We start from the raw sequence: 144179 nt of genomic DNA, 5'->3' as shown, positions 1-144179 counted from the left end.
CACAGACCAGTACTGCAGGAAATCTGGCGTCTTCTATTAGCATTCCATAGGCAACACAAGGTTGGAGATGCCAGTGAGTTAGAAATGGCATCTGAAGCAGTTCCTCAGAAATGTGCAAAAGCAGGCAAAGGCCTTCTGTAGGCATTGTACTACCTTGCGTGGCTGTCCGACCCCCTGCTGGGACTGCCAGCACCAGGTTGGGCTTGCTGAGTCTTCCTGCAGCAGCCTCAGATGCTGAAACTGCTGCTGCTGCCTGGTCGTCAGGAGGATGAGATGGCTGGAGAGCTCCTCAGGCAGAGCCCAGCTCTGAGCCTCTTGCCACTTGGTCAGGCCCACCTGCAGCTTCCCTTGGAGATGCTCAGTCACCATCTTTGTCCCCTGGATGGCTTGGGTGACCTCCAGGAGCTGGTCCAGCATCTGCAGAAGGTTCTCTGACTTGTCCACTTGCTGCGCTGCCAGCTGCTCGACAGGTTTGGAGGACTGGCTTTGGTATGCCTCCAAAGTCAGAGTGGGCCAGGGAAGTTGCCCTACTCCCCTGAGAGAAAACAGGGCATTGACTGGAAGCCTTCCACACATCTGGCAGTGCCTGGTTCCTACGGCACGTCTCGAAAGACAGCCCCTGCCACAGGGCTAGGGGGAGGGAGAGGAGAGCACCGTGGCCATGCTACAGCAGACCCGAGCTGGGGCATGGTCGAGCTGGAAACCAGAGCAGTGAGGCGGGTGGTGGGGGCTTCTCAGGGCAGTTAAGGGCACAAACCCAACCGACTCCGCACGGGCACAGTTGAAAGGGCCGGCAGATTCTGCCGGTGGGAGCTGAGGGCAGCAGATTCCTGCTTCCCGCTTGAACAATTTCCTAAAATCTGGATTATCAGAGAATGCCAGGCAGAACAGAAGACTCTGCTTTTGCCCACCAAGAAGCTGCATTCTCAGGAATAGAGACTGGGACAAGACCCGAGGGCTATCAAGCAGCTTGTGACAAATGCACGCCCAGTAATAGTATTAACAACAATAAATTACTGTAATATCTATTTAAAGTATTGGATTGCAAAGATGCTTCCTTTTGTATTCCCTTGGAGGAACAAAGTCAGAAATTGTTTGCTTTTGAACAAGAAAGCCAACAACTGGATGAGGAATGCAGCTCTGCTGGACACTGCTCCCCCAGGGATTTAAAACGCCACAGCCCTACAATCTTTGGCAATGTGTTGACAAGTCAGAAGGACACACATGAGAGCTAAAGCTCTGCCCTGAGCCTTATAAAGGGTAAAAATTCAACCACATTCCAAAGAGCAGGTGAACCCCTCTATGAAACCCTACACAGAACACCCTAGCAAAGAACTGTTTTTCCAGGGGACAGTCATAGAATGGGAGACAATGGTTGGAGGGAACGTGTAACATCTGTGGGCATGGGACTCTCATCTTTGCATGGGCTTGTTGTTTTAGCTTTGCCAGTAACCTCGGAGGTTACAGCACATCCCTATCATCCAGGAGACTTGGTTTGCATCCAGACCTGGGCAACGAACCTCTTAAAGGAAAGTGGAAAGGTGGTCCTTGTTAGTCATGTGTCCTCCAACAAGTCCTCCTGACACATCCAAAGAGGATGGGATTGACTCATGGATACACAGAGTGAAAGCAGACTTGGCATCAGAAGTACTTCAGTGGAGGGTGAAGCCAGCGAGGGTCTATGGTTAAGGCTAACAAAAAGAGAACATTATTCATATTCCATATTATGGAGAGAAAGCCATTAATTTATTAACATTTCTACACAAAAAGGTGCCCCAGGAGGTTCCCTGTCCCAGGTGCTGTGGCTGCTAGTCAAACCAGTTCTTCTTCTGGGAACAACACAAAGACTGGGAGATGCCACGAGATAGAAATGGAGCTCCTCATGCACTGAAGTGGGAAAAGGCTGCCTGTAAGCACCACCCACACTTGCATGGGTGCTGCTGGGCCCTCTGCTGACACTCCCAGCACCAAGTTCGGTTTTCTGAGTCCTCCTGCAGCAGCCTGAGATGCTGAAACAGCTGCTGATGTGCGGTCAGCAGCAGGGTGCTGGGGAGCATCTCACCCTGGGCCCTGCTTTTACCCTTCTGCCACATGGTCAGGCACACCTGAAGCTTCTCTTGGGGCTGCTCATTCAGCACCTTTCATCTCTGGATAGCTTGGGGGAGCTCGGGAGTTGGTCCAGCATCTGCAGAAGGCTCTCTGACTCTTCCACTTTGTGGCCTACCAGTTCCACAAGAGCCTTGGATGACTGGCATGGTGACACCTCCAAAGTCATAGTGGGCCAGGGAAGTGTGACAGGGTCAGCAATGGAACTCATGGGTGAATGCAGCGATCCAGAGCTGCTGCCCATCATGGACTCCCAGGAGTCACAGGAGGAGTCCAAGGAGGCCAGGGGGTGGTCACGGGGGCCCAGGCTCTTCCTCCTTATTGTCGCCAGGCTTGAGCTGCAGAAGAGGAACCAGAAGAGAGCTTGTTACATCCTGCTGCTGGCAGCAGCCCTCCCTCAACCAGTGGGGACAGGGGCAGGGAAAGGAGTTGAGAGTCTGGGGAAGGGTCTGGGGGTGTCTCCCCAGCACTCACCTCCTTGATGAGCTATGTTTGGCCTTTCGGCAGGTTCTTTCCACAGGTGGAGGAGGAAGAAGAGCAGGAGGAGGAGGAGGAGGAAGAGGAGTGAGCGGCTGACAGCCTCAAGCGTAGCCCTGGCGTAGTGCTGCTCTTGACTGTTGGCCATTAGCAGGGAGCTTGGGACTGGGCACTCTTTTAAAATGCTGGCACAAAAAGGAGGTTTAAACCAGAAAGACTACTTAACCTATAAACTTACAAAAGAATATATTCTATTATTACTCATTATTACTTAACCTATAAACTTATAAACCAACTTATTCTATTATTAGTCATTTTTGCTTCCTTAACCTATAAACTTATAAGCCAACTTATTCTATTACTACTCATTATTACTTATTTAACTTAGAAATTTTTAAGCCAACTTATTCTATTACTACTCATTATTACTTATTTAACCTATAAACTTATAAGCCAGCTCATTCTGTTACTACTCATTATTACATATTTAGCCTATAAACATATAAGCCAACTTATTCTATTATTACTCATTATTACTTATATTTTATTATACTTTTTACTTAACATACCTTATTAGAATTACTAAATACTTATCAGAAGTACTCGTTTATTTTCCCTACCATAAAACCTTAACTACAACAAATATTAAAAGAACCTCCAAGAGCCATTATAAGCAAAAAACAATGCTAACATCCTTATCCATATCAGGTTTACACCTACAAAATGTTAAAATATCTTTCTTAACGGAACTTAGCACTGTTAATTTAAATCTTATGCAGCTTCTGCAGACTGCAACAGACTGCAGACGAGGGAGAGAGATGAGAGCGAGAAGGAGGTGAAGGAGGGGAGATAGGCATTGCACTGCCTTGCATGGCTGCCAGACCCTCTGCTCTCACTGCCTTCACCAAGTTGGGCTTTCTGAGTCCTCCCTCCTGCAGCAGCCTCAGATTCTGAAACAGCTGCTCCTGCTTGGCCAGAAGGAAAGGGTTGCTTGGGACCTTCTCAGCCTCCACCCTCCTCCTCTCAGCCTCCATCCTCCTCTCCAGCCTCCTGCCACTGGGTCAGATGCACCTGCAGCAGCTCTTGGAGCTGTACAGTAAATGCCTTTTTCATGTCAATAGCTTAGGTGAGGTCAAGGACATGGTCCAGCACTCCAGAAGGCTCTGTGTCTTGAATGGTTGCTGCCCACAGGTTCCTCACCATCCTTGGAGGACTGGCCTTGCTACGCCTCTAAAGGCAGAGCAGCCAGGGAAGCCTGACGGGGTTGACGCCTGAACTCATGGATGAATGCCATGATCCAGAGCTGCTGACGATCATGGACTCCCAGGAGTCACAGGAGGAGCCCAAGGAGGCCAGGGGGTGGTCACGGGGGACCAGGCACTTCCTCCTTATTGTAGCCGGGTTTGAACTGCAGAAGAGGAACCAGAACAGAGCTTGTTACATCCTGGCAACTTGGGATGAGCTGCTGGCAGCAGCCCTTCCTCTCAACCAGTGGGGATAGGGGCTGGGAATGGAGTTGAGAGTCTGGGGAAGGGTCTGATGGTCTCTCCCCAGCACTCACCTCCTTGACGATTTGCATTTAGCCTTCTGGGAGGTTCTTCTCACAGATGCACAAGGTGCTGAGGGAGGACAAGGAATGGGTGGCTGGCAGTCCCCACCATCGCCGTGGCCCACTGCTGCTCTTGGCTGTTGGCCATTGGCAGGGAGCTGGGCACTGGGGGCGCTCTCAGCCTTCTGGCTCTTCAGCTTCTCTTTGCTTGTCCTCTTCTGGCTCCTTGCCCTCTTCTTCGGCCACTTCTGCAGGACCCCAAAGAGAGCAGTGAGATAGGAGAAGCTCCCAGCACTACACAACCGTCCCCACTCCCTACCCCCTCCCCGCTGTGGGGCAGCGGTCACCTACCTGTAGGCTTATCCCAACGCAGACCAAGAAAATGTGCAGAGCGAGCATCAGAACCACTTCCATTGTCCTGGTTCTGGTGGAGCCGCAGGAAACCAAGTGGACAGTAAAGCAAGTGACCAGCAGAGGCCACAACTCAAGTCCCCAGTTTCCTCTGGATCCTAGTGACAGGATCCCAACACTGCTGGGAGATGGCAGGGGCTATGGCTGCAGCCTAGGCAGACTGCGCTGCCCTTGGCTTATTGACTGCAGCACTCAACTCAGTGTGGTCAGCAAACTTGCTGAGGATGCAGCACTCAATCCCACTGTTTACATCGTTGGTGAAGATACTAAATTAACTTACTAACATTCCTGCACGGAAGTGCCCCAAGAGGTTCCCAGTCCCAGGTGCCCCAGCTGCTAGGGGAACCAGTTCTTCTTCTGGGAACGGCACAGGGGCTTGGTGATGCCAGTGAGTTAGAAAAGGCATCAGCTGAAGCAGTTCCTCATGCACTGATGGAGGTGAAGTAGGCACTGCCCAACCTTGCATGGCTGCTGCTAGGCCTTCCACACACAGTCCCAGCACCAGGTTGGGCTTGCTGAGTCCTGCTGCAGCAGCTTCAGATGCTGAAACTGCTGCTTCTTCATGGTCAGACAGAGGAGATTGCTGTAGAGCCTCTCAGCTTCTTGCCACTTGGTCAGGCTCACCTGCAGCTTCTCTTGGAGCTGCTTAGTCGCCATCTTTGTTTTCTGGATGGCTAGGGTGAGCTCCAGAAGCTGGTCCAGCATCTCCAGGCGGCTGCTCTCTGTCTTGTCCACATGCCTCACAGGCTGTTCAACAGTCTTGGAGGACCGTCTGAAGCCGTTCCTCAGGAAGGTGGAAAGGCAGGCCTTTGCCTTCAGTAGGCATTGCCCTACCTTGCATGGCTGCCAGACCCTCTGCTGACATTGCCTGCACTGAGTTGAGCTGTCTGAGTCCGCCTCCTGCACCAGCCTCAGACTGTGAAACAGCTGCTCCTGCTTGGCCAGGAGGAGGGGATCGGTGGAGACTGCCTCAGCCTCAATTCTCCTCCTCTCAGCCTTGATCCTCTCAGCCTCGATCCTCTTCCTTTCAGCCTCTTGCCACTGGGTCAGGTGCACCTGCAGCAGCTCTTGGAGCTGCAGAGTCAGTGCCTTTTTCGTGTCAATGGCTTGGGCGAGGTCAAGGACATGGTCCAGCATCTCCAGAGGGTTCTGTGTCTTGATCACTTGCTGCCCTACCAGCTCCCCAGCATCCTTGGAGGACTGGCATTGGTACGCCTCCAAAGCCAGAGCAGCCCAGGGCAGTACGCAGGGGTCGACGTGTGAACTCGCAGATGAATGCCGTGATCCAGAGCTGCTGACGATCATGGACTCCCAGGAGTCATAGGAGGAGCTCAAGGAGGCCAGGGGGTGGTCACGGGGGACCAGGCTCTTCCTCCTTATTGTAGCCGGGCTTGAGCTGCAGAAGAGGAACCAGAACAGAGCTTGCTACATCCTGGCAGCTTGGGATGAGCTGCTGGCAGCAGCTCTTCCTCTCAACCAGTGGGGATAGGGGCAGGGAATGGAGTTGAGAGTCTGGGGAAGGGTCTGATGGTCTCTCCCCAGCACTCACCTTCTTGATGATCTGCGTTTGGACTTCCGGGCAGTTCTTTTCACAGGTGCAGAAGGTGCTGAGGGAGGAGGAATGGGCGGCTGGCAGCCCCTACCATGGCCCTGGCCCACTGCTGCTCTTGGCTGTTGGCCACTGGCAGGGAGCCTGGCACTGGGGGCACTCTCAGCCGTCCAGCTCTTCAGCTGCTCTTTGCTTGTCCTCTTCTGACTCCTTGCCCTCTTCATCTGCCACTTCTGCAGGACCCCAAAGAGTGCAGTGAGATGGGAGCAGCTCCCAGCAGCATGAGACAGCCCAGTCCCCACTGCCCACCCCCTCCCTGCCGTGGGGCAGCAGTCACCTACCTGTAGGCTCATCCCAACACAGACCAATAAAATATGCACAGCGACTATCAGAACCACTTCCATTGTCCTGGTTCTGGTGGGGCCGCAAGCAAACCAAGTGACCAGCAGAGGCCACAACTCGAGTTCCCAGTTTCCTCTGGGTCCTAGTGACAGGATCCCAACACCGCTGGGAGATGGCAGGGGCTAAGGCTGCAGACTGCGCTGCCACTGCCGACTGCCTGCTGCCAACTGCCTGATCCCCTTTCATTGCCTCACCTGCAGAGGCCTCACTGTGACGTCACAGGGGGGGGTGGGCAGAGTTTCCATGGTGACGTCATGGAGCAGGCAATTGTCCATGGCGACGCGTGGCATCCTCCCAGGCCCTTCCCTGGCCAGTGCAGGAGAGATGCGAGGGGCTCAGGAGGCACTGGGGAGTCCCTCTGGAAATGAGGGGTGGCAGCTGATGGTGCCCACATTCTGCAGGCCTGGGCACCCTGTTGGCTCTTGTGATGGTTTGAAACTGTCTTTTTAATTTTTTTCCTTGCCAAGTTCAGAACAGAGAAAGTGAAAGAATGTAAATAAATCACTATTGGGTGTAAGAAAGCAAAATAACGATTGTTCTAAACACTTCCATTGGATAGATAGAAATGTTTAAGAACTATTACCCAAAACAAAGTGGGCACTCTGCACATTCTGCGTTTGGCAGTGGGGGCAGTTGCTGGGCTGTCTGGCTGCTGTTTCTTCTTCTCTTCTGGCAGAAGATAACACGTACTGACCTTGGCAGCTAAGTTAACAACTTTCTGCTTAACTAACTCTGCTTCTCTGTCCAGAGGAGTCTGGGGGGCAGCTCCTGGGAGACAGAGGCCCCTTTGGGAGGGTCCCCTTGGGGGGAAGCAAAGGGAGATTGGTTGTGCTTCTCTGTTGATTGTATATATTTGTAAGTGTTGTGAATTTTGTATATTTGTACATATTCATTGCATTTCATCGCAGATTGTAGACTCTGCTTGTAAATACAGCTCTCATTTGCTTCCAGACTGAGCTAGCCTGGTTATTGTTGGGGGGGAGGGGGGAATTTCAGCTTACACCGACACAGCTCTTCAGAGGGCAGGGAGCAGGATGCCCAAGGAAGGGTGGCTGGGCCTGCCCCACAGTGTCACCCACCGGAGGGGGATCTGCCTGCCCGGCTAGAAAAGGCGGCTGAAGGAATTGATTTAGGGACCAGAACCCCAGACACTGTCTTACTGATAGAAGGAGATGCTTTAACCCTGATGGGCAGCAAACCCTGGGAACAGAGTGCAGCTAGAAAGGAAAAGAGAGATAGGTTGGCTCCCAGTAGTCACTGTGACCTAGGGAGTTATGCAGGGACCTGATAACAAGAACAAAGCCAAACTTAGGACAGAATTATGCAATCCCTTTATCTCTTGCTTGACGTTTGCTTAAGCCTTCTGAAAAATATATGCGTTCGTGTGATACTTTCTGTCTGTAGCCAATCATGAATTTACAACTGTAGTATGGACGTACCAATGACCAATTACAAGCTGCCTTCTGATGTTATGTTAACCTATATAAAGAAAAATCTTTGCACAATAAATCGACACTTGGCTTGCGTCAGGCCTCGTCCCGTCTCTCACATCGCAGCGGGGGGCCTCCGTCTTGCCCATGGTGTCAGAAAGCGGGCTCTGCCTATGCCGTGATACTAGGAAGCGGAGGATCTCCTGGACAGCTCCGTGCCCACCAAAGCCTTCCCTGTCCCCAGCCAGGGGTTCCCTCAGGCGGCTCCGGGCCGGGGTCAGCCGCGAGGCTCTGGAGGCTGCGGCCGCTGCTTTTAGCAGGCGGCTCTCGGCTGTCTCCACAACCGCTGCGGAGAAACGGCTGAGGGAAGCTCGGCTGTCGGCCACAGCCCGCTGCTGCCTGTGGAGGGACAGAGCCCTTCAGGCGGGGAGGGCTGAGGGAACTGGGAGAGCTGAGTTTGGGGAAAAGGAGGCTGAGGGGAAACCTTCTTGCAAGGCTGTCTGGGACGGCTGGCAGCTCCCCCGAGTCAGAATCAGAAACCTCTGGTGAGGAAGCAGCCGAAGCTGCCAATCTGATGCATGGAGCCATTGAAAAGTTCTAGGTTTACCTTTCAAGGCTGAGTGAAGTTGATGTCAGAAGTCCCGGGCTTAGGGTTGTTTTGTGTATCTGATTGGCATAAAGGCTGCCTGCTCCCTGAGAGCTTCCACTGAAAGTCTGAGAGAGTTTCCACCCATAACTGAGCAGTAGGGTGTCAGGCCAGCAGCCTGACCCTCAGTTCCCCTGATACTGTCATCTTCATCTCCCCTCCTGGCATCTCCCGAGATGCACCAGGCACAGACCAGTACTGCAGGAAATCTGGCGTCTTCTATTAGCATTCCATAGGCAACACAAGGTTGGAGATGCCAGTGAGTTAGAAATGGCATCTGAAGCAGTTCCTCAGAAATGTGCAAAAGCAGGCAAAGGCCTTCTGTAGGCATTGTACTACCTTGCGTGGCTGTCCGACCCCCTGCTGGGACTGCCAGCACCAGGTTGGGCTTGCTGAGTCTTCCTGCAGCAGCCTCAGATGCTGAAACTGCTGCTGCTGCCTGGTCGTCAGGAGGATGAGATGGCTGGAGAGCTCCTCAGGCAGAGCCCAGCTCTGAGCCTCTTGCCACTTGGTCAGGCCCACCTGCAGCTTCCCTTGGAGATGCTCAGTCACCATCTTTGTCCCCTGGATGGCTTGGGTGACCTCCAGGAGCTGGTCCAGCATCTGCAGAAGGTTCTCTGACTTGTCCACTTGCTGCGCTGCCAGCTGCTCGACAGGTTTGGAGGACTGGCTTTGGTATGCCTCCAAAGTCAGAGTGGGCCAGGGAAGTTGCCCTACTCCCCTGAGAGAAAACAGGGCATTGACTGGAAGCCTTCCACACATCTGGCAGTGCCTGGTTCCTACGGCACGTCTCGAAAGACAGCCCCTGCCACAGGGCTAGGGGGAGGGAGAGGAGAGCACCGTGGCCATGCTACAGCAGACCCGAGCTGGGGCATGGTCGAGCTGGAAACCAGAGCAGTGAGGCGGGTGGTGGGGGCTTCTCAGGGCAGTTAAGGGCACAAACCCAACCGACTCCGCACGGGCACAGTTGAAAGGGCCGGCAGATTCTGCCGGTGGGAGCTGAGGGCAGCAGATTCCTGCTTCCCGCTTGAACAATTTCCTAAAATCTGGATTATCAGAGAATGCCAGGCAGAACAGAAGACTCTGCTTTTGCCCACCAAGAAGCTGCATTCTCAGGAATAGAGACTGGGACAAGACCCGAGGGCTATCAAGCAGCTTGTGACAAATGCACGCCCAGTAATAGTATTAACAACAATAAATTACTGTAATATCTATTTAAAGTATTGGATTGCAAAGATGCTTCCTTTTGTATTCCCTTGGAGGAACAAAGTCAGAAATTGTTTGCTTTTGAACAAGAAAGCCAACAACTGGATGAGGAATGCAGCTCTGCTGGACACTGCTCCCCCAGGGATTTAAAACGCCACAGCCCTACAATCTTTGGCAATGTGTTGACAAGTCAGAAGGACACACGTGAGAGCTAAAGCTCTGCCCTGAGCCTTATAAAGGGTAAAAATTCAACCACATTCCAAAGAGCAGGTGAACCCCTCTATGAAACCCTACACAGAACACCCTAGCAAAGAACTGTTTTTCCAGGGGACAGTCATAGAATGGGAGACAATGGTTGGAGGGAACGTGTAACATCTGTGGGCATGGGACTCTCATCTTTGCATGGGCTTGTTGTTTTAGCTTTGCCAGTAACCTCGGAGGTTACAGCACATCCCTATCATCCAGGAGACTTGGTTTGCATCCAGACCTGGGCAACGAACCTCTTAAAGGAAAGTGGAAAGGTGGTCCTTGTTAGTCATGTGTCCTCCAACAAGTCCTCCTGACACATCCAAAGAGGATGGGATTGACTCATGGATACACAGAGTGAAAGCAGACTTGGCATCAGAAGTACTTCAGTGGAGGGTGAAGCCAGCGAGGGTCTATGGTTAAGGCTAACAAAAAGAGAACATTATTCATATTCCATATTATGGAGAGAAAGCCATTAATTTATTAACATTTCTACACAAAAAGGTGCCCCAGGAGGTTCCCTGTCCCAGGTGCTGTGGCTGCTAGTCAAACCAGTTCTTCTTCTGGGAACAACACAAAGACTGGGAGATGCCACGAGATAGAAATGGAGCTCCTCATGCACTGAAGTGGGAAAAGGCTGCCTGTAAGCACCACCCACACTTGCATGGGTGCTGCTGGGCCCTCTGCTGACACTCCCAGCACCAAGTTCGGTTTTCTGAGTCCTCCTGCAGCAGCCTGAGATGCTGAAACAGCTGCTGATGTGCGGTCAGCAGCAGGGTGCTGGGGAGCATCTCACCCTGGGCCCTGCTTTTACCCTTCTGCCACATGGTCAGGCACACCTGAAGCTTCTCTTGGGGCTGCTCATTCAGCACCTTTCATCTCTGGATAGCTTGGGGGAGCTCGGGAGTTGGTCCAGCATCTGCAGAAGGCTCTCTGACTCTTCCACTTTGTGGCCTACCAGTTCCACAAGAGCCTTGGATGACTGGCATGGTGACACCTCCAAAGTCATAGTGGGCCAGGGAAGTGTGACAGGGTCAGCAATGGAACTCATGGGTGAATGCAGCGATCCAGAGCTGCTGCCCATCATGGACTCCCAGGAGTCACAGGAGGAGTCCAAGGAGGCCAGGGGGTGGTCACGGGGGCCCAGGCTCTTCCTCCTTATTGTCGCCAGGCTTGAGCTGCAGAAGAGGAACCAGAAGAGAGCTTGTTACATCCTGCTGCTGGCAGCAGCCCTCCCTCAACCAGTGGGGACAGGGGCAGGGAAAGGAGTTGAGAGTCTGGGGAAGGGTCTGGGGGTGTCTCCCCAGCACTCACCTCCTTGATGAGCTATGTTTGGCCTTTCGGCAGGTTCTTTCCACAGGTGGAGGAGGAAGAAGAGCAGGAGGAGGAGGAGGAGGAAGAGGAGTGAGCGGCTGACAGCCTCAAGCGTAGCCCTGGCGTAGTGCTGCTCTTGACTGTTGGCCATTAGCAGGGAGCTTGGGACTGGGCACTCTTTTAAAATGCTGGCACAAAAAGGAGGTTTAAACCAGAAAGACTACTTAACCTATAAACTTACAAAAGAATATATTCTATTATTACTCATTATTACTTAACCTATAAACTTATAAACCAACTTATTCTATTATTAGTCATTTTTGCTTCCTTAACCTATAAACTTATAAGCCAACTTATTCTATTACTACTCATTATTACTTATTTAACTTAGAAATTTTTAAGCCAACTTATTCTATTACTACTCATTATTACTTATTTAACCTATAAACTTATAAGCCAGCTCATTCTGTTACTACTCATTATTACATATTTAGCCTATAAACATATAAGCCAACTTATTCTATTATTACTCATTATTACTTATATTTTATTATACTTTTTACTTAACATACCTTATTAGAATTACTAAATACTTATCAGAAGTACTCGTTTATTTTCCCTACCATAAAACCTTAACTACAACAAATATTAAAAGAACCTCCAAGAGCCATTATAAGCAAAAAACAATGCTAACATCCTTATCCATATCAGGTTTACACCTACAAAATGTTAAAATATCTTTCTTAACGGAACTTAGCACTGTTAATTTAAATCTTATGCAGCTTCTGCAGACTGCAACAGACTGCAGACGAGGGAGAGAGATGAGAGCGAGAAGGAGGTGAAGGAGGGGAGATAGGCATTGCACTGCCTTGCATGGCTGCCAGACCCTCTGCTCTCACTGCCTTCACCAAGTTGGGCTTTCTGAGTCCTCCCTCCTGCAGCAGCCTCAGATTCTGAAACAGCTGCTCCTGCTTGGCCAGAAGGAAAGGGTTGCTTGGGACCTTCTCAGCCTCCACCCTCCTCCTCTCAGCCTCCATCCTCCTCTCCAGCCTCCTGCCACTGGGTCAGATGCACCTGCAGCAGCTCTTGGAGCTGTACAGTAAATGCCTTTTTCATGTCAATAGCTTAGGTGAGGTCAAGGACATGGTCCAGCACTCCAGAAGGCTCTGTGTCTTGAATGGTTGCTGCCCACAGGTTCCTCACCATCCTTGGAGGACTGGCCTTGCTACGCCTCTAAAGGCAGAGCAGCCAGGGAAGCCTGACGGGGTTGACGCCTGAACTCATGGATGAATGCCATGATCCAGAGCTGCTGACGATCATGGACTCCCAGGAGTCACAGGAGGAGCCCAAGGAGGCCAGGGGGTGGTCACGGGGGACCAGGCACTTCCTCCTTATTGTAGCCGGGTTTGAACTGCAGAAGAGGAACCAGAACAGAGCTTGTTACATCCTGGCAACTTGGGATGAGCTGCTGGCAGCAGCCCTTCCTCTCAACCAGTGGGGATAGGGGCTGGGAATGGAGTTGAGAGTCTGGGGAAGGGTCTGATGGTCTCTCCCCAGCACTCACCTCCTTGACGATTTGCATTTAGCCTTCTGGGAGGTTCTTCTCACAGATGCACAAGGTGCTGAGGGAGGACAAGGAATGGGTGGCTGGCAGTCCCCACCATCGCCGTGGCCCACTGCTGCTCTTGGCTGTTGGCCATTGGCAGGGAGCTGGGCACTGGGGGCGCTCTCAGCCTTCTGGCTCTTCAGCTTCTCTTTGCTTGTCCTCTTCTGGCTCCTTGCCCTCTTCTTCGGCCACTTCTGCAGGACCCCAAAGAGAGCAGTGAGATAGGAGAAGCTCCCAGCACTACACAACCGTCCCCACTCCCTACCCCCTCCCCGCTGTGGGGCAGCGGTCACCTACCTGTAGGCTTATCCCAACGCAGACCAAGAAAATGTGCAGAGCGAGCATCAGAACCACTTCCATTGTCCTGGTTCTGGTGGAGCCGCAGGAAACCAAGTGGACAGTAAAGCAAGTGACCAGCAGAGGCCACAACTCAAGTCCCCAGTTTCCTCTGGATCCTAGTGACAGGATCCCAACACTGCTGGGAGATGGCAGGGGCTATGGCTGCAGCCTAGGCAGACTGCGCTGCCCTTGGCTTATTGACTGCAGCACTCAACTCAGTGTGGTCAGCAAACTTGCTGAGGATGCAGCACTCAATCCCACTGTTTACATCGTTGGTGAAGATACTAAATTAACTTACTAACATTCCTGCACGGAAGTGCCCCAAGAGGTTCCCAGTCCCAGGTGCCCCAGCTGCTAGGGGAACCAGTTCTTCTTCTGGGAACGGCACAGGGGCTTGGTGATGCCAGTGAGTTAGAAAAGGCATCAGCTGAAGCAGTTCCTCATGCACTGATGGAGGTGAAGTAGGCACTGCCCAACCTTGCATGGCTGCTGCTAGGCCTTCCACACACAGTCCCAGCACCAGGTTGGGCTTGCTGAGTCCTGCTGCAGCAGCTTCAGATGCTGAAACTGCTGCTTCTTCATGGTCAGACAGAGGAGATTGCTGTAGAGCCTCTCAGCTTCTTGCCACTTGGTCAGGCTCACCTGCAGCTTCTCTTGGAGCTGCTTAGTCGCCATCTTTGTTTTCTGGATGGCTAGGGTGAGCTCCAGAAGCTGGTCCAGCATCTCCAGGCGGCTGCTCTCTGTCTTGTCCACATGCCTCACAGGCTGTTCAACAGTCTTGGAGGACCGTCTGAAGCCGTTCCTCAGGAAGGTGGAAAGGCAGGCCTTTGCCTTCAGTAGGCATTGCCCTACCTTGCATGGCTGCCAGACCCTCTGCTGACATTGCCTGCACTGAGTTGAGCTGTCTGAGTCCGCCTCCTGCACCAGCCTCAGACTGTGAAACAGCTGCTCCTGCTTGGCCAGGAGGAGGGGATCGGTGGAGACTGCCTCAGCCTCAATTCTCCTCCTCTCAGCCTTGATCCTCTCAGCCTCGATCCTCTTCCTTTCAGCCTCTTGCCACTGGGTCAGGTGCACCTGCAGCAGCTCTTGGAGCTGCAGAGTCAGTGCCTTTTTCGTGTCAATGGCTTGGGCGAGGTCAAGGACATGGTCCAGCATCTCCAGAGGGTTCTGTGTCTTGATCACTTGCTGCCCTACCAGCTCCCCAGCATCCTTGGAGGACTGGCATTGGTACGCCTCCAAAGCCAGAGCAGCCCAGGGCAGTACGCAGGGGTCGACGTGTGAACTCGCAGATGAATGCCGTGATCCAGAGCTGCTGACGATCATGGACTCCCAGGAGTCATAGGAGGAGCTCAAGGAGGCCAGGGGGTGGTCACGGGGGACCAGGCTCTTCCTCCTTATTGTAGCCGGGCTTGAGCTGCAGAAGAGGAACCAGAACAGAGCTTGCTACATCCTGGCAGCTTGGGATGAGCTGCTGGCAGCAGCTCTTCCTCTCAACCAGTGGGGATAGGGGCAGGGAATGGAGTTGAGAGTCTGGGGAAGGGTCTGATGGTCTCTCCCCAGCACTCACCTTCTTGATGATCTGCGTTTGGACTTCCGGGCAGTTCTTTTCACAGGTGCAGAAGGTGCTGAGGGAGGAGGAATGGGCGGCTGGCAGCCCCTACCATGGCCCTGGCCCACTGCTGCTCTTGGCTGTTGGCCACTGGCAGGGAGCCTGGCACTGGGGGCACTCTCAGCCGTCCAGCTCTTCAGCTGCTCTTTGCTTGTCCTCTTCTGACTCCTTGCCCTCTTCATCTGCCACTTCTGCAGGACCCCAAAGAGTGCAGTGAGATGGGAGCAGCTCCCAGCAGCATGAGACAGCCCAGTCCCCACTGCCCACCCCCTCCCCGCCGTGGGGCAGCAGTCACCTACCTGTAGGCTCATCCCAACACAGACCAATAAAATATGCACAGCGACTATCAGAACCACTTCCATTGTCCTGGTTCTGGTGGGGCCGCAAGCAAACCAAGTGACCAGCAGAGGCCACAACTCGAGTTCCCAGTTTCCTCTGGGTCCTAGTGACAGGATCCCAACACCGCTGGGAGATGGCCGGGGCTAAGGCTGCAGACTGCGCTGCCACTGCCGACTGCCTGCTGCCAACTGCCTGATCCCCTTTCATTGCCTCACCTGCAGAGGCCTCACTGTGACGTCACAGGGGGGGGTGGGCAGAGTTTCCATGGTGACGTCATGGAGCAGGTAATTGTCCATGGCGACGCCTGGCATCCTCCCAGGCCCTTCCCTGGCCAGTGCAGGAGAGATGCGAGGGGCTCAGGAGGCACTGGGGAGTCCCTCTGGAAATGAGGGGTGGCAGCTGATGGTGCCCACGTTCTGCAGGCCTGGGCACCCTGTTGGCTCTTGTGATGGTTTGAAACTGTCTTTTTAATTTTTTTCCTTGCCAAGTTCAGAACAGAGAAAGTGAAAGAATGTAAATAAATCACTATTGGGTGTAAGAAAGCAAAATAACGATTGTTCTAAACACTTCCATTGGATAGATAGAAATGTTTAAGAACTATTACCCAAAACAAAGTGGGCACTCTGCACATTCTGCGTTTGGCAGTGGGGGCAGTTGCTGGGCTGTCTGGCTGCTGTTTCTTCTTCTCTTCTGGCAGAAGATAACACGTACTGACCTTGGCAGCTAAGTTAACAACTTTCTGCTTAACTAACTCTGCTTCTCTGTCCAGAGGAGTCTGGGGGGCAGCTCCTGGGAGACAGAGGCCCCTTTGGGAGGGTCCCCTTGGGGGGAAGCAAAGGGAGATTGGTTGTGCTTCTCTGTTGATTGTATATATTTGTAAGTGTTGTGAATTTTGTATATTTGTACATATTCATTGCATTTCATCGCAGATTGTAGACTCTGCTTGTAAATACAGCTCTCATTTGCTTCCAGACTGAGCTAGCCTGGTTATTGTTGGGGGGGAGGGGGGAATTTCAGCTTACACCGACACAGCTCTTCAGAGGGCAGGGAGCAGGATGCCCAAGGAAGGGTGGCTGGGCCTGCCCCACAGTGTCACCCACCGGAGGGGGATCTGCCTGCCCGGCTAGAAAAGGCGGCTGAAGGAATTGATTTAGGGACCAGAACCCCAGACACTGTCTTACTGATAGAAGGAGATGCTTTAACCCTGATGGGCAGCAAACCCTGGGAACAGAGTGCAGCTAGAAAGGAAAAGAGAGATAGGTTGGCTCCCAGTAGTCACTGTGACCTAGGGAGTTATGCAGGGACCTGATAACAAGAACAAAGCCAAACTTAGGACAGAATTATGCAATCCCTTTATCTCTTGCTTGACGTTTGCTTAAGCCTTCTGAAAAATATATGCGTTCGTGTGATACTTTCTGTCTGTAGCCAATCATGAATTTACAACTGTAGTATGGACGTACCAATGACCAATTACAAGCTGCCTTCTGATGTTATGTTAACCTATATAAAGAAAAATCTTTGCACAATAAATCGACACTTGGCTTGCGTCAGGCCTCGTCCCGTCTCTCACATCGCAGCGGGGGGCCTCCGTCTTGCCCATGGTGTCAGAAAGCGGGCTCTGCCTATGCCGTGATACTAGGAAGCGGAGGATCTCCTGGACAGCTCCGTGCCCACCAAAGCCTTCCCTGTCCCCAGCCAGGGGTTCCCTCAGGCGGCTCCGGGCCGGGGTCAGCCGCGAGGCTCTGGAGGCTGCGGCCGCTGCTTTTAGCAGGCGGCTCTCGGCTGTCTCCACAACCGCTGCGGAGAAACGGCTGAGGGAAGCTCGGCTGTCGGCCACAGCCCGCTGCTGCCTGTGGAGGGACAGAGCCCTTCAGGCGGGGAGGGCTGAGGGAACTGGGAGAGCTGAGTTTGGGGAAAAGGAGGCTGAGGGGAAACCTTCTTGCAAGGCTGTCTGGGACGGCTGGCAGCTCCCCCGAGTCAGAATCAGAAACCTCTGGTGAGGAAGCAGCCGAAGCTGCCAATCTGATGCATGGAGCCATTGAAAAGTTCTAGGTTTACCTTTCAAGGCTGAGTGAAGTTGATGTCAGAAGTCCCGGGCTTAGGGTTGTTTTGTGTATCTGATTGGCATAAAGGCTGCCTGCTCCCTGAGAGCTTCCACTGAAAGTCTGAGAGAGTTTCCACCCATAACTGAGCAGTAGGGTGTCAGGCCAGCAGCCTGACCCTCAGTTCCCCTGATACTGTCATCTTCATCTCCCCTCCTGGCATCTCCCGAGATGCACCAGGCACAGACCAGTACTGCAGGAAATCTGGCGTCTTCTATTAGCATTCCATAGGCAACACAAGGTTGGAGATGCCAGTGAGTTAGAAATGGCATCTGAAGCAGTTCCTCAGAAATGTGCAAAAGCAGGCAAAGGCCTTCTGTAGGCATTGTACTACCTTGCGTGGCTGTCCGACCCCCTGCTGGGACTGCCAGCACCAGGTTGGGCTTGCTGAGTCTTCCTGCAGCAGCCTCAGATGCTGAAACTGCTGCTGCTGCCTGGTCGTCAGGAGGATGAGATGGCTGGAGAGCTCCTCAGGCAGAGCCCAGCTCTGAGCCTCTTGCCACTTGGTCAGGCCCACCTGCAGCTTCCCTTGGAGATGCTCAGTCACCATCTTTGTCCCCTGGATGGCTTGGGTGACCTCCAGGAGCTGGTCCAGCATCTGCAGAAGGTTCTCTGACTTGTCCACTTGCTGCGCTGCCAGCTGCTCGACAGGTTTGGAGGACTGGCTTTGGTATGCCTCCAAAGTCAGAGTGGGCCAGGGAAGTTGCCCTACTCCCCTGAGAGAAAACAGGGCATTGACTGGAAGCCTTCCACACATCTGGCAGTGCCTGGTTCCTACGGCACGTCTCGAAAGACAGCCCCTGCCACAGGGCTAGGGGGAGGGAGAGGAGAGCACCGTGGCCATGCTACAGCAGACCCGAGCTGGGGCATGGTCGAGCTGGAAACCAGAGCAGTGAGGCGGGTGGTGGGGGCTTCTCAGGGCAGTTAAGGGCACAAACCCAACCGACTCCGCACGGGCACAGTTGAAAGGGCCGGCAGATTCTGCCGGTGGGAGCTGAGGGCAGCAGATTCCTGCTTCCCGCTTGAACAATTTCCTAAAATCTGGATTATCAGAGAATGCCAGGCAGAACAGAAGACTCTGCTTTTGCCCACCAAGAAGCTGCATTCTCAGGAATAGAGACTGGGACAAGACCCGAGGGCTATCAAGCAGCTTGTGACAAATGCACGCCCAGTAATAGTATTAACAACAATAAATTACTGTAATATCTATTTAAAGTATTGGATTGCAAAGATGCTTCCTTTTGTATTCCCTTGGAGGAACAAAGTCAGAAATTGTTTGCTTTTGAACAAGAAAGCCAACAACTGGATGAGGAATGCAGCTCTGCTGGACACTGCTCCCCCAGGGATTTAAAACGCCACAGCCCTACAATCTTTGGCAATGTGTTGACAAGTCAGAAGGACACACATGAGAGCTAAAGCTCTGCCCTGAGCCTTATAAAGGGTAAAAATTCAACCACATTCCAAAGAGCAGGTGAACCCCTCTATGAAACCCTACACAGAACACCCTAGCAAAGAACTGTTTTTCCAGGGGACAGTCATAGAATGGGAGACAATGGTTGGAGGGAACGTGTAACATCTGTGGGCATGGGACTCTCATCTTTGCATGGGCTTGTTGTTTTAGCTTTGCCAGTAACCTCGGAGGTTACAGCACATCCCTATCATCCAGGAGACTTGGTTTGCATCCAGACCTGGGCAACGAACCTCTTAAAGGAAAGTGGAAAGGTGGTCCTTGTTAGTCATGTGTCCTCCAACAAGTCCTCCTGACACATCCAAAGAGGATGGGATTGACTCATGGATACACAGAGTGAAAGCAGACTTGGCATCAGAAGTACTTCAGTGGAGGGTGAAGCCAGCGAGGGTCTATGGTTAAGGCTAACAAAAAGAGAACATTATTCATATTCCATATTATGGAGAGAAAGCCATTAATTTATTAACATTTCTACACAAAAAGGTGCCCCAGGAGGTTCCCTGTCCCAGGTGCTGTGGCTGCTAGTCAAACCAGTTCTTCTTCTGGGAACAACACAAAGACTGGGAGATGCCACGAGATAGAAATGGAGCTCCTCATGCACTGAAGTGGGAAAAGGCTGCCTGTAAGCACCACCCACACTTGCATGGGTGCTGCTGGGCCCTCTGCTGACACTCCCAGCACCAAGTTCGGTTTTCTGAGTCCTCCTGCAGCAGCCTGAGATGCTGAAACAGCTGCTGATGTGCGGTCAGCAGCAGGGTGCTGGGGAGCATCTCACCCTGGGCCCTGCTTTTACCCTTCTGCCACATGGTCAGGCACACCTGAAGCTTCTCTTGGGGCTGCTCATTCAGCACCTTTCATCTCTGGATAGCTTGGGGGAGCTCGGGAGTTGGTCCAGCATCTGCAGAAGGCTCTCTGACTCTTCCACTTTGTGGCCTACCAGTTCCACAAGAGCCTTGGATGACTGGCATGGTGACACCTCCAAAGTCATAGTGGGCCAGGGAAGTGTGACAGGGTCAGCAATGGAACTCATGGGTGAATGCAGCGATCCAGAGCTGCTGCCCATCATGGACTCCCAGGAGTCACAGGAGGAGTCCAAGGAGGCAGGGGTGGTCACGGGGGCCCAGGCTCTTCCTCCTTATTGTCGCCAGGCTTGAGCTGCAGAAGAGGAACCAGAAGAGAGCTTGTTACATCCTGCTGCTGGCAGCAGCCCTCCCTCAACCAGTGGGGACAGGGGCAGGGAAAGGAGTTGAGAGTCTGGGGAAGGGTCTGGGGGTGTCTCCCCAGCACTCACCTCCTTGATGAGCTATGTTTGGCCTTTCGGCAGGTTCTTTCCACAGGTGGAGGAGGAAGAAGAGCAGGAGGAGGAGGAGGAGGAAGAGGAGTGAGCGGCTGACAGCCTCAAGCGTAGCCCTGGCGTAGTGCTGCTCTTGACTGTTGGCCATTAGCAGGGAGCTTGGGACTGGGCACTCTTTTAAAATGCTGGCACAAAAAGGAGGTTTAAACCAGAAAGACTACTTAACCTATAAACTTACAAAAGAATATATTCTATTATTACTCATTATTACTTAACCTATAAACTTATAAACCAACATTCTATTATTAGTCATTTTTGCTTCCTTAACCTATAAACTTATAAGCCAACTTATTCTATTACTACTCATTATTACTTATTTAACCTAGAAATTTCTAAGCCAACTTATTCTATCACTACTCATTATTACTTATTTAACCTAGAAATTTCTAAGCCAACTTATTCTATTACTACTCATTATTACTTATTTAACCTATAAACTTATAAGCCAGCTCATTCTGTTACTACTCATTATTACATATTTAGCCTATAAACATATAAGCCAACTTATTCTATTATTACTCATTATTACTTATATTTTATTATACTTTTTACTTAACATACCTTATTAGAATTACTAAATACTTATCAGAAGTACTCGTTTATTTTCCCTACCATAAAACCTTAACTACAACAAATATTAAAAGAACCTCCAAGAGCCATTATAAGCAAAAAACAATGCTAACATCCTTATCCATATCAGGTTTACACCTACAAAATGTTAAAATATCTTTCTTAACGGAACTTAGCACTGTTAATTTAAATCTTATGCAGCTTCTGCAGACTTCAACAGACTGCAGACGAGGGAGAGAGATGAGAGCGAGAAGGAGGTGAAGGAGGGGAGATAGGCATTGCACTGCCTTGCATGGCTGCCAGACCCTCTGCTCTCACTGCCTTCACCAAGTTGGGCTTTCTGAGTCCTCCCTCCTGCAGCAGCCTCAGATTCTGAAACAGCTGCTCCTGCTTGGCCAGAAGGAAAGGGTTGCTTGGGACCTTCTCAGCCTCCACCCTCCTCCTCTCAGCCTCCATCCTTCTCTCCAGCCTCCTGCCACTGGGTCAGATGCACCTGCAGCAGCTCTTGGAGCTGTACAGTCAATGCCTTTTTCACGTCAATAGCTTAGGTGAGGTCAAGGACATGGTCCAGCACTCCAGAAAGCTCTGTGTCTTGAATGGTTGCTGCCCACAGGTTCCTCACCATCCTTGGAGGACTGGCCTTGCTACGCCTCTAAAGGCAGAGCAGCCAGGGAAGCCTGACGGGGTTGACGCCTGAACTCATGGATGAATGCCATGATCCAGAGCTGCTGACGATCATGGACTCCCAGGAGTCACAGGAGGAGCCCAAGGAGGCCAGGGGGTGGTCACGGGGGACCAGGCACTTCCTCCTTATTGTAGCCGGGTTTGAACTGCAGAAGAGGAACCAGAACAGAGCTTGTTACATCCTGGCAACTTGGGATGAGCTGCTGGCAGCAGCCCTTCCTCTCAACCAGTGGGGACAGGGGCAGGGAATGGAGTTGAGAGTCTGGGGAAGGGTCTGATGGTCTCTCCCCAGCACTCACCTCCTTGACGATTTGCATTTAGCCTTCTGGGAGGTTCTTCTCACAGATGCACAAGGTGCTGAGGGAGGACAAGGAATGGGTGGCTGGCAGTCCCCACCATCGCCGTGGCCCACTGCTGCTCGTGGCTGTTTGCCATTGGCAGGGAGCTGGGCACTGGGGGCGCTCTCAGCCTTCTGGCTCTTCAGCTGCTCTTTGCTCGTCCTCTTCTGGCTCTTTGCCCTCTTCTTCGGCCACTTCTGCAGGACCCCAAAGAGAGCAGTGAGATGGGAGAAGCTCCCAGCACTACACAACCGTCCCCACTCCCTACCCCCTCCCCGCTGTGGGGCAGCGGTCACCTACCTGTAGGCTTATCCCAACGCAGACCAAGAAAATGTGCAGAGCGAGCATCAGAACCACTTCCATTGTCCTGGTTCTGGTGGAGCCGCAGGAAACCAAGTGGACAGTAAAGCAAGTGACCAGCAGAGGCCACAACTCAAGTCCCCAGTTTCCTCTGGATCCTAGTGACAGGATCCCAACACTGCTGGGAGATGGCAGGGGCTATGGCTGCAGCCTAGGCAGACTGCGCTGCCCTTGGCTTATTGACTGCAGCACTCAACTCAGTGTGGTCAGCAAACTTGCTGAGGATGCAGCACTCAATCCCACTGTTTACATCGTTGGTGAAGATACTAAATTAACTTACTAACATTCCTGCACGGAAGTGCCCCAAGAGATTCCCAGTCCCAGGTGCCCCAGCTGCTAGGGGAACCAGTTCTTCTTCTGGGAACAACAGAGGGGCTTGGTGATGCCAGTGAGTTAGAAAAGGCATCAGCTGAAGCAGTTCCTCATGCACTGATGGAGGTGAAGTAGGCACTGCCCAACCTTGCATGGCTGCTGCTAGGCCTTCCACACACAGTCCCAGCACCAGGTTGGGCTTGCTGAGTCCTGCTGCAGCAGCTTCAGATGCTGAAACTGCTGCTTCTTCATGGTCAGACAGAGGAGATTGCTGTAGGGCCTCTCAGCTTCTTCATGGTCAGACAGAGGAGATTGCTGTAGAGCCTCTCAGCTTCTTGCCACTTGGTCAGGCTCACCTGCAGCTTCTCTTGGAGCTGCTTAGTCGCCATCTTTGTTTTCTGGATGGCTAGGGTGAGCTCCAGAAGCTGGTCCAGCATCTCCAGGCGGCTGCTCTCTGTCTTGTCCACATGCCTCACAGGCTGTTCAACAGTCTTGGAGGACCGTCTGAAGCCGTTCCTCAGGAAGGTGGAAAGGCAGGCCTTTGCCTTCAGTAGGCATTGCCCTACCTTGCATGGCTGCCAGACCCTCTGCTGACATTGCCTGCACTGAGTTGAGCTGTCTGAGTCCGCCTCCTGCACCAGCCTCAGACTGTGAAACAGCTGCTCCTGCTTGGCCAGGAGGAGGGGATCGGTGGAGACTGCCTCAGCCTCAATTCTCCTCCTCTCAGCCTTGATCCTCTCAGCCTCGATCCTCTTCCTTTCAGCCTCTTGCCACTGGGTCAGGTGCACCTGCAGCAGCTCTTGGAGCTGCAGAGTCAGTGCCTTTTTCGTGTCAATGGCTTGGGCGAGGTCAAGGACATGGTCCAGCATCTCCAGAGGGTTCTGTGTCTTGATCACTTGCTGCCCTACCAGCTCCCCAGCATCCTTGGAGGACTGGCATTGGTACGCCTCCAAAGCCAGAGCAGCCCAGGGCAGTACGCAGGGGTCGACGTGTGAACTCGCAGATGAATGCCGTGATCCAGAGCTGCTGACGATCATGGACTCCCAGGAGTCATAGGAGGAGCTCAAGGAGGCCAGGGGGTGGTCACGGGGGACCAGGCTCTTCCTCCTTATTGTAGCCGGGCTTGAGCTGCAGAAGAGGAACCAGAACAGAGCTTGCTACATCCTGGCAACTTGGGATGAGCTGCTGGCAGCAGCTCTTCCTCTCAACCAGTGGGGATAGGGGCAGGGAATGGAGTTGAGAGTCTGGGGAAGGGTCTGATGGTCTCTCCCCAGCACTCACCTTCTTGATGATCTGCGTTTGGACTTCCGGGCGGTTCTTTTCACAGGTGCAGAAGGTGCTGAGGGAGGAGGAATGGGCGGCTGGCAGCCCCTACCATGGCCCTGGCCCACTGCTGCTCTTGGCTGTTGGCCACTGGCAGGGAGCCTGGCACTAGGGGCACTCTCAGCCGTCCAGCTCTTCAGCTGCTCTTTGCTTGTCCTCTTCTGACTCCTTGCCCTCTTCATCTGCCACTTCTGCAGGACCCCAAAGAGTGCAGTGAGATGGGAGCAGCTCCCAGCAGCATGAGACAGCCCAGTCCCCACTGCCCACCCCCTCCCTGCCGTGGGGCAGCAGTCACCTACCTGTAGGCTCATCCCAACACAGACCAATAAAATATGCACAGCGACTATCAGAACCACTTCCATTGTCCTGGTTCTGGTGGGGCCGCAAGCAAACCAAGTGACCAGCAGAGGCCACAACTCGAGTTCCCAGTTTCCTCTGGGTCCTAGTGACAGGATCCCAACACCGCTGGGAGATGGCAGGGGCTAAGGCTGCAGACTGCGCTGCCACTGCCGACTGCCTGCTGCCGACTGCCTGATCCCCTTTCATTGCCTCACCTGCAGAGGCCTCACTGTGACGTCACAGGGGGGGGTGGGCAGAGTTTCCATGGTGACGTCATGGAGCAGGCAATTGTCCATGGCGACGCCTGGCATCCTCCAAGGCCCTTCCCTGGCCAGTGCAGGAGAGATGCGAGGGGCTCAGGAGGCACTGGGGAGTCCCTCTGGAAATGAGGGGTGGCAGCTGATGGTGCCCACGTTCTGCAGGCCTGGGCACCCTGCGGGCTCTTCAGAGGGCAGGGAGCAGGATGCCCAAGGAAGGGTGGCTGGGCCTGCCCCACAGTGTCACCCACCGGAGGGGGATCTGCCTGCCCGGCTAGAAAAGGCGGCTGAAGGAATTGATTTAGGGACCAGAACCCCAGACACTGTCTTACTGATAGAAGGAGATGCTTTAACCCTGATGGGCAGCAAACCCTGGGAACAGAGTGCAGCTAGAAAGGAAAACAGAGATAGGTTGGCTCCCAGTAGTCACTGTGACCTAGGGAGTTATGCAGGGACCTGATAACAAGAACAAAACCAAACTTAGGACAGAATTATGCAATCCCTTTATCTCTTGCTTGACGTTTGCTTAAGCCTTCTGAAAAATATATGCGTTCGTGTGATACTTTCTGTCTGTAGCCAATCATGAATTTACAACTGTAGTATGGACGTACCAATGACCAATTACAAGCTGCCTTCTGATGTTATGTTAACCTATATAAAGAAAAATCTTTGCACAATAAATCGACACTTGGCTTGCGTCAGGCCTCGTCCCGTCTCTCACATCGCAGCGGGGGGCCTCCGTCTTGCCCATGGTGTCAGAAAGCGGGCTCTGCCTATGCCGTGATACTACGAAGCGGAGGATCTCCTGGACAGCTCCGTGCCCACCAAAGCCTTCCCTGTCCCCAGCCAGGGGTTCCCTCAGGCGGCTCCGGGCCGGGGTCAGCCGCGAGGCTCTGGAGGCTGCGGCCACTGCTTTTAGCAGGCGGCTCTCGGCTGTCTCCACAACCGCTGCGGAGAAACGGCTGAGGGAAGCTCGGCTGTCGGCCACAGCCCGCTGCTGCCTGTGGAGGGACAGAGCCCTTCAGGCGGGGAGGGCTGAGGGAACTGGGAGAGCTGAGTTTGGGGAAAAGGAGGCTGAGGGGAAACCTTCTTGCAAGGCTGTCTGGGACGGCTGGCAGCTCCCCCGAGTCAGAATCAGAAACCTCTGGTGAGGAAGCAGCCGAAGCTGCCAATCTGATGCATGGAGCCATTGAAAAGTTCTAGGTTTACCTTTCAAGGCTGAGTGAAGTTGATGTCAGAAGTCCCGGGCTTAGGGTTGTTTTGTGTGTCTGATTGGCATAAAGGCTGCCTGCTCCCTGAGAGCTTCCACTGAAAGTCTGAGAGAGTTTCCACCCATAACTGAGCAGTAGGGTGTCAGGCCAGCAGCCTGACCCTCAGTTCCCCTGATACTGTCATCTTCATCTCCCCTCCTGGCATCTCCCGAGATGCACCAGGCACAGACCAGTACTGCAGGAAATCTGGCGTCTTCTATTAGCATTCCATAGGCAACACAAGGTTGGAGATGCCAGTGAGTTAGAAATGGCATCTGAAGCAGTTCCTCAGAAATGTGCAAAAGCAGGCAAAGGCCTTCTGTAGGCATTGTACTACCTTGCGTGGCTGTCCGACCCCCTGCTGGGACTGCCAGCACCAGGTTGGGCTTGCTGAGTCTTCCTGCAGCAGCCTCAGATGCTGAAACTGCTGCTGCTGCCTGGTCGTCAGGAGGATGAGATGGCTGGAGAGCTCCTCAGGCAGAGCCCAGCTCTGAGCCTCTTGCCACTTGGTCAGGCCCACCTGCAGCTTCCCTTGGAGATGCTCAGTCACCATCTTTGTCCCCTGGATGGCTTGGGTGACCTCCAGGAGCTGGTCCAGCATCTGCAGAAGGTTCTCTGACTTGTCCACTTGCTGCGCTGCCAGCTGCTCGACAGGTTTGGAGGACTGGCTTTGGTATGCCTCCAAAGTCAGAGTGGGCCAGGGAAGTTGCCCTACTCCCCTGAGAGAAAACAGGGCATTGACTGGAAGCCTTCCACACATCTGGCAGTGCCTGGTTCCTACGGCACGTCTCGAAAGACAGCCCCTGCCACAGGGCTAGGGGGAGGGAGAGGAGAGCACCGTGGCCATGCTACAGCAGACCCGAGCTGGGGCATGGTCGAGCTGGAAACCAGAGCAGTGAGGCGGGTGGTGGGGGCTTCTCAGGGCAGTTAAGGGCACAAACCCAACCGACTCCGCACGGGCACAGTTGAAAGGGCCGGCAGATTCTGCCGGTGGAAGCTGAGGGGTCGCGGGGCGGGGCTGTTCCGCGCCCAGCCTGGGAAAGCCGCACTGCCCCGAGGAAGCTGCAGCTGGGTCCGGTTCCTCCTTCTCCTCCCTGCGACTGTGAGGGTGCCCGAGGGAAAGGCAACTTGCGGGAACTCGTGTCTGTCCTCCCCAAGTTTCTTCTGAACGGGAGAACAGGGACCCCGCCATCGCGACAGCTTCCAGCCGGTGACGCTGCCGGGGTCGAAGGCAGCAGCGGGCCAGGCAGCTGCGGGGCCGGCCCCGGACCTGGCCTGCGGCAGCGTCGGGTTCCCAAGCAGCCCGCTGTGGGGCACAGGGACTCGATCCAGTCCCGGGGCTGCGCAGTGACTGCCGCCATAAGCTCCTGACAGGATCTCCGACAGGTCCCCTGCCACCTTTCCGCTCCGCGCCGCTGGCCGTCCTTGGGAAGCCGCAGCACGGCCTTCTCAGGTGTCCTGGTCTCCATTCGTGGAAACGTGCACGTTAAAAAGAAACAGCTTGGAGAAGAGGAGCGTGTCGGCAGGGAGCTCCGTTTAGTTGGGCTGCGTTCGCCGTGGGCCCGTCAGGGCGAGCGAGAGCCGGTCCCCGGCGTGATGCCCCCCTGCCTTGCGCGGGTGCCGGCCTGTCGGGGGTGGCGGCGGATCTTCCCAGTCGGCTGGGCGCTACTGAGGCCGAGCCTGGGGTCCTGCCTGAGATAGCGGCAGCAGCCCCCGCCTCCGGGGTGCCCGGCAGTGCATCGGGACGCAGGCCTGGCGGCTGAGAGCTGAGAAAACCGGTGGCAAGGGCAAAGGCGTCTGTGCAGAGGGCTCTGTGAGTAGAAACTCTGCTGTCGGCTACTCGGAAAGGTAAGGCAGGGCCCTGGGAATCATCCTAGAATGTCAGAATGGTAGGGGTTGGAAGGGACCTTCGGTGATCGTTGAGTCCAACCCACTGCCAAAGCAGAATCACATAGGGCAGGTGGCACAGGATTGCGTCCAAGTGGGATAAATGTGAAGTGATTGCAAACATTGTTACAAACACTAAGTCAATGAGTTTGCTCTTGCTGTATCTGCAGTGGTGACAATTGCTGGGATGCTTGCAATGGCAATTCTCACTCAGAGTATAGAGCCCTGCTGGTTAGCTCGGTCCCTCACCTTAATGGTGTAGAGCAGCGTGTTACAGACTCACAGAACTAGTTTGGTTGGAAGAGACCTTTAAGATCATCAAGTCCAGCTGTTAACCCAGCACTAACCCATGTACCTCAGCTCCACATCTACCTGGCTTTGAAACCCCTTCAGGAATGGATGCTCCATCACTGCACTCGGCCCCTGTTCCAGGCCTTTACAACCCTTTTGGGCAGGAAATTTTTCCTCATGTCCAACCTAAACCTTCTCTGGGGAAACCTGAGGCTTTTTCCTCCTATGACTTGTTCCTTGGGGGAAGGGACTGAACCCAGCCTCGCTCCAGTCTCCCAAGGCCTCCTGGGCTAAACGACCCCAGTTGTCTCAGCTGCTCCTCACAAGACTTATTATCCAGACTCTTCACCAGCTTCATTGCCCTTCTATGGACATGCTCCAGCACCTCAATGCCGTTCCTGGAGTGAGGGACCAAAACCTGAACCCTTTGTATTAGAGGTGTGGCCTCACAAGTGCCCAGTATACAATGAATTCTCATGGGGCTGAAGCGTGACTCCGGTTATGACAAGTGGGGCTGTCTCCTGTCCTGATGTCTGTGTTGATAATGGTGCTTTCTAGTTACACAATACTTGATGGTTTCTTTTCTAAGCTGTTTTAACATCAAGAAGAGACAGAGACAAAAGTTAGTTGGTAGAAACAGGCAGGTATTCTTTATTTCATGTGGCACAGCATTAGGCAGACAAGCCAATAAACAGTTGGTAACAAAATTCCAAAGCTACCACTTCCAGGAATCATCCCCCAAACAAGGGTCTGCTGCCAACAGTGGCACTGAGAAGATGTCCTTGCCTGCCCATTCTCATCTCCTCATTGTCTGCAAACGCTTTGGCCATGAGCGTCCTTTCCAAGGAGACTTAAGCTCTTAGGGTACATCATGGCCAGACAGAGTATGCGCTGTGCGGCACCACCAGAGGGCCACTTCCTCAAGCCATGCTAAAATAGAACGCTAACTCTGGAGAGAAGGCTGTGCGGTCACCTCGCACCTCTCTGAGGTAATACCTTGCTGTTCCTCGGCTGACAACATGAAGGGACACATGAGGGATGATCAGTATGGCTTCAGAGCCTAGTTTTAAACTCCTGATGCAGTAGGGAGAACCTGGTGTGACATCTGCTGAGAAATGGGGAGGACCTCCCACAGCCCTGGCAGCACCTGAGAGCTCAGCCTATAGTCACTGAGGGTGCTGAGGACAGAGATGGTCTTGGACTAGGAGGAAGGGAGGTTGACCAAAGATAAGGACAGATGTGATCGTTAGGTGAGAGGGAAGCAATGGCAGGGAGTTAGGTAGTTAGCAGCCTGGCTTCAAGGCATGAGGAGTGGCTGGTGGAAGGGAGGTGGCTGAAAGACTAAGGGCAGAGCGTTAAAAGCCTTGAGATGTTATTTATTATCTACAGGTTACTCTATATATACTATTTTTTCTTTTTTAAATTAAGAAAATAAGCATTTATTAACAGGTCACTGGGTCAGGTCCTGCCTTCCACTGAAGCCAAACCCATTCACTTCAGTGTGAGGGAGTCCTCTGTAAACAAAAAAGGGCAAAGTTGGCCCTCTAAGTCCTGGAAAGTCTGCTTGTACACATTTTTAACGTCCTGCTGGGAAACACTGAAGGGTGAGCTAATGGTGACCAGTTTCTCTCCAGCTACCAGGCGAGTGTCAATGACATGTGGCAAAGGAGGAACTGAACAGATCAATAAGTGCTGCTTGGCAAAGAGGTTTATCTGCTCTTCAGAGCATCAGCACAAAAAGTGAATCTGGATCAAGTGCTACTGGGCATCACTGTCTAAGCAACCACAATTTTTTTCCTTGAGCTTTGGTGAAACACTGCACAGCCAGGGGAAAGAGAAGGAACCAGCTACTCCTTGCCTTTTGCAGACATCACCTTTGTCCCTTCATCATCATCATCCCTTCAGATGCTTCTCTACCTCCAACTGTCTGCACAGGGCAGCACCAGCTGCTGAAGACAAAACACATCTGGGGTGTCGATGAGTAAAAACATGGCTGGGGGGTGTCTTACAAACAACGTTTTGAGGATGAAAACCCAGTGGATCTTTTAGACACAGAACAATACGATTTTGGGTGCATTTTCCACTTTTATTTCACTATGCTGAAACATACATTCACCATGTGTTGTGATGCAGCTGACAGTGTAATGGACACTTAATCCCTTTGGTGGGTACCAGAGCTGGACACTAACAAGTTTTTAGTGGACGTTCTGTACAGGTTAAGGCTCGACTCTGAACTAGAAAAGTAAATTCTGACCAGATTTTCAAACAGATTTTTTTTTTCTTGTGTGTGTTTGTTTTCCTCTGAGAAGAAAAAAGGGAAATCAATAGAAAACCTTTTGTGGTTATTTCAGATTAATCATTTCTAGCGCTGTGAACTAAGTAAAATACAGATTTATTATTATTATTTTTATATTTTAAATTTTTTTTTCTTCCCCAAAATAACTACATATAATTTACAAGGTTAGGATCTGTGAAAGGGTACTGGAAGCTGACTCTGAATGATGTTGACAGAAATCATTAATACACTAAAATCATTACTACCTTATAAGGTAATTCAGTCAAGGTATACAAAGCACACTTTGTAAGCATTGTAGAGGTTCATCCTCATTTATCGGGCAGTAACAAAACCAGATGAAACAAAGAGAAGATTCAAGTTTGTTTTTACTGAATTAAACAGTGTTATTGGCACATCTAACATGTGGTAGGACACACACACAGGACCTAGACAGCTTCTAGCATCTGGGTGGGGGGGGAGGAGGGTGCGGGGTAATCTTCATGGACAATATCCGTAAACAAAAGGCTTGCCCCTAACGTAATCTGGTTTAGACGTTCAGAAACTGAAAAGGCATGGAGCTGGTTTATGTGTTACATGAGATCAGGGTTTATTGTTTGGTTTTGTTTGGTGTAGTTTTTTGTTGTTGTTGTGTTTAATGAACGTGCAGGTCTAGCTGAAAACTGAGAAGAAAAATTAAAAATGCTGCTTCTCTGTGATTTTTTTTTTTTACTGTCGCTTCATGCAATATTGTTTAGCTGCTTGCTGATTTCGGATTGCTTTCTATGGGAAGGTATCGCTGCCAAGTTTCTTTATTAATGGTCAAGATCAATTCTTCCTCATGGGAATTTTTGTTGTGTTTTGTTTTGCTGTTTTTTTCCAGAGACAGGTACAAGTCAGGCAGGTTGGAACTGAGGCTCCGCGTGGGCTCTCGCATTCCTGCAGGTGGGCATGACTGGATTCATACGCAATCCAGGTTATTCCTGCAGGGATAAGAGACTTGGGGTCATTACCTGAAGCAACCACTCTCTAGCAGAACAGGTTGTGTCGATTTGTGCATGTAAACAAAAGCTGTTTACAATCAGCATCATCCCAGGAATAAGCAGCTTGGCCCCAACGCAAAGTTCCACCGATGCCAGTGGAAGGAATTAGTGACATCAGTGGACTTTTAAGCAAGTCACATTGTGCTGTCTCCAAAACTATCAGCAGAGCACCATGAGAGCAGCTCCTTACTCCTCCGACCTTCCAAAGAAATAGCAGACACTGAAAGTCAGTTTTACAGAATCACAGACTGGTTTGGGTTGGAAAGGACCTTTAAAGGTCATCTAGTCCAACCCCCCCTGCAGTCAGCAGGGACATTTGGAAGTAGAGCAGGTTGCTCAGAGCCCCAAAGAACCTGACCTGGGATGTTTCCAGGGATGGGGCATCTACCACCTCTCTGTGCAACCTGGGCCAGGGTCTCATCATCCTCAGCATAAGACATTTTCCTTAGGGTGTGTCTGTCTCAAAGTGGGAGAGCACAACAGCTTCAAAAGGTAATTCCTGTACCTCTTCAAGAGGTAACTCAAGTAACTGGTAACTTACACCAAGGGCTAGGGTTTATCTTTTATTTTAAGACTAAAATGCTGCTGTTGATTTAAACAAACCACGTAAGCAGTGTTTTATTTTTCCCCTCCCCTTCTGCACACAGCATTCCAAGCAGTTTGCGCAGAGGTGCTGGTGTTTACAGCGCAGGTTAGGATGCACAAGATGGTTTTGCAGACAGAATAAATACTAAGTATTGAATTTAGCCAGCCACAATTGGAGAGCAGCATGCCTTTACCCAAAGAAAGCTTGACATGAGAAAAGCTGCATTATCATCCCAGCCTGATCAACAATGATGCTTTCAAACACCAGGTGTGCTTTCAGAATACGAAGCAGCCAAGACACCCCCACACCCGCAGCACACGGAATTCTCTGGGTGTAAAAGGGAAATCAAAAGCAGGTTGGATTGGATCTTTGCAAGTCAGGGATTCAAGCTGAACTCATCATGTATCTGCACAGGACATTCAGGAAGCAGCTGCTATGTTTCCCCATGGCTTGTTTTGAACAAAACATGTATGTTTAAGAGCAAATTATTTTTGTTCTTAAACGACAGAAAAGCAAGACAACAGACTCTCTTTTTTTTTTTTAAACTTTGGAATTAGAAAATTAGACTCTATCAAAGCATGGAGACAATGAGGACTTCTCAGAGAGCCAATAAAAGCAGATGAGGAGCTTCTCTTTCTCCAGCTGGCACCACAAAAGATGTTTATAGCCAAATGTAGGTTTACGTTGAAACACCAGAACTGATGATGACATGAATTCCACTTGCAAATTAGTGCCAGTGAGAGAAAGCTAGGAGTTAAGAGGTGAGTTATGATGGGGAAAAAAATGACATTTGCAACATGCCAGCCCAGTAAATGCCTCGGAAAATCGTCTAGTCCTCTTACCTGTGGTCAATCCTCCCCATCTTCTGGTGTGATTTCTGTCTCTTTATGTACCACTACCTTGGTCACTGACATGTCAGGGTGCTGCTCTTTGGCTTCTTTAATTGCCTGAGCCAGCGCCTATTCTCAAGGAAACCACAGAAGGGCAAAAACAAAAAGGAGGTGGAACATGCATGATCAGTAGCAAGGTGGAGAGATTCATGAGATATTACACAATCTACAAATGAGGAAAATGATTAAAATATGAATTATACCACCACTGATTTAACTGCTAATCCATTTTAATTTAAGGCATGCCACTATGAGTAGTATCTCTCAGAGCAACATTCACAAAACATTCTCTCTCTCTGGCAGTCTTCAGGGTAGCCTGCAGCAGCTGGTAGCTTTTACCTGATCATGGTCAATGTCTGCATCTCCTGTGATGACTATTCGCTTCTCGATTCTTGTCTCTGAGATGCCTCCTTTCACAGTCTGGATGGGAAGGACAAATGCAGGTCAGTAACTCACTTGGAAGAGTGCTGCTGTTTATCCAGAGTAGGAACCCAGACATGGACTGAACTGTTTCAAACAGCTCATGCAGAGGGGGCAAGCCTGAACTGCAAGCAGAGCAGATCTGAGGTTGGCCTGCTCTGAGTGCTCTAGATGACCTCCAGAGAAGGCCTTCCAGTACAGATCAGCTGATCATTCCATTCAGTCTGCACACACAGAATCATAGAATGTTTTGGGTTGGAAGGATCTTTTAGGGTCGTCTAGTCCAATTTCCCTGTAGTCAGCAGGGAAATCTTCAACTAGAGCAGCAGGTTGCTCAGAGCCCCTGACAATTTGATCTTGATGTCTGTGTGTCAAAATTGGCAGATTTAATGGTAAATTCATCCCATGAAGAAAGAAAAGGAGATAAAGACAGTTCATATTAAAATCTAGTCAAGGCCAGCTGCAGGCTTCAGAAGGACATGCGGGGTGCTATGGACTTTGTATAGCTCACCTATTGAGCTACCAAATACTGGTAGGAGAGCTGTGACAGCACCAAGAGAGGGCAATTCAGGGAGAAACTTATTTAGATGCAATCTTGGAACCTGCAAGACCTAACATCATCTCTGTGCAGCCATAAGCTTTTGGTCTGCCTGTGGGCATGTTCATAGAAACATAGAACTGATGAAGTTAGAAGAGACCTTGGAGATCAGTGAGTCCAACCACTGATGTTTCTTAGAGCACCATCACTCAGTAACACAACCATGGTGTCTGAGCTGTCTGCATGTCCTGCTTATGACATGATACAGATTTGCTACATGCTTCCTTGCAGGGACAACAGCTTACAGGACATGCAGGTACTACAGTCATGTCCGTGGAGCCTCATGCTCAGGCAAGTTATTCCTTCCTGGCTACCATATGATGACATCTACATGGCTTCCAGTCCCAGACAGTGTCAGCACTTAAAGGTCTCTGCACAAGGAGGTTTTGTGCTTGCACAGACATACCCTGAGGGTTTGTGATTCTCAGGACTCCTGTCAAGTCCTTGGATGATGCTTTAATGAAGCCAGGATAGCCAAAGACAGGTGAATGAAGACAAGTACCCAAACCTGAGAAATTTTTTGTCCAGCATGTATTTAAGTTTTAAAATAAATGATAGAATCGAAGAAAATATACATCCTAGTGGGGAAAGAAAAATCTCCTTGTTTTCAGGAGGACTCACTTTGGTGATATGTGTAGTGGTTGTAGTGCTGGTGGTTTCAGACGTGATGGTTTGTGCACTCATCAATACTCCTGGTTCTGAGTCAGCACCACAATCCACCTAGGAAGGAGAAAAGAAAAACACCCATCAGAAATGTAGAACCATAGAATCACTGAGGTTGGGAAAGACCCCCAAGATCATCAAGTTCACCATGCTCCTGAGCATGGAGAGGCAGGAATTGGAGTGGCTGAACTTCCCTGGTCAGCAGTTCTTCATAAAGTGAGTATCTAATGGTAGGGAAATAACTGCTGTTAGGGGGATCATGTGTTTGTATTTCATTCCATGTCTGGAGACTCCCCATCACTTCTGGAAAGGCACAGGAGAAGGTGTGGCTTTGAAATAGACATGGGAGTCATTCTGGGGTAAGCTATTCTTCAGTACATTCTCAGTCACAAAGAATCCCAGAATGGTGGGAGTTGGAAGGGATCTCTGGAAATCATCTAGTACAACCCCTCTGCTAAAGCACAGTCACCCACAGCAGGTTGCCCAGGACTGCAATGTCCAGGGGGTTTTGATATCTCTCCAGAAAAGGAGACTCCATAACCCCTCTGGGCAGCCTGCTCCAGGGCTCCAGCACCCTCACAGCAAAGTTTTGTCTATTCAGATGGAATCTCCTGGGTTCCGGTTTTGTGCCCATTGGCCCTTGTCTTCTTGCAGGGCAGCACTGAAAAGAGGCAGGCTCTATCCACTTCTCCTCCACCCTTTAGCTCTTGCTGAGCATTGAGAAAGTCTCCTCCCAGGCTGCTTTTCTCCAGGCTAGACAGCCCCAGGTCTCAGAGTCTTTCTTCCTCACAGAGATGATTCAGTCCCCTCAGCATCTTCAGAACCTCCACTGGACTCTCTCCAGTAGTTCCCTGTCTCTTTTGAACTTGGGAGCCCAGAACAGGACATAGTACTCCAGATATGGCCTTGCTAGAGCAGAAATATCCTACTGCTAATGTTTTAATACTTGAACAACCTAGAAGAATTTACACTAAGGCACAACTTAAAGCTGAGTGAAGAAACACAGCTTCCTTCAGGCCATGTGTTAATCAAACCCTGGCTTTTGCAGACTTTCTTACCTGAGAAGACTCATAAGTTATGGTTTTTGTTTCTGTGTGGACAACTGGCACTTCCTTTGTTGAGATTTCAAGGTTTTCCCCACCTGCAGGAAGGCTGCTGAAACTGATAGTCTCAGTCTTCACAACTGGTGACTGTGTGAAGAAAGAAAAAAAAAGGAATTGCAACATTTAGAAAAGTTTCTGTATTTAGTGCTTCACAGAATCAGAGAATGGGTTTGGGTTGGAAGGGACCTTCAAAGGTCATCTAGTCCAGTTTCCTCATTTGAGTGTTCTAGATTTGGCTGGGATGGAGTTAATTTTCTTCCTGGTAGTTGGTGTGATACTGTGGTTTGGATTTGGGATGAGAACGTTGATGACACACTGATGGGTTCGTTGTGGCTGACTGGGGCTTACACCAAGTCAGGAAACTGGGAGGAGACACAGCCAGGACAGCTGACCCAAAGTGGCCAAAGGGATATTCCATAATATATGATGTCATGCCCAGTATATGAACTGGGAGGAGCTGGCTGGGGGACACCATAGCTCAAGGACTAGCTGGGCATCAGTCAATGGGTAATAAGCAATTGTAGGGTATGTCACTTCTTCTGTATATCCTATTATCATCATCATCATCATCATCATCATCATCATCATCATTTACTATTACTGCAGGAGGGCAGGACTAGATGATCTTTAATGGTTCCATTCTTGTTACTACTATTATGAAATCATTATTATTAGTAGTAGTACTAGTAGTACTATTATTTTCTCTTCCTTTTCTGTCCTATTAAACTATCTTTATCTCAACCCATGAGTTTTTTTGTTTTGGTTTTCCCCCCTTCTTACTCTCTTCCCCATCTCACTTGGGAGGAGTGAGTCAGTTGCTGTGAGGTGCTCAGCTGCGAGCTGAGGCTCAACCATGACACCAGGAAGAGGAGGAACAACAACTATAAAAGTGCTCTGCGTTTAACACAAAAGGGGAAAAATTCTCTTCGTTTCAGTGCTACACAAAAGTCTGCACCACTGCAGTATTTAGCACTATCCTGGAATTCATGAAAACAAAAAGATCTAAACACTATAAGGAGCAACAAGCACAAACTGGAACGCAGGAGGTTCCATCTGAACATGAAGAAAAATGTCTTTGCTGTGAGGGTGCTGGATCCCTGGAGCAGGCTGCTCAGAGAGATTGTGGAGTATCCTTCTCTGGAGAGATTCCAAACCCATCTGGACATAGCAGTCCTGGACTACCTGCTGTTGGACTAGATGATTTCCAGAGGTCCTTTCCAACCCTCATCAGTATGGGATTCAGTGATTCTACGTTGTCTCAGAATGATCAGAGAATAAATCATGTTCAGTCTTAGTTCTCCATTCTCTTCTCAGATAAAAGAGCAAGAAGAAGTTTTTTTAACCCCTTGGCAGAAGAGTTTCTGAAATGCTGCTGATGGGGCTGAGATCAGGACCCTGGGTTGTGTAAGACACAGCACAGGTCTTTCCAGTAGTACCAAGCATGGGAAAACAATGTCTGTCTTTGAGAACACATGAATTTTGCCAATCCTGATGGACTTTCCCAAAGAGAATGCCAGCTGAATTCTTGTTATCCATTCTGTAAACTGCCACCAAGTTAGGCCCTCAGCATAAGAAGGACATGGACTTATTGGACTGGGTCCAGAGGAGGCCACAGCAATGATGGGAGGGCTGGAACTCCTCTGCTGTGAGGACAGGCTGAGAGAATTGGGCTTGTTCAGCCTGGAGAAGGCTCGGGGAAGACTTTTTTGTGGCCTTTCAGGAAAGCTGAGGACAGACTTTAGAGCAGGACCTGTTGTGACAGAACAAAGGGTGATGGGTTTAAGCTAAAGAGGGAGATTTAGACTAGAGAGAAGGAAGAAATATTTTACTGTGAGGGTGGTGAGACTGGCCCAGGTTGCCCAGATAGAAGGTAGATGCGCCATTCCTGGAACCATTCCAGGTCTGGCTGTTTGGTGCTCTGAGCAACCTGCTCTAGTTGCAGTGTCCCTGCTGACTGCAGACAGGTTGGACTAGATGACCTTTAAGAGTCCCTTCTGACCCAAACCATTCTGTGAAGATAAAAAATGCTTTCAGGTAAAATATGCATGGCATTTTGGCCACGATGCAAACACCAATAAGCCTTGCAAGGAAACAAGAGAAGAACCAAACTGCCTGCTGTAGAGATACAACCATCCAAGTTTGTCAGACTTCACTTTCCATACCAGGAATTCATTTAGTCCATTATTGCCTATGTTCACAGTTCTTCACAGACACAATTTAATAAGGACTTACCTCAAAATGTTGTTTTCTTTCCAAAGACTCTGACAGGTGGACTGTTGTACTGTGCTCCTGTGCTTGCTGACTTGATGAATCTGCAGCTCCTTCCCGTTTGGTCAGGGCTTTCTCAGCCTCATCCCTTTTCTCCTCCTTGGTCCCCTCAGTCCCAGCAGATCCCTCCTTCCCCTTCACACTGGCAGCCACCACAGCCTGGGCATCCAGCGCCAGTCCGTCAGTTTTTGCCGGATCTCCGCTCACTCGGACATCCATCCCACGGCTCTCCTTGATCACTACAGTCTCCTCTACAACCTTCTTCACTGTATCCTGATGCGGCTGAACCACTTGCTTCATTTCACTGGAAGTTTTCTCCTGAGATGTTGTCGTGTCTATTCTCTGTAGGGAAGGGAAAAAAAACTACCCTCAGTGTCACAAGATGATGCTCCATGTGACAGCTCCTCCTCAGCTTAATGTGCTGCAAATGGAAATAAAAATAATGGGTGTTGCATTTTGCCAGTTTATTTCCCTCACACTGCATGGACTTTCCTTCTCAGGACATCATCAGAATAGTAGAAATGAAAAAGAAAGCAAGAGTCATAGTTTTTAAATTGAAGACAAACATCACAGTGTTTTTCTCAGAATTGCAGTGTAGTAAGGGTTGGATGGGATCTCTGGAGATCATCTAGTCCAACCCTTGTGATAAAGCAGGGGCACCCACAGCAGGTTGCCCAGAACTGCAATGTCAAGGTGGGTTTGGAATCTCTCCAGAGAAGGAGACTCCACAAACTCTCTGGGCAGTCTGCCTCAGTGCTCCAGCACCCTCACAGTAAAGAAATTTCTTCTGTTGTTCAGATGGAACCTCCTGCGTTCCAGGTTGTTCCCATTGCTCCTCATCCTGTTGCTGGACAACACTGAAAAGAGCCTGGCCCCATCCTCTTGCCCCCCACCCTTTAGCTATTGATCAGCATTGAGAAGATCCTCTGTCAGTCCGTTTTCCAGGCTAAACAGCCCCAGGTCTCTCAGCCTTGCCTCCTCACAGAGAAGTTTCTGTCTGCTCAGCATCTGTAACCTCCACTGGACTCTCTCCAGCAGTTCCCTGTATCTCTTGAACTGGGAAGCCCAGAACTGGACTATTCTCAATGCTGTTGCTGTGTGAGTTTTATAAAGGCAAAATACAGCACTCTGCAAAGCGACCAAAACAAAGTGAAATGGGAGAAAATCTGTTTTTCTTCTGGTTGGTTTTTTTTGGGTGAACTTTCATTGTGGTCCATTACACCAAAGGAAAAGGCACACGAATACATGCTTAGTTATAGAGGTTCTGAGTGATGCATAAAACCAGGAAACCAAGGAAAAGCCAAAGCAACTGGTGTGGAGTTATAACGTTGATGGAGGGAACCAAATGTCCACCTGAGCCCAGCTCTGTGAAGTTGAGGTGACCCCTCCTATGAACTCAGTCGGTTTTCGGGCGGACTCTATTAAAGTGAAGATATCGGACCCATCCAAGGTCTTTTCACTGGTGAACTGCTTAGTCTAAACAAAGAAAGGCAGAGTTAGGTAGAAGAAGGGCAAGACCCACAACCACAGACAGGTTAATTGCCAAAAGACGGGGAGGAAAGGGAGAGAAGGACGCGGGGAGGGCGGGAAGGGGTGGAAAAGAATGGGAAAATAAATCAGAGCAAATTCATAATGGTTGTAGTAAGCAAGAGTTACAAAGCAGAGTTGTTAGCGTTGGTGTTTTCAAGCAAACCTTTGGGTTTTGGGGTGTTTTTTCCCCCTCCCCCTCCCTTTTATTAACAAGCCACAGCAGCAATACCAGAGTTCAGTAACATGGATCTTTAAATAAATCAGGAGGGTTGAAAGCCTGAGAGAACGTCTGCTTCAGACTGTGGAGTCAACAGATGAGGGCAAAAAAATAAGCTGGGTTGGCTGCTGTCAACACAAAGCCAGGCAGCAAGAGGACTGAAAGGTAAGGGTGGTGTGAGGGCACGGCCTGGAAGAAGTCATGCTTTAATCTCTAAACCATGGCACGAGGTCAAAGCCACTTGTTACCACCACTGTTAACGCAGACGACTCAGTAATATAGTGAGCTGTAGCAATGGTAAATGGCCGCTCTCTGGAATATCTCCGCTCAGGCAGGCTCTGGTCTCTTCGGGCAAACACCCCAGCTTGTACAGCTTCACTGCCAGGGGACTTCTCAGCTTTGCCAAGCTGTGTTCTTCCCAGTGCACCACGTAACTGCCAGTCCCGGTCCATCTTCAGGGTCTTCTTTGAGTTCTCCTCTTCGGGACTTGGTGGCTGAGAGGCTGCTTCCTTTATAGGGGTCAGGGAGTCAGAGAGCTTTCTTTTGGTGCTCTGCACATCAGATCCCCTCCTGGTTTTCTCAGCGGTGATGGGCTCCAGGATTTCATACTCAGCTGCTACTGGAATGATTTTCACTGGTTCTTTGTCTTCCCTTCCCATTTTCTGCAATGCTTCTCCTGGTGTCACTTTCTCGCCCTCTTTCACTTTACTTGTCATGGTTACGATTTTCCCGGACATGGTATCATAGGACTTTCCTAGGGTGAACATTTTCTGCTTATTCTCCTCTTTGGATTGGATTTCACTTTCCAAGTCCTCAAAGCTCTGTGTTAGAACAGCACTGGGCTTTAATATCTTGTCTGGAAAGGCAGTTTTAGTGCTCACAGTCACTACTTTGTACGTCAGATTCTCTCTCGCTTCACCATCAACTACCTCTGAGGGTATTTTGTCTATAATAACCCAATCCTCAGTGCCCTATATTTGAAATATAAAAGCTAAATTAGAATGGCTGCAGGTTTAGCTGTGCTTCAGGAGCATGAAAGTATGAAGGCTTTTTGAGAAATCAATGCTGCCTTTTCTGAAAGCATCTCTTAACTGCTCTGCCTCTTTAACCACTGTAACTTTTACCCACGGTATCTCTTAAGTGCATTTATCAAGCAAACAGACAGAACCACCTTAGGCAAAGTACAATTTCTTTGCATATTCCCTTTAGAATTTACCATTTTCTTTGCATATTCCCTTTAGAATTTACAATTTCTTTGGATATTCCCTTTAGAAGCCCATAAAACGTGGATGCAACAAAACTAACTCTGGCCACACTATTTATGTATTCATCTGAAGCAGTGCAGCTTTTTTTTTTTTTTTTCAGTTCATCATTTTAAGGGACTGGAAAACATCCTGAGGTTAAAAAGCCATCACATATCACGACGGTTCGTCATGCTACAGTCAAATACAAGTGACAAAAATAGGGCAAAGAAGCCCACGGAGCTGTTCCCCAGTTGCCACAAACACACCGTTGATGAGGATTTAGAATAACGTGTGTTTGTCTGTAGCTGTAGCCTGCACTGAATTCCCTTGTTTGCCTTAGAAACACATCAACCCCCTGCCAGGATTGTTTAAACTGAGCACTAAAACACAGTGAATTCTTTAAAGATTCTGAAGGGAAGTTCATGCAGCATCTTGATTCTTCCTTGCACAAATATAACTCTGTGATTCCCTCTGCAACCAGCATCCAGTTATTTGACCTTTAAAACCATTAACTTCTGTTTCTTTAACTAAGCAAAGGTGGTAGTTTAAAAGGGAATGAATGAACAATAACCTCTAGGGATGATGGGATACTTTTCTGGATAATGATTTGATGAGAAGCAACCAATGTGCCAGCAGATTCTCCTTCCTGCAGCTTCTTCTCTATCTCACTTGGCTAATAGAAAGAATACAAAATTCACCATCACTCAGCAGAAGCTGAATTCATTTGGTATAAAGGATATTCACTCTAAATGCCAGCAGTGCCCCATTCACCATGACATTCCCAGTGCTGGAAACACATGCATAAGTGCAAACAAAATCCACAAATGGCACCGTGCAAGGACATTTCTATCTAGCAGGGAAGTCAGCCTCTAGGAAGAAGCATTAAGTTCTGGGAAGAGGACCCATTCCTCAGAATTTGGCCCCCAGATTCCATCTGAAACTTAAGAAATAATAAAAAAAAAAAGAGAGTGCTTGGGAAAAAAACCCCAAAAATAAAAAAAATAATCACCCCCAAGCTTATCTGACTGCATTTCAAGAAAGTGGTGCTTGTTTTTACCTGCAATTCAACGAGGGTAGTACCTCCCTTCTGCAAAAATATGAGTTTCTCTGACTTTTCTCTTTCTTCTTTGGTCTAATGTCAGGGGGAATAAATGGTTTCAGTAAAAGGAGGATTATCAAGTCCACTAATACCTGACAACAGCTCATTGTGCTTCTCTACAAAATTTTAACTGCAGGAGAAAGGAGGGAACAGAATGAAATAGCAGTTTTAGAGCAAAAAGGTTTCCAAGAAGTGAAATCAGTTTGGATAGCACAAACCCCACTAAAGTGACCAGCACCTGAGGCTGGATGTACTGAGTTCACTTCACCTTCCATTATTCACTTTTCTGTGCTTGCTGCAAACTTCCAGGCTTTCATCAACAACTTACAGTACATCCCTCTCCACCCTCACCTTGGCCTTTGCTCTTTCCCAAGCCTGCAGCCTTCCCAGCTGAAAATTACAGCTCTCCATTTCTCCTTACAGGTGTAAGAGGTCTCCAAGTGTTTTTCCTACCATGGAAGTGACATTGTTGCTCTAGTGTGACACCAAAATCCTGCTCACTTCTATCCTATCAGTGCCTTCCCAGAGCTGTGAGAACAGTAAGAGTGTCTCTGCAACTTGACCAACTGGGAAAGCTTTAACTATTGGTAAGACTCAATTTGCTGAGCCTTTGGTGCTCATTTCCTGGGCTGGCCACCTTTGGACAGAGCAGATCAGTTCCTGAAGAACAAAGTAACTTCTTGCCAAGCCCCTTCCACCCATTCCAACAGCTCATGGGCTTGTTAGTCATGACAATGGAAGTACCATGATTGGCACAATAAAAGGGTACTGGTTTCAGTGTGTATGCTTTGTGTACTCAAGAAGAAAGGTGGACGTTTGCCCTGTTGTGACAGGACAAGGGGTGATGGGTTTCAACTAAAAGAGGGAGATTTAGACTAGAAAGGAGGAAGAAATGGTTTACTGTGAGGGTGGTGAGACTCTGGGTCAGGTTGGTCAGATCCCCTCTCAGCCTTCTCTCAAGACTAAACAGCCTCAGGTCTCTCAGTCTTTTCTCATAGGAGAGATGTTCAAGTCCCCTGATTATCCTTGTAGTTCTCCGTTGGACTCTCTCTAGCAGATCCCTGTCTCTCTTGAACTGGGGAGCCCAAAACTGGACACAGTATTCCAGGTGTAATCTCACTAGGGCAGAGTAGAGGAGGAGGAGAACCTCCCTCAACGTCCTGGACACACTTTTCTTGAAGCACCCCAGGATGCCATTGGCTCTCTTGGCCACAAGGGCACATTGTTGTCCCATGATAACTTGCTGTCTACCAGCACTCCAAGGTCTTTCTTCATGGGACTGCCTTCCAGCAGGACAACCCCTAGTCTGTACTGGTGCTTGGTGTTACTCCTCCCCAGATGCAGGACCCTGCACTTGTCCTTAATGACCTGCACCCAGCTCCAGCCTGTCCAGATCTTGCTGGATGGCAGCACAATCTGACAGGTGTCAGCCAACCCCCCCCGAGTTTTGTCTCATCAGAGAACTTGCTGAGGGTACACTCAGTCCCCTCACCCAGCTGTTGATGAAGATACTGACCTAAACTGGACCCAATACTGATCCCTGGGGAACACCACTGGCTGTAGGCCTCCAAGTGGACTCTGCACTGGTGATCAGAACTCTCTGAACTCCTGTTGAGCCAGTTACCAATCACCTAACCCACTTTTCTTGAGTTTAGCTACACGGACGTTATGGGAGACAGTACCAAAAGCCTTGCTGAAGTCAAGGTAGACAATATCCCCTGCTCTCCCCCCATTTGGTCATGCCTTTGTACAAGGCTATCACATTAGTCGAACAAGTTTTCCCCTTAGTAAATCCATGCTGGCTACTCCTGATAACCTTCTTTTCTTTCACTGGTTAGAGAGGGCCTCCAGAATGAGCTGCTCCATCACCAGGGATGGAGGTGAGGCTGACTGGTCTGCAGTGCCTGAGTCTTCCTTCTTGCCCTTTTTGAAGACTGGAGTGACACTGGCCCTCTTTCAGTCCTCAGGCATCTCCCCTGTTCTCCATATCTTTCAAAAATGATGGAGAGTGGCTCAGTAACACCACCAGTCAGCTCCCTCAGCACTCGTGGATGCACCCCATTGGGGCCATAGATTGTGTGATTTTAGTTCATCCAAGCTATCTCTAACGTATTCCACACTGACCAGTGGTGAGTCTCTCTCCCTCCAGTTTTTCTCCCTTACCTTTAGTGTCTGGGATTCCTGAGACCTGGTCTTGGTGAAGACTAAGGCACAGACGGCATTCACTAATTCTGCCATCTCTGCATCCTCTGTCACCATGTCTCCCACCTCATTTAACAGTGGACCCACTTGTTCCCTATTCTTCCTTCAACTATTGATGTATTTAAAGAAGCCCTTCTTGTTTTCTTTCTTCTCCCTAGCTGGATTTAGTTCCAAGAAAGCCTTTGCCTTCCTTGTTGCACCTCAGGATGCTCTCACAATATTTCTATTCAGTCCTCTCAACTGAAAGTATGTTTTATGGCAACATGAACGTTACATATCACCTCTACACCTCATTATCTACCCACAAATTAAAGGCAGCTCATTAACTGGTCAGTTTCTTGCTAAGGCTTCAAGGGTGCACAGTCAGCAAGATGTTTTCATGCATGCACACTGCATGAAAATGCACACACTCGCCAATCTGTGAGGGGTTCCTCAAGCAAACAGGATCCAGCAGACTGCAGCAACTATCAGTTCCCTTATGGAACTGGCCAAGCAGGTCTAATGAGCAACATTATTACTTCCCTCTCGTCAAACACTGAGAGAGTTCTGCTCTTTGCTCTGTTTTCTGGTCAAGCTAGGTACTGTACCCAGCCTGCTACATCACTGCTCCCAACCAGTCACCAGTAGTTAAATTTTCACTCCAACACCTTCATGGTTTCTTTCATGCACGGCTGGACTTCAAGCTCACTGAACGTGTAATGAAGCCTGTGCTTCGCACTATTGCAGAATCACACCATGGTGGGGGTTGGAAGGGACCTCTGGAGAGCATCCAGTCCAACTCCCCTGCTAAAGCAGGGTCACCCACAGCAGGTTACCCAGGATCACAATGTCCAGGCAGATCTGGAATTTCTCCAGAGCAGAAAACTCCACAACCTCTCTGTTCCACAGCTCCATCACCCTGAAATGAAAGAATTCTCTCCTCATGTTCAGATGGAACCTCCTGGCTTCCGGTTTGTGGCTGTTGCCCCCTTGTCCTGTCACTGGGCACCACTTAAAAGAGTCTAAACACATCCTCTTGACCCCTGCCCTTTAGCTATTGATCAGCACTGAGAAGATCCTCTGTCAATCTGTTCTTTTACAGGTCTCTCAGCCCTTCCTCCTCACAGATGCTCCAGTCCCCTTCATCCTCTGTAGCTTCCTGTCTCTCTTGAACTGAAGAGCCCAGAATTGGACACAATACTCCAAATGTGGACTCACCAGGGCAAAGAAGAGGAGGAGGAGGAGAACCTCCCTCAGTCTGCTGGTCACACTCTTAATGTATCCCAGGAGACCATTTGCCTTCTTGTGCATTGCTGGGTGAACTTGTTGTCCACCAGCACTTCTCCTTGGAGCTGCTTTTGAGCAGGTCAACCCCTCACCTGTACTGGTGCAGGGATCCTTCCTCCCCAGGTGCAGGACCCTACACTTGCTCTTATTGAACTTTATGAGGTTCCCCTCTGCCCAACTCTCCAGCCTGTCCAGGTCTCACTGAATGGCAGCACAGCCTGACAGAGTGTCAGCCACTCCTCCCAGTTTGGTGTAATAAAATTTTTGCCTCAATATTAATATATATTAAAAAAAAAAAGGAAGAAAAAAGGATCTGCTCTTCTTTCCATCTTTGCTCTTCCTTCCATCTTTGCTCCAAGAGCCTGAGCCCTAAGATGAGGAAGCCCCTGCAAATGGGAAACAGCCTCTACCTATGGCCTCTAATCTACTGAGGGCTGTGATGGGCACAAAGCAATAGACACATAGAAAAGGAAGCCTTTCAGCTCACGCTGACCTCTTCAGGCACTAGTGGTTCAATCATAGGAGCTTCCTCCTGCCTCGCTGCGAGCCGAACGGGAGATGTGGAAAGCCTCTTCTCCCACTCGTTAGACACAGTTGTTTCTGTGGAGGTTTCCAAGAAGGTGCGTTTCAGCTCGCTTATATTGGTCTGATGTTTCATCAGATCTTCCTGGGTTTTGTCTAGGTCCTGGACAGTTTCAAAAGAACAGAGCAGTTTGTAACACATCCTCACATCCTAAACCAAGTGCATTTGAGAGCCAAAAGACACACAGCTGGGTTAGTAAAAGAGGGAAGTGACATCTGAGGGAGCCGAGGGAGCACAGCACTGACACAACACTCTGTGAAAATGTGGCATTTTGAGAGGTAAACAGCAGATCAGAGTCTAAAAATAAAAACTGAAAAAAAGGCTCTTAAAGAGCTTATCTGCAACACCAGAATTGACCCTGATATCAAGAGGGCTTCCAAACAAACACAGATAACGCGTGTGGATGCACACACACGTATGCGCACGCAAGGGGCTACAGAGAGGAGGAGTCATCCATTAGCTGAGATTAAAAGAACAAAACCAAACAAATTTCCAATTTTTTTTTTGATTGATTGATTAGCAGGTGGGAGGAATACACAAGTCATGCATCAGAAGGTGCAGGTTCACAGTTTACCACTAGAACTAACACACAGGTACAGACATGCACTGGTATATACCAATACCAACCTCTAACATAAGATTACTATGTTTGACATACACATTTTCACCCTCTATTCGCTTAATCAGACTATTCTGAAAGAAGTGGGAAAAAAAACAAAAAAAAAAGAAAGGGAAAAGGTAAGGGACACAGTATTGGAAGGATACAAAATGCTCTTTCTACACATTTCTTCACAGAGAATCGACATGCTTGAGAGAGGTCAACCCCTCCAACATTTTGAGCCTGAACCTTGCATTCCTGTACCTGTGCCTTCAGGTCCCCATCTTCCTCTTGATCCGACTGCCAGCATGGGAGAGATGGGAAAACAACACCTTACCCACTCATACCACTTCACAGACACTGGGGAGAGGAGGAGCACGCAGGGTAAGAATCACATTTTCTCTAGGTTAAAGGCGTGAGGAGAAGGACCAGCCGTGCTGCTTGGTTTTCCAGGGTTATCCTAGCTCAGGGCGAGCCTCTACCATTCAAATGTGTGATTTGTGAGCCAAGGACTCAGAACAAGCATCTTCTGCTCAAATTTATTATTTCTGAATGAAGGAATATTAAACATTTTCCTTTTATGACTGTCAGTGCCCTCCACCTCCCTGTGTCTCCATTTATTGATTTAGTTGGACTTTCTCACAAAGATCATGTTTGGTTTAGAACCAAATGGAAACAGCAAAGTCCATCACCTCAGAGTTTAAACTTAGAAAATCTCTTGGGCCACCACAAAGCTTGGCATAAACCTACCGTGAGTGAACAACCTGCAATGCCTTTGACAGAACCAAGCCCACTTTCTTTGCTTGAATAAATAATAATAATTTATTTCTTTAAACATGGTTTATTTCAAGCCCCTTTTTTTGGCTTAAAATGTCATTTCCCTCACCTTTCAGACCCTATTTATTTACTTTTATCTTCTATTTAGCCTCAAGATATTCTTTCAGGACCTCTCTGCAATTGAAGGAGTCTCTGGAATGCCAGATGTAATTTTCTGATGGCTACTATCTTTGATACCAGATGGCCACAATTTTCAGACTGACTTTTCTGGTGGCCACAGTCGTGAAAATCCACATGTGCAGGGGGAAAACTGAAGCTCAAAAAAATCTCCCCTCAAATAAAGATGATAATTACTGAGGTGATCCTGTATTCTTGAGTAATAAACTGAACAGTTCAGATGTTTTAGGGTTATGTTTTACTTTCTGTAGGTATCAAGGCTTGAAGCTACAGAGGGCAAGAGGCACCTCAAAGCACACTGTGCTCCTGACTTTGTTTCAACAGACTTTATGTCCTTGCTTTGGATTCTTTTAATGTCTTTGCCACTATTTTGTTGTCAATTTCTCATGTAGTCCTAATTAGTCAAATGACCCTTGGGAAAAATTTGTATGTTACTTCATCACTTAGTTCAAATCTATTCAATTTACAGCCAAGGGTGAATTGCCCTGACGTGTCACATGGAGAGTTTTTCCCTTATGATAGAAAATTATTCCTTGATGATGGAGAAATTTTTCCCTGATGCTAATTTTAAACAGTCTGAAATATTAATGAGATCGTACTGCAAACCTAAAGTCATGGCTGTGCTAAGACTGTCTTCTACCAGATGTCAGACTAAATTCAGCTCATGTTTGCAGCTGCAGCCATATTAATTATGAAGGCATTAGGTGCACTTCACTGGAGGCACATAGGGTTGGGTTTTCCTGCATAGTCTATGTAACATGTTATGGATATGAGGCTCCTCAGGAAAAAAAGAAACAAGAAAGATTCTTTACGCAAAGAAAATATGAACTGTTTGGCATTCCTCCTCTGAAGGCAATACCTGCACCTGTGGTGGCAGTAAGTGGACTTACGAAACTACATTCAAGGAAGGGCTTAGATGTGGATAATGTGAAAATACCTTTATCCAGAACATAGGAAAATGCTTTTTAATCTTGTTTTCCCCCCTGCTCTATCACACAAGCTGTAGATTATAAGAGCAAACAAGCAAACAGAAAAATCCAGGGCATGATCTGGCTACCACAATGAGGGTAGTGAAATACTGGAACAGGTTGCCCAGAGATGTGGTAGAGGCCCCATCCCTGGAGACATTCCAGGTCAAACTCGATGGGGCCCAGAGCAACCTGATCTAGTTGGAGATGCCTCTGTTTACTGCAGGGGGTTTGGACAAGATGACCTTTGAGGGTCCCTTCCCACCTGATGCATTCTATGATTCTATGACCACGACCACAGGAGTGGACCACCCCAATATCTGCACTGCCTTTCACAGAATCATAGAATAGTTTTGGTTGGAAAAGACCTCTTAAGATCATCGAGTCCAACCATCAACCTAAGACCACCATGGCGACACCAAACCACCGTTCCCCTACCAAACGCAGAGAAGTGTTGAGAACTCAAATAAATCCCCCAGGAAAACTCTCCCACTTGCACATGCAGATGCAACATGGAGCTGCCGTAGGAGACATGCGGTCCACAGTGCCCAAGGTGGGGAGGAGATGAGGCCACCAAACGTTCTGCCCTGCCCCAAGCGGGTGCCAGTGGCTGTACAAACCTCAGTGGCAGTGGTCTCACCATCAGCCGCGGTATCCGTCTGCTCACTGTCAGTCTATGAGGGTTAGAGAAGGAACCGGGTCCCGAGAGGAAGGCAGGAATAAAGAATAAACCCAAGCTGGTCAGTACTCGAGGAGCTCACTCAGCTGGCCAGCCCTGTGGACTGCATTAAGCATTTTGCTTTTCCAAACCACGCACAAGTCAAGGAAGCAAAACAAAAAGGCTAAATTAGTAAACAGAACAGACTCAGAGGAAGACTTGAGGCGTACTGTACACTGCTAGATGGTTTTACTGGAACAAATTGATAAGCCAAACAAAATAGTACTGGAAAAAAAGTGTTGTTCAAATGGTAGGTTTGGAAATTATAATTATTTTTTTTTTAATAGAAAGCCAGGTGGCTTTAAAAAAAAGGACTAAAAAAAAAAAAAAGAATATAAAATTATATTTTCTAAACCAACTTTTTCACCCATAACGTTAGGTTACAAGAAAATTAGTCATCAACGTTTTTCTTGTGGCCAAATTTTTGTTGTGATTGAATTTTGCACCCGGAGGGGGAAAAGATAATTTAATAAACCAAACCAAAAAATAAAATAAAATGTTAAGACTACTTTAACAGTCACCTGACTTTCAGCCCCTCATTTGTACAGAAGTTGTTCTTGTCTCCACATATACACCGTGAGGCTGTCTGCATTACCAAGGACTTCCAAGAACCAGATTTCCCCCCCCACAACCATTCCAGCCCATCTACTGCCTCTCTGTGGAGCACCAGTAAGGCTCACATCCCACTTGGTCCCAATAAAGAGCAGCTGATGGTGTTAATGGTAGGAAGAAAAAGCAAAAAAGAAAAGAAAGAAAACAGCCATTAAAAGAATCAAAAGGACTTCTCATTCCATTAAAGAATGTAGATGAAAGCAGAAGGAAAAGAAAATTGACTTCTTCCCCGAAACCAGGCACTAGGTAGGACAAAAATGGACTGGATATGATAAAAACGAAACAAAGCACAGCACTGCACAGCCTGATCTAGCTTTGCTTTGCTGCACACCGTGAGGAACAGTTCAGTGGAGAATGTCAGTTCTTAAGATTTAATAAACAGAGAGTTGAGTGTAGGATCCTATGGGCTGAGCAGAGTTCCAGTGACTCATTTTGATGTTATGGAGAAGCAGGAAGTCAAGAACGTGCTCCCACTGCCCCAGATATTGGCACATCCAAGTTGTTTTCACATCATTGAAAGCTTTGGATTTGATTAGTGATTTTCTGTGGTTCATAGATGATCTCAGGTGAGGGTGGTAAAAATGAGGATGGTGAGACACAGGCCCAGGTTGCCCAGAGAGGTGGCAGAAGTCCCACCTCGGAACCATTCCAGGTCAGTTTGGATGGGGTTTGAGCAAAGTGCTCTAGTTGCAATGTCCATGCTGACAACAGCGGGGCAGAACTAGATGACCTTTAAAGGTCCCTTCCAACCCAAAACCAACCCATGATTCCATGATAAAGCAGCAGAGGGAGGTAATTTAAGGCTAGGACAAGACATCTCATCCTCAGGTCACACCAGCATGAAATGAGGAAAAAGACTGGTGGATGGAGTGTCTGTCTTAGCTTTGAATTTCTTCTGTCACTTTCTGACAACTCTAATGTTTCATAAAAATGCTTTTTTGGTATTTTTCATGGCTTTGTTTTCTCTCATTCCTACCTTGGAATAATTTGTGCTGCTTGTAGGACAGGCAGAAGAATAAGCAGGGACTTTGAGCTGTTTGGTGAGTGCAGGAAGGGAAGTCAGATGTGGTTTTTCAAGCTTTTGTTTCTTTATTAGTGAAGCATCTCACAGCTTTATAGCATTATCAGCAATTTTAAAGGTCTGGTGACATAAAAAAGTCTGAGGGAACTGGGGTTGTTTACCCTGGGGAAAAGGAGGCTCAAGGGAGACTTTCTGGCTCTCTACAACTCTCTGAAAGGAAGTTGGAGCCAGGTGGGGATCGGTCTCTTCTCCCAAGGAACAAAGGACAGGACAAGAGGAAATAGCCTCAAGTTGTGCCAGAGGAGGTTTAGGTTGGACACAAGGAACAACTTCTTCCCCAAAAGAGTTGTCAACGCCTGGAACAGGCTGCCCAGGGCAGTGGTGGAGTCCCCATCCCTGGAGGAATTTCAAAGCTGTGGAGATGTGGTGCTGAGGGACATGGTTTAGTGGTGACCTGGTGGTACTGGGTTAATGGTTGACCTCCATGATCTTGATGGTCTCTTCCAACCAAAATGATTCTGTGATTGTCATTCCCATTTAAAAACAAAACAAAATAAAATGAAACATTCAGAAAACAAAGGAATTACTGAACATAGGCATTTAAAAGGGATTAAAATATTTGTGTCAAGGCACAGAGTCTTGTGGAGAAGATTCAGTTAACAATGTGAAAGTGGAAACATAAGAGCAAAGTCAGTGGAAATATTAGTTGCTAAGGTGCCAGCACAGAAGGTAATGAGCTGTAAGGGGTGACATTGCATCTCTGGCTGCAGGGCCTGCCTCCAGATGCACTGCTCATAGAAGAACAGAGCTCAGGCAGGTGTGAGAGTGCGTCAGGGTGCTGGGAAGACGCTCTTGCATCACTCTGTGCCCTGGTGGGGGGAAAGGGTTCTATTTCTTTTGCCATAACAGCAATGAAATCCTAAGTAAGGCAAAGAATTCCCTTTATTGCATCATACACATCTGGTAATGAGTCAATCAACAGTCATGGGGTTGGAGTCAAGAGTGGAAACACTTGGAAGAAAGACCTGGGCTTATGGCAGGGAATGGTGAATTAAGGTTGAACATCAGGTCTTCACCGGAGTGAGGGGTAAGAGAAGGTCTGGGGCTGTTGGTGGGCTTGTGGTGGGTGAGGAATGGAGCAGGAAGGGGAAAGCAGCTTGTCTCCTGAACTGCTGTGGTTGCACCTCCTCTAACGTGCGAGCAGAACTGCTGTGATTTGTTTTGGCAATGTAATGCAGGCATGCCCAAGTTTAAAACAGAGTCATCACTGGCATGCAATGTTCTGAACGAGAAATACCCCCTGGATTAGGCACAAGTCTGTGTTGTCTGTCAAGAAGCACTGATGGAGTGACCATGCTCATAAAAGAATGACGTGAAAAACCCATTTCAGATTTTTTTTTCCTGCTTCCTAACTTCACCGAAGGCAAGAAAAGCTCATTGCTGTGTTACATAAACACAGCCCCATCACTGCCCGTGGAGCGTTCACGCTCTTATTGCGATTACATTAATCCCTGCGCAGAGCTAATGCAAATAGAGACCTCAGTGTGACCTCAAAATGAGGACATGAAACGAGGCAGCAACGTTCTGGATTCCTATAATCAGAAATTACACATTCTTGTTTACTTGTGAGACATCACATGAGCCAAAAAGCATCCAAAGGCAGTGTTTTTACAAGATAAAATGATTGGCTTCCCATAAAAGAGGGAATGGAATCCTGCACCGTGTCTTGCAAAACCCTTGTGGTGGATGATACCCACGTTTAGATGCACGAGCTGGTTTATTCAAGACAGCCACTGTGATGGCAGTGACCAGTGCCCAAAGGTTGTTTTTTACACATGGCCAACTGGTCTGTGCTTATCTGGTCTAGGGAGATTCTTTACACACAAAGCAAACCCATATATTTGCATTTATGTCCAGTTCTGGAGTCCTCAGCAGAGGAGAGACATGGACCTGTTGGAGTAGGGCCAGAGGAGACCACAACCAATGATCTGAAGGCTGGAACCCTTCTGCTGTGAAGACAGGCTGAGAGAGTTGGGGGTGTTTCAGCCTGGAGAAAAGAAGATTCCAGGGAGGCCTTCCTGTGGCGTTTCAGTACTTGAAGGGGCTGAGATGAAAAGCTGAGGACAGACATTTGAGCAGGGCCTGCTGTGACAGCACAAGGGGTTGATAGGTTTAAAGTAAAGAGGGAGATTCAGACTAGACAGAATTAAGAAATTGTTTAAGCTGAGGGTGGAGAGACCCTGTCACAGGTTGCCCAGAACCTGGAACCATTCCAGGTCAGGCTGGATGGGCCTCTGAGCAACTTGCTCTACTTGCAGATGTTCCTGCTGACTGCCGGGGGCTTGGACTAGATCACCTGTAAAGGTCCCTTCCAACCCAAACCACTCTGATTCTAAGATTCTATGACTCTATGACTCCAAGACGAAGGGGAGTAAGGAAAAATGAAGGGAAAATGACTTTGATATTTTATTCTGCCAACAAAGATTAAGTGGGTACCAGCAAAAACTGTGATGCCAGTTATCCAGTTACTTAAACAGACTCCTTTTCTTCTCCTGGGATCTATCATCATATCCATAGTTTCCAGAACTGCTGTGGACTCTTCTTCTATCACAGTTGGTCTATCTGCTTATGATAACTCCAGTGGCTTGAGGCATAGTTTTTGGCAGTACTAACTCAACCTTGCAAATATCATGATGGCCCAAGTGGCGTGCTCCCAACAGTTGTCCCAGTCTGACCTCTCACTAGATTTCAAAACAGGAAGACAATTTAATCTGCAGCCGTGATGTGGCTGAGACTAAAACTCCAGATCCAGGTTTTGCTGGACCAGAAAGTCTTTCCTGAGCTGTAGCTGACAGTCTCTTGCAAAAAGCTGAGTCCATCTGGATTTGGACAAGCTGAAGTTGATGAGGGTGCCCATTATTATGGATGAGAGAAAATGCCTCAGGTTGTGCCAGGGGAGATTTAGGTTGGACATAAGAAGAAACTTCTTCCCTGAAAAGGTTCTCAAACACTGGAACAGGCTGCCCAGGGAGGTGGTGGAGTCACCATCCCTGGAGGTGTTTGAAAGCTGCAGAGATGCACTGCTGAGGGACATGGATTAGTGGTGATCTGGCAGTGCTGGGTTAGTGGTTGGACTCAATGATCTTGGAAGTCCCTTCCAACCCAAACGAATCTGTGATTCTGTGGTTTAGTGGTGACCTGGCAGTGTTGGGCTAATGGTTGGACTTGATGATCTTAAGAGTCTCTTTCAATCAAAATGATTTATGATTCTGTGGTTAAGCAGTTACCTGGCAGTGTTAGACTAATAGTTGGACTTGATGATCTTAAAAGTCTCTTCAAACTAGAAATATTCTATGATTCTCTATGATCTTGGTGGGTTCACACACAATACTTCAGAGCTGGTCAGTTGCAATTTGTTTAGTGCCTCAGCTGACACAGCTCGAAGCAAGCCACTTCCACACAGTGTTGTGCCTAACCCTGGGCCCCAAGCTTCACTCCCAACATGTGGAAAAAAAAGAAAAAAAGAAAAAAAGAAAGAAAACCAAAAGAAAGCAAAACACCCTCAAAACCCAAGGGAAAAAACAATCCCCAAGCCCCAAACCACCCCTTCTAACATATCAGCACAGACAGAAATGAGGCTCTGAAAGTAGGACCACTATCGCAGCAATCTAAGACTGGTCAGGACCGAAGCACTGAACACGGCAAAGAGTGTGTTCGATGCCGAGGTACACACCTCTTCCTCTGAACTGTCACTCAGGTCATTGGCAAGTGAGGCACTCAAGGAGGCCGCCTTGGGCTCCAGGTAGCAGAGGCACATAGCCAGAGGGAAGGAGAGAGTGAGGGCGTATGGCACTGAGAAAGAGGCAGAGAGCAGGAAGAAAAAAATGAAGAGGAAGCAAGGCACCAGGGATGGGGAGCGGATGGGGAGGTAGTGCTGCACGCTGGCGGGCAGGAGGTTGGTTTCGGAGAGGTTGGGGAGAGACAGGTAGCCATCATCATCCAAGAGGGAAGGAAAGGACTCGGGGAGTTGCAAGGAGAAGGAAAAGAGCGTTCCGCCTCTGCTGGGTTTTTGCTTGTAGGCGAAAGGCAGGTCTGGCTCGGCGGAGCAAACTCGCCCCTTCCTGTCAGGCTCCGGCTCTGGCTCGCCAGCTTTTGGAGGGCTCTGGTTGGGCACCTCGGAACCTACAGCCTTGGTCCGAGCGCTCTCCTTGCATCTCCTGCGGAGCTTTGCTGGAGAAGATATTGGGGGGCCAGGCTGCAAGGATGGTGAGGGGCTGGGGGGGTCAGTGCCAAGCAAAGATGGCTGGTGACAGAGGAAGAGCAGCAAACAAGGCGCGAAAGCAAAAGGACAAAAAGAAAACTGTCATTAGTTAACTTTCTTCTGCGGCGATACAGAATATATTTATTTATATTTATGTAAGATCAGAAACAGTGTTTGAACACCACAGCTTTCCACTGAGTTAAATGGTGCACATTCTCACCACAGCTAGCAGTGGACTGGGGTCACAGCTCACAATAGACACCACCTTTGGCTATAAGAAGTTTGGACTAGATGACCTTTAAAGGTCCCTTCCACCCAATGTATTCCGTGACTGATTCTATGATTCTTCATCCAGCGCTTATCTAAGCCTGACTCCAAAGCCTTCAGAGGTGCTGCCACCGTCCCCTTATGGTAAGACTGGCTTCAGGTCACAAGGAGTTTTCAAACATGAAGTACATGGAGAGCAACAAAGAAACGAGGGAATGTGTTTCTCATACCAACACTGCTTGTGACACCTCTCCTGCATTCAGGAGGAGACCCAAGGTGGGGGGTGCAGATGCTCCTCATCTACACTTTGGACAAGCTCAGTAGAACCTCATGGACTTTGAAACTCTATGTGCTCCAATTCCTGCATTACAGTATTAGAATAGTCTTATACTTAGGTCTTAAACCCAAATTAAACACATTGGAGTCTGGGGAGGCATAAATGCACACGTTACTGACAGAAAAATCTGTCCTAGCTCAATACCTACCCTGCCAGCCAGCTCCTCAGCACAGTGCCCATCACCACCCAGGCTGGGTGTCTCAACCATCCTGTCCTCACCTCTGCGTCCTTTTCACCCTGCCTTCACCCCTACGTCCCCCACCATCCTGCCCTCACCAACACAGCCACCTCTCCGTACAGTCAGAAAGTGACTCTACCCATAGCAATGATGGAAAAAAATACACCCAATGCTTTTGTTGCAAGTTCTACCAAAAAATATTGGCTACCAACAAGGAGAGTTTGCTTTGCCATGACACTTGTAGGGAATTCTACAGGTCTTTAAAGTCACTCAAGGACAAAAAGGGGGGAGGAGGGAGGTGATGAATTCAGCAAGAAAGAGTGAACATTACCTCACATGCTCCCTTCCAAGACTGCTCCTGAGAAGCACAACAACTACTATCACCATCAAACCACCCCAGAATAACAGACCTGCCACGATGCTGATGGATCAGAGGCATGTTGGCCAAAGGCTCCATGACCAAACCCAAAGAGCTTGTGCTGCTCCATCTGCCACACATCTCCCTGAGGAGCTACAAAAGGCCATTTAAAGTCCACTCCCAGCTTCCATGAGCAAAACAACTTCAAAGCCAAACCAGCATTTGCCTGGACAAGCTGGTGCCAAATGTGAGCCAACAAGGAGGATCCAAGTTTTAGACACAGGGTGCATCAACACCAGCTATTAAGTCTAATCTTTACCATGTGTATTAATGGTAGGAACGGGATTAAAGCCCAATATTTTCATGGAAGAGCTCCTCCCCCTCCTATTAATATTTTTCTGCTCTCCTCTAACCAGAACAGTTAAAAAAAACCCAATCCATGAGTTCAGGTAATCTATATTCCCAGATGAAGCCATCAAATGCAAGCCTAACCTCAAACTGCCTACAAATGTCTTTTTTATGAGCTTAATGTCCTAAGATCAAGGCAAAATTTAATGCTGATGGACTCACAGGACTCTATGTGAGTTAAATACACAGAACTTCTCTTTATTTATATTGCAAAGGCAAAGAAGCTAAAGTAAATTTATTCTTTGCTAACACAGACTCTTCACTTACTGAACATCTTTGCAGTGTTAATATTGAGAGTAACTTCTGGTGCGTGAGTACATATGGACAAAGCAAAGGAAAAAATGTCTTAGTGGAGAAGCTGAAAACCTCCCTGTAAAATTTATATATATTCTTAGAAAGAAATTTGAACTCAAATTTGTCCTATTTTTCATTATTCTCTTTGCAGGTCCAGGCAAAATAGAACTGAGATCTCTATAGGCTTCACTTCTCCATCTGTTTTCAGATGGTTTGAACAGAATCCACCTCTTGAGTGGAGGGTAAAAGCCACTCACTTGTGCATGTTTAAGCTCCATCAAAACATTCTCCTAAAAGAGAATCTTTGACTGTTTCTAGCCAGATCTAAGGAACAGATGATTTTGGAAATACAGCTGATCTCCCCGTTGACCTAAATTAACAAACACTTGGAAGAGCATTAATTTCTATTGGGTATTTTCTGCATATTTGGTTTTCATCCATGTTTCTCCATGCAGAACCAGATGCAGTTTCAGGTCCCCAGTTAAATTTGACAGAGGTTGTTGGTTGTTTTTTTCAAGCTACAATTACAGAGCATGTTTTCAAAGGGAAATCTTTTCTCATTTGCAGTTTTCAGGAATTCAATTTATTCCTGATGTTTGGCACCTTAATTACAACTCCTTTGGAGGGCTTGATATTTTATGTAACAAGGCTGGAAGTTCAGGTGCTAACACTGGCAGTTTTATGGATGTAAAGGACAAGGTTTTTCCCCATAAATGAGGAGAGTAAACCTTAGATCAAGGTTTTTTCCTCATAAATGAAGAAAGTAAATATCAGATCAAGGTTTTTCCTCATAAATAAGGAGGGTAAACCTTAGATCAAGGCTTTTTTCCCTCATAAATTAAGTATCAGATAAAAGTTTTCCCCCCATAATTAATGAGGAGGGTAAATCTCAGATCAAGGTTTTTTTGTCCATAAATGCGAAGGGTAAATCCTACTTATTTAGCAAAGGAATTCCATAGTACACTTTTGGAATGACATCCAAGATTCACTATTTCATATTCCATTCTCTTCTCAATGCAAAAGAAACAGAGGACATATTACACTCCATCTTTTGTGATTCTACCTTATTCTCTTCACTGCCAAATTCTGTTATGCAGCATCTTCTCTGCCCCTCTGTTTGATTTACCTTGTCTTGATATCTCAGTAGATACAAAGCAGTCATGGAAGTGGTGATGTTGGAATGGGGCATGGGGAGGGATAAACCAAATTTAACAGCTGAGCAGAGAATCACCAACAAAACCAAGTATTTTTTTCAATGCATAACTTCAAACGAGGAAAGGAAATGATGTGGTAAACCAGAAAATAAAAAACCCAAACAAAAAAGCTTATGGTATATTAATAACCAAAAGTTAACAGAGGAAAAAGCTCATTGAAATACCAGGAAACAGTGTCACGAGACGTGGATGAGACAAAGACAACAGCACAGAGCTACACACAAGAACACAGAATTGTTTTGATGCCTTGTTGAAAAATAAAAGCCATGATAAATATAACTGATGACCAAAGGAGCCAGGCTGTTTTGGGGGGTTTCCTACAGAGCTCTTGAATTCCCTATAAAAACCACTGTGTTGTTAAATGGATTTCAAGGGACAGTCCAAGACAGGAACCAACTTTTAAAACATCAATACAAAAGGACTATAAAAATAACAATTCAAGACATATGCACATGAACATACAACTGTGTATATTCTAGTTTCCTTTCATGGAGCTAGTTATGTCCTACCTCCTAATCAATTCTGCCTGCCTCCCAGTGCTCTCAGGCAGGTCTGTTTAGCCCAACCCCCCCTCAAACCCACTGTCAGGCATGTCAGTTTAGCACAAAACCCCTGAAACCTACTCTCAGGCAGGTCAATTTAACACAAAGCCCCCCAAACTCACTCTCAGGCAGGTCAGTTTAGCACAAACCCCTCCAAACCCGCTCTCAGGCAGGTCAGTTTAGCACAAGCCCCCACAAACCCACCCTCAAGCAGGTCAGTTGAACACCAAATCCCCCCGAACTCTACCTTGGTGTCGTGGCGTATCGCTGAAATCGGAGTGACTTCCTCTGCTCTTTTCTTTTTGCCTTCTTCATCATCTTTCTCTTCTTCTGCCTTTTTCTCTGGGGTCACAGTGGTTATCAAGTTGGTCTGAGAGATGCCCTTTGTTGTGGCGTACTGGCCAGTACCAACCTCTGCAGCAGACACAGAATCCTTCATGTACATTTCATGGTTTTCATTCACTGATGCTAAAAGCAAATATTTAAAGAGGGAAAAAGTCTGAAAGAGCTTTTTGCTGAGAAGCTGCACAAAAATGGGTTAGTAAGGCATTCAAGGCATTGCTGAAAACACAACTATTGTTGTGTTTCAGGAAACCATGAGGGTGCGCATACATTTAAATAAAGGTTTAAGTAAAATGGTTACTGGGAATGAAGCTTTTCTAAGCAGGAACACAGATTACGACTGTGCACACACACATTAGTGTAGCTAATGAGCACATTACACAGCTGTTAAATGTCATCAAGCCATTCAAACTGTAGTAAAACACCAGAAAATAGTAATAATAAAAAAAGAGTTGTCACAATTATCAGGCAGGAAACATAAGGAGAACCAGCTATGACATCAGCCATGGGGGTGGAAGTGGTTTTCCTGGGGATCTGGCAGGGTAGAACTCTAAGGAACATGCTGCCTTACAGAGAATGGCAATATTGATGCACCACAGGCATAACATCTGAGAGTGAGGAAATGGGATCTTTGTGTTAGTGAGCTGTAAAGTCTGACAGTCAAGTGAGCTCATCATCCCAAAACACTCTGGGAAGTGATGGCGTTCAATGCAGTGGATCGAATAGGGATATTTTAAGATTACAGAATGGTTTGGCTTAGAACAGGTTGCCCAGACAGATTACCACAGGACTGATGAGGTTGGAAGAGACCTTTCAGATCAAGTCCAACTGAAAGGAGTTGTGGAATCTCTTTCTCTGGAGCCGTAACAAACCCGTCTGATACTGAGATCCTGGGCAGCCTGCTGTGGGTACCCCTGCTTTAGCAGGGGAGTTGGACTAGATGATCTCCTGTGGTCCTTTCCAACCCCCACCATGCTGGGATTCTGGGATTTTGTGGCCTTTAAAGGTCATCTAGTCTAATCCCCCTACAATCAGCAGAGACATCTGCAACTAAAGCCCCAAACAACCTGACCTGGAATGTTTCCAGGCATGGGGCACCTACTATCTCTCTCAGGGCAATATGTGCCAGTGTTTCACCACTCTCAGTGTTGAAAAGTTCTTTAATGAACTAATTTAATTAATCTCAGTTTCTAAATCAATAGAACTGCTCAAATTTATGAATTTAGTTGCATTTGTTACCAGTGACAGGACCAGGATCTTATTGGAAACATGATGCAGGACGTTACAGCCACGTTCACTTTATAGCAACCACAACAGTGAGGAAACCATAAGCACTCATTAAAAAAAAGCCTCTTTTCCCCATTTGCACTTCAGCAAATTAACAACATAAAGCCCTCATGGAGTCTCACAAAGTGTTTTGGATGTCTTGTCTCTTGGGAATGAGCTTAGGAGGCAGGAGAAAGCAAAGGGAGCAGAAGGAGACATCTTGTTTGGATGTCACAAACAAAATAACGCAGCAGGATCGTTTCTGCTCTGAGCCACATGCACAGCGAGCAGGTCACCAGTTGCTTGGTAACGAGCAAGAAGCATTGTAAGAATTAGAAGATTCAAAAAAAATTAATGACAAGCAGCATCTTAAGGGTGGAGAGAAGAAGCCTTGTCATCCTTACTTCCATATTAATGTTTCTTCTCCTTCCCATCATCAACTGTAGTTCATTTGTGATATTCTGCGGAATTCACCTTTCCTTGTTAAACTGAGTTTAGTCTCAGCCTTTTTTTCTATACAGATAAACTACAACCTCTTTACTCAACATCTGACAAAAGCAACAGCTGATACAGCTGAGACTCTGAATCACACCCTCGTTTAAACTGAGGGAGCAGCAGAACCATTGCTCTGTGAATCATGGAGAAGAACCCATATACATTAGTCCGTCTCACACCTTCAAAAGTAGCATCTGGAAAAGCCTGGTAGAGCTCATGTGACTAGAATCAGGAATCACGGAGTGTTTTGGGTTGGAAGGGACCTTTAAAGGTCATCTAGTCCAACACCCCTGCAGTCAGCAGGGACATCTTCTACTAGAGCAGGTTGCTCAGAGCTCCAAACATCCTGATCTGGAACGTTTGCAGGGATGGGGCGTCTACCATCTCTCTAGGCAACCTGGGGCAGGGTCTCACCATCCTCAGTGTAACAAATTTCTGTCTTGTATCTAGTCTGAATGTAGGATGTGAGGTAATTGGAAGCAAGGGAAATAGAATCATCAAATCATTGTGGTTGGAAGAGACCTTTAAGCTCATTAAGTCAAACCATTAACCCAGCACTGCCAGGTGACGGCTAAAACTGTGTCCCTCAGCACCACATCTCTGCGGCTTTGAAATTCCTCTGGGGATGGGGACCCCACAACTGCCCTGGGCAGCCTGTTCCAGGCCTTGACAACTCTTTTGGGGAAGAAATAATTAACTTATGAATTGTAACATAGAATAGAAAGTCCTACATAACAAAGGAGGCCAAATTAAATCAAACTCCAAACAGTTACTCATGGAAGCCCAGAAAAAATGCTGATGCCTGACTTGGTCCTTGCCCAAAGCAGGGAATTGAAGTTGTGATGGCAGTCGAAAGGGCTCCATGAAGACTGGTCTCTCAAGAACCTCTTCCAGGCAAACCCTTAGTAAGGATCACAGCAGTAACATTTAGCACAACACTCCTGTGCATCCTCCCAAAACGTGCAGGTACTCACAGCCTCCACTCAGCCGAAGCTCAAAGAGATGAGATGACAAGAACTTTATACCCCGTCTAAAGCAGTGACCACCACCACGCTGAGAACTTTTGACAAAGCCAACTGAGAGGACCTTACCCCCATCTAAGCTGCGAGACATAGTGTAACGTTTACTAGAGGACCGCTCGAAGTAGGGTGCGGGACGGTCTATGAGGGCGCTGGCTCTTCTCGTCTGCGCTTGTGTCCGGCCACTGTAGCGGAACTTGGAGCCCAGCGTCAGGAACTTCTTTGGAGGTGCTTCTGGTAGCAAGAGTCTAAAACACATCAAGTAGTGCAGCAGTTACTCGCCCTCCTCCAAAAACCAGTGCACCCCTTCTGAAGAGGAGAGAAGATGACTGTTGGGTTATCTGTGGTAGTTTAGAGGCTAGGTGCCTTTAAGACACCACAAAGTTGCAGATCTCCAGAAGGTCCAGAGTGTCCAGGAGTGGACTGGAAGATGTATTTCATTCCCTTAAGTCCTGCCTCCCTATAAAATTGGCTGCAGAATCAGTTTTCTTTCCTTTTCCCTCCCTCTCTCCTCCCGGGAAGGACACACAGGCTGTTACCTCTTGTGGGGGAGGCCTGCTGTCGGCTTTGGCAATGCAGCCAATTAGGCCTGGAGTAGCCTAATGGGGGCCTGGAGCTGTCAAGCTGAATTTTTGCTGTATCACAATGGTGTGGTATGGAGGGTAGAGAGGCTTGGTAGAGAAGGGGCATGAAAGCTTGGGTTTATTCACCTGGTTGTTCACCTGGGAGGTTAGTGTGAAGCGTTGGCTTAATGAGCTTCTGTGTTAAACCCAGACTATGGATTTTTGTGTATTTTATATACTTTGCATTGTTGTATGTAGTTGTGAATAGCATTTCCATTTAAACTTTCCAACCCTATCCAATCCTTTGTTTGAGCATTTTTCTTTTGCCCCTTTTGGAAGAGGCAAAAGAGCAATCTTGTCTCACTCTCAACCATGACAGTATCACTCTTCATCATGGGTCTGTGCCTCACAGGTCTGAGGCTAAAAGGGAGTCAAAGGATGCTGAATTCTTCCTCAAAGGCAAGAATCGTAGAATCATTAAGGTTGGAAAAGACCTTCAAGATCATCAAGTCCAACCATCAAACCAACACCATCATGGCCATTAAACCATCTCCTGAAGTGCTGTGTCTAAATGTTTTATGAGCACCAACAGAGATGGTGACTTCACCACCTTGCTGCGTAGTCTGTTCCAATGCCTGACCACTCTTTCAGCCAGGAAATTGTTCCAAATATCCAATCTAAATCTCTCCTAATTCAACTTGAAGCTACTTCTTCTTGTCTCACTGCTTTTTACTTGGGAGAGACTGACCTCCACCTGGCTCCAACCTCCTGTCAGGGCGTTGTAGAGAATCAGAAGATATCCTGTCAGCCTCCTCTTCTCCAAACTGAACAACCCCAGTTCCCTCAGCCACTCCTCACAAGACCTGTCCTCCAGACCCTTCATCAGCTTCAGTCCCCTTTTCTGGGCCCAGTCCAGCACCTCAATGTCCTTCTTTCAGTAACGGACCCAAAACTAAACTCAGTATTAGAGATGTGGCCTCACAGTTTTCTTTTTAAGCTCTTACCCACAACCCTCAGTAACTTCCCATATCAGTTGCTCTGTCTAGACATTCAGAAGTGCAGCAGAATCCTTCATCTCCAATTATAGCAGCTGATAATACCATGGCATAAAGCCAAATGATGAATTTGGACCATATGGTGATTTGAAACACTCAGGAGCTATCTGAAACAATACGAAAAACTGGGGTGAAACACTTCCATCTTGAAGAAGCAACACCCTTCTCTTTGTCTGTTTGGAGACACCTCATGATCAAAAGAACAGTATGATCTGGAGGGGTTTTGTCTCTGCTGACACAATTGGTCTCTTTTGTTGCTGTTGTTTTAGGCTACACCTTTAGGAAGAAGGGATTCACATACCTGAAAAACGTGTGGTGCTCAACACACACCTTCCACAAGCGCTTTGCAGCACGGTGATTTGGCAGCTTAAACCCAATGGTGCTTTCAAACTGCTCAAACTAGGGAAAAAAGAAGAAAAAACCCCAGGACTTGTTTGAGGCTGTGCATCCATTTTTAGACAGTGTACAGAGATTCATCTTCATCTCTTCCATCAGTACCATCTCACTACAAGGGTGAACATAAATGCTTGTGTACATAACCACACTTATATGTTGTCTACGAAGCTGGGAGTGATAAGGGCAACCTCTGAGCATTGGATTTGGGTAGAAACTCAAAAAGGAAGAGGTTTTTGATGGTGACAGTGATGTTTTATGCCCTGTAGTAACAAAGAGATCAGAGAAGATTTGGGAGACCTCTGAGAAAACCATAATTTAAGTGCTTTAACCCAGTTTAAACAATGGCGGGAGGCCTGATAATAGTGTGGAGGAAAGCAATGGTCCCCAGGGACTGAACTGGTCTCACACCGCTTTAGATCAAGGAGATTTGCAGTGGAGAACTGCACAGTTAGTAAATCACAGTGGGTTTAGCTAATTTATCTTCTGAGGAGGATGAGGAACAGGCCAGTAATGAAAAAGGGTCGACTGGGGATATAAAGAGGCCTTTCTAGGTAGATTTCTATGCTCCAGATAAAAAGTTGTGCCAGATAAAACCTCTGCAACATGCTGAAGTCTACATGTAGATGGCTGAGTAGGTGAAATAGTGTGGTGTGATCAGGGAAAGGTGGAAGGAATGGTGGTGGTAAAGAGGCATAGATTCTTCCAGGGAGAGGACAGAGAGAAACAAAGCAGGAAATAGCAAAACAACGAAGCAACACATGGAATGGTCCTGCTCTAGGCGACTGTGTTTTAGCAGGTGGGTTGAACTAGATGACCTCCAGAGGCTCCTTCAACCTCCATTATTGTGTGATTCTGTGGTGAATTCTGTTGTCATCAATTGTGATTTGGAAAGAGATTGCAGTGATTGTTTTGCATAAAAAAGCTACGACCTGGTCAGAGGATGTTACACACCCAGACCAGCAGAGGTCACGAGGGCTTCAGTAGAGGCCAGCCTGAGCACAGGCACTGGGAATATCTGTCCCTACTTACTGGTATCTTTTAAAGTCAAACTCAGGTCTGGGAAGTTGGCTCCCAAAATGGTGTTTGCTGAGAAGCAGGTCTGTAGATTTTGAATTAGGACTCAAAACCCCAGGTCTTGGTGGAGGTGGGGGGAGGGAGGGGTTTGACCAGCAGATCTCCCAGGTCACTTATGAAGCCATAGAATCATTGAATCACTTTGGTCAGAAAAGACCTTTGAGATCATCAAGTCCAACCATTAACTCAGAACCACCAGGTCACCACTAAACCATGTCCCTCAGCAACACATCTACAGAGCTTTGAAACCCCTCCAGGGATGGGGACTCCACCACTACCCTGGGCAGCCCATGCTAGGTACTGGAGACCTCAACTTAGGGCTCCCAACAGCCGTAGTGCATTAACGGAGAAACGCCAGAAAATCCTCATCCAGGTGATTCCTGTACTGAACTACAGCTCTGCACTCCATAATGGACATGAGTGTTCCATCTATCATGGAGCAATAATTGGACCAGCACATCCTTTGCCTGGGATGGTCCTCCTGGGATTTTCCTTAAGATTTGTCACCTCATTTCTGGGTTAGCTCAAACTCAGCTCTTGAGGTTGAGGATCTGTTGTTCTCGTTGCTGAGCCACGAGAGGGCACTCACTGATCAAGACTTCCCATTGCCTTCTCCTGAACCAGACCGTGAGCTCCTGTGGGCCTGAAGTGCTAATGCCTGTGGCAACCAAAAATGCTGGATGGTGGATGATTGACTTAATTTTAGCAGTCTCTGCTCTGATTTCAGTTGTACTGGTCTGTACTCGTCTACTGGTTTGTACTGGTCTACATCTTCTAGTGAGGAAGAGACCCTAATTTAATGCACAGCATGATGGTGGGTCATGAGCATGAAATGATGAACAATGTTACTTAAACCCACAAAGCAGCTGTAATATGCAGGAGGATTTTACATGTAAATGGTCACATTTGGTTCTTTATGACAGCTCCTGGATGTAAACAGAGAAACACCAGAGAAGATCTGATCTGTATTTTAAGTATTTACCCAAGAAAATCAGCATAGATTAAAAAACCCCAAAAAATAAATGGAGAGGAGTATTGGTAAGAGGTGACAAATCAACACATCAGTGATCACACAGGGTTTTGAAAGGTTCTTTCATTGAAGAGCATCAGGATGCCCTTACCTCCCCTGGTCGGATTTTGATGTAGAAGTTGTTCCTCTTGTAGGAAATTTTCAGCACCTTTGGCCAGGCAAATCTATTTATCCTGAGCCTGTCTCGATATATTAAGAGTCCACTTGCACAAACTCCCAGCATGATCTCCACTCCTTCAGAATCCTGGAAAAACAAGAAGTAGATTTTGTTGGGAAGTTCTCTCCTTCCATCCTAAAGATCCTTGTTTCTACCCGGGCTATGTCTTTTTAATGCATCAGTCGTAGTGACCTGATTTCTGAGAGCTACTTGCATTCATGCAAGTAATAGTAGGGTTGGGCAGGGTGAGAGGTCTTTGAGTGTTGTGAGTGTTTCCTTCCATTTTAGAAAGATTCCAGAAGGAGGGAAGAATTTTTAGACCTTACTAATAGAATGATATTAAGCACATAGCCAAAAGTTTATAAGCATCATAAAAACCTGAGTGTTATTAGCATAAATAGCAGATAGAAAGCAGGACAGCATACAAATTTACTTCTGGCGTTACTCAGCTCACAGAAACACAGAATCCCAGCATGGTGGGGGCTGGAAGGGGACCTCTGGACATCACCAAGTCCAACCCCCTGCTGCTAAAGCAGGATCACCTATAGCACGTTGCCCAGGATCACAATGTCCAGGTGGGTTTGGAATCTCTTCATAGAAGGAGATGCCACAGCCTCTCCAGGAAACCTTCTCCAGGGCTCTCACCACTGTAACAAAAACTTTTTCCTTCTCTCTAATCTGAATCTCTCTCTTTTAGTTTAAACCAAGTATCTCTTGCCCTGTCACAGCAGGGCATATTGAAAAGATTGTCCCAACCTTCCTTTAAGTCCTGAAAGGCTACAAGAAGTCCTGCAGCCTTCTCCAGGCTGAACAACCCCAACTCCCTCAGCCTATCCTCACAGCAGAGGGGTTCCACACTCTCATCATTCTTGTGGCCTGTTCAGGTCCTGCTTCTGCTATGATGGTCTCACCCCTTAAAGTATGAGTTTTTCTACCTAAAACTCTTGTGTGACGTCACTGTCAGGTACTGCAGAACATAAAAAGTAATTTTTTTTTTTAGTGTACCTCACTGTACAGTTTCTTAATGAAAAATCTGACAGAAATTTGCTCACTGTAACATCAGAGGAACAAGATATGGTCTTTGCAGCTGTGTGTATGAATGTGGGGGGGCTTCAGCAGAGTAGTGACAGCCCAGGGGACACATCTCTCTACCTGAACACATCTTTTATTGTAGCCCTGTGCTGGATAATTGAAAACCACTTTAAACAGCAGCTGGTGACTCCAGCATCTGTTGAATACCTGTCACAGCCTTTAATGAACTAACATTTACATAGAGACATCTGACTTCAGAGAGCCATCCACTGAGATACTTGTCCCCTAGTCTGATACCATCAGACCTTGCTGGCAGAGCTAATTAAAACCAAACATTCCTCTTTTCAGGCAGAACCTGCTTTTCTCACCTTTAGTCCAGTTTCCAATATCCCTGCTGGGTTTCTTAACCCACAGACAGACCCAGTTTGTTCATGGCTTCAATGGAGAACATCACTTTAGAGAGAGATAGAATCATCTACCAAATTCTCTTGCTCTGGGTCTTTCTAGATGAAAACCAGCAAACTGGAGACTAGTATTTTTTAGAGATAAAACAAAATGGCTATCTCAGGAGATCCTGCTTAACTTACACAGCCTTTCTCCATTGTTCTGAACAAAACACTCAGACCATAATGCTGTGTTAAATCGTCACTAACGAGGTCTGCAATGTGTTTAGAACAGGACAGGCTGGAGAGCTGGGCAGAGAGAACCCCATGACGTTCAACAAGGGCAAGTGTAGAGTCCTACACCTGAGGAGGAATAACCCCCTGCACCAGTACAGGTGGGAAGCAGCTCCATGGAAAAGGATCTGGGAGCACTGTTGAAAAACAAGTTCACCATGAGCCTGCAGTGTGCTTCTGTGGCCATAAAGGCCAATGGTATATTAGTGTACGTGAAGAAGTGTGCAGGCAGCAGGTTGAAGGAGGTTCTCCTCCCCCTCTGCTTTGCCCTAGTGAGGTCATATTTGGAGTTCTGGGTCCAGTTCTGGGCCTCCCAGTTCAAAAGAGACAGGAAGCTACTGGAGAGAGGCCAGTGGAGGCTGCAGAGATGCTGAGGGACCTGGAGGATCTCTGTGAGGAGGAAAGGCTGAGAGACCTAGGGCTTGTTAATTTGGAGAAGAAGAGCCTGAGAGGGGATCTTCTCAATGCTCAGCGAGAGGAGAAGGGTGGGGGGCAAGAAGATGTGGCCAGACTCCAGTGTTGCCCAGTGAGAAGACAAGGGGCAATGGGCACAAACAGGAACCTAGGAGGTTTCATCTGACCGTGAGGAAAAAATTACTTGCTTTGAGGGTGCTGGATCCACAGAGCAGGCTGGTAAGAGGGGTTGTGGAGTCCCCTTCTCTAGAGAGATTCCAAGCCCACCTGGACATTGTGATCCTGGGCAAACTGATGTGGGTGACCCTGCTTTAGCAGGGGGATTATGTGAACTCACTTTGTTGCTCTTTTTCAGATTTTTTTGTGTTAGCCAAAAGATATAAAAAAAAAGCTATAGCATGACTTTTTCCAATCTCTTTCTGCTCCAAATGTGCCTCAGGATGTGCTGCCTATCTTCAGGACATGAGGAAGGCAGTGCTGTGTCTCCTGGTCAAGCTCTGCTCATTGAGCCATGGACAGATTTTTCATTTTCAGTGAAGAAGATTAAGAAAACTAAAAAGATTGCCTTGAGTTCTGTATCACACATGCACAGCTCCTCCCAAACACCCCAGGAACCTGGTTGTAGGCACTTTTAAGATCCGAGGTTCTTGAAAGGATCTGCAGCACAAAACCAGGCTCACAATAATTTGACCTTTACAGAACACATCTCTCTCTCCCCAGCTTGGGATTCTTTATTCAGCACTCACTACCAAGGATGCTCACGAACCTCAAAGATGATAAAATCCATGTGAAAGAGAACTGAAGAAATCAGTTGCAAGAGTGAACAAAAAGAAGGTAATTAGTTATTTGAGAAAAAAACCACAACCAGCACAAGCCTGGAGGTGGCTCTCCCAAGCCAGCAGGAGATGACCACTGATTATGCTAATGAGGGCAACAAGAATGACCATGTTTTATTCATAACTTAATCAGATGATGATTAGAGAAACTACTTCATCATGGGAGAATGTTTCCAGCAGAACTATTGCCTGTCCAGCCATCTGCAATGACCACACTCCAGAAGAAAGACCAGCAGTAGTCTCCTCATCACTATCAACCTGACTAAAGTTTCTACTACAGCTCAATAATTGCTTGAAAAGTTCTCAGCAGTATTAGAACTGATCTTCTTATCCAGTTGAGATACCATGGTTGGTCTTGCTGTACTGGGAAATGTAGATGAATGAGGTAAGAGTTGATCATTCTCTGGACATCTTCATTACTCCACTGATTCAATGTCTTTCCCAAGGGATCTGGTTGCTTCATCAATGTGAAAGATTGATGTGGAACATCTTTGAATCTATAGGCTAAGCTATGTTACAAGGTATATTTATGCTTAACCCAAGAATCACCTCGTGCTGACATCATCTGTTCCACAAAATGTCCCTCTCAAAATAAGCACAAAGAATAAACTGGGGGTTCCATGGAGATACAAGCACCATGCAACAGGAGAGAGATGACCAGTGAAGGAACCAGAGTGTACCTACCTTGGCGTGATGGAGATCTACTCCATACATTGAGAGCTTTTTGGCGTTCTCCAGGAAATGCATCTCAGCCTCTGCAGGTGTCATTCCCCTGAGGAAAAGCAACCAAATTCTAGCATCAGTGTTAAGGAAACAGAATCCAGAATAAAATCCAGCTGCTGGAAAATGTTTTCAGCCTGTCAGAACTACAGTCATACCCCTTAGGTAGGTGGGTACTTGTCAGGGCCAAAACTCTGGTGCAGACCCTGTTCCACCAGGTCAAGGGAGGTTCTCCATGCCCTCTACTCTGCCCTAGTGAGGCCACATCTCAGAATCACAGAATGCTGGGTTGGAAGGGACCCCAAGGATCATCTGGTCCAACCTTTCTAGGCAATAGCAAAGTTTAAACAAGATGGCCCACCACCCTGTCAAACTGAGTCTTAAAACTGTCCAATGTAGGGGAAGCCACTTCCCTTGGAGATAATTCCAATGTCTGAATGTTCTCATTGTGAAAAATTTTCTTCTGGAGTCCCATCGGAATCTCCCCGGGAGGAACTTGTACTGATTGCCCCTTGTCTTTTCCATGTGCCTCTGTGTAAAAAGGGAGCCTCCACCCTCCTGGTACATGTACTCCTGGTACCTTATGTACTGGTACATGGTGGTAAGGTCTCCCCTAAGCCTTCCCAAGGCTGAACAAACTCAGTTCTCTCAGCCTTTCCTCATATGGCAGGCCTTTCAGTCCTCTGATCATTCTCTTAGCCCTTCTCTGGACCACTTTCCAGCCTGTCTGCATACAGTGGGGACCAAAACTGCACACAGTGCTCCACATGTGGCCTGACCAGAATGGAACAATGACTTATTTATCTCTGCTAGTAATGCCCTTGTTGAAGCAAGCCAGCATCCTGTTGCCTTTCTTTGCTGATGCAGCACACTGTTCACTCATGATGAGCTTCTGGTCCACCAAGATCCTCAGGTCCCTTTCCATGGGGCTGTTCCCCAGCCAGGTGGATGCGAGCCTGAGCTGCATTCCTTGGTTATGTATTCCCAGGTGCAAGACTCTACATTTGTCCCCACTGAACTTCCTAATGTTCTTGCTAGCTCACTCATTCAGCCTATCTTAGGTCTTCCTGGAGGGTGGTTTCTCCTTTTTGGAGTGCCAACCTCCCCACTCATTTTGGTATCATCTGCAAACTTCATCAGGGTGCTCTTGATCCTAAACATCCACTTCACTTACGATGATATTAATCAGTGTTGGGCCCAGCATCAATCCCTGGGAGACCCCAGTTATGACTGTCTGCCAGGTTGAGAAAGAACTATTGACTGCCACCCTCTGGGTACAGCCTGTCAGCCAGTTCCTCACCCACTACACACACCACCTGTCTAGGCCATAACGTGTTGGTTTCTCTAGGAGGAGGTTGTGGGAAACCACATCAAAAGCCTTGGAGAAGTCCAGGTAGATAATGTCAGCTGCTAGCCCTGCAGCAACCCCATGAGTTTCTCTGTCATAGAAGGCAATCAGGTTTGTCAAGCACTATTTACCCCTGGTGAATCCATGTTGGCTTTTCCCAGTCAGAGGCTTCAGTTGACTTGTGACAGTCCCCAGAAGGATTTGCTCCCTAATTTTCCCAGGGATTGAAGTGAGGTCTGTAATTATGTGTGTCCTCCTTGGGACCCTTCCTGTAGATGGGGGTGACATTAGCTTTCTTCCAGTCTTCAGGGATGTCTCCTGATCTCCATGACTTCTTAGAGATTATGGAGAGCAGCCTTGCAACAACATCAGCCAGTTCTCAGCACCCTTGGGTGGATGGCATCCAGTCCCATCGATTGGTACAGATCAAGCTCTTGTACAGGTCAAGCTCCTGTAATAGCTGACACACCAACTCTTCCTTCACTGAAGACAGGTCTGTGTCTGCATCAACCTGCATTTTTGTTCCCATGGACTGGGACCCAAACTGCATTGGTGAAGACAGAGGCAAAGGAGATGTTGAGGACCTCTAGAGGCCTTTTCAGCATTGTTGGTGACTAGTTCACCTATCCTGTTTAATTGTGGGCCTATACTCTCTGTTTCTGCTTGTTGTTAATTCTGCTTGTTGTTAACCTGAAGAACGCTTTCTTGAAGTTTTTGACATCTCTGGCCAATTCTAGTTCAAGCTGAGCTTTTGCTTTTTTTGACTGCATCGCTGCATTACCCTGGTAATGCACTTGTAATCTCCAATAGGTAGTGTTCCACTTTCCACCTCTGCTATGTTTCCCTTTTGGTTCTGAGCAGACCCAGAAGCTAACAGTTAAAGGAGGTCTCTTGTTCTGTCTACATCCCCTGCCACTAGAGGAGATGAACTGGTTTTGTGTATCTAGGAGAGCATTCTTGCAAAACTCTCACCACTTGCTAGCACCTTTATCCTCCATGGAAGCTTCCCAGAGGATCCCTTCCGATGAGCCCTGAGCCTGCTGAAGTTTGCTCTTCTAAAATCTAAACGCTCTGTTTTGGAATTAACCTTTAGTGTGCTCAGTAGTATCCCAAATCCCATTCTGTGATCACTGCAGCTGAGGCTGTCACTACTCAAGATACTACACAGCAGGTTTTCTTGTCAGTGAGCAGCAAGACCAGCAGTGCCTCATTCCTGGTTGGCACATCTAACCTTTGTATGAGGAAGGAATCCTCTATTCATTCCAAAAACTTGATGGATGACAGGTGAGCTGCTTTATTGTTCTTTCAGCAAATGTCTGGGCAGTTAAAGTCTTCCAAAAGAAACAGGTTTTGTGGACCTGAAGCTTGCTTAAGTGACTCCAGTATTGCCTCATTGGTTGTGCCAGATATCTACTCTAAGGTCTGTCTTGGAGGTGACCCCTCTGATTTTGGCTCAGAGGCATTTGATAGGGCTTCCATGACTACCATGGTTGACTTCAATAGATTTAAGGTTCCCTTTAATATAGAGTGCCACTTCTCCACCTCTTCTACTCTGTCTTTATGAAACAGGTTATAGCCATCTATCATGATCCTCAGGTCATGTGACTTGTCCCACCAAGTTTTGGTTATCCCTATGCTGTCATAACTTTCTGACTGAGCTAGTACTGCACCTGCAGTACTGGTCCAATTCGGGGCTTCCAAGTTTCAGAGACATAAGGAACTACTGGAGAGAGTCCAGCAGAGGCTATGAAGATGCTGAGAGGCCTGGAGCATCCTGTGAGAAAGAAAGGCTGAGAGACCTAAGGTTTAGCCTGCAGAAGAGCAGCCTGAGAGGTGATCTTCTCAATGCTCAGCAAGTGCTAGAAGGTGGGGGGCAAGAGGAAGGGGCCAGACTCTTTTCAGTGGTGCCTGGTGACAGAAGAAGGGGAAACAGGCACAAACTGGAACCCAGCAGGTTCCACCTGACAGTGAGAAAAAGCTGCTTTCCTGTAAGGGTGCCAGAGCCCTGGAGCAGGCTGCCCAGAGAGGCTACAGAGTCTCCTTCTCTGGAGAGATTCCAAACCCTCCTGGACACTGTTTTTGAGCAATCTGCTGCGAATGACCCGGATCTAGCAAGGGGGTTGGACTAGATGATCTCCAGAGGTCCCTTCCAACCCCCACCATGCTGGGATTCTGTGATCTTTCACAGTGCAAAATTCTTCTCTAACTGAAGACATGGAGAGAAGTCATGTCCACAAAATACTCTTTAGCACAGTAGATAACGGAAGGTCGCTGAAGGCAGGCTACAGCCCGTGCTGATGTTCTCTACCTACCTGTGGCTCTTGTGCAGCTCAATCACTTTATCCTCCAGCTCTTTCGTGTGATTCGGCGCGAAGCGGAACTCGCTGATGTAGTCGCTGCCGTACTCGTCAGGGTCGTAGTCACCTAGCTCTGACTGCACGGTGTAGGAGCCCAGCAGGGCCAGGGTGACAAAGGAGCAGGGCAGCCGGCCCGACACGATGTCATCTCTCAGCTGCAAGCAGAGGTAGTACCTGCAACAAAGAACCAAAGTGGCTCAGAAGTTCTTCCTCAAGGAGTATTGCCCAAGTACCAACAAGAGGCTTTGGTTCCTGTACTCATTTACAGACAATTCCCAAGCCCAAGGGTATTTTTTTCTGAATTTATGTGTAGCAACATCTAATTTATCTTTATAAAGCAGGATGGAGATGTCTTATTAAAAGAGGTTATTACTTCCTTTAGTGATCTGGATGGAGAATTACCCATTAAACATACCAGGTTTCCATCATAAATCACTGAGACACATAGCAACCTTAAAATTCTTTTAAGAAAAAAATAACACTAATTAAACCCCCCAAATACTGTTCATTGAAGGGCAGCTGAACTCCAAGGTGCTCAAAAAGCTTCAGTTGTATCTTTGGCAAAGTCTTGAGCCTCCTCAAAAACACACTGAAACAGTAAATGCTGTTAAAACCATGGTGATAGGCAGTGCAAGGTGCAAGGAAAGATGTAAAAAGGGAGAGTGTTGGCTTGCTGGTGAAGACACAAGAGCTTCCAGGGGAGATTTGAGGGTTGACAAGAGAGTTTTCCTTTCTTTTTGTAGACTTCTGCTGAAGTGGAAGCTCTTGGCACAGTGTCTTTCTGTGTAGTGCCTAGCACAAGGGACCTCTGATTGAAGCCAAGGGCTTCACGCTACCTGAAAAGCAACAAGTACTCCACAAATCAAGGCAGGTTAAAATTACCCACAGCTTGCAAAATGTTATTAGAACAGGATAGAGAATGGTTGGCTGATGGCACAAAACTCATCATGGTTCAGAAGTTTTCCTACTTTATGGTTTCCATGAAGGAAACCATATGAAGGGTTCTTTTGGGTTGTGGTTGCAATCCAAATACAAAAGTAGAGAGCAGAGGTGCAGAAGTGACTCACATAGCAGGGAGCAGCTGGTCATTACCACCATATTCCTGACACTGTGCACATCACATGCTTCCCTTGTTAAATGACACAAAAAATCTACACACAGGCTTATTATTTACCCAACCCTTTCCTTTCATAGTTAGGATTTTACTTACAGTATCAACTTGTGACCAGAAAGTGGGCATTGGACATCTTTATGAAAACTAAAATCAACTCTCAGGAAAATATGTATTGGAAAAGTGGAATTTTAGGGTTTGTCCTTGTTTGAGCTAGACCAGAACCAATTCTGGGCAGGGATTTGACTTTTCAGCTCAGTCTCTGCTCAGTGAGGGCACTTTCTGCAGTTCAGGGCAGGCTTGCACAGCCAGGGGCTGATTCTAGCAGCGAGAACACTGATGGGGAGAGTTACTGCCAAGGGCTGGGCTGCAGAAAGGCTCTGGCTTAGACTTGCTCCTGTGCAGACCAAGGGCACTGCTACGTATTGTGCCCCACCTTGAAGGTGGGAGGAGAGAACAGGACAGGTGAACGTCAACTGAGCCACACAGGATTCCATTCCATGGATGGCATATTCAGAATCAAGAACAGGGATCACCAGGGTCAAGCCTCTGCTTCAAAGGCAGGTGTCCCAAGAGGACTCTGGCCTTTCTGCCTTTGATTCTAATGCCTGTGTTCCTGAATCTAGTTCCAGGATCCAGTTCCCATCTGCTGCTGCTGAGTCCAGTCTGAGACTTGCTCAGTGCTTGCTCCTAGCATCAGTGGTGACAATGGTGATGTCATGGCCATCAGAGGTTAGATATTGGTTCGTATCTCTTTGTTTCCTTTCATTGAATTGTTCTTCTTTCCATCCCAGCTGGTTTAGTTCCTTTCCCAACCCATCAGCTTCTCTCCCTTCTTCCCTTTCTCTTCCCTTTGGTAAGGGAGAAGGGTTGATAGAGAGCCTCTGGCACTAATCTGCCGGCCAGCCCATCCCTGATCCTTGACAGGGTTAAATTAGCTCCGAGGACAGACACTCTTCACAGTGTCCGTTCTGTCAAGGCACTGCACGTTTTCTATAACCTCATAAGAGGAAGGAAACCAATGGGAATACAAAGCATTCCTTTCCTTGAATAATTAGAGTGTAAATGCTACTACAAATAGCTTTTAAGCCCCTTCTGGAAGGTATTTAATGTTTTAAACACCTGGTGATATCTTCGGAGAGCTGGGCAGGGTCCGGAGGGTAGAATTTCACATTGAATGCAAACTGCCAAGCACCACCTGGAAAAGAACAGAGAGTGACTGAAAAGACACTGTCAGTACAAAGGGGGCTGCTCATGCTCTTTGATACCAGCAGACTTCCAATGTCCCAATCAAACAGTCCAGAAGAACAGGATTTAGTATCTCTTCCCCATACATCATTCTGAAGACACTACTTATCCCTCTCACAATGACAGTCTTACAGCTCTTCTCTTATTTTGTACGATTTCCACCCAAGGGAGACTCCTCAGGGAAGTAGAATTTATTTCTAACACTAAAAAAGTCTCCTCAGTCTGAAAACAATGCTTATGGAATTATCCATTTGAAACCACAGCCTATCCAAAGCTTTAAAATCCAACAACCCAAACCCCAGAGGTGCTGGAAACTCCATAAGCCAGAGCAGGAAGGAGGTCTGGAGGTGATGTGCTGAGGTCTGCTTGCTCAAACCAGCTCACAAGATCTTCTCAGTGTTACTGCCTCAGTACATTGCTGCCATCTCCAGCAAAAATACATCACTGTGGAGGTAAGCTGGCAAGGACAAATAGAGAGCATGACCAGAAAACTACAGAACACTGGGCAACTGGTGCTGAGGGGTTCCAGCCCTTGGATTATATTTATGAGAATAACACTGGTGGAAACACTTGGTCGCTCACAGTGCATGGGGAAGGTTCCCAGAGAGTGTCAATTAACCCTTTGAATCTTGGAGTGGGAGGTGATTCACCTGCCAGTCCTGACCCAACAAATGTGAACCACCAGATGTGTTTGCTTTGTGAAGGCACAAGTGACAGAAGAGATCATTCTCAAGAAGAAAAAGCACTGCTGAGGTTTTCCTGCCCAAAGAAATCACAAGGACACAAGCACAAAAGGCAGGTTGCATTGTGTGCCTGCCAGTCTCAACAAGTTTTTTCCTTGGAGAGAGGTTCCTGAACATCTAATGGCTAAATTCAACCACTGAGCTGTTTAAAATAGTCATGTGAAGCAGAAGATTGACTGAATGGTCATTTTAGGAGCAAAGCTCAGGTAGCAAAGACAGGAAGGGAAGATATTTTAGTGCCCTCTTTGCATCAGTGGAGTATTTCAGTACAGGCAGGAACTCCTGGATATGATACAAACATCAGAAAATCAGAGAAAGAATTTAGATACATGGCCCAGCCCCTAACGTTATCTTGCTTAATGTCAGACTTTGGGTTCTTGCATCTCTGCAAATGTCAAATTGTTTTCAGTGATGCAAATTCACATGTTAGGAGGCTGAGGAACTGCCTGCACTCATTACAGGGTAAACCAGAATCACAGAATTATTTGGGTTGGAAAAGATCATCAAGTCCAACCATTCTCTGCCAAGACTGGTGCTAAACCATGTCCCTCAGCACCACATCTCTGTGTCTTTAAAAACACCTCCAGGGATGGGGATTCAACCACCTCCCTGGGCAGCCTGTTCCAGCGTTTGAGAATTCTATCAGTGAAGAAGTTCCTACTCATATCCAACCTAAACCTCCTCTGGTGCAACTTGAGGCCACTTCCATGTTTTCTGTCACTAGTCTCCTCTCCCTAATTTCCACCTGGCTCCAGCCTTCTTTCATGGAGTTGTAAAGAGTGAGGTCTCATTTCAGCCTCCTTTTCTCCAGGCTAAAAAAATCTCAGTTCCTTCAGCTGCTCCTTAGAAGACCTAAAAGATGCTCAGTGGGGAAAAGACTTTTTTATGCAGGTTTTTGAGATCTTGATACACCACGATGGAATTTTCCCAGTCCCCCTTGAAATAAACAACATGACCAATAACAAACTTACTTCGGATCTGCTTCTTGATTTCCTTGGCAGGGTCCAACCAATTCTGCAAAGAAAATGGTTCATTTTTTTTTTTTCAGTTTGAATGAAAAAACACAACAAATATTATTTTTAAAGCAGTGCCATGAGTCAGAGCAGAGGTGTGCAACCCCTTCCTCCACGGAGCAGCAGGCAGGCAGGGGAAACACTAACTTCCAAGATGCAGACCTGGATAAAAGGATTTGTATTGACCTCCTTGCCAAGAAGGTGGGGAATCATCATGACATTACATGGAATTATCATAGTGATGTGTGGATGCCAAGGATGGATGCCAAGAAGGAGACGGAATTTCTTGGGAGGAGGTGTGCAAGTGGCTTGAGCTCTCTTAGTTCTGCTGCTGCTTTGTCCTCTAAGGGAATCAATTGGATATTTAAATATTCTATCATCTAGACATTAGAAGAAACAGCTAGTTAAACAGCATTTAAAATGTGTGACACAGCCCAGAACAAAAAGTTGCCCTCCCCTTGGAAAGTTCCAAAGAAAGATAAACAAATAAATCAGGAGGGGAAAAAACCCTCCCTACTAAAGAAATATCAAACAAGCAGAACACAACAATCCTCCCCCAGCAAAAACAACCAGTTTGCAGCTGTCCAAACTGGGTGTGTGATGCAAAACAGGAGGGTGAAGAGCTCCAGCTCCTGCTGTGCACACCAGCACACCATGCAGCAAGGACTTAAAGCTGCATCAGCATCTCTGTTTTCAAAGACAGTATGTGATGTGGGGACAGATAGTGTCTGGATGGAAATTCTCTGGCAGAGGATGGGGGTGACTTGCTAAGTACTCTGACATTAAAAATATGCATGTTATTGGTCAATAAATGTAGTGGCCAGCAGTTAATTCTTTTAGATGCTTAGCTTTGCAAAGTAACTGGTGGTCTATAAATGTTTAGTGCTTCTAAGCCATCTGTTAATACTAAATAAATTCTTCTCTTTCCAGTACAGGAAAGCACATCTGGCTGGAAATGCACTTAAACATCTGCTTAACTTCTACCACAACTCAAAACTACACATATGCTAAAGTGTTATCTTGCACCAAGGATCTGCTTAAGTGATTTCCTGAACCAAACCCAAAAACCTCACATTTAGAAGTCTGTAAAAAAAGGGGAAAAGGGAGACAAAAATACTGATTTGTACCATGCAAAACTGAAATGAAGGGAATAACAGAATGGTCTGGATTGGAAGGGACCTCTGAAGTTGATCTAGTTCAACTCCCTCTGCAGTCAGCAGGGGGATCCTCAACTAGATCAGGTTGCCAGAACCCCTGTTAAGCCTCACCTTGATTATCTCTAGGGATGGGGCCTCAACTACCTCCCTGGGCAACCTGTTCCAGTGTTCCACTACCCTCACGGTAATGGTCGTTGTGTGAACAAGTCACCAACAGTTAAAGCAGCAGCAACAGCTCAGCTCTGTCAGGGAAGAGCATTCAGGACATGCAAAGCACAGACACCTTCAGTTGGTGAGGTCTGCTGGGCTACTGCTCATATTGCTCAGAGATTCCGGTGATCCTTTCAAAATACTTACCTTAGAACACCAAAATCACACATAATGTTTTAAATTATCCTTTGATAGTCTCTCATCATAACATGTCCAAAATAAGATAGATAGATATATATATATATATATATATCACCTGTAGGTTAGATCACCTTTGACATTTAACAGACAATTTATTTCATACTGAAGTTGAGATGCAGACAAGCAGGGTGCGATTCACTGCTGCTACCAACTACTTCTGAAGACATGTCTTTGGTTACATCAACAATAAGCATAGAATCATTGACATCTAGCATTATGAATCATACAGACATAAAATCATAGAATGTTTTGGGTGGGAAGGAACCTTTCAAAGTGATCTAGTCCAATCCCCTTGCAGTCAGCAGGACATCTACAACTAGAGCAGGTTGCTCAGGGCCCTGTCCAAACTGACCTAGAATGGTTCCAGGGATGGGGATTCGATCATCTCTTGACAACCTCTGCCAGTGTCTCACTACCCTAATTTTAAACAGTTTCTTCTTTCTCTCTAGTCTGAATCTCCCTCTTTTACTTTAAACCTGTCACCCTTGTCCTGTCACAAAGGCCTTGCTAAAAAGATTGTCTCCACCTTTCTTATAGTCACCCTAATGTGAAGATAAAGTCAAGACTCAAAGCTTTGCTTTATCTAAGCAGTTAGCAGAAGCCAATCAAGCCCTGCCTGCGTGTATCCCAACCACAGTACTATTAAGCCATATTTGAATATTATTAATAATCTACCTACAAATGTAAATCTGATGGCAGTCATGAAATAAATCATAAAAGAACGGAAACCAACTAGATGATGTAATTCTTTCATGTCACAAACAGCTAGAGAAGACGGATGCCAGGGAAACATGGGGGATGCTCCTGAGGAGCTGAGTTATGACAGCTCAAGTCACCTCTATGGAACTTGCCAAAGAAGATAAAAAAACCTCCTGGACTGTTTGAAACAGTCTGGAGGTGTCTTGGGGAGTTCTGATGTCCACACGCCAAAGGGCAGCCAGGGTTTTGTGGGTTACCTTTTGGTTTTCTGTGTCTCTGTAGGTCAGCCCAAAGTAGTCTTTTTCCAGGAGGTTCAGATGCTCGCAGACTTTGTCGAACAGCACTTGACCTCTGGAACGTTTCTGTGGGAAGTAAACAGGAAAAAACAAAAATCACTTCTACAAAATGAAGTAATATCAGCAATAATCCTCAAAATAAGCCAAAATAATTCTCAGAGCAGTTAACTCCAAAATGATTTAATTCTACTCATGTGTCTTTCCAACTTGTTGACCTGGAGCTTCATAAAGATCATCTGGATGGGGTAAATCTGCTTTATATAGAAGTCCAGGTCTTCTTGTGCAGCTGAAAATAAGTCAGTATATGCCATGGTTTGAGTTTGAAGGAGAAGCTCTCTCATGTCCTTCAGAAATTCCAGCTTCAAATGCACACTGAAGTCATACCTCCACAAACCAGAATGTTCATTGTGTGCAATGGTAGCAACCAACAATGCCACAAACTATTGGTGGTCATGGACCATCAGAGCTGTTACTGAGGGGTAATCACTGGAGGAAAACCAAACATGGAGATCTTTCTTGCTTTGGTGACAACGTGGACTGATTCCAGGATCCTTTTGTGTCTAACATGTTGAAAACACAGTAACAATGTCTACTGAAATCTCTAGAAGAGCCCAGTATCTCAATAGGAGCACAGGTGGGTAGGAAAGCAGCTTTCCAGTGTCCCACCAGCCTTCTTTACTGCTGACACGTTAGATGAAAAGATCTCTCACTGGCAACAGCCAGAGTCCTTAGCAGAAGCTTCGTACTTTCTCTGGTATTGGATAGTGAAAATGCAGGTCATCTGAGTTCTCAGTGCTACAAGTGACATGGAGACAAAATATCAAAAAAAAAAAACCCACCCCATGCAGATGGAAATGTCCTCTAGAAACTACACCTGCCAGTGTTGAGATGCATTAATTATCATAGATCACAAAATCATTTAGGTTGGATCATCAAATCCAGCAAGTTAATCCAGCACTGCAAGGTCACCACTAAACCACACCTACATGGCTCTGAAACCCCTCTACGGATGGGGACTCCACCAATGCCATGGGCAGCCTGTTCCTTCCCCCCCTTCAGGGGAAGAAATTTTTCCTAATGTCCAGCTTAAACCTCCCCTTGCACAACTCAGCGCCATTTCTTCTTGTCCTATTGCTTCTTCTCTGGGAGAAGAGATTAACTCCCACCTGGCTCCAGCTGCCCTTCAGGCAGTTGTAGAGAATAAGAAGGTCTCCCCAAGCCTCCTCTTCTCCAGACTTACCAACCCCAGCTTCCTCAGTTGCTTCTCATAGGACCTGTGCTCTAGGATTATGATGAACAATTCAAAATTATCTGGGTTACTGTTTCACCACTGCCTGCTTCTCTAATCTTAAGGGAAGTCTTCTCTTCTCCAGGCTAAACAGCCCAGATGCTGCAGTCCCTTCAGCATCTTTGCAGCCTCAGCTGGACTCTCTCCAGTAGCAGGGGAAGCCAGAACTGGACCCAGAACTCCAAATATGGTCTCCTTTGGGTGGAGAAGAGGGATAAGAGAACCTCACTCTATCTTCTTTGGGCACCCCAGGACAACATTAGCCTTCTTGGCCAGAGGAGCACATTGCTAACTCACAACAAATTTGTCAACAGCACTTCCAGGTCCTTCTCCCTGGGGCTGGTTTCCAGCAGGTCAAGCCCTCACCTATACTGGTGCTGGGGTTTATTCCTTTGCATGTGCAGGACCCTACACTTGTCCTTGTTGAACTTCACGAGGTTCCCCTCTGTCCAATTCTCCAGCATGCCCAGGTCTCACAGAATGGCATCACAGCCTGATGGGGTGTCAGCACTCCTCCCAGTTTGGTACCATCAGCAAAAATCCAGTCCTCTGTCTGAGAGATTTCTCCTTGGAGGTGCAATTCTGCACGGGGATCATATCTCAGCAAGACCAAGGCGCCTCTGATCTGAGAGGGTTTCAAGGCACTGGCCAGGCAATGCCCACAGCTGGCCTGACCTATTGTCCTGCCTGATCCAGGAGCCTCCCCAGTTCCTTCCAATGAGCACAGCCTTGATATTGGGCTCCTTATCCACTTTTGTGTAGATACTAAGGGGTTAATCCCTGTGTATCTGATTGAAGTGTAGCATGTCAGTCTCCTCTCCTACTCTATTTTTACTCACATGCAGATTACCTTCCTCCCCCTGATAGTGAAGAAGGATGAAGAGCTGAAGTGCATGAAGAAACCTTCTTAGCTTCCTGGAAACGAACGCAATTGCAGCCTTCGAAGTGTCGCATTTTGGAGAGGTTCTATTTTTGCATCCAATGCTGCAGTCTCATGTGGATGCAAAATGCTGAGCCAGGGCTGGCTGCAGCATGCAGGTGGGAAAGTATCTCCTGCCTGATACCAACTGCAGGAGGTCACATTCAGAAAGAGTCTCCCAGCCAAAATGCTACAACAGGATTTGTTTTGGCCACCAGTAACCACCAAGTCCACAGTGTGGGAACTGTAAGGTCAGGGTGCATCATGAAAGGAAGCTTCACCTCCCTTTCTGCTCAGTCAAGGACCACAGCAAAATCACAGACTTGTTTTGGTTGGGAAGGACCTTTAAGATCATCAAGTCCAACCATTATCTAACTCGACCAACGCTGGTGCTAGACCATGTCCCTCAAGACCACAATCCTGTGTCTCTAAAACACCTCCAGGGAGAGGCATTCAACCACCTCTCTGGGAGTGAAGTAGTTTCTTCTAACGTCCAACCTAAACCTCCCCTGGTGCAATTTGAGGCCGTTTCCCCTTGCCTGATCACTTGGAACCAGGGAGAAGAGACCGATCCCCACCTCACTCCAACCTCCTTTCAGAGAGTTGTAGAGAGTGAGAAGGTCTTCCTTCAGCCCCCTTTTCTCCAGACTAAAAGTATCACACTTATGGACCTGGATTTCAAAGAGGAAGGGTTTGCACATAGCTGTCCATGAAGGCACATCTTCTTCCCCAAAACGGTTGTCAAGGCCTGGAACAGACTGCCCAGGGAGGTGATGGAGTCCCCATTCCTGGAAAGGTTTAAAAGCTGTGTAGATGTGGTGCCAAGGGACATGGTTTAGTACTGACCTAGCAGTGTTGGGTTAATGGTTGGACTCAAAGATCTCTTCCAACTAAAATGATTCTATGATTCTAATGTGTTTGGGGGTTTTTTTTGTTTGTGTGTTTTTTTTTTCTGGGATTGGCCATATTTTCATGTGAATTGGGTAATTCACAAGGAAAGAATGAGAAAGTGTGTTGTCAGGAGGTTGGAATTCAGCAATTTGGAGACTCAGCTGGGGAAATTTATGGGAAAAGAGTTCTCACTGTGATGACGAGTCCAAAGTATTCCTAATAACCAGTTAATCAGAGAGCCACAGAATCACAGAATACTGGGGACTGGAAGGGACCTCAAAAGATCATCTAGTCCAAACCCCTGCCAGATCAGGATCGCCTGTGTGACCTAGTAGTAGGTCACACAGTAATGTGTTTGGGCAGGTTTTGAATGTTTCCAGAGGAGACTCCACAACTTCAATCACTTCCCTGGTCTTGCTGGCCACACTATACCTGATCCACACCACAGTGCTGTTGGCCTTCTTGGTCACCTGGGCACATGCTGGCTCATTTTTAGCTGGCTGTCAACCAACACTCCCAACTCCCTTTCTTCCTGGCCAAATGTGGGGGGAAAGAAGAACTAGGCAATTTCAGGAAGATGTAATTGTGTAAAAGCTGTGTTAAAAGGACTTTTATTGTTTTCAGTGTGAATGCACTTGATGCAAGGAAATGCTGTTGGTGCTGCAGTCACACACCTGCAGCCAGTGCCAATGACATTGTGTAACACGACATCGTTTTTATCAGGGGCAACCTTCCCTAATGCCCTTTGAGCTTGCAGTCCTCAAAAGCCAGCACTAATCTAAAAAACTGCTAAATCCCAGTAAGAAGATTGGTGACCTAGTCCTGATTCTGGCATCGACCCAAATGAGAGGTTTTGCCTTCTGCAGCAGAGATCACACCAGGGCTGGCATCACACAAGCTCTGAGAGTTTGCACTTTGAGGAGAATTTTGCAAGTGGGGGACAAAGCAGAGCAGCAGGAGGGGCACCTAAGAAATAACAAGGACCCTGGAGCACGTCCGTACGTGGAAGAGTAACAGCCATGGCTACGTATGCACCAGGGCTACAGAAATCCCTGTCAAATGTGATGATCATCAAATGCTTGGGCAACCCAAGAGCATCAACAGAAGCTGTGCTGTAGAAATTGCGATCTGGTTAGCAGCTCGAAAGCCCTGCTCTGCAATCATGGCAAAAAAAGTGGATGCTGTTCCTCAAACAACAGCTTGATTCTCAGCACACTCATTAGTCTCACACACAGCTCCTCACTCCAGCAAGTGTGGAGTGTGTCCAAAGAGCAACAAAGCTGGTGAAGGGTCTGAAGAACAAGTCTTATGAAGAGCAACAGAGGGAACTGGGGTTGTTTAGTCTGGACAAAAGGAGGCTCAAGGAAGACCTTCTGTCTCTCTACAACTCCTTGAAAGGAGCTTGGAGCCAGGAGGGAATCAGTCTCTTCTTCCAAGGGAGAGGACAAAAGGAAACAGCCTCAAGTTGTGCCAGGGGAGGTTTCGGTTGGACATGATGAAAAATTTCTTCCCTGAAAGTGTTGTCAAGCCCTGGAACAGGCTGCCCAACGCAGTGGTGGAGTCCCCATCCCTGGAGGGGTTTAAAAGCCATTTAGATGTGGTGCTAAGGGACATGGTTTAATGGTGGACTTGGCAGTGCTGTACTATTGGTTGGATTCAATCATTTTAAAGGTCTTTCCCAACCAAAATGATTCTGTGATTCTATGATGTGCCAAATCCTGACATCAAATAATGAACCTTATTCCATGCTTTTGGAGGCCTTTTAGAGAAAGTACCTTCCTTGCTCAGCTTCTTTGAAAACAGCTTGTTTGGGCTTGGATTTGAACCAGATGTGCAGCTGATCTATTGGCTTAATACCTCCTGCTTGCCCCACGGCCTCCTGCAAGCCACTCTGTGGGAAGCTGAGTGGCTCTCCTGGGATTCAACACAGCAGCGGAAGCTTTCCAATAGCAGTTATAAATCATGGAATCAGACTTGTTTTGGTTGGAAGAAACTTTAAAGACTATCAAGTCCAATTGTTAATGAAGCACTGCCAAGTCCACCATTAAATTATGTCCCTTAGCACTCCATCTACATGACTGTTCACTCCCTCCAGGGATGGGGACTCCACCACTGTCCTGGGCAGCCTGTCAACCCTTTTGGGGAAGAGTTTGTTCCTCATGTCCAACCAAAACCTCTCCTGGTGTAAATATATATATTTTCCTTATTCTGCCTGTACTTGGGTGAGCTCAGCATGAGTGCTAATGATGCAGAAGCCCAGCACCAACACAGTGAGGAGAACCAACCTGTAACAGAAACAGTTCCTGGCATCTATCAACAAAAATCAAGCATAAACACTGTTTATTTTCAGCTACAAAAGGGCTCTGCTCTCAACATAGTCCGATTTAGCACGTAATCTCGCCATCTGAACTCAAAAACCAGAGAGCTCTCCCTGACCTACATTGCCGGACTGGGCTGAGAAACAGAAATAAATCACACAGAAAGATGCTCTTGAGGCAGGAGATGCAGAGTGATGATCAGGCTTGGAGATTTGGGGTACCTTGAATAGGATTAAACCATCAATGTTGGGGTTGTCAAGCAAAATGGCATAGCCTGTGCTTCAAGCTTTATCCACTTCAGATCAAAAACCATTCCTGCCAGAGGAAGATAAACCTTGAGAAACAGATCTTGCTTCCCATCAAAGCTTTGCTTTGCAAGCAGGTGTGTCCTCATCACCCAGTCCCATCTTGGACAGCTGGTTCACTGTATCAACAAAGAGGCATAAGGAAAGATAAAAGCAGCCTAAGGAGCACTGCATGGAACTGAGCTGGAGAACAATCACCCAGGTGAGGTGTGAGGACTTTATGTGGAAGCTAATATCTTTAGGGGGTAATAATAAAGTGAAGAGTGACTTAGTTTTGGTCTGGAAGCAGCAACTTGAGTGTTAAGGTGGGGATGCCACCTACAAAATGGGAGCAACTAGCAACAAAGCTGGAGATTAAATCAGATGGCTCAGCTGGAAGCCAGAGCAGGTAACAGGCACTTGAGTAACACAGAAGCAGGGCAGGAAATGTGACAAAATGCCGGGAGGCTTGGCAGAAGTGTGACCTGAAAATCAGCAGCTTCTCTGGAAGGATGACACATTCATTGATGACCTGGAAGAAGGGACAGAGTGAACCCTCAGCAAGTTTGCTGATGATAGAAAAGTGGGAGGAGTGGCTAGCACCCCATCAGGCTGTGCTTCCATTCTGTGAGACCTCGACAGGCTGGAGAGTTGGGCAGAGGGGAACCTCACGAAGTTCAGCAAGGGCAAGTGTAGGGTCCTGCACCTGGGGAGGAATAATGTCCTGCACCAGCACAGGTGAGGGGTTGACCTAGCTCCAAGGAGAAGGACCTGGGAGTGCTGGTGGACAACAAGTACCCCATCAACCAGCAGTGTGCCCTTGTGGCCAAGGAGGTCAGTGGTCTCCTGGGATGCATTAAAAAGAGTGTAATCAGCAAGTCAATGGAAGTTCTCCTCGTCCTGTACTCTGTCCTGATGAGGCCCACATCTGGAGTCCTGGGTCCAATTCTGGGATCCCCAGTTCAAGAAAGGTAAGGAGCTATGGGAGAGAGTCCAGTAGAGGCCTTGATGACTCTGAGAGGATAAGCATCTCTGTGAGGAGGAAAGGCTGAGAGACCTGAGGCTGTTTAGTCTGGAGGACAGCAGCCTGAAAGGGGAGCTTCTCAATGCTCATTAGTATGTAAAGGGGGTGGAAGGCAAGAGGATGGGGCCAGACTCATTTCACTGGTGCCCAGTGCAGGACAATGGCCAGCAGGCACAAACTGGAACCAAGGAGGTTCCATCTAAGTAGGAGGAAAAAATTCTTTGCTGTGAGGGTGCTGGAGCCCTGGAGCAGACTGCCCAGAGAGGTTGTGGAGTCTTCTTCAGAGAGACTCCAAACCTACCTGGATATTGTGATCCTGGGCAACCTGCTGTGGGTGACCATTCTTTGGCAGAGGGGTTGGACTAGATGATCTCCAGAGGTCCCTTCCAACCCCCACCATGCTGAGATTCTGTGATGGGTATGAGGTAGATGATGAAATGGACACATTGCCCAGAAATAGCAGGAGCCTTCAAAATCTGAGCATCTGTTTTGGGAAAGGAAACCACTGGTTGTGATTTTTATTCCAGTAGTGCTTAAAAACATGTGTGGAGTTTGGATGCTGGCTGCACCAGACACCCCAGTAAGAAGCAGCAGGCTCTCTGGGGTGAGGACCACCCCCGGTAATGAGCCTGAAGAAGAGAAAGGTGGAGGGATTGATGCAGTGCCACCTTAGTGAGGCCACTGACAAGGATGGACCCCTTGTGCCAACAGTCCTCTATCTGTGGTGAAAGATCCTCCTCTCCTGAGCTCTTGCAGACAGGTTAACCTTGCAGTACTGGATTTGAGTGTGCATGAACGAAAAAACTGTTAAAAACTTCAGCAGATGGAGAACATGCTCCTGATGCTTGGTTTGTGTCCAACCGGCTCACCAAGGGAAGGCAACCAGAGGCAACATTTCACTGGGAGGTTTGCAGCTCATCATTTATTCCCTAGAAAAGGCAGTTTCAGGGCAGCTGAAACTGTTTATCGATGTAGGTCACCCCCTCTCAGTGGTTTTCACCATTGAGAAAAATAGCCAACAATTCCAAAGTAGCAATATGAAGTTTTTTTTTGGCTGCTAACCCCATCATTTCCCTGGCCAAATCATTTCCAGAGAGCATTAACGGAAGGCAAGAGATATGAGGACTGGATGCAGAAAATGGATGTGGAGAGGACATGCACAAATGTTTGAGTATTTTTTGGTTTTTTAAACTTTGGGCATGTGATTTGATTGTATCCATGTCCTCTGTTCTGCCAAAACATGAGATTTAAAGCCCAATCTGCTGTTGCCCTGGTACAACTTGGGTTTTGGTTCTTGTTTCTTCTCCACTCTCTGTAAAATAGTTGAATATCAACTGGAGGGAACCCAGGAGACTCCAGCTGGCTAATTGCTTCGCTATGTGTTCCCATCAAGGTTATGAGCCCTTTTCCCTGGACACTACATAGCCCAGATATTCCCAGCTGTGAGGAGCTGTGGGAAAGCTCTTCTCCTCCTCTTCTGGCTCCAGCCCTATTAGTGCCACACCAACATCCTCCTTCCAGCCTGCATCATTTCCACAAGGCTTGGCTCAAGCTAAACTGACTTTGATTTAGATTTCTTCAGTGAAATGATGGGACACACAGCAGCTTTGAAACACCTCCAGGGACGGTGACTCCACCACCTCCCTGGGCAGCCTGTTCCAGTGGTTGAGAACCCTTTAAGTCAAGAAGTTTCTACTTATAACCAACCTAAACCTCCTCTGGTGCAACCTGAGGCTGTTTCTTTTTGTCTTATCACTTGTTACTAGGGAGAAGAGACCAACACACACACCTTGCTCCAACCTCCTTTCAGGGAGTTGTACAGAGTGAGGTCTCTCTTCAGCCTCCTTTTTGTCCAGGCTCAACAACTCCAGTTTCCTCAGCTGCTTCTCACAAGACCTGTTCTCCAGACTCTTCACCAGCTTTGTTGCCCTCTTCTGGACCCATTCCAGGACCTGAATGTCCTTGAAGTGAGGGCCCCAAAACTGAAGCCAGTATTCAAAATGTGGCGTCACCAGTGCTGAGTCCAGGGGCACAATCACTTCCCTGGCCCTGGTTGTTGTCTAAATTTTGGGTTCTCACCAGTGCTGACTACTAATTTAATAATATTAGTAACTAATTTATAATGATAACAAGTAATCTAATAATATTAATAACAACAACAATAATGGTGATGATGATAATAACAAAAATAATGTCAGCAATAACATCAACAGTATCATCACCATAACGACTAAAGGGAGCTGAAACATCTTTTTGTTTCAGTTACCACACTGAAGCAAAACACCTTTTTCTGCTCAGTCTCCCAGCTGATGATTATGAGCTAGCTAACATCATTATCAACCTCCAAACCATTAAGCTTCTCAAGATGACAACTATTTTAACTCATAAAGAGCAACCTAGAGTATTTTGCAAACCTGGAGAGTTGTGTATTAGGTCTATTCAGCTGGAACATATTCAGACTCCTACTGACATGTGTCAGGTAACATAGATCTTAACTAAATCCTCTGGCTAATCTAAGTCAACCCTAATTAGCAGGTCTGGCGACAGAAAACATTCCGTGTGACGCTGCTGCTGCATCTCAGTCCAGTCACAGGCACCAAAACAAGTCCTCAGGAAGGAACAAAAAGCTAAACCACATCTCTTGGTATTATTAAATGAACTGAAATGTAAGGAAAGGAGTGGGTCAAAAGGAAAAGGCTTCTTAAAAAAAAGATTCCCTCTTGGGTTCAGTAATGAGTTTCACATGGAAAGCCACTTGCAGGAGGCTGTGTGGAATTCATTAAACAATTAAAATGTGCAGGGGGTAATGAAACTGGATCCTTCAGAATGCATCTTATTACAGAGGTTTTCTCCCTGACCTTAAGACCCACCTCAAAACAGAGGAGAAATTCAGGGCTGTTAAACTCCCTGTGTGGGTCCACTGTGAGAGGGAGAAAAGTGAGTTTGGATGATGCATGGGCAGAGGACAATGGGGCTGTGTGGTCCCCCCATTGCCACACAGAAACCCAGAGGGGATTTTAAACAAGAGGTAATTTTGCAAGCCAGGAAAAGAAACACATGAAGTTAGTCAGCACTCTCCTTTCTGGCAGTGAGATCCTTTCTCTCCTTTCTTCTCCATTTCACAGCAGAAATCAGTCTGCTTTTTCTCCGCTCTTCGAGTCAACCATCTTTAACTTGTTATTTTTTAAGGCATGGTCCATGTTCTCTCACATTTTAACAGGAAAAAGGAAAATTCATGTGAAACACAATACTCCATGCCCATTTGGTCTCCAAAAAAGGAGTTTTAGCACTCAGAATCATGGAATTATTTAGGTTGGAAAAGAACTTTAAGATCATGAAGTCCAACCATTAACCCAGCTCTGCCAAGTCCACTGCTAAACTATGTCCCTCAGCACCACATCTACACAGATTTTCAATCCTGATAGGGGTGATGATTCCACCACTGACCTGGGTAGCCTGTTACAGGCCTTGACAACCCTTTTTGGGGAAGAAATTGTTCCTCATGTCCAGCTTTAAGCTCCTCTGTTACAACTTGAATCTGTTTCCTCTCATCCTGTCACTTGCCACAAAGGAGAAGAGACCAACAGACACTTGTGCAGTCCAAAAAGGGACCCGTTCACAGAGTCATAAAAGTTTTGTGTTGGAAGGGACCTTTAAAGGTCATCTAGTTCAACCCCACTGCAGTCAGTAGGGACATCTGCAACTGGAGCAGGTTCCTCAGAGCCCCGAACTAGCTGACCTGGAATGATTCCAGGGACAGGGCTTCTACCACTGCTCTGAGCAACCTGGGACAGGGTCTTACCACCCTCAGCTTAAAAAATTTCTTCCTTCTCTCTAGTCTGAATCTTCCTTTTTTGGTTTAAACCCATCACCCCTTGTCCTGTCACAACAGGCCCTGCTCAAAATTCTGTCCCCAGCTTTCTTTTCGGCTCCTTTAAGTATGATAAAGGCATCAGTTCAGGTTTGTGCTCAGGTACAAGAAAACAAGCAGAAATAATCAATTTGAGTTCCTTCCCCTTTAAGAAGGGGGTTTCAAGTGCTGTAGTACAACTAGGCTATTTCTAGGATTTATTTCCCTTCTCTTCCCTCTCTGCCCCATCTCCATTTTCTGTGCTCAACACCGCTGCATTTTAATGAGGAGATGGAGTGGAACCAGCTGCCATCCCCTCCCTTACACATAGCCTAATTTTGAAGAGTCTTCCTAAACCAGGTTGGGATTTGCCTTCGTTGTTCCTGCTCTGAGCATATACACATCACTGATGGCAAAGGGAGATCAGAAAGCTATAGCATCATCTAAATAAATGGGAAAATAATTAGGTTTGATTTACAAAGGCTCAGCTGTTGGAGCCCGTTGGTAATTTATACTCCTTCTTCGTTCCTGTACAGCTCAGACTTTCTTATCATGCAGGACGCCAGTAAATGAAAGCAAATGTTTCCATGGCAGCCTGGCTGTGGCATCTCTGCAGCCCTACATCAAACGGAGTTGCCATAGGATTCAGACCGGCTGCAGAGCACATGGAAAGCTGGAATCTCTGAAAGCATCACTGGTGTCCCCTGTTCTTGGTGGGTGGGGGTCAGCTGAGGTAGGAGAGGACTCAGTGATGATAGAATCACAGAATGGTTTGGGTTGGAAGGGACCTTAAAGATCATCTAATTCCAATCCCCCTGCCATGGGCAGAAACTCCCTCCACTAGACCAGGCTGTTTACGGCCCAGTCCAACCTGGCTTTGAACACTTCCAGGGAGGGGGCATCCACAACATCCCTGGACAACCTGTTCCAGTGTCTGATCACCCTCATTGTAAAGAATTTCTTCATAATATCCAGTCTAAATCTACCCTCTTCCACCTTACAGACATTCCTCCTTGCATTATCATTATAAGCCCTTGTAAACAGTCCCTCTCCAGTTTTCTCTTAGGACCCTTTCAGGTACTGGAAGGCTGCTATGAGGTCTCCCTGGAGCCTTTTCTTCTCCAGGCTGAACAGTCCCAAAGATCTTAAAGGCCTTTTCCAATCCAAACGATTCTATGATTCTATGACTGGTAAAAAGACACTGTGTTTGGGTTTTACATCCTCCTGGGACCTGGGCAATAGTTAGGTGTCCTTTGTGATCAGAATTCTCACTGATGGAGACTTCATTTTCTTAGTACTGGGTTTCCCTACATCCTCAGGTGACTTCAGAGTAGCCTGAGTTGCAAAATGGTGATATGCTTTGTTTCCCTACTTTCAAAACCAGGGTTATAATATGGACACAGGCAGACTGGGGCAAGCAATGAATCCAGGTTGAGAGATGAAGGGCTGGAGAGCAACCCTGTGGGGAAGGATTTGAGGGTACTAGTGGGTGAAAAGCTGGGCATGTCAATGTGCACTCACAGCCCAGAAGCCAACCACGTCCTTGGGCTGATCCCCAGCAGTGTGCACAGTAGGTGGAGGAAGGGCATTTTGCCCCTCTGCTCTGTTGAGACCCCACCTGCAGTGCTGGGTCCAGCCTTGGAGTCCTCAGCACAGGAGAGACTTGGACCTGTTGGAGCAGGGCCAGAGGAGGCCACAACAATTATGTGAGGGCTGGAAGCCCTCTGCTGTGAGGACAGGCTGAGAGGGTTGGGGTTCTTCAGCCTGGAGAAGAGAAAGACTCCTGGAAGACCTTCTGGTGGCCTTCAGTGCTTACAGGAAAGACAGGGACAATCTTTTCAATGGGGCCTGTTGTGACAGAGCAAGGAGGGATGAGTTAAAACTAGAAGACAGAGATTTAGACTATATAGAAAGAAATTTTTTACTGCGAGGGTGGTGAGACACTGGCCCAGGTTGTCCAGAATGGTAATGGATGCCCCTGGAAAAATCCCAGGACAGGCTGGATGAGGCCATCCCACCTCTGAAAGGAAAGACCTCTCTTAATAAACTCCCTGCTGCTATCTGTAGTCTCCCAGAGAAGAGCGAACGTGAAGGTACAGATGGTAACACTTTTGGTTTATGGGTTTGGAGGAGGATGACTGAACAGTCTGGGCTACCTCCTTAACCTGGTTGTTAATGGATGGAAGACTCTGGGTCAGGATAGACACAGCACAGAGGCAGTGACACTGAGGGACCTCAGGAGGGAAGCTTTTACCTGGCATTTGCTTAAGATCCTTTCACTGAAGGGAAACCAGGTTAGATGAACCACTGTTATGGTCAGCTTTGACGTTAGCTCCACTGCATGTCCCCCTGTAGATACATCTCATACAGTACGAAAAACTCCTGCAAAATGCTGGCCCTGAGAAACACAGTTACAGGAAAAGGTGGTGAAGATGCTCTGCATTAAACATGGAGTAAGAAAGAGGGGCTCGTGGAACAATGGACACCAAAGAGGGTAATGGATTAACCAAAGCGGCCTCAGAAGTATCTCCAGAGATACTCCATCCATGAGTAGAGGCAATTTGGGCTGTCAGGTCATTAACAGGATGAACACATAATTGATAAGCTGTAGGTTGTGCTCTCCCTGAGAGCAATAAGCTCCTTTAAATGATATTAATATTTCACATCCATAAAAGCCTTTGTCATTTGCAAAGCACTGCATAGAGTGCAGTGGATGGATTCAATAATCATCCCCGACTCCCAGACTGGGGAATGCAATTCTGGAGAGATAAATATCTGGCCCACATCTGAGTCAAGACTCATTGTCAGAATCATTATTCTGCTCAGAATCAGAATCACAGAATCATTTTGGTTGGAAAGCACCTTTAAGATCAAGACCAACCATTATCTAACTCTCCCAAGGCTGGTGCTAAACCCTGTTCCTCAGCACCACATCTCTGCATCTTTGAAACACCTCCAAGGATGGGAATTCAACCACCTCCCTGGGGAACCTGTTCCAGTGTTTGAGAACCCCTTCGGTGAAGAAGTTTCAACTTAAACCTCCCCTGGTGCAACCTGAGGCCCTTTCTTCTCATCCTATTAGTTGTTACTTGGGAGAAGAGACCAACACCCACGTGGCTCCAACCTCCTCTCAGAGAGTTGAACCGAGTGAGCAGGTCTCGCCTCAGCCTCCTTTTCTCCAGCCTCAACAACTCCAGTTCCCTCAGCTGCTCCTCATAAGACCTGTGCTCTAGACCCTGCACCAGCTTTGTTGCCCTGCTCAGGACACGCTTTAGCACCTCAGTGTCCAGTATTCAAAGTGTGGTCTCCCCAGAGCCAAGTACAGGGTGAAAGTCACTAGTCTTGATAGGTTTCTAATTTCTGGTCTTTCTAGATGACATTGCTTTGCAGCTTTCAGTGAGCAGAAGCATGACACCCAGACAGAGATGGAAGATAGGAGCTGACAACAAGGTGACATTTCTGAATCATATCTGCTGACTGTCACATCCCTGTGCCAGGCCACCATCCTCACCAGAAGGTGTAGTGAAGTGGATTAAGTACAAGGAATGGAAATACTCAACATTTGATTGCCACGTGTGCTCTGTCCACCTTGGCTTTATTTTAAGAAATTGAGGCTGAGAGACCTGGGGCTGGAGAAGAGCAGCCTGAGAGGGAATCTTCTCAATGCTCATCAAGAGCTAAAGGGTGGAAGGCAGAAGATGGGGCCAGACTCTTTTCAGTGGAGCCCACCAACAGGACAAGGGGCAACAGGCACAAACTGGAACCCAGGAGGTTTCATCTGAACATGAGGAGGGTGATGAAGCCCTGGATCAGAGCAGCTCCTTCTCTGGAGAGATTCCAAACCCTGCCTTTACATGATGCTGGGCAGTGTGCTCACAAGAATCTGTGCTTCACAGATATGGTGGAGAAGGCCATAAACCCTACCACTCTCACTTCTACTTGCTCCTGACTTCTCCTCTGGATTTCTCTGATCTCACAATGGTCAGAATTACTGTTAGGACCATGCCTCAATGTGAGTCTAGATTCATCAGAGTACTAAGGAAAGGAGAAGCCTGATGGGATAAAATCTTCTGTGTTGATGGCCTTTGCTGCAAATAATTCATCTTCTGCACTCTGCTGTGGAATATGGTGACATAAAATTGATCCAAAGTCTCTGGCTGTTCCAGCAACTGCTCATGATCCCTTATCTAGCTTGAATTTGTGCAATATCTTCAACCTCCAGAGAAAACAAGAAGCACTTCTGTGCTTGGCATTGATGAAGCACCAGGTCTTTCATTCTTTCACCTAAGTCAATAAACTAATTTCGACTCTTTTCCTTTAGACAGGATGAAAAAAGCAGCCAGAAAGCAGCTTACCTCGACCTCGCAGGTGTATTCTGATCCATCCAGCAGGGTCACTTTGCACTGCATGTTTTTTGGCTTCTTGACAATCTTCAGAGGAGACTTGGACAGTTTGCTAGATGATGACTTCTGAGAGAGCTTGTCGTCTTCCAGCTGCTGGTATTCCAGCTGTTTGGCACTTGCAGCAGCAAACTCCTGTTCTTTCTCTGTGGCCTATGAAGAGAAAGAAAGTAGACTTTTTGAAGGGAGATAAACCAATTGCACCATGGACCACTCCACCCACCTTGCACCCAAGATCTGTAGTGAGTCTAAGTGTGGGGCTTGTGTGAGAAAGACCTTGATATAGGACAGAGTCATTGTTAGCTACAGGAAAGATTTCCCATATTGCCCACATTTCTCCCAGCTTTCTCTTGTCACTCCAAAATAACTGAATGATAGAATGGTTGGGTTGGAAGTGATCTTTAAAGGTCATCTAGTCCAACAATCCTGCAGTCAGCAGGGGCATCTGCAGCTAGAGGAGGCTGCTCAGTCCCAAACAATCTGACCTGGAATGGTTCCAGGGATGTGGCTTCTACCACCTTTCTGGGCAACCTGGGAGAGGGTCTCACCACCCTCACCATAAAGAATTTCTTCCTTCTTTCTAGTTTAAATCTTCCTCTTTTAGTTTAATCCCATCATCCCTTGTCCTGTCACAACAGGCCCAGATTTCTTATCAAATCATGGAATTGTTTTAGTTGAAAAAGGCCTCTCGAGTCCAAACACTGACCTAGCACCACCATGCCCATTAAACCATGTCCCGAAGTGCCATGTCTGCAAGTTTTTTGAACACCTCCAGGCATAGTGACTCCACAACTTCCCTGGTGTCCTATAAGTACTGAAAGGCCACCACCGAAAGGTCTTCCCATCTCTTCTCCAGGCTGAAGAACTGCAACTCTCTCAGCCTGTCCTCACAGCAGAGGGCTTCGCGCTCTTGCACCATTGTTGTGGCCTCCTCTGGCTCTGCTCCAACCAGCTTATGTTTCTCTGGTGCTGAGGACTCCAGAGTCAGACCCAGCACTGTAGGTGAGGTCTCAGCAGAGCAGAGCGAAGGGGCAGAATCCCCTCCCACCATCTGTTGTTGACATTGGTGGGGATGAAGCCCAGGACATGGTTGGTTCTGGGCTGTGAGAGCATACTGCTGGCTCGTGTCCAGCTTTTCACCCACCAAAACAGTCCCCTGACTGAGGACATGGATCCCCCCCGCCAACAGTGTGAATGTGCAGCGGGCTGCTGGGATGCTGGGGATGACAAAAGGTTTCCTGAGCACCTGGACAAAGGGTTAAACAAACAGGCTGGGAGCCTGACACCTTTGCTGTGCTACTGAATGGGTAATGGCTGCTAAGAAGAGGATGAAAGACTGAGCTCTGCTTCCTTCACATGCCTGGCAAGTCCCTTGAGCTGATGAGAAGCAGCTGCTGTTTGAAAGGCAAACGTACTGCAGGAGAAAGGGACAAGAAGAAACAAGTTCTCTTCTTTTTGCTTAGGTTTATTTGTGGATCAGACCATGTGAGGAGTTGCCATGATGGAGCAGAGCCCAGTGAGGAGTTGCCATGATGGAGCACAGCCCATGGTCCTCCACAGAGCAAGATGAAAGCCAGACTTGCTCCACAGTGGTTCACCCTTCCTAGCAACAGCCCTGTGCCACAGTCATAATCCCAGCATGGTGGGGCTTGAAAGGGACTCCCAGCCTATCTTCCTCACAGACATGTTTCAGGCCCCTCGGCAACTTCAGAACCTCCATTGGGCTCTCTCCGGTAGCTCACTGTTTCTCTTGAACTGGAGAGCACAGAGCTGGACCCATTACTGCAGATGTGGCCTCATCAGGGCAGAGAAGAGGGATGAGAAGTCACCCCACTTCTTATCAGTTTTGAGTCTGAGAGTCTCCAAACAGAAGTTCAACTGGAGTGAAATAATAACTAACATAATGTTAAAATAAAATAAAATTTAAAAATAGAATAAAATAAAAAAAAAAATAAAATAATAAATTAATTAAAAAATAAAATAAAATAAAACAAAACAAAATAAAATAAAATAAAACAAAACAAAATAAAATAAAATAAAATAAAATAATATAAAATAAAATAAAATAAAATAAAATAAAATAAAATGCATCTTTCTGTTATTTCACTACAAGGAAAAAACAAGCCTGCTTTGGCTCTGAGTGATTTCAGTGTGTTAAGCAACAAGCACTGCTGGAAATAAATTAATCCTCCACATCTGTTTCCATTCATTGTATTTAATAAACCTTCATGAGAATGGAGCAAATCCATCCAAAAGCTTTAATCTGCTTTGAGAGCAGTGCAACCTTGCATCACATAACCCTGAGATTCCATGCAAACAAGCCATCTCCTTCCCCTCTGCCTCTGGGTGAATGAACAAAAGAGGAACTTGGCAATGAGCCGGCAGTGCTGGGTTAATGGTTGGACTTGATCTTCAAGGTCTCTTCAAACAAAATGATTCTATCACCACGATTTTAACTTGCCAGCTACCACCAAAGCCCCAGCAAACTGCAAAGATCTGAGGCAAGATCCACACTCCTCCATTCCCCACAAGAAAGGACACAGCAAAGGCCTCCTGGGCTTCCCTTGGTGGGGAAACAAGAAGAAATTGGGACTGCAGAAGATCAAAAAGCAACATAAAAGCTGCTTTCCAAAATCCCCTGAGCCATGGATGTTCTTCCTCAGGAGCATCCCAATGCCAGCTGGCTCTTCCCTGGCTCTTCCTCGACCTAGCGCCAGCTGGAGTATGTTCTCCTTCCAGCACTGAACGACTTTCCCCTTCCAGCACTTGGAAACAAGCTCAGTGTCTGGATGTCAAGGTCCTCACAAGGCTGGTGGGAGATGGAGGCACAGCGTATGTCAGTGTATTAGCTGCTCATGGAGCATTTAATGCTCACAGGGGCTGTGATGAGAGGAGGGTGTCCCCCCCAGGGCTCACAGAAAGACTTGAGGCCAGCTATGCCTCTACCACCAATGTGGGCAGATGGCATGTGGTCCAACCTACTGCACCCAAAGGAAAATGACCATAGAATCTTAGAATCTGAAGTTCAAAGGGACCTCAAGCATCATCTGGTCCAACCGTTCTTTGGGAAAGCACAATCTAGACATGAGGGCCCTGCTGCGTCCAGCTGAATCTTAACAGTGTTCAATGCTGTGGACTCCACCACTTCTCTGGGGAGGTTGTCATTGTGAAAAAATGTCTTCCAGGAACAAACAGGAATCTTCTGAGGAGTGACTTGTCCCCATCACCCCAGAGCTTTTCCATGTGACTCCTTATAAAAAGGAAGCCTCCCATATGCTTTGTAGCCAGCTTTAAACACTGGAACCTGGTGATAAGGTATACCCTGAGCCTTCTTTTCCCAAGCCTGAACCCAGTTCTCTCAGCCTTTCCTCACATGGCAGTTTCCCAGTCCTTGGATCATCTTTCTGACCCTTCTCCGGAGCACCTCCAGACTGTCCACATTTTTCTTGTACAGCAGGAACTGAAACTGAACACACTATTCCAAGTATGCACAAGACAGAAATACCGGAATCACAGAATGTTAGGGGTTGGAAGGGACCTCTGGAGATCACAGAGTCCAATCCTCATGCCAAAGCAGGATCATCTAGGGCAGGCTGCACAGGAACACATCCAGGTGGGTTTTGAAAGTTTCCAGAGGAGACTCCACAACCTCTCTGGGCAGCCTGTTCCAGTGCTTCATCATCCTCACCATAAAGAAGTTTCTCCTCATGTTGAGGTAGCTCCTCATGAGCTGTGTTCCAGTTTATACCTGTTGTTCCTTGAACTATCATTAGGCACCAGCAGAAACAGCCTGGAACCTTCATCCTGACATCCACCCCTCAGATATTTACAAACATTAGTAAGATGCCCTCTCAGCCTTCTCTTCTCAAGACTAAGCAGCCCCAGTTCTTTCAGTCTTTCCTCATATGAGAGATGTTCAAGTCCACCCAATCATTCTTGTAGCTCTCTGTTGGAGTCTCTCCAGCAGATCTCTTTCTCTCTTGAACTGGGGAGCCCAAAACTGGACACAGTATTCCACATGTGGTCTCACCAGGGCAGAGTAGAGGGAGAGGAGAACCTCCCTAGACCTGCTGGACACACTTGATGTACATCAGGATGCCATTGGCCTTCTTGGCCACAAGGGCACATTGCTGTCCCATGGACTTGCTGTCCATTAGGACTCCAAGGTCTTTCTCCATGGGGCTGCTTTCCAGCAGGACAACCCCTAGTCTGTACTGGTGCCTGGTGTTATTCCTCCCCAGATACAAGACTATACACTTGTCCTTATAAATTTCATAATACCATCATGAAGATATCACCTGTTTTGAGGGCCTCTGTGAAGAGCTGGACACATGGATTCTATGGTCCTGCTCTGGTAGGGAGGTTGGACTTGATTATCTCCTGAGGTTCCTTCCCAGCCCTTACATCCTGTGTGACTCTTGGATGATTTCCATGTGTCTGGTTGAAGAAATCTGCCTAGGAAGGTGCACACTTAGGCATGTAGGTGACAAAAGAAATATCCCGTCCCTGGCTTGTTTGACTCCACACGTGAGAGTTACCAAACCACCTCAGCAAAAAACAACCAACACAAAAAAATCAATCTTTTTGAAGATGGAAAGAATCTTTCTCAGGAAAACAGGAAAGCAGCTTTAGGGGAAAGCCCACAACAAGAAGGGCACTCAGAAGCCATCTGAAGTTTAGAAGCCCCCTCAGCCTATGAGCTCTTATGGATTATGGTGATTGTTTTCCTTCACATGAAGACACTCAGGGACTCAAGACCAGAGCAGAAATCTTATTTGTTTGTGGTTTTTTTTTTAATGATGTTGAGGTTATTTTGTTTGTGAAGGTTCCTGCCTGCCTTAAGATTAAGGAAATGTGTTTTGTTTAAAATCATACAAAGGATTTTCTCTTCTGTTTCTAGAGAACAAAACATGCCAAGAATTGTTAGATAAGATTCCCCAAACTATGCTGACATGTTCAGGCACTTGAGGGACCTTCAGACTGGATTAAGCCTCTTCACCCTAAAGAAACTTGACATCCTGGTATCAAGGAAAAAAAATGAAAGTGGTCAGTGAAAAATCCATGTACTCAGAAAATTGTTTTTGAACTCTGCAAGCACAGTTGGATTTTCTCCTAAACTCTTCTCCACCACATTTTGATGCTGTGGGTTTGCAGTGTTTCCAGTGATGTGGACACGTTTCTAAAACTCAGGTTGCTTCAGGGTGTCTGTTTTTTGAGCATAAGCTCTCTCATCTCTATCTCTATGATCGTACTTTGCTGTGACAGAGGAAGTTCAACCCCTCCTGAATCACAGGCTCATGGCACAGGAGGAGTTGGAAGGGACCTCTGGGGGCCATCTAGTCCAATCCCCCTGCAGTGAGCAGGAACACCTTCAACTACAGCAGGTTGCTCAGAACCCCAAACAACCTGACCTGGCATGGTTCCAGGGATGGGACATCCACCACCTCTCTGGGCAACACTGTTAAGTTCCAGTGTTTCACAACGCTCAGTGGGAAGGTCTCATATATCCCTTCACTAGCACACTTTTTCTATCCAGGCTTCTGTAGACACTTGCCCATGGGTGGTCTTTGGGAAAGTAAGGGATCATGCAACACATGACAGCACCTCATGTCTCCAAAACTACACAGAGATGGACAGTTTAGTGTCTTTCAGTGTCAGGTTAAGGTGGGTTGTGGTTATTTTGGGGTTTGTCTTGTGGTTTTTTTCAGTTGAAAAGAAACTTGGTGTGGAAAGATGACTGAAAATGGAAGAACAAACTTAGTAACACTTATGTGTAGGCCTGATGGAATTACAATTTAATTAATAACCTTTTGAGCAGCACCCTTTTCTTCTTGATGAGCAGCCCTGACTCCCCCAAATGAACCACCTGCAATTTCTGATCTGTTTCATAGACCAAAATTGTCCAATGGGTGTGGGATCAAGAGCAGAGAGGTCTGGTGGGCATGGAGTGAAGCAGTGATGGGTTAATGGTTGGACTTGATGATCTTAAAGGCCTCTTACAATCAAATGATTCTGTCATTCTACGATGCTCATCAAGGGTTATTGATGGTAAAAATGGTCAGCAATCAAAAACAAATAAGGAGGTCTTTCAATGGTTGATTTTCAAGAGCAATAAATATGAAAAATCCTGTCCTGCCATGTCTACCTTTTGAGATACTAGAAGTCAGACATAAGAAACCTCTTCTAATTTGGTCCCAGTATTACTCGTTGTCACAACTATTTATGTAACACATCCCTAATCCAGGGAGATACAAAAATCTATCAACAGGACAAGGGATGATGGGTTTAAACTTAGAAAGGGCAGATTTAGACCAGAGAGAAGGGAAAAATGTTTTACACTGAGGATGGTGAGACTCCAGCCCAGCTTGCCCAGAGAGGTAGTAGATCCCCCCTCCTGGAATCATTCCAGGTCAGGTCATCTGGGGCTCTGAGCAACCTGCTCTAGTTGAAGATGTCCCTGATGATTGCAGGGTGGGGTGGACTAAATGACCTTTAAAAGTCCCTTCTCACCCAAACCAGTCTATGATTCTATGAAAAATACTTTCCATCTCAAACTGCTTACCTCCCATTTTTCCCATACCACCACCACCAAGTTTGAGTTGAAGCTCTGTGGAGAAAGCTTAAAACTCAATACAATGTCCAGCACCAGCCTCTTCAGGAGCACTGGTGGTGACTGTAAGAGACAATACACATCTGCCTGCTTCCCCAGCAGTACTCCCAGGTAAAACAATAGGATTTCACTTCAAACAACCTGGTATTATTAAAGGGTAGAGAAGAGGAGGAGTTAGGCTGATACATTCCATTTTTCAAAGGTGAATGCCATCAAATGCTGGTCACAACCTTTTGGAGCTTAGAGAGGTGATTTGCAGGTACCTCATTAACTGTGTGTCACTAACTCATGAAGAATATTATCTCTTAATCCTACTGACTGGAAATTATTGTCAGGAAAAAGAAAGCAGCTTCCACAAATTTAATAATTGCAATGATGAACCCAAAGGAAAAGCATGAGAGAGCTCTTCTGAAACCCATTACATGAAAAGTTAAATTCATTAGGATGCGGTCGTTTAAGGACTATGAGAAGCTTAAGGGACCACAGATGCTTCATGGCTCACACATCAGACAGGCAAGCATGAAATCAGCTTTCAGCAGGTGTCAAAGAAGAAATGCACTATGAAAACATCTTCAGTGTCTTATAAAGTGGCACTGTTTGCTGTCTAATCCAATTGTGAGATTGAAGATGTCTCCTGCTTCCTTCACAGAATCATATAATCATGGAATGGTTTGGAAGGGACCTTTAAAGGTCACCTAGTCCAAAACTCATACAGTCAGCAGGGCCATCTGCAACTAGAGCAGGTTGCTCAGAGCCCCAGACAACCTGACCTGGAATGGTTTCAGGGATGGAGCATCTTCCACCTCTCTGGCCAGCCTGGGACAGGGTCTCAGCATAACAATTTCTCCCTTCTCTTTAGTCTGAATCTCCCTTTTTCAGTTTAAATCCATCACCCCTTGTGCTGTCACAACAGGCCCTGCACAGAAGTCTGCCTCCAACTTTCCTCTAAGTACTGAAAGGCTACAATAAGGTCTCCCCTGAGCCTTCTCTTCTGCAGGCTGAACAACCCTGCCCATCCTCACAGCAATGGGGTTCCAACCCTTTTATTAATTCTGTGGCCTCCTCTGCGTACGCTCCAAGAGGTTCATGTCCTTCTTGTGCTGTAACAGTAAGGTTGCCTTTACATTCGAGGACAGAAGGCTGAAAAGCCTGACATGAACTTCAAAACAACACAAAAAAAACCCCAGTAATATCACCAAACACCCCCCCATATGTCTGTGATGAGCTATCTCCATTCCTAACACACCAGGCTTGTTATTTCCCAGAAGCTTGAAGTGGTCAGATAGCTCACTGTGTCCATAGGCCTCCTTACCTGCTCCTTCTTCACTGGTGTGCTGTGAGCTGCCACGGCCGAGAACTGCTCAAGAGCCTTTTGATCCTCTTCACTTGGTGGCTGCTGCTGCTGCTGGTCCTGTGGCTGGGTCTCAGCTGCCCCTTGCTGTGTAGGGTTCTCCTGCTGATCCTGCTCTTTATCCTTGGACTCTGAGTCTGATCCTGATTCTGTGGTCATGGTTGGTTATTCTGTAAATCAAGGAGAGCAGATCTACTGAGTGCAATCTTGTAGATGGTAAACTGGGAATACAAAACGGAGAATCATCAAGCCCAAAGTTTTATTCTTAATCTTCTCAGCCTTTAAAGATACAGTGGCTCAACGAGGATCCCCAGGAAAGCTTCCCTGGTACAAAAGGCCAGGTCTAAATGCATCCATACTCTAAGGAAGAGCATGTTGCCATAAAATCTTATTCTACAGGTATTAGAGTACTTCATGTTCATAGAACGGTTTGGGTTGGAAGGGACATTTAAAGCTCATCTAGTCCAACCCCCCTGGATTCAGCAGGGACATTTTCAGATAGGGTAGCCCCGTCCAACTTCATCTGGAATGTTTCCAAGATTTGGCATTCTACCACATCTTTGGGCAACCTGAGACAGGGTCTCACCACCCTCACTATAAACAATTTCTTCTCTTCGAATCTCCCTCTTTTAGTTTCAAACATCACCCCTTGTCCTGTCACAACAGGCCCTGCTCAAAGGTCTGTCCCCAGCTTTCTGATCGGTCCCTTGAAGTACTGAAAGGCTACAAGAAGGTCTCCCTGGAGCCTCTTCTTTTCCAGGTTGAACAACTTCAAGTCTCTCAGCCTGTCCTCACAGCAGAAGGGTTGCAGCCCTCCCAGTTTTGTTCAATATCTTTATCAATGACCCAGATTAGAGGATTGAAGGTACCCTCAGCAAATTCTCTGATGAGACAAAACTGGGGGTGGAGGTCGGAGGGGTGGCTGTGCTGCCATCCAGCGAGATCTGGACAGGCTGCAGAGCTGGGTGCAGGCAAAGCTGATGAAGTTCAATAAGGACAAGTGCAGGGTCCTGCATCTGGGGAGGAATAACAATAGGCACCAGTACAGCTTAGGGGCTGCCCTGCTGGAAAGCACTCTATGGAGAAAGACCTTGGAGTCCTAGTGGACAGCAAGTTCTCCATGGGACAGCAAGGTGCCCTTTTGGCCAAAAGATCCAACGGTATCCTGGGAGCATCAAGAAAAGTGTGTCCAGCAGGTCTAGGGAGGTTCTTCTCCCCCTCTACTCTGCCCAGGTGAGACCATACCTGAAATACTGTGTCCAGTTTTGGGCTCCCCAGTTCAAGAGAGACAGGGATCTGCTATGATTAGGGAACCTGAGTGCCTCCCCTATGAAAAGAGACTGAGAGCCCTGGGGCTGTTTAGTCTTGAGAAGACTGAGAGGGGATCTGATCAATATCTATAAATTCTGAAGGGTGGGTGTCAAGTGGAGTGGGTCAATCTCTTTTCAGTGGTGCACAGTAATAAGACAAGGGACAATGGATACAAACTTGAATATAGAAGGTTTCACCTCAACATGAAGAGAAACCTCTTTACAGTGAGGGTGATGGAGCACTGGAACAGGCTGCCCAAGGAAGTTGTGGAGTCTTCTTCTCTGGACATATTCAAAACCTGTCTGGATGCATTGCTGTGCAGACTATCCTACCTCCTAGCTTTTGGCCGGAGGGTTGGACCTGATGATCTCTGGAGGTCCCTTCCAACCTCTAATGTACCGTGACACTGTGATACTGTGATCATTTTTGTGGCCTCCTCTGGCCCTGCTCCAACAGGATCATGTCTCTCCTGTCCTGAGGGTATGTACAGACACAAGTTCTATGTAGTCCACAACTCATTAAAGCAGTGTAAAACCTTGAAGAAAGTTCATGTGCTTGAGGGTCCTAAATCCAACACAATTCACTGCAGTTTGGGTTTCTAAACTATGGGGAAACTTCTGAAAACATTGAATCTGTTGTTCTTCACATTGAAGTCAACAAGGCTTGGACTTAGCACAGCTTGAACTCAATACCTGCACTCTGTTTTGAATGTGGACTTTTGATGCTTCCAAGCAACATATGGCCTAGAAACATCTGGGGTGGGGCCACAAACATCAGGTACAACTGTTCTTCAGCCCAGTTATAACACAGAATCACAGAATGATAGGAGTTGGAAGGGATCTCTGGAAACCACCTAGTGCAGCCTCCTTTTCTGCTTGAATTCAGCCAGGTCTCTATATTTTCTTTCTGTGTGTGAGAGCATCCAAAAGGGAAGATAAATATTTCCATTAGCCGTTCTAAGTGTTAGAATTAAAATGAAGTGAGTTTGACATTCCACAAACGTGAGAAGTTTCTGTTTGAACCTAACTTTGTCCAGCCCTAAATCAAAAGGAGAATCACAGAATCACAAAATATATCCGGTTGGAAGAGACCTCCAAGATCATCCAGTCCAACCCTTAATCCAGCACTAAAGGGTCAACACTAAACCATGTGCCTAAGGGCCAGGTCTACACGCTGTTTGAACTCCTCCAGGGACAGTGCCTCCACTGCCTGGGCAGACCATTCAAATGTTTGAGAACCCTTGCAGTGTATTTCCTAACACCCAGTCTGAACCTCCCCTGGTTAAGCTTGTAGCCATTTCCTCTGGTCCTGTTGCTCATCATCAAGAAGAAGAGGCTGGACCCCTCCTCACTCCAACCACCTTTCAGGTCTCCCCTCAGCCTCCTCTTCTCCAGGCTGAACAACCCCAAAGTCCTAGCAATATTCACTTCCAATCTTCACTCTTTCAATTAAACAGCTCTGTTACAGAAATGTGGTTGGCACCCAACCCTCAAACTCCACACCAGCTTTAAAGCTTTACAAAATACTGTGATTTTGTATCAAAACAAGGGTTTGAAGCAGCAGGCTCTGCGCCAGTTGAGCAGAGCGTGCTTTCATGTTTGCTACTCGTACGTTCTTAGACCTCGTGATCCTCTCCTTCAGCATCTTGCTTTGAAGTCACTCAAAACCAAACCCTTCTGCTGCAGCCTATTTCTGTTCACCAAGGGGCTGTGATTGTGTTAACCTGGTAACCATAGCTACTGTGTCAGAACACGCAGTCCCACACAACATACATCTGCTCATTCATCTGTTGGGGTACCGTGAGAACTCTTTACACACTCCACGGTATTTACTCGGAGGAGCAGGCTTATGCAAGATCACAACACAAAGCAGGAGCCTTTGTTATCTCTCGTTACTTAAATGTTTAATAAGATTGACAAAAAGTGTTTAAAATGAGGCCAGATTCACAGATTGTGTTGGGTTGGAAGGGAGCCTCACAGATCATCTTGTCCAACCCCCCTGCAGTGAGCAGGAGCACCTCTAACTACATCAGGCTGCCCAGGGCCATATTGAGTCTGATCTTGAATGCCTCCAGGGATGGGGCCTCAACCATATTCCTGGGCAACCAATTCCAGTATTTTACTGTTCTCATTGTAAAGAACTTCCTCCTTATGTTCAACCTAAATCCACCCTGCTCCAGTTTCAAGCCATTGTCCCTTGTCTTATCACTACAAGGCCTTCTAAAATGTCCTTCCCCAGCCTTCCTATAGGTCCCCCTCAGTTACTGGAGCCTTGTCTAGGCTCAACAGCACCAATTCTCCCAGTCTGTCTTCACAGGAGAGATGCCCCAGCCCTCCAATCATCTTTGTGGCCTTCTGAACCTGCTGCAGCAAGTCCACGTCCCTCTTGTGCTGGGGGGTCTCAGAGCTGGACACAGTACTCCAGGTGAGGTCTCAACCACAGCAGAGTGGCAGAATCACCTCTCTCAGTCTGCTGGCCACACTGGTTTTGATGCAGCCCAGGGTGCAATTTGCCTTCTGGGCTGCAAGTGCACATTGTTGGCTAATGTTCAGCTAATGTACCCACCAGTACCCCAAATTCTTTTCTGCAAGGCTGCTCTCAATTTCATCTTCTCCCAGCCTGTCTTGATATCGAGGGTTGCCCCAACCCAGGTGTAGTGCCTTGAGCTTCACCTTACTGAAACTCATGAGGTTCTCCTGCACCCACTTGTCCAGCCTGTCCAAGTCACTCTGGATGGCATCAACCACACCGCTCAGGTTGGTATCATCTGCAAACCTGTCTATATCATTGATGAAGATATTGAACAGCATTGGTCCCAGGATGGACCCCTTGTTACCTGTCTTCATCTGGAAATCAAGCCGTTCACCACTACCCTTTGTATACAATCATCCAACCAATTCCTTACCCACTGCACTGTCCACCCATCAAATCCACATCTCTCCAGTTTAGAGGGAAGGGTGTTGTGGGGAACTGTGTCAAAGGCTTCACAAAAGCCCAGATAGATGACTTCTGTTGGTCAACCCTTGTCCACTGATGTAGCTACAGTATTGTAGAAAGCCACTAGTCTGGTCAGGCAGGATCTACTCTTGGTGAAGCCTTAATGCCCTGAGAGGCTCAAAAGACAAGAATATTGAGTTGTAGCATTTTTTTGGAAGACGTCGAGGGAGATTCTCCTGTCACTCTACTATGCCCTAGTGAGGCCTCATCTAGAGTATTGTAGCCAGTTCTGTGCTCTCTAGTTCAGGAGAAAGAGGGAACTACTGGAGACAGTCCAACGGAGGGCTACAAGGATGATTACGGAAATGGAACATCTCTGTGAGGAGGAAAGGCTGAAAGACCTGGGGCTGTTTAGCCCAGAGAAGAGCAGCTTGAGAGGGGATTTTCTCAATGACGGCCAAGAGCTATAGGGTAGAGTGCAAGAGGATGGGGTGTCTTCCTTCAGATGCCACCACCACATCTCTGGAAGCTCCTTTTGCACCACTATGGCTTCTCTCCTAATGAACATTTGTTTCTTGTCTGATTGTGAGCTAAATTAGCCTCATAAAACACAGCTTTATGAAGCATGAGATGAAAACATGTTTTCCTTTTCCTGCCAGTTATCACTCTGCATCTGAAGGAAGAACAAATGTGGTTCTGCACTTCTCCTGGGATATTCCTTCCTGAAGAAGAGCTGTGCAATGCCATGAGCTACTCCCTGGTGCTGGTTTTCTGTGCAGTGACACGACTCCTTGCTTGCTCTGAGAGAGCTTTGTGAGAAAACTTCTTGTGCATTATCAAACCTTTTAGGGGAAGCAATTCCCTGGAGACAATATTCCCTCATTAGTCAGAAAGCAGATGGAATCCATCAACTCAAGGTTATCCATTTCCAAATGCCTTGTTTCTCTCCACTTACTAATATGTTTAATAACAAAATACCCAGAACAGAACACTATGGATCTGATACTGTTATCTTACAGTAAATAGGGGCAAAGCAAACATATTCTTAGTCCAACTCCCCACACGCTCCTCAGATGATGGTATTAAGGTTTACCTCATTTCATCTAGCTTGGAAATGCCTAACTATATCCCTTCATATAGTGGCATCTCACGATACAGACATGTCTGGGAACCTACTACAGACTCTTCAAACAGTGCCTAAGATGTTTACTCATCCCAGATCTTTATTTTAATGCATAAGCTTAAAGGGCAGAGATAAAATAAAACTGATCATTGACAAGAGACACAATGACTTCGAGTCCAAAGAAGAACAACAAAGCTGGTAAAGGGTCTAGAGCACAAGTCTTGTGAGGAGCAGCTGACAGAACTGAGGTTGTTGAGCCTGAAGCAAATGAGACTGTGGGAAGAACTTCTGGTTCTCTACAACTCCCTGAAAGGAGGTTTGAGCCAGGTAGGAGATGGTCTCTTCTCCCAAGGAACAAGAGGAAACAGCCTCAAGTTGCACCAGGAGAGGTTTAGGTTGGAGATTAAAAAAACAATTCCTTCCCCAAAAGGGGTATCAAGGCTTGGAACAGGCTGCCCACAGAAGTGGTGGAATCACCATTCCTGGAATTTTTAGAAAAAAGCTGTGTAGATGTGGTGCTGAGGGACATGGTTTAGTAGTGACCTGGCAGTGCTGGGTTAATGGTTGGACTAAATAATTTTGGAGATCTTTCCAACCTTAATGTTTCCACGATTCTATGAGGATTCTAGATCAAGACTATCAGAGATAATGCTACCTGAACATCTTAACCTCAAACTTTTAACATCATTTGTATGCAGCAAACCTGACAGAACAGCTCATGGTGTCTACAAATTTGTCAAACACACTTCATTGGCTGAGAATTTCTTGTTTTATTGGTTTACTTACTGTATTTGGCTGTGACTCAAAATCACACAATCACAGAATGGTTTGGGTTGGAAAGGACCTTAAAGCTCATCTAGTCTAACCTTCCCGATTTCTAATGTGAATTTCAGCACAGGAAGAAAGAAATCACTGATTTTTTTTCAGCTTTTCCTGTTGCCAACAGAACCCTTGTATCAAATTCCCCTTTCCAGCAAACAGACTAAAGACAAAGGAACTCAGAACAGCACCTTACACACATGAGGTAATACTCTGCAAGCCATATGTGCTCTTGGACAGCTCACTTTTGGCTCCCAACCCAGTATTCAATGATTCCAAATGATTAGCTGCATCTAAACTTAACACTGATGCTAAGATTGGAGAGTCTAAGGCAAAAAAAGTAACTGCAACTACAGAATTCAATCAAAATGAATGTTCCTTAAGAGAAAAGGCCAAGAACCAGCTCATCTGCTCCTCCAAAATTAAGTTAAAACTGGATATGTAATGGTTTAAAAAATGTTTGAGTGCAGCAGAAGAATAATTAAGGGAAGATAATTATTAATATACTATAAGGTGTTAAAACACAGTTTCAAAAAACCTGAATGACATCTTTTATGGTCATTTCCATTAGAACAAATCACAGAAAATATAAATATTTTCAGACCCTTAACTTACACAAAGTAAAGATATTAGACTGATGAACCTGCAAACCACTTGAGCAAAAACCTACATCCTAAAATCTTACAGAACTCCCTTGATACCCACAGCTACCAACATACTGCCCCTTGGGACATCACCACTCCCAGTACCAGTTACTATGGACTTAAAGCACCTGCTTTCCTTTACAACCTAGGGGAACCACAATCACATTACCCTGCATTAATAGTTCTCTAAGTAAAGTCCAGGCTGTCACCTGGTCCCCTCCAGCAAGTGACAGTCACAATGTACTGTATATATTCATATATTAAAGGACCACTGAGGATCATCTAGTCCAACCCCCCTGCTTAAGCAGGATCACCCACAGCAGGTTGCCCAGGATCACAATGTCCAGGTGATCCTCCAGATCTCTCCAGAGAAGGAGACTCCACAACCTCTCTGCGAAGCTTGCTCCAGAGCTCTAGCATTCTCACAGCAAAGAAGCTGCTCCTCATGTTCAGAGGAAATCTCCTGGATTCCAGTCTGTGCCTATTGCCCTTTGTCTGTAATTGGGCACCACTGACAAAGAGTCTGGCCCCACCCTCTTTGCTCCTGATGAGCACTGAGATCTCCTATAAGTCTGCTCCTCTCCAGCCTAAACATCCTCAGGTCTCTCACCCTTTCCTCCTCACAGAGATGCTCCAGGCCCCTCAGCATCTTTGCAGCCTCCAGTGGCCTCTCTCCAGTAGATCCTTGTCTCTTTTGAACTGGGAAGCCCAGAACTGGTCCCAGAACTCCAAAAGTGGGCCTCACCAGGGCAGTGGGCAGTGGGTGCAGAACCTCCTTCAACCTGCTGGTCATGTGCTTTTCACTGCACTCCAAGAGACCATTTGCCTTCTTGCCCACCCATTGCAGGCTGATGGTGAACTTGTCCACCAGCACTCCCAGGTCCTTCTCCCTCTAGATGCTTTCCATCAGGTCAACCTCTTATCCGTACTAGTGCAGGAAGTCATTCCTCCCCAGGCAACAAAGCTGGTGAAGGATTTCGAGAATGAGTCTTGTGAGGGGCAGCTGACAGAACAGGGTTTGTTGAGTCTGGATGAAAGGAGGCTGAGGGGAGACCTTCTGTCTCTCTGCAACTCCCTGAAAGGAGGTGGGAACCAGGCAGGGATCAGTCTCTTTTTCCAAGGAACAAGAGACAGGACAAGAGGAAACAGCCTCAAGTTGCACCAGGGGAGATTTAAGTTGAATATGAGGAACAAATTTTTCCACAAAAGGCTTGTCAAGTCCTGGAACAGGCTGTCCAGGACGGTGGTAGTGTTCCCATTCCTGGAGGGATTGGAAAGCCATGGGGATGTGGTGCTGAGGGGCATGGTTTAGCAGCAGACTTGGTAGTGTTTGGCTAATGGTTGGACTTGATCTTAAAAGTCTTTTCCAACCTAAATGATACTATGATTCTAATGAAGCCTCCTGTTCTCAAGAGCACAGACCTAGGTTGTACTGAGCAACCAAATTCACAGCTAACAGACAGCAGAGCCCTCACTTCAATTAACCCAGCAGGCATTAATAAACTTTTATTTATATATAAATACATGCCAGTGGAAATATCTCCTGTATTCAGCAAACGGAAATCACATTAGAGAAGAAATTGCTAATTAATTCCAAATAAATTCTGATGCAATGACAAAACGAAATGGAACCAAACATAATTAAAGGAGCTATACACAGCCACCAACCATTTCCTGTAATGCACAGATTAATGATTTACATTCAAATGCTGCTTTGATCTCACTAATTCTCTTTGTGGAAACTTCTCCTTTATGGTAATTTTGGAAGATTATTACGAATTCCTGCCAAGGTCCAAATTTGGAAGTTATGTAACAAAATAATGATCCCATACTTCTAAGAAAAAAAACAAGTTCCATGTAATGAGAGACATTTATTCAATAACAGTGAGATGATGATGGGGAGAGCATATGGGGGAGAACATGGCTGCTACAAGCAGCAGCAGAAATGTGAAGCTATGTCTCAAGAAGATGTGCCAGAACGCTGATTTCCTGGGCTTGAGGTACAAACTGTTGTCATCAAACTGCTCCAAGTCTCAGTTCAATTCATTCCAATTGGGTTCTTCATCAAGAAAACAATCATTTTTTGTTGATCACAGATTCATAGGGTTTAGAAGGAACTTTTAGAGACCACCTAGTCCAACCCTCCTGCTAAAGCAGGGTCACCAACAGCAGTTTACCCAGGATGACAATGTCCATGTGGGTTTGGAATCTTTCCAGAGAAGGAGACTCCACAACCTCTCTGGGCAGCATGATCCAGGCCTCCAGCATCCTCACAACAAAGAAAATCATCTTTAAGTTTAGGAGTGAGGTTAGACTAGATGATCCCTAGAGGTCCTTCCACCTCCCACGACACTGGGATTCTGTGTTAATAAGCAACAATGAAGAAAGGCTTGCTGGAGGTGTTGCAACACATAGCCTGTGTTACAATGTTTGTTTGATCTATGAAGATGTGTGATATGGATTTCTTTAAAGATCTTTGATGAAGATGAAAGAAAGAAAGCTGGAGGCAACACAAGAAGAAGGAGATGGAGGAAAAACCTTAAAATCAACAGACACACCCTTCAGAGGGGACCAAAAGGCAACAGGAGACTTGAATTAGCTGTAGGTCAGGTTAGTCGTTAGACTCAATGATCTTAGAGGTCCTTCAACCAAAACAAATCTATGATTTTATTTAAGGACCTCAAATTCCCCTGTCTCAGGCTTGCAAGCACCTCTCTGGTACCACCACTATAAGAAAATGCAGATGTTTCTGGAGAGATTATCCTCTGCCCAGCAAGCATGGGGATGGGAAGCATCAAGAGCTTTTAAACGACCCGGTGGAGAATATATCAATAAGGGACCCAAGGACAGACAACACAGGGATGAACATAGAACACCACCACCAACATAACAGGAGAAATGAAGACTAGGATGCAAAGTGACTTACAATGAGGAAGAGATGAGGCAAAGAATGAGACAAGAGTCTATAAATACATGAGAAGGAAACCCAGGGCCTGGAGCTGAACACAGGAAGACTGAATTATTCAGAGCCTCATTCCACAGCAGCTAGCTAGGAGCAGCATCTTCCACCTGATGTGCAGGATGTGCAGGTGCAGGCTGGATGGAGTAAAGGATGAAAGAGCAAACACATCAGGAACCAGGTGGTTTTATGTCAGTAGGAACCACTGGAAATCACAGAACCATGGAACGGGTTGGGTTGGAAGGGACCTTTAATGCTCACCTAGTCCAACCCACCCCGCAGTCAGCAGGGACATCTGCAACTAGAGCAGGTTGCACAGAGCCCCAAACAAGCTGACCTGGAACGGTGCCAGGGATGGAAGCATCTACCACCTTGCTGGGCAACCTGGGACAGGGTTTCACCACCCTCACTGTAAACAATTTCTTTCTTCTCTCTAGTCTGAATCTCCCTCTTTTATTTAAAAGACATCATCCCTTGTCCTGTCACAACAGGCTCTGCTCAAAAGTCTCTCCTCAGCTTTCTGATTGGCCCTTTAAGCACTGAAAGATGACAAGAAGGTCTCCCTGGAGCTTTCTTTTCTCCAGACTGAGCAACCTCAATTCTTTTAGCCTGTCCCTAGAGCAGAGGGGTTCCAGCCTTTGCATCATTGTTGTGGCCTTCTCTGGCCCTGCTCCAACAGGTCCATGTCTCTCCTGTGCTGAGGACTCCAGAGCTGGACCAAACATTGCGGTGGGGTCTCAGCAAGGAAATGTCTCTACCGTGCTTGAGGAACTACCAACAATCATCTCTAAACCATTAACTACTGTCTGGCAGATGCAGAGAGGTGAGGTAAGGACTGAAAAAATGAGAAGACCCAAGACAGCATCTGATCTTACAAAAGCCAGAAATCCCAGTGTACCTCTAATAGCAGAGCAGTGACTGGAGCACACACTGCTACAGGATTCCTAATCCTGTACAAATAATGATATTAGAAAACAACAAACCAAAACCAAAAAACCACACAACCACAAACCAACACCTCAACAAACAGCCAGCAGGGATGTCTCCAAAAGTCACCTCAAAGTGGTGTAACGTCTCTCACACTCTCTCTGATGGGGCATCTGTCCCTCCTGATAAGAAGAAAGTGGAGCAGGTGACAGAGCCTATCTTTAGAAAGGCTTTTAAAACAGCCCTGCATAACTTTTTCATGAGTGAGCCTCAGAAATTGTTTAAATGATTAAAAGAAGAGGAAAAGCCTTAAAAATAAACGCTATACAAGTGATTAAAACCCCAAAGCTGAAGCCTAAAAACAGTTCTCAGAAGCAGGATGACAAAGCTTGAGAATTACTGATTTGAGAAATCACAGCCCTCAGAGCACCAGTGAAGGAAGGGAGGGTGTCCAATCTGTACTCAGCATCCCACCAAAGAAGTTGCTGGAATACTCACCAGGCTTGGAGGAGAGAAGATCCAACAGAAACCCACGTATATGCTAATATCTGACCTTACAGGAATCTAGTTAGATTCACTGTCCCTGAAGGTGTTCAAGAAACATGTGGACATGGCACTTTGGGACATGGTTTAATGGCCAGGGTGCTCTTAGGCTGATGGTTGGACTTGAACTTAGAGGTCTTTTCCAACTGTGGTGGGTACAGCTTCTTGCAGACAGAAAGCAATCAAGTATTTGCTAACAGTGGAGCAGGAACTTGGGGGGCACCAAGTATCCCTTTCAACTTGGTCATGGTGAGGCCACCCCTCAAATACTGGATTCAGTTTTAGGCCCCTCATTCCAAGGACACTGAGGTGCTGGAGCCGGTCCAAAGAGCAACAAAGCTGGTGAAGGGCCTTGAACAGAAGTCCTGTGAGGAACAGCTGTGGGAATTAGGGTTGTTTAGTCTTTGGAAGAGGAGACTGAAGGAAGATCTCATCGCCATCTACAACTACTTCAAAGGAGGCTGGGGTGAGTGGGGCTCAGTCTCCTGGCACATGTGACAAGTGACAGGACAAGAGAAAAGGGTCTCAATTTGTGCCAAGGGAGGTTCAGGTTGGGTATTAGGAAAAATTTCTTCATGGAAAGAATTATCAAGCCCTGGAACAGGCTGCCCAGGTAGAGTCACCATTCCTGGAGGAATTTTGAAGACACATGGAAGTAGTGCTGAGGGATGTGATTTAGTGGTAGTAGCTTAGCAGTAGTCTGGGACTGTATCCTCTATGTGAGTGGTTGGACTCGATGATCTCAAATGTCTCTTCCAAAGTCAACAGTTCCATCATTCTAAGTGGGATCTGGAGAAGACAGTTGACCTGCTTTGACTCCCTTAACCTTTCACAAGGGAGTGTCAACAACACTCAAAAAGAGGTTACCTATAGCTGTGTGGAGTCACCACTGGTGACTTACAGCATCAGTAAAATTCTCTGTTTGCTACTTTATAAAGCGTAAGAAATTAAATTGTTGATTTTTCTGCCCCTTCCACTTGGCTTGGAAACCCTGACTTCACAAAACGGACATATTTGCTTCTGCTTCAGAACACCTCACTACACAGGAGAATGTTTTTTTTGCTGTTTATCTTCCACTTCTGTGACTCAGTGGAATTACCTAGCTTTGTTTTGCTCTCTTGAAGGCAGCTTCCCACAGCAATAAACCCCAGAATCACTGTGACTTCTGTTGTCTGCACATAAGCCTTGTGAGGAGTATCACTGACCAGGTTCCATAAAGACACCAGAACTCTTTTTGGAGGCTAGAGCACCCCAAAATTATACTCATTTCTGAAAATCATAAGATCACAAAATCATTTAAGTTGAAAAAGACCTGCAAGATCACCAAGTCCAACCACTAACCCAGCACTGTCAGGTCACCACTAAACCACGTCCCTCAGCTCTCCATCTACTTGGCTTTTCAATCCCTCCAGGGGTAGGGACTGCACTGCTGCCCTGGACAGCCTGTTCCAGGCCTTGACAACTCTTTAGGGGAAGAAATTGTTCCTCATGTCCAATCTAAAGCATCCCTGGTGCAATCTGAGGCCATTTCCTTGTGTCCTATTGCTCCTTCCTTGTGAGAAGAGACCAATCTCCACCTTGCTACAACCTCTTTTCAGGGAGTTGTAGAGAATGAGAAGGTCTCCTGTCAGTCTCATTTTCTCCAGGCTCAACAACCTCAGTTCCCTCAGCTACTCCTAACAAGACCTGTCCTCTAGATCCTTCACCAGCTTCATTGCCGTTATTGGACATGGTCCAACACTTCAATGACCTTCTTGTAGGGACATTAAAGTTCACATTCTCTTCTATTGAGCAGAAAACTGAGTGAATTACAATATTTTTTTAAATGGGTTCCACAAGCTGCTGACACATGGCTGTTGAGCTCCATTATCACGCTACCCTCAGGTCATAATACTGTTAACACCTGTGAACAACATTTTCTGTTTCATATGATACTTAAGTAGATTCTGTTGCAGTGCTCTAGGCTGGTAATCTGCCTAACCTCACTGAATCATACAGTGGTTTGAGTGGGAAGGAAGCTTTAAAGGTCATCTAGTCCAACCCCTCTGCAGCCAGCATGGACATCTGCAACTAGAGCAGGCTGCTCAGAGCCCCAGACAAGCTGACCTGGAATGGTTCCAGGGTTGGGACATCTACCACCTCTCTGGGCAACCTGGGCTAGGGTTTCACCAACCTCACTGAAAAAAATGTCTTCCTTCTCTCTAGCGTGAAACTCCCTCTTTCACTTTAACCCCATTATCCCTTGTCCTGTTGCAAAATGCCACTGATCACATCCTCCCCAAAAGTTAAGAGCACATACTGACAGCCTCAAATCCACCAGCTGTTCAATGCTATGTTGGATGCAAACCAAGACCTGCAGATGGTGTGGGAGCAGAGACTTCTAGGAACAAATCAGTTGTAGTGGAAATGCACAGACAAGAAGAACATTCAGGGCAGATTCAGGCATCTGCAGAGTAGAGCAAATTCACTTAAAAATCACCGAGTAAGCAGAACTCTCTCCAGGCTTCAGTTACTCTTCAGTTATGTATTCTTAGAGCAGTTTCAGCTGTGTGCTTTCACAGCACAGCAAAGCTTCTTTACGTGCTGTCCCCATGCACAGTGATTAAGACTGGAGGGTCCTCTGTATGATGAACTCCACAAGGAATTAAGAGCAACCCTCTCTACCTTAACATCCCAATAAAGACAAAAGCTTCCACCATCTATGCAGCTACCCACAAAATAATGCAAGTCTAGCTGGAAAAGACCTTTGTGGTCATCAAGTCCATCAGCACAGCCAACACCACCACCAAACCATGTCCCTCAGCACCACATCTCCACGGCTTTTCAATCCCTCCAGGGATGGGGACTCCACCACTGCCCCAGGTAGCCTCTTCCAGAGCTTGACAACCCTCTGGGGAAAGAAGTTTTTCCTCATGTCCAACCTAAACCTTCCCTGGTGGAAATCGAGACCATTTCCTCTTATCCTCTCATTTGTTACTACATAGAACAGACCAATTCCCACCTGGCTTCAACCTCCTTTCAGAAGTTGGAGAGACTGAGAAGGTCTTCCTTCAGCCTCGTTTTCTCCAGGTTTAACAACCCCAGTTCCCTCCCCCTGAGCTGGGGTACAGGAGGATGGGGCCAGACACTTTCCAGTGGTACCCAGGGCAGGACAACGGGCAACCCAAACAAACTGGAACACAGGAGGTTCCATCTGAACAGGAGGAAAAGCTTCTGAAAAGAAGCGTGAGAGTGCTGGAGCCCTGAAGCAGGCTGCCCAGAGAGGCTGTGGTGTCTCCTTCTCTGAAGAGATTCCAAACCCACCTGGACATTGTGATCTTGGGCAACCTGCTGTGGGTGACCCTGCTTTAGCAGGGCACTGGGCTAGATGACCTCCAGAGGTCCCTTCCAGCCCCCACAATGCTGTGATTCTAAGTGGTTCAGAATGCAAAATGCAACTTATTTATATTCTACATGGCAGCATGAGGGGGCAAAAAAAGGAACTGTCTTGCTCCTTATCAGAAGGATTTGCCCACAAAGGCATTTATTTAGAATTTTGAAGTTTAACTTATCAATCTTGATATCTCAGTGCACAATTCAGCCTTCTCAGGAGCTCACAAGTATGCAGAAAATACAGAGCCTTACTCCCTACTTCACCACAACTTGTGGTTCAATACTCCAAAATATCTTCTGGTAGCTGTTTCTGATGCTACATGAAGCACAGAGCTCCAATTCAGCTCTCCCTCCCCTCTTCTGTTCACTCTGCAGCCTGTTTTCTGCAGGGACAGAACACTCCATGCTGATATTCACGTGGCCATTACATCTGAACTGAAAAATGAATGAAGTAATCCACCCCCTCGTTGGACATCAGGAAGGCCCTGGGGAAGTTGGATCCTGCAGCTGGGATCCAACCTACTCTGCTATATGCATGTGTTTCACCACAGCTGGGGCCACTCAGAGCTTACCCCTTCATTTATGTTTATGAAAGGTTTGAAAAGAAGAAAGAAAACAACCAGTGCTTCCCCCAGCTCCAGAACAGCACCAATTAACCCTACAGCAGCAGCCCCCAAACTTTTCAGGAGAGATCACAGAATGGTTTGGGTTGGAAGGGAGCTTTAAAAATCACCTGATCCAAACCCCCTGAAGTCAGCAGGGACATTCTCAACTAGAGCAGGTTGCTCAGAGCCCCAACCTGACCTGGAATGGTTCCAGGGATGGGGCATCTACCAACTCTCTGGGCACCCTGGGACAGGGTCTCACCACCCTCAGCATAAAAACAATTCTTCCTTCTCTGTATCTCCCTCTTTTAGTTGAAACCCATTACCCTTTGTCCTGCCACAACAAGCCCTGCTCAAGTCTGTCCCCAGCTTTCATATCAGCCCCTTGAAGTACTGAAAGGCCACAAGAAGGTCTCCCTGGACCCTTCTTTTCTCCAGGCTGAGCAACCCCAACTCTCTCAGCCTGTCTTCACAGCAGAGATGCTCCAGCCCTCAGATCACTTTTTTGGCCCTCAAGACACAGCCATACAAGTATTCAAAAAGCACCACGACCAAAACAAGCATGTCGGATCCATGATGGATCTTTACACATTCCCAGCATGTTGAGGGTTGGAAATGACCTCTGAAAGTCACCTAGTCCAACTGACTTGCTAAAGCAGGGTAACCCACAGCAGGTTGCTCAGGATCACAGCATCCAGGTGGGTTTGGAAACTCTCTGGAGAAGGAAGCTCCACAACCTCCACAGCCTTTGTTTAAGGGGCTCATCGTTTCAGTGCCTCGCACACTGACATCAGCCTTTCCAGCCATTTTTGTCTAAACTCTACCTGGTCTATGTTTCTGTCACCTAAAATCCCACAATGCTGAGGTTTCCCTGTTCCCCACAGTCCATTTATTCCCCAGCTTTATTGTTTAGGAACATTTTCCCCAGTGCTTGACCTAATTCTTCCTCCTTGCAATGCAGGCGCCTTCCTCCCAGCCCTGCCGCCAGCAGCTGCGTGACACGGCTCTGCAGTGTCTGCCCCTCAGACCACTCTCTCCTCTGCCTCATCTGGCAAGCCCTATTTTTAGTCCCCTCTCAGGCTCTTTTCTCTCTCCTTTCTTCTATTTTCCAGCACTCCACCTGGTTCCCGAGCAACAGCATCCAAACCCTGCTTTCAGCTGAGGAGTAACTGGGCTTACTGGTGGCGAGCAGATTGCCAGGGTGGCTTTATGGCTGAGAACAACACTCCTCTTTATAGCTCCTGGTGGTAAAGACTTCAATATCTTCCCCATATTACAGCATTTACTAACTTCAGTTTTAACCTGTGATCTGTTCCTAACCCCATCCCATCCCATCCCTCCCATCCCAGGAGGTTTTCTTTAACCTCCTGCCTAAAGATATCCCAAGTGGAATGAAACTGTCCGAAATACATCACGTCCAATTAAAAACAGGCAATCTACTAAGTTGATATTACTCTATTTCCAAAAAAATTTATAGATAAAATGTTCCTTCTCTTGTGCTGAGAGTTATTCAAACAAGTATTTACTGGCATTCAGTGACAGAAGGCACAGGATTTATATTAAAACAACTGTGGCTCCCTGCATCCAAAGTATATTCAAACCATGACACAAAACCCCAGAATCCCAGCATGGTGGGGGTTGGAAAGGACCTCTGGAGATCATCTAGTCCAACCCCCCTGCTAAAGCAGGGTCACCCACAGCAGGTTGCCCAGGATTACAATGTCCATGTGGGTTTGGAATCTCTCCAGAGAAGGAGACTCCACAACTTCTCTGGGCAGCCTGCTCCAGGGCTCCAGCACCCTTACAGCAAAGAAGTTTCTCCTCATGTCCACATGGAATCTCCTGGGTTACAGTCTGTGCCCATTGCCCCTTGTTGCTGGACACCAGTAAAAAGAGTCTGGCCCAATCCTCTTGACCCCTACCTTTTAGATATTCATCAGCCTTGAGAAGTAGAATAAAAAACACTCCAGAAAGTCACCTCAACCCCTGACAGCTCTTGGGGACTTTACAAGTTTGGCTGATCAGCCCCATAGCATGTTTACTCTGGTGATTCTGAGCTGAGGATATAGAATCACAGAATGGTAGGGCTTGGAAGGGATCTCTGGAAATCATCTAGCCCAATTTGCCTGCCACAGCAGGTTCACCTAGGGCAGGCCACACAGGAACACATCCAGATGTGTTCAGATTCTCTCCAGAGAAGACAGCTCCACAATCTCTCTGGCCAGCCTGCTCCAGGGCTCTGTCACCCCCACAGCAAAGTTTTTTCTCCTCTTCAGGCAGAATTTCCTGTGTTCCAGTTTGTGCCCGTTGTCCCTTGTCCTGTCATTGAACACCACTGAAAAGAGTCTGGCCCCATCCTCTTGCCCTCCACGCTTTAGCTATAGCTGAGCATTGAGAAGATCCTCTGTCAGGCCACTTTTCTCCAGGCTAAACAGCCCCAGGTCTCTCAGCCTTTCCTCCTCACAGAGATGCTCCAAGCCCCTCAGCATCTTTGCACCCTAGCTGGATTATCTCCAGTAGTTCCCTGTCTGTCTTGAAGTAGGGAGCCCAGAACTGGTCACAATACTCCAGACAAGGCCTGGCCAGGGCAGAGTAGAGAGGCAGGAGAACTTCCATCAACATCTTCCAGAAACCACAACAACTCAACATTCTTAACTTTTGAGATCCTCAGGGCCATTAAGGTGACCTCAGTGGCAGTGCTGGCAGTGTCGTAACTTATTAATAAATGGGGAGCAAGCTCACATCTCCTGGGAAAGGAAAGTCTAGTCTACCTCATTTTATGGTCTCAAGCACATTAAAGTCTGTATTACTGCTGTCTCCCTGTCACTTCTTGTAATATGCTTAGGTGAAGCCATGGCTGCAAGCCAGGATCCAAACTGCTTCAACACAAGCGATGCTTTTGGGGAAAAGTTATTTGTAACAGAAGTGTCAGGTCCCTTTGGGAACGCTGGCAAATGTTTGCCTCAACCTTTCCTGAAGTGAAAGTTAAATGGTGAGGAAAGACAGCAATTTTGGGTTAATCTGGGCATCTTAATGCACTCCTGAAATGAGCTTCATGCTAGGACTTGCTAATGCAAAATGGAAAAGCGGAAGACTGATTGAGGATGATTCCTTTAACCTGTGTTTTAAGAAGTTTTGATACTGGTTTCTAGATGGCTGAACATGAACCAGTGTGTGCCCAGATGGCCAAGAAGCCCACAGGGATCCTGGCCTGTGTCAGCAATAGCGTACCAGGGAAGTGATTACCCCCTGCACTGAACACTGGTGAGACCACACTTCAAATACTGGGTTCAGTTTGGGGCCATTCACTCCAAGAAGGACACTGAGGTGCTGGTGCAGGTTCAGAGAAGGGCAACAAAGCTGGTGAAGGGGCTGGAGAATTGGTCTCAAAGCCATGGAGATGTGGTGCTGAGAGACATCATTTAGTTGTGACCTGGCAGTGCTGGGCAGTTAATAGTTGAACTCAGTGATCTTAAAAACGTCTTCCAACCGAAATGATTGTGATTCAATGGTTCTTTAAAGGGAACAAAACCTCAACCGACATAATTTATTGCATTGTAGTACCGACAGCAAACGTGTCATGGGCACAGGATGCCAAGAACTGGGCTGACAAGCCAATATCTAATAACATGCCATTCCAACCAGTGGATAGACAATGGTTGGCATTCGGACAACTGAAAGCTTGCAGGGAAGTTAGTTCCAGCTGCCTCAAGTAGATGCAAGTGTGGACTTGGATATTTAGGAGTTCTTAAGAAGAAAAGCTGCTTCAATATTTCAGGGTGGGGTTCTGAGACTTTTGTATCTAATCCATTAGCACTAAGTAAGTCTAGAAACATGGCAGGATCCTTTGTGCCCTGAACTGCATCTAAGCCTCAAAATTACAGCTATAATTAATGGATTTTCCAAGCTGGGGTGGGGGGAAAGAATCAACTGGGGAAAAAAACTAAACCAACCCAAGAAAGCCCATCAGCCTGTAGACTGAACATGTCAAGGATTTCTTCTCTTGCTCACACAGAAGGGCACAAGCAAAGGCACAACACCCAAAACACAGGTACTCAAGGTTCTTCCCAGTTTCACCCCATTTATCACTGTTTATGGCCTTGTCAAAACCTTCAGGAAGATGGAAGGTTGTTTTTTCTTCTTATGATTCCACCTGCAGCTCAGCACATTGCCTGACCTGCATTGACACGACCTTAAGTAAAACAGGTTTAAGTTTCACCCTCCCTAAAATGAGCTCTATTTGCTGATGTTTTTCTCTTTCTTTTCCCTTAAACTTCAGAGGAGAGGAACTGCCTGCTGTGAATTCATGTCCAGCATTTGAAATGCTACATGAAACATTTTCTTTCCATTGCCAGGAAACTTCCCAAAGACCATGAACCATCCAAAAAGAGAGATGTAAATACCTGAGCCGTCTCAGCACCCACCCAACACTGGGTGATATCCAGACCCCCTCTGCTCTTATCTACAAGCTTTTCTCAAGGAAGAAGATGTGCATCTATAGCTCTAAGAAATGGCTTAGAAATGGTGCCACATGTTCAGATTAATCTGATTTGAAGAGGAAAATCGTTCCCCTAGTTTATTTCTTTAACGCTTAAGACAGAGCAGTCTGTAAAGTAGAGCAGAACTATCTCTGCAGTTGAGTTAATGGTTGGACCTGAGGAAATGGGACTAGAGAATGTTAAAGGTCTTTTCCAGCCTAAATAATTCTAGGAGTCTTCATATGTGCAATTACTCTTAATTGTAAGAGCAGAAAGTCCACCAAAACTAAAAAGCTGGATTTTTGGTTAATTTTTTGTTTGGTGTTGGGTTTTTTTTTTGGTGTGTTGTCATGTTGGTTTTTTTTGTTTGTTTTGTTTTGATGGTTTTTATTTGTTTGCAGGGTTTTTTTTGGGTGTGTTTTGTTTGTTTAAATAATTCTACAGGGAGATTTCATGCTGATTAAGGTTTTTTGGTTTCATGTTGTTATTTTCCCAAAGATGGTTCATGTTACCATTTTCTGTCCTCTCAGGGGATGACCTCAGGTTACCATAGTGTCTTTTCTGAGAAAGAAAGGGTGAAGGACCTGGGATTGTTTAGCCTGGAGAAGAGCAGCCTGAGAGGGGATCTACTTAATGCTCAGCAAGAGTTAAAGGGTGGGGACTGAGAGGATGGGGCCAGACACTTTTCAGCAGTGCCCAGTGACAGGACAGGGGGCAACAGGCATGAACTGGAATCCAGGAAGTTCCATCTGAAGATGAGAAGAAAATTATTTGCTGTGAAGCTGTTGGAGCCCTGGCACAGGCTGCTCAGAGAGGCTGTGGAGTGTCCTTCTCTGGAGAGATCCCTAGCTGCCTGGATATTGTTATCCTGGGCAACCTGCTGTGGGTGACCCTACTTGAGCAGGCAGGTTGAACTAGATGATCTCCAGAGGTCTCTTCCAATCCCCACAACACTGGGATTCTCTTAGAAAGCAGATTCCTGAAGTCATGCATGCACTAGTGTAAGCCTGGCACACATCCCTTCCAACTCCTCCTCATTCAAACAAAACTGATATAATGAAAAACCTGTGCCACAGAAGCAGAGCAAAAAAAAAGCTCTTTCCAGAGCAGACTAAATGCAAATGAAGGAAGAAACCTAAACTCAACACTGAGAAAAGTGATGGAAAGGAAAGGTTGTCCTAGGATTTGGCTGTAACTGCCCTAGGAATTTGCACCGTTAGTGATTTCAGCAACACAGGCAGAAGGAATTTTCCCCTCCCTCCACACACACCTCTCCATGTGCAAGCCACTAAAATGATTTCACACAACCCAAGCTCACACGTCAAGGAACAAGTGACCTGGAGTCTGTGAATGTTCAAAGCCAGCCTGTGTCTGGCCCTACACTTTATTTATGTTCTGTACGTACCCGGCCTCCCCGAAGCCCACAGCAAACAGCTGCTGTTAACATTCACCCCTTCTGCTAACACTCTCCTTAATCCCCAACTGACTTCCCAGCCTATAATTAAACTTTCCAGCTGCCATGCTGGGGAGATGGCACCGAGATCCATCCTTTGCTTCTATGCAGTCCCTGAAAAGCTCTGTTTCCAATTTCCAAGACCACAGGCTAGGATCAAAACTTAACAGGTCATAAAACCCTGCCATTCACTCACAAACCAGTAGAGAAATTAAATGGTTGAGTACTACTATGTTAATTATTAACTAATTGATTTTTATCATGTCAGTAAGTGCAAAGAGCTTGAAAATTGATGGATAATTGCTGTAAGAGCTTGCATGGAGAACACCCTGGAAAGAGCTGAATAACCACCATCACTTCCAAAGCTGTGCAAGCCAAGCCCAAAGTCCAAACAGCAGCTCTGAGATGAAAGAATTAAGATTTTGAAAGATCTTCTGAATGAACAACCAAATACAGAATCATAGAATTGTTTTGGTTGGAAGAGACCTTTAAGATCATCATGTCCAATGATTAACATACCACTGCCAGGTCACTACTAAACCATGTCCCTCCGCACCGTATCTACATGGCTTTTCAATCCCTCCAGGGAAAAAAATATTGGCTTCACAGCAGAGAAAGGAAAAGAGAACATGTCTGTAGAACACTCTTTTTGGTTACATGATGCATATGACCATGTGGCAGCTGAACAGAGCAGGTTGGAGGAGTGTAACACCCAGTGCACATGCAGTGGGGATTTCAGAACAATGATTAACAAGCCTCTGAGATCCAAGACAAGAAATCTCCACCAGACACTCAGACACTGCTGTTACTTCTGTGTGTCCCAAACGTCTGGGACATCTGCTGAGCCTCTGCTTCACATAACCATACACAGCACCTTCAATGACAGAGCTCTGCAGATCCAGGAGCCACCATCTCCAATATCTTTTATATAGTAGCACAACATCTGCTTGACTGCCAAAGTGCTGTCAAGACAAACAGTGAACTCGTGCTCCATTCATAACACGTCTGGAAAGTGTCCACCAGGAACCCAGACAGAATTATAGAATCCTAGTATGGTGGGGTTTGGGAGGGACCTCTGGAGATTGCCTAGTCCAAACCCACTGCTAAAGCAGGGGCACCCACAGCAGGTTGCCCAGGATAACAACGTGGGTTTGGAATCTCTCCAGAAGAGACTCCACAACATCTTTGGGAAGCTTGCTCCAGGGCTCCAGACCCTCACAGCAAAGGAGTTTCTACTAACGTTCAGATGGAACCTCTTGGGTTCCAGTTTGTGCCAGTTGCCCCTTGTCCTGTCACTGGGCAACACTGAAAAGAGTCTGGCCCCATCCTCTTGCGCTCTGCTCTCTAGGTCTTCCTGCGCATTGAGAAGATCCCATCTCAGGCTGCTCTTCTCCAGGTTAAAAGCCCCAGGACTCTCAGCCTTTCCTCCTCATAGAGACGATTCAGTCCCTTCAGCATCTTTGTAGCTTCCACTGGACTCTCTTCAGTAGTTCCCTGTCTCTCTTGAACTGGGGAGCCCAGAGCTGGACCCAGTACTCCAGATGTGCCCACTAGGGCAAAGTTTGAGGTAGAGGACAACCTCCTTCAACCTGCTGGTCACACTCTTCTTAATTTACACCAAGACACCACTGGCTTTCTTGACCAGCCCCGCAGCCACCACATCACCTCTTGATGAAGACACAGGGATGTTCGGGGTCAGCCATCCCTGTGTCTCCTCTCAACATGTTTAGCAGTTGCAGTGGTGTCTTGGCTTTGATGTTTGCAGAGAAGCAGAGACAAATCGAGCGCTTAGATTCTGCCTCCATGTGTTTGTAGACACAGGATGGTTTCAGAGGGGATGAAGCCTGCAGGTTTGCTGAAGGTCATCCAATATTTCAAAAGAAGTTGGAAGGAGCTTTGGATCATACCAGAGGGCTGCAAAACTTCAGGTTTTGGACAGCTATAGTTGGTTCCTAGCAGCAAGGCGAGAAACGCCAACATTTTAAGTGGAAATTAACACTTTTTCAACTCTGTCTGAAGTACAGGTGGAATATTCCTTACATTAAATATATCATTTTAAAGGTGAATTTTGAAGAGTACATGTGACACCCTTAAGATTCAAACCTATGTGCGAGGAGTTAGGAGAAGACAAAACCAGGGTTTCACTGAGAACTGTTTGTCATCTTTAATCACAGGATAACTCTACAAGAGGCATGACTGATGCAATTCAAATTTTCACCTGACAAATTGAATTATTAATCTTCATGGCGCCTACAACAAAGGCTCAAGTGGGAGCAGTCAGACAGTTAACAGCCCCAGGAGGTCTACAGAACATCCTTGAGATGAGGGAGTAGTATCTTGAAGCACCTTGAGATGAAGAACTTTTTCTTGAGATGTTCCAGCCAGGAGGGCCTGAGACCTTGCCTCTACTTGCCTCTACTGCCACCTCCTAGCTTCAGTTTTTCAAATCAGGGAGGACCTTGGGCAGCTCTACTGATATAAAATCAAAGAATCATGGAATGGCTTGGGTTTGAAAGGGCACTCAGAAGTCATCAGGTCCAACACCCCTGCAGTCAGCAGGGACATCTGCAACTAGACTGGCTTGCTCAGAGCCCCAAACAACCTGGGCTGGAATGGTTCCAGGGATGAGGCATCTACCACCTCTATGGGCAACCTCTGCCAGTGTCTCACCATCCTCACAGTATTTCTTCTCTCTCTCTAGTTAGAATCTCCCTTTTTTTAGTTTAAACCCATCACCCCTTTTCCTGTCACAACAGAACCTGCTAAAAAGTCTGTCCCCAGCTTTTTTAAAGGCCACAAATGTTGGGGTTTGCCAGGAAGGTGACAAAGAAACAAAGCTAAGGGCTTCACCTGCGCCTGAAAAGAGCAGTTCATTCTGTATCAGCAGGTCTGCCAGGAAGGACCAAGAAACTTGAGAAGCCTTTCACCCACATCTGGATGAAAGTTTGATCTACTGCCAGTCACTGCTTCATTTCCCGATGGAAGGCAAGAATCATAGCACCATAAAAGTAACCAGGTTGGAAGAGACCTCCAAGATCATCCAGCCCAACCCATCACCCAGCCCTAGCCAATCAACTAGACCCTGGCACTAAGTGCCTCATCCAGTCTGCTCTTGAACATCTCCAGGGACAGCGACTCCACCACCTCCCTGGGCAGCACATTCCAACGGTAAATCACTCTCTCTGTGAAGAACTTCCTCCTAATATCCAGCCTATACTTCCCCTGACACAACTTGAGACTGTGTCCCCTCATTCTGCTGCTGGGTGCCTGGGAGAAGAGACCAACCCCCACCTGGCTACAACCTCCCTTCAGGTAGTTGTAGACAGCAATGAGGTCACCCCCGAGCCTCCTCTTCTCTAAGCTCTAGATTGGAGTTGCCACCTTCTAACAAGAGAAATCATGTGAGGGTGCTGGACCTCTGGAACAGGCTGCCTAGAGAGGTTGTAGAGTCTCCTTCTCTGTTGCTTGTTAAACAATGGCCCTGTGCAGAAGTAATTGCCCATCATTTACCAACTCAAAACACAGCCTGTGGAAACCAGACACAAACCACTTGTGGGCTGAACTAGTTTTGTTTAGAAAATAGACAATGAATTTTCTTGGCTGAGACTTTGATTTGTTAGCCAAGTCCTCTCTGCAGAAATTCTTCTAACAACAGTGCAGAGGACATTATCAGGATGGGAATAGTAGTCCTGGTAAGTCTTAAAGATAAGGCAGCAAAGCATTTTGAGTCAACTACCACTCAAGTCCTCTAGAGTGTGTGGTAAGAGCTGCAAGGGACCTCTGGAGATCAAGTCCAAACCCCCTGACAAAGCAGGACCACCTATGGCAGGCCACATAGGAACATGTCCCGGCAGGTTTTGAAAGCCTCCAGAGGAGACTCCACAACCTGTCTGAGCAGCCTGTTCCTAATGCACCTATTTTCTCTCTTAAAAAATACAGAGATACTAAATACTTGCATTGATTTCCACAGGCTGGTTAGAATCATAGAATTGTTGAGTTTGGAAAAGACCTTTAAAATCATCAAGTCCAACTGTTAATCCATCACTGTCAGGTTACCATTAAAACGTGTCCCTCAGCAGCAAATAGCTTTGAAACCCCTCAAGGGATGGGGATTCTACTACTTCTTTGCCCAGCTTGTTCCAGGGCTTCATGATCCTTCTGCAGAAGAAATTGTTCCTCGTGTGCAATCTAAACCTCCTCTGGTACAACCTGAACTTCTTGTTTTATCACCTGGGAGAGGAGACCAACTCCAACTTTGCTCCAGCCTCCTTTCAGGGAGTTGTAGAGAGCAAGAAGGTCTCCCCTCAGCCTCCTTTCCTCCAGGCAGAACAATTTCAGGTCCTTCAGCTGCTCATCAGACAACTAGAAGAATACAAATATGAGGGTTGATAAAGGGCAAGATGGTGGGTAAGGTATAAAAGTGTGCTCTTAGGAATGCAGGATCTTCCTGCTTTAAACCAGGTGGTCTTGGTAGTCCAGGCCATCTTGGTCGTTCAGGCACTGCTTGACAGAGCCCTCTGCATGGTACGTGTGGCACAAATTTTGGCTGGGTAGGTTGGGCATGGTAATGGGTCTCCATGCTTGTCATGACACTGTCACAATGCTGCATTTTCGGAGGTCAGCACATTGCCTTGTCTCTAAGAAGGGGTAAAACACAGGTCTTACTTCCACTTGAGGGGCCACCCCAAGGTAGAGTGAGTCTTGGCCATGGAGTTGAAAGGTGGAGTGAGATGGCTGGCTTTTTTACCTTGCAATTTATCATTTAGATTTCTTCTGTTTCTCCCTTTTGGATCATTCTAGAAGACTGGAAGTTTTGGTTAATTCTATGTGCTTAAAGGGAAACACTGCCATGTAGTTTCCACAAACTGGAGCCTTAGCCATGTACAGCTGGAGCTGGCAGCTTCTCATTCCCTTTCCACCTCCTGTTTTTCCCTCCTAAAAATAGCAGCACACTACAGTGGGATTACAGGAGAGGCAGAAGAACGTTTCCTCAGCAACAATTTGTGCCGGATGGCAGTTGTGGCAGCATCAAGAGTAAGTTTTTGGGGGAATCAGAGGGAGATCTAAGTAAGAAGAGAACAAAATGGGACAGAGGCAAAACTGGAGTGGAGAGGAGGAGGGGGGTAGGTGGGATGGGCAGTAAGGTTTACTGGGCTGTGGAACAGCCTGCCCAGGGAACTGGGAGAAATCTCAACACTTGAATCATTTAGGAGCTGCTGAGACAGAGCAGCACCGTCTGGGTAGCAAGCTCACAATGCGGATGGCAGGCGAGGTGACCTAATTTCCATCTCTGATTTATTAAAGAGTTTCGCAGGCTTTCTCTGAGCAGGCTCAGAGCTGGAATTTGAGGCCAGGCAGCTAGGAAGGTCCTTCAAGACCATGTTGCAGTGTGATCACTTACTTGAGGGGGTTAGCATGGTAAGTGCAGCAAACAGTGGTTGTGGACAAGCTCTGAACCTGTTTAGATCTGGTATGGACACTGGTTTGCAGTCTGTGTTCAGTCCTGCCCTCAATGCCACTAGGCTTATTAATATATAATAGGATTAATATGGGATGGGACTCTCTCAGGTGGAAAGAGTTGGGCTTGTTCAGCCTGGAGTAGTCTCCAGGGAGACCTTAGAGCAGTCTTCCAATATTTCAAAGGAGCTATAGGAAAGATGGAGAGAGAATTTTTACAAAGGCATGGGGTGGCAGAAGGAGTGGTGATGTCTTCAAACTGGAAGAAGCTGTATTTAGATTACACTTTAGGAAGAAATTCTTCACCATGAGGTTGGTGAGGCACTAGAATAGGTTGTCCATCGAAGCTGTGGAGGCTCCAACCTGCGTTCAAAGCCAGGCTGGGTGGGGCCTTGAGCAACCTGGTATAGTAGGAGGTGCCCTTGCCTGCCAGGGAGTTTGCAACTAGATGATCTTTAAGGTGCCTTACAAACCATTCTATTATTCCATATTAATGGGCCACAGCAGATACCTTGGAAAACGTAAAAGTAAAGAAGATAACCACCACCCACATCCATTTCTCACACCATCCTGCATAGTGACACCCTCAAGAACTAGAGATTAGTTCATTTGTCTTGGTTTATTCCAATCTTGGGAATATTTTTACACCTGTGATGGGTTGGAGAAGAAGAGCCAATGGACAATGTGTTCACCTCACCCATCGTCCAAGGCACAGAGAGAAGACAAGACTCACCACCTTTATCAATACATTTAAGTATCTTCAGCCAGGCTTTATGTCTGCAGAAACCTTGTACCTATCAGCATTTGCTCACAGCTAAATATCTAGGCTGGAAAAGACATTTAAGACCATCAAGTCCAACCATTAAACCAGCACTGCCAGGTCACCACTAAACTATGTCCCTAAATTAATTTTCATGATGGTGAAGTACTGAACCAGTAAAGTTACTTGCAAAGTTTGCCTTTGTCTTCAGCATATTGGTGTTGGAGTTGTTTCTTTTCTATATTTGGTCACAGCTCTTGCAAAGCCAAACCAAATCATCCAGAACTTCATGTTGGAAGTTCGAAGGTGTTTTATCCTCATGTGCTAGTGGTGTGACACAGATTGCTTGACTTGCTCTTCATCATGTGAACCCCAAACTCTTTTTCCTAACACTCACATCATGCATAAACCACGAATAGTCTACTTTGCAGCTTCTCCAGTGATGTGGTGCTGCAGAGCAGTACAGCCAGTCTGTCTTTCAGCCTGAGGGGACAATGATTGCATTAAGGACACCGAGATGAAGAATACAAAGAACTTCCTCCCTCTTAAAGTTATACCAAATGCCCACTGCTGTGCTATAGGAATGGATGTCAAATGTTTCTTGCAGGGCACACGGCACAGTTCTGGGCGTGCCCATGAAGTCAGGGTGGTAGCAGCTTCTCCATTACAGTGGTCAGGAGGATCCCAGCATCTGACAGAAGTCTCAACATCAAAGTCATCTCCCTACCTGCTTTTGGAACCCTTCTCACTTCAACTACACATCTGCTGCACAGATGTGGACATAGAATCACAGAATCATAGAATTGTTTCATTTGGAAAAGAGCTCTAAGATCACTGAGTTCAACCATTGACCCAACACCACTATGGCCATTAAACCATGTCCCAGACTGCCATATCTAGACAACTTTTGAGCACCTCCAAGGATGGTGACTCCATCACTGCCCTGGGCAGCATCTTTCAATGCCTGACCACTCTTTCAAGAAAGAAAGCTTTTGTAATATCCAACTTAAACCTCACCTGGTTGCAACTTGACACTATTTCTTGTCTATCACTTAATACTAAGGAGAAGAAACTGACCCCCCCACTTCACTACAACCTACTTTCAGGGAGTTATGGAGAACAAGGAGACCTCCCCTCAGCTTCCTTTTCTTCAGGCTGAACAACCCCCATTCCCTCAGCTGCTCTTCACAAGATTTGTTCTCCAGATCTTTCACCAGCTTCATCGTCTTTCTAGGGAACCACTCCAGCAGCTCCATGTCCTTCTTGGAGTGAGCAGCCCAAAACTGAACCCAATACTCATGGTGCCGTCTCACCAGTGCTAAGTGCAGGGGACAATCACTGCCCTGGTCCTGATGGCCACGGTATTGCTGATACAGGCCAGGATGCCGTCGGCCTTCTTGGCCACCTGGGCACACACTGGTTCATCTTTCAGTCAGCTGTCAACCAGCACCCCTAGCACCTTTTCTGTTGGGCAGCTTTCCAGTCACTCTGCCCCAAACCTGTAGTATTGGCTGAAGTTGTTGTAACCCAATTGCAGGACCAGGCAGTGCTGGGTTAATGGTTGGACCCAACGACCTTAAAAGTGTCTTCCAACCAAAATGACTGTATGATTTACTGGCATACAATGTTAAGAACCACTGCTAGGAACAAACCAGAGATACCAGGTTAGCTGCTGCACATAAATCCCATAGGCAAGTGGTGGTGTTTCTCTCTGTGTGGATTTATATGTCCGTGTATTTACTCAAGCGGAGCCACCACACTGTGTTTGGGGAGTAGGGCTGAGCACTGCCTGTCCCAACCCTTCCTCTGAAACAGAGGTGGTTTAATTGAATAAAAACAGTGAGGAATGCAGCAGAGCATGTCAAGTCATCATCACCAGGGTCCTCTGAGAGATGACAGCTTCCTGACCTAAGCCATGACTTGCCAGGGTCAGATTTTGATCCACCTAAGCCCAGCTGAGCCTTCCTTGATAGACAGGCTTTCCCATTTCCATGGGAAGACTGGAAGATAAAGTTACTCCCCGACACAAGCCAGGGTGCAAGAACAGGTCTCTCAGTTAGCACAAACATATGTTTCTGAGGTCTGGAAGAGCCTTTCGCCCCCCCTCTCTTCACAGCCTGTTTGCATTTGTTGGCTTATTAAATAAGGCTTCATTTGCAGCCAACATGTCCTAGGAAACCAGGTGGTGTTACACATAATTGCCCTCAGATTCATAAGGAATAAACAAGGTAACCACCACCACCAGGGAGTCCTCCTGCTTCGCCACCACCAGCAATCATAGAAACACAGAATTGTTTTGGTTGGAAGAGACCTTAAAGATCATCAAGTCAACCTATTAGCCCAGCACTGCCAAGCACCACATCTACACAGCTTTGAAATCCCTTCAGGGATTGGGGACGCCACCACTGCCCTGGGCAGCCTGTTCCAGGGCTTGACAACCTGTCTGGGGAAAAAATTGTTCCTCATGTCTAACCTAAACCTGCCCTGGTGCAATTTGAGGCTGTTTCCTCCTGCTTTATCACTTGTTTCAAGGACAGACCAGCTCCCACCTTGCTCCAAACTTCTTCCAGGGAGTTGTAGAGAGTGAGAAGGTCTGTCTTGAGTCTCCTTTTCTCCATGCGAAGCAACATCATCTCCTGCCTCTGGGGAAAGGATGCTTGGGCACCTTGGGGTGTGTGGCTGCCTCCCAGAACCTACTCAACTCCAAGAAGGAGATGGGGAGCACTGAGGATGAAGCACTGAAAGAGACGAAATTCTGAGGATGGGGAATACCAAGGGATAATTTCTGTGGGGCAGGTGTTGGTCACCTTTCTGGGTGATGGGAAGGATGGTGCCAGGAAAGGCCTCATCAAGGAGCCCGGAGGAATCACAGAATCCTTTGGAAGGGACCTTAAAGATCACCTAGGCCAACCCCCTTGTAGTGAGCAGGGACATCTTCAGCTAGATCAGGGCCCCATCCAATCAGACACAACTCACTACATAAAAAAAACCATGCTCTTGAAAGGTGATAAAAATGTTTTAGTGGCAATTGAAAATTATTAATAGAAATGGTAATTAATCAAGAATTACATCATGTTTAAGAACTAAAGGACAAAATGCATCATTATGTAGGATAAGTGGATTTTTTTTAAGGCAAAATCCCCGTCAGTGTTTCATCACATTCATTGTGAACACTGTCTTCCTTCTCTCTAGTCTGAATCTCCTGGGTTTAACAACATCGCCCCTTGTCCTGTCACAACAGGTCCTGCTCAAAAGTCTGTCCCCAACTTTCTTACAGACCCCTTTAAGTGCTGAAAGGCTACAAGAAGGTCTCGTTGAAGCATTCTTTTATCCAGGCTGAACAGCCCCAACTCTCTCAGCCTGAATGAGTAGAGGAACAACCCAATACTAAACCAGATACTAACAGCAAACTCCAACTCCAAGACCTGTTACTGTAGAGATAATATAGAATGCCAGGTAGGAAAATGGGCTTAGAGATGATGGAAAAAAAATCAACATTTCTGTCACAAGCCTGTATAGCCAAACAAATGGTTCATATTAAAAAGGGATGGTGACGAAAAGTTGTGGAGGGGCCTCATACATGTTCTGAGACATGCAATCCACTGTCAAGATATCTAACATGTAATTACACCATACCTTTGACAGACACATTCATTATACAAATACAAGCAGATCATATTAAGGTACCAACTCCTTCAATACAGCATAATATGGAAAAAGAATAAAGGTAACAGCAAGTCCTCCCTTACATGCTTGTTTGCAATCGAGTTTCACTGGTATTAGACAGGGTGAAAGCCCAAGTGATTAAAAATCACTCGGTTTTCTCTTCACACTTTCCAAAATACTTCTTTACATTCACATATGCTTCCCATTACTTCAAGCCCTTCACTCCCCTGTATGTGCTCCGAGTCCCTGGTTTCCACATTCTTCTTTAACATTCTTAACTATAAAGGTTTTTCTCAGTGGGATCAAACATCTGGTGGGTGATCCTCAGGCAGATTTCAGGGTTTCTTTTGTTTCTCAGCTTGGCCACAGGTCAGTTTTGATAGGTAGAGAAACCACAGAAAGGGAATCACACAAAATATTTCCAAGATATGGAGAAGAAAGTGTAAAGATCAAAGAGGTTGATGTAAGAATGGGGATTTCCCCCCCACCCCTCCTTTTTAACTTCTTGTACTTTTAAAAATCCCAGAATCCCAGCACAGTAGGGGTTGGAAGGGACCTCTGGGGATCATCTAATCCAACCCCCCTGCTACAGCAGGGTCACCCACAGCAGGTTGCCCAGGATCACAATATCTAGGTCAGTTTGGAATCTCACAGGAGAAGAAGACCCTGCAACCTCTACGGGCAGCCTGCTGCAGGGATCCAGCACCGTCACAGCAAAGAAGCTTTTTCTCATGTTCAGGTGGAACCTCCTGGGTTCCAGGTTGTGCACATCACCTCTTGGCCTGTCAATGGACATCATTGTAAAGGGTCTGGCCCCATGCTCTTGACCCCTACCCTTTAGCTATTGTGGAGATCCCCTCTCAATCTGCTCTTCTCCAGGCTAAAAAGCCCCAGGGCTCTTAGCCTTTCCTCACAGAGATGCTCCAGACCCCTCAACATCTTTGTAGCCCCCACTGGACTCTCTCCAGTAGTTCTCCATCCCTCTTGAACTGGAAAGCCCAGAAGTGGACCCAGAACTCCAAATGTGGCCTCACTAGGGCAGAGTAGCGAGTAAGATCAACCTCCTTCAACCTACTGGCCATACTCTTCTCATTGCACCACAAGAGACTGTTGACTTCCTTGGCCATGAGGGCACACTGCTGGCTCATGGTGAATTTCTTCTCCACCAGCACTCCTAAGTCCTTCTTGGAGCTGCTTTCCAGCACGTCAACCCCTTGCCTGTACCGGTGCAGGGTGCTAATTTTTATCTATGCATTTTTATCTATGTATCACCCTTGCATACACCACACCCCACAGGATGCAAACACCTTTGGAAGTGATTTAGAGGTTCCTGATCATTTCCTTTTTGCTTTTTTCCCTGTTAATAGAGAACAAACCACTCTGCTGACAGAAAGACCAAGTGAAAAAGTGAAGCCTTCATTTTCCTCCAGAGACAAAAAGGGGACAATTACTTCAATTGCATTGTATCACTCTGAAGGGTGCAGGAGGCACTGAGGTCACTGTCTATCCAGCATGCTGTCTCAGGTTCCCTCGGTTGTCCCAAATCCTGACCCATTTCTGCTTTTTCACAGATATTTAGTCCTCTGCAATCCTCCTGAGTTTCCTCTGCACCAATGCTTACAGTGACAACAATTGAGAATGGCAGAGGCAGGAGCAAAGACCCTGTAGGATTTCTCCTAAGGAATACAAATGCTTAGATTTTTATTCTCCACCACCTGTGCTGTTAAATTTAAATAAATTGAGTTATTTCCACACAAACCAAGTGTTTCTGTTTGGGGTTGCCCAGCTAGGAAGTACTGTGTGTCCATACACACATTTACAATATTACCTGAAGGGTTAATACAGGAGATTAAAAATGAAGAAAACCATGTGATAAATCCTAGCTAATCCATCACTTTTGCAGCGCTTCGTCTCTTTTTGAGGTTCCCTTTACAGCAGTGATTCTCACTGCTCAGCAATGCTTATTTTAAGTGCTGGGTAACACCCTTCTACATACTTTCTAACTTCCGCACCTAAATGATAGAATCATAGACTGATTTTCGTTGGAAGGTTCCTTAAAGATCATCTAGTTCCAACAAGCCCACATGGGCAGGGACACCCTCCACTAGACCAGCTTGCTCAAGGCCATGTCCAACCTGACCTTGAAGACATCCAGGGAGGGAGCATCCAGGACCTCCATGGGCAACCTGTTCCAGTGTCTCACCACCTTCACTGTAAAAAATTTCTTCCTAATCATAGAATAATTCAGGTTGGAAAAGACCCCTGGTATCATCAAGTCCAACCTTCGACCCTATTCTACAAAGTTCACCCCTAAACCATATCCCCAAGTACCACATCTAAATGAACTTTAAACACATCCAGGGATGGTAACACACCCACCTCCCTGGGCAGCCTATCCAATGTCTGCTTACTCTGTGATTGTCTTTTTCCTAATATCCAGTCTAAATTTACCCTGTCGCAGACTGAGGCTATCCCCTCTTTTCTATTGCTAATTACCTGTGAGAAGTGACCAGCACCAACCTCTTCTCTACAACGTCTTTTCAGTTGTAGAGAGCGATGAAGTCTCCCCTTAGCCTCCTCTTCTTCAAACTAAACAGCCCCAGCTCCTTCAGTTGCTCTTCATAAGATTTATTCTGCGGTCTAAATCTACTCTCTTCCAGCCTAAAGCTATTCCCACTTTGTTCTACCACAAGCCCTAAATAAAAACAATCTATCATGATCCTGCAGGATACAGACGCTTTCAGCTACATTTTCAGCTTAGTCGACAAGGATTGTATTATATCACTTTCATTTCACTTGATTAGAAATTATCTCTGAACAAAGCACTTTGAAAATTCCAGCTCTGCAACTGTAGTATATTTCCGGTGAAAACTGGGATGATAAAGATGCTAAACCACAACATCCCAAGGCCACACTGCACAACCCTGGAGAAGCCAAATCCTGCCGACTCACGGAACAACTCTTCTGTGCACAGATCCACCCTTTGTTTGCAAAGCCCAATGTACTCTGTACGCACAGAGATCCTCCCCGCTGGGATTTATTCCGACGTGATAAAGTCACCCAGTTATTAATGCTTTTTGTGTCAAAAAGCTCAAGAGATAAAACTCATGAGAAACAAGAATTCTTTTGTAGCCTCTTACAAATGATTTGATGTTTTCTCCCGAGACAACGAGCAGTCATTTACTGGTACATGAGACCTCCATGAAACATGTCACCTGCTGTGAATAACACATTTAACACATTTCAAGAAGTTTCTGTCAACTTGAGATCATGCCTGACATGCAAAGAAGTAACAATTTTATGTATTTAATAAAGTAATAACCACGCACAGCCCCTGAGGAACTCCCAGCCACTGCACCAAACAAATCTAACAAATAAAAGTGTGAGCACGGTCCTGAGGGTAACATCTACCCCCAGCGCTCTTATTATCTACAACCCAACCACCCAAGCCTTCAAGAAAAACCTGTCAACAGCCAGTTTTTAGCATTGAAGAGTCAATACTTAGGTTTCCACTGCAAACAAAATAAAAAACCCACTCACCCTGCTTAATTCAAGAATTACGTAAGTTATAGCTTCACCTTCACTTGCTCCTTCACCGGAGAGAAAATAAAACCCCACCTAAAATTAGACCTTTCCAGTTCCGCTGCAGCTCCCCAGCAGACACAGCCCAGTCCTGCGACCAAGGCGGAGGCGAGGGGGAGGCTGAGGATGCTGCCACACCCTACTGCCTCCCTCCTCCTTCTTCTCCTCCCAAATCAAATCTGCCCACCCCAGAAGCTGGCTCTCTTCCCATGAGCTGACACACATCCCGACCCATCTCCTCAGTCATACCGAGCAGTTTCGGGGGAGAAAAGATCCATCAGCTGCATCATGGGTGAAGGGAGGCAACTGGAAGAAACTAGTTCAGGGAGAGGCTCAAGCTGTACCGGTCTGATTAAACAATTTAATTGTAATGCTTCCTGATGTGTTTTGTGAGTAGGTCTGCAGCTCAAAGAGCTTTTCTGCTCCTTAAGGGATGAACTTCAAGCAGCTCTTACTCCAATGCAGTGCTCTGGGACTCTGCCCTTGTTGCCATGCAGGTCTCATCCTCACCTTCGAGCTGAAACTTTCTCACCAAGGAGACCAGCTTAGCATTATCTACCTTTGTTACATACATACACACACTGGTGCAGCAAGATGAATGAATTTAACCACATACTGATGATGCAGCATGATGATCTTGACCTTTTAATGCTCTATGAAAAGCCTGTTGTCCAGAGATTTAGAGAAAAAGGGATGCTCTCCAGAGATGTGGAGGAAAAAGAATGTTCTCCAGAGATGTAGAGGAAAGAATGTTCTCTATAGATACAGAGAAAAAAAGAACATTCTCTATAGATTTTAAGGAAAAAGAACATTCTCCAGAGGTGTAGAGGAAATAATGTGCTCCATGGATTTAAAAGAAAAAGTGTTTTTCATAGATTTAGAAGAAATATTCTTCACAGATTTAGAGGGAAAAGACAACTCTCAATCACATCTAACCAAGACTGCAACTCCAAAACTTCCCCTTTTGAAACTCAGTACATCTTTTACAGGAGACTATAAGGCATATTCTCATTTTCTGTGACATTTAGTTGTACTTTCAGCTTTCTGTGGACACAGAGAAATGCTGACAGTATTAAAACTAAACTGACAGAGTGATGATTCAGCTTGCCAGGTGATAAAATACAGATACACGTGGGCCACACCTAACCCAAGAGTATTTCTCTTCTGGCAAGCAGCCCTCTGGGTTATGATAATTTTGACAGAAAACACTTCAAACCCCGTAGTTACTTTAGGCTCACACACTGAGTTGAAACACTTTCTGCCTCCACTAGCAGCACCCTGAGGAACAGGGAAGGAAAACCATCTTTACCTTCCTCAAAATCAGGATTCTTCCCCCTCGCCATGCCAGAGGCGAGGCAGTCCGGGTATGACAGCTCCGAACCCTCAGGGCGGGGACAGCAGGAGGAGGCCCGGGGGACAAGGGAGGGGATGCAGGGGACAGGGGAGCTGGGAGGGCCGGCGGCTTTGCCACTGCAGCGGCCCGGGGCCGCGATGTTCTCCCTACATAACCACACCCGCCGCATTGCAGAACCCACGGGGAGGGGTGTGTGGAAATAACACCCCCCCTGCCCAGAGCCACTGCAAAGCGCGGTGCGCGGTGAGCGGGCAGAGGCATTGAGGTCTGTGTGTGAGGGGGGAAGCGCTCGCCCTGCACCGCCCAGCCGCTGTGCGCAGGGGAGGAGGGGGAGTCAGGGCTGAAGTTTCGCCACAGAAATGAGTAAAAAAATACTGGCACCCACACCCCCCGGGTATAGCTATGGTGGGAGCAGCCGTGTGTGTGTGTCCCTTACAGAGCCACAGCGAGAGGTGTGTGTCCCCCCGCCGCCTCCCCTCGCCCCGGCTTCCCGACTGCCGGCACCCCCTCACGGACACGCCGTCCTCCGGCCCCTCTCCGCGGCTGCTAACTTAAAATGGCTCCTGGCTTCAGATGTGTGTGTGTGTATATGTATATATATATATATATAAATATATATATATAAAAATTAAGGACAGGGGGAAGGCAGATTGTACCTCCCCCAGGACGTCTCCTGCTTCCCCACTGCAGAGAGGACACTGCACCGGGAAGAAGCGGGGGGGGAGAGGGAAAAGGAAAGGCGGGAAGGTACCTTGGAGGCGACGGCGGTACTGGGGCTGCTCCCAGTGGTGGCAGCGGCGGAGGCACCGGCGGAGGCACCGGGGCTGCTCCCGCCGGTACCGTGAAGCTGTTGCTGTTGCCGGTAGTAGTACTGGGGTTGCTCCCGCCGGTACCGTGGAACTGCTGCTGTTGCCGATAATGGTACCGAGGTAGCTCCCGCCGGTACCGTGGAGCTGTTGTAACGGGATCGGGATTGCTCCCAGCAATGGAACCAGGGAGCTAGTTGGGGGGGGTGGGGGGGGGGATTGCTGCTGCCGGTGGTGGCGGCCACGCGTCAGCAGCGACAGCGCAGCCCCGGCTCTGCCCAGAGCGAAGCCTCCACCGCTTCCCAGCAAATCAGGGCTGCGGAGGCTGCTCCGGAGAGAGGGAGGGAAAAAGGGAAAAAATAAAAAGAGGGGAAAAAAAATAAAAAGCAAAAGCGGCGGAGAATGGCCAAAGCTGCATGGCGGGAGGTTTGTGGAGCCAGACTTCCCCCCACGGGAGTCCTCACGAGTGGGACTCCCCATCCCCCCACCCCCCCTTCCCCTGCATCCAGAGGGATCTGGATATTTTTTGACTCAGTTAAATGAATTTTTCTCTTTGGGTGAGTTTAGCTGCTGTGGTTGCTCCCTGGTGATATGGAGACTCGAGAGTTAAAGAGCAAGCTGGGTGATGTCAAGGTATGGTGTTGAGGTACTCGGGGAGGTTTTGGTGGGGTGGTGGGGTACACCAGCCTTTTTGGGTTGAATTTATCATAGAATCATAAAGTCATTAAGGTTGGAAAAGACCTTTAAGATCATTGAATCCAACTGTTAGCTCAGCACTGCCATGTCCCTCAGCACCAGATCTACACAGCTTTGAAACCCGTCCAGGGATGGGGACACCGGCACTGCCCTGGGCAGCCTGTTTTAGACCTTGACATCCCTTTTAGGGGAAGAAATTTTTCCTCACATCCAATCTAAATCCTCCCCGGGGGCAACTTGAGGCCATTTCCTCTTATTCTGTCAATTGTGACTTCAGAGAAGAGACTGAACACCACCTGGCTCCAACCTGCTTTCAGGGAGTTGTAAAGAGCTGGAAGATCTCTCCCCCCAACCTCCGTTTCTCCAGGCTAAACAACCACAGCTCCCTCAGCTGCAACTCAGAAGACTTGTGCCTCATTCTCGTACAATCTGGACCCTATTTCACTCAGCAGCATCACCAGACCCAAGATAAAAACATAGGTCCTACCATTCATCATCTCCTCTTCCGAAAGAATAATGTAACACTGAAAATGACTTTGGAGTTCTCACCACGATACTCAGCACAACATGCCACGTGTCAGAAAGCATCAGAAATCCCACATGTCCAGAAGCCATTCAGGAGGGGATAATCCCATTAGCACCACAACATTTTGGTAAATACCCAGCTCCTCACAGAGCACGTAACCGAGGTCTCTGCACACAAATGAGCAGCCATCAATCTGAAGCTCTGACACAGCATGGTGCTCTGGAGAACCAAGAGTGGCTGGACTTGTTCTCTTCCATGGGAGGAACTTGCCATGGGATGGGAAGTGACAGCTGGTTGTGGAACTGACACACCGTCATAGAATCAGAGAATGGTTTGGGTTGGAAGGGACCCTTAAAGGACCCTGCAGTAACCAGGGACATCTGTAAGAAGAGCAGGCTGCTCAGAGCCCCCAAAGAACCTGACCCGGAATGGTTCCAGGTCTACCACTTCTCTGGCCAACCTGGGCCAGGGTCTCACCACCAGCATAAACAATTTCTTCCTTCTCTCTAGGCTAAATCTCCCTCTTTTAGTTTAAATCCACCCCCCTTGTCCTGTCACAACAGCCCCTGCTCTAAAGTCTGTCCACAGCTTTCTGATAGGCCCCTTTAAGTGCTGAAAGAATGCAAGAAGGTCTCTCTGGAACCCTTTCTTCTCCATCTTGAACAACCCTAACTGTCTCAGCCTGTCCTCACAGCAGAGGGATTCTAGCCCTTAGATCACATCTGTGGCTTCCTCTGGACCTGCTCCAACAGGTTCATGTCTCTCCAGTGCCGAGGACTCCAGAGCTGGACGCAGCACTGCAGGTGGTAAGATCCAAATTATATTCAGGCTTCTGATTTGAATAAGAGAGGAAGAAAAAGATCTCCTTTATTGAGCTGCATCTCTGTAGGGGTTTCAGAAAGGAAAGAGGTTTGGACAGTAGGCAGCAGACGTAACCAGCGAACTCTGATCTGCAGAACTGTGCTGCTCTGTATTTAATGTGGAATCATAGATTTTTTTTTTTTGGTTGGAAGATACCTTTAGGATCAAGTCCAACCACAGCAAGACACATACCCCCTTAACCTGCTATGCCGAAGTGTTAGTGAGTGGATCTGGCCCACCATAAAAGGTGAGAAAAAGGTAGAGACTTCCAAAGGAGAACGCATGCCCTCGCCTAGGAGAGGGCATACCTCCAGTCATGCTGCTGAAATACAGAGACTTGTACGCTCTTCTGCACCAGGAGCTCTGGAAGCTATCATGAATCACAAGGGAATGGACTTGACAGCTGAGACACACATTAGAGGTAACAAGGTTTGATTTGAGGGGAGGAAAAAAAAAAGCAGCAAAGAAAGAAAAGGACTGAGTTGGTTTGAACCAAATTGACTCCCCACACTGAGCAAGGAGACTTAATAATGTTTTTAAAATAATGCAAGATTCAAGAGTTGGTCTTGGTGATCTTAAAAAGCTTTTTTTCCAATCAAAACAATTCTATGATTTAACAGCACAACCTTTCAGAGCTCTTGTACTGCCTGTTATAGAATTGCTCCATGGTTACCACATATTCTGAGATCCCTTTTGTGGACATACTGTGTACATAAAGGGTAACAGGCAGAGACTGGAACCCAGGAGGTTCCATCTGAAGATGAGGAGAAACTTTTGCTGTGAGAGTGCCAGAGCCCTGGAGCAGGCTGCCAGACAGCCTGTGGAATCTCCTCTTGAGAGATTCCAAACCCTCCTGGACATTGTGATCCTGGGCAACCTGCTGTAGGTGCCCCTGCTTTAGCAGGGGAGTTGGACTAGATGATCTCCAGAGTTCCCTTACAACCCCCATTGCTTTGTGACTCTGTGATATAACAACATCTTTCATCTGAAGATCTAGCAGGTTTTAAGCACATTGATTTAACCTCAAAACATCAAGTGGTATTACAGACTGTTCCTTCTAGCAGATCTGGGCAACAAATATTGAGGTAGCTGGTACCTGGGCTATGAACATGGGTCCAACTTTCAGAGTTCTCAGCTCTCACAGTCTTTTTAATGTGGGGGGTTTATTTGTTCTTTCATTTTCAAATGTTACTTCCTAATTTCAAAGTGGGTTATTTTCCACCCTTTGCCCCAACTTCTGTCAGATGGGAGCTCCATGGAAACTGAAAGCTGGACCTTTAAAGGTCCCTTCCGACGCAAATCATACTTGGATTCCTAAGTTTAGGTTTCCATGAATCAGCAATTTTAAATTATTAAAGAAAATGTTCTTCCAGTAATATATATCGCAAGCATAGATCCATACTCTTCTCCTTAGGTTGTAAAGATGAGTAATTCCCCACCACCACACTTCATTGGAGTTACCCAGTGTTCACTGACACAAAAGGTACCTTAGATGACAAGTCCAGGTAGCATTAGAAGACACAGATCTCCTGCACTGCTACAGGACAATAGTGATAGTTTTACTATTTTCTTGCCTTTCTGGAGGTGATCCTTTCAGACCTGGATGTCAGGAGCAAACAAGTTTAATGGTCCTATTTAAGTTAGGATTTGTCTCAACCAATGCAACCTTTGACCTGCAAGAGGTATCTCTTCATCTTCCTCCCCTCAAAGCAGTTTCCTTCCTCATGCGCCTTCCCTGCAATTTCTTCACGCAAGGATCCCCTAAGGGGGGGGGGGGGGGGGGGGGGGTGGGGGGGGGGGGGGGGGGGGGGGGGGGGGGGGGGGGGGGGGGGGTGATCCTACCATAAGCAAGGAGATAAGAGGCGCATCCAATATCATGCTTCTGTGCTGGTTTCTGGGGGGTGATGGACCTGCTGGCGGTTTTAAGTTCTCGTTACCTGTGGAGACGTAACGATTTAGGTGAATGCAGTAGGCCAGGAGGGAGAGGGACTGTATAGGAGCAATTTAATGGACAGAGTTTTCACCTGCGGAGATCATTGAATGAGATCTAGGGGAAATGGGTAATTTAAACAGGTGGCCAATTGTGCTCTGGAGGTTACGGTTCTTCATGGGATCCATGGTGAAGAGACACTTGCAGGGGGAATGCATGAAGGGGTTTTGCAAGGATGTGATGCTCCAGCGACTGCCAGGTCACCACGATCAATCAGTTTGATGGCCTCTGTTAACCACACTCAGTACACTAGGGGGTTTGAAATCCTACAGGGATGGGAACTCCACCAGTGCCATGGGTTACTTATCCCAGCATATGATGGGACACACTGTTTATTCAGGATACCTACAAGTGAAGTAGGGGGGCTGGAACCCCTCTGCTGTAAGGATAGGCTGAGAGAGCTGGGTTTTTTTTAGCCTTGAGATCTCCAATGAGATC

At 47.1% G+C, this 144179-nt stretch overlaps 1 protein-coding gene across 15 annotated transcripts; it reads right to left on the bottom strand.

The window, feature by feature from the left end:
* Positions 1-32513: 32513 nt before the first annotated feature.
* Positions 32514-103031, bottom strand: EPB41L3 (erythrocyte membrane protein band 4.1 like 3). Of its 15 annotated transcripts, none has more exons than XM_054381582.1 (21): positions 102834-103031; positions 98969-98972; positions 94867-95057; positions 79899-80003; positions 77333-77375; positions 75493-75568; positions 73215-73433; positions 69519-69606; positions 65810-65962; positions 63520-63617; positions 61673-61848; positions 58726-58946; positions 48889-48942; positions 46611-46646; positions 45659-45850; positions 38961-39083; positions 37572-37949; positions 35295-35426; positions 34195-34293; positions 32895-32975; positions 32514-32624 (listed from the first exon to the last, which is right to left on the bottom strand). In XM_054381582.1, the coding sequence occupies exons 1-21, from the start codon at positions 103029-103031 to the stop codon at positions 32514-32516; spliced, it is 2778 nt and encodes a 925-aa protein (XP_054237557.1). The 15 variants fall into 15 exon arrangements, with proteins under 15 accessions (XP_054237557.1, XP_054237560.1, XP_054237552.1 ...); XM_054381585.1 differs by having other exon boundaries at positions 58726-58892; XM_054381577.1 differs by lacking the exon at positions 98969-98972 and adding an exon at positions 54353-54922 and having other exon boundaries at positions 94867-95064.
* Between the last annotated feature and the right edge of the window lie 41148 nt (positions 103032-144179).

The sequence above is a fragment of the Indicator indicator genome, chromosome 6 (assembly GCF_027791375.1).
Source record: "Indicator indicator isolate 239-I01 chromosome 6, UM_Iind_1.1, whole genome shotgun sequence".
Lineage (NCBI taxonomy): Eukaryota > Metazoa > Chordata > Aves > Piciformes > Indicatoridae > Indicator > Indicator indicator.
Note: the sequence above shows the minus strand (reverse complement) of the source record. Positions and strands in the feature narration are given on the sequence as shown.

What these genes read in the sequence shown, in the direction of transcription:
- EPB41L3 (XM_054381577.1), bottom strand. Translation starts at nt 103,031, where the DNA reads ATGACCACAGAATCAGGATCAGACTCAGAGTCCAAGGATAAAGAGCAG. An exon ending in AATCAAGAAGCAGATCCGAA is followed by an intron (nt 75,569 to 77,332) that starts GTAAGTTTGTTA and finishes GTTCTTTTCCAG; the next exon opens with GTGGTGCTTGGCAGTTTGCA. An exon ending in CCACTACACATATCACCAAA is followed by an intron (nt 32,976 to 34,194) that starts GTGAGTCCTCCT and finishes CTTCCCATCCAG; the next exon opens with ACTGTGAAAGGAGGCATCTC.